At 28.2% G+C, this 144,179-nt stretch overlaps 5 protein-coding genes, 1 long non-coding RNA gene and 4 pseudogenes across 10 annotated transcripts; 4 read left to right on the top strand and 6 right to left on the bottom strand.

Annotated features, from left to right (window-relative positions):
* Positions 1–30,358: 30,358 nt before the first annotated feature.
* On the top strand, positions 30,359–35,823 carry LOC132933731 (ring canal kelch protein-like; annotated as a pseudogene).
* Positions 35,824–54,650: 18,827 nt separating this feature from the next.
* LOC132933729 (uncharacterized) lies at positions 54,651–56,605 on the top strand. The gene is made up of 4 exons (XM_061000010.1): positions 54,651–54,846; positions 54,999–55,207; positions 55,295–55,389; positions 56,407–56,605. Coding segments are annotated over exons 1-4 (318 nt in total). The 5' UTR covers positions 54,651–54,844; the 3' UTR covers positions 56,419–56,605.
* A 1,985-nt stretch (positions 56,606–58,590) lies between these two features.
* Positions 58,591–65,486, bottom strand: LOC132933732 (uncharacterized). Of its 4 annotated transcripts, XR_009662932.1 has the most exons (6): positions 62,428–65,486; positions 60,868–60,955; positions 60,061–60,798; positions 59,838–59,964; positions 59,649–59,772; positions 58,591–59,566 (listed from the first exon to the last, which is right to left on the bottom strand). It is a non-coding gene; the product is annotated as an uncharacterized LOC132933732 (long non-coding RNA). The 4 variants fall into 4 exon arrangements; XR_009662931.1 differs by having other exon boundaries at positions 60,061–60,955; XR_009662930.1 differs by lacking the exon at positions 62,428–65,486 and having other exon boundaries at positions 60,868–62,024.
* Positions 65,487–72,715: 7,229 nt separating this feature from the next.
* On the bottom strand, positions 72,716–74,831 carry LOC132953575 (ring canal kelch homolog; annotated as a pseudogene).
* A 13-nt stretch (positions 74,832–74,844) lies between these two features.
* Positions 74,845–78,316, bottom strand: LOC132933728 (kelch-like protein 2; annotated as a pseudogene).
* Positions 78,317–85,834: 7,518 nt separating this feature from the next.
* On the bottom strand, positions 85,835–90,366 carry LOC132936497 (uncharacterized). The gene is made up of 3 exons (XM_061003232.1): positions 89,887–90,366; positions 89,251–89,755; positions 85,835–89,169 (listed from the first exon to the last, which is right to left on the bottom strand). Exons 1-3 carry the CDS (start codon positions 90,364–90,366, stop codon positions 85,835–85,837), a joined length of 4,320 nt encoding a protein of 1,439 aa, XP_060859215.1.
* A 4,699-nt stretch (positions 90,367–95,065) lies between these two features.
* On the top strand, positions 95,066–95,717 carry LOC132953574 (uncharacterized). The gene is made up of 3 exons (XM_061025963.1): positions 95,066–95,193; positions 95,290–95,431; positions 95,706–95,717. Exons 1-3 carry the CDS (start codon positions 95,066–95,068, stop codon positions 95,715–95,717), a joined length of 282 nt encoding a protein of 93 aa, XP_060881946.1.
* An 8-nt stretch (positions 95,718–95,725) lies between these two features.
* On the bottom strand, positions 95,726–109,282 carry LOC132936316 (uncharacterized). Of its 2 annotated transcripts, none has more exons than XM_061003016.1 (4): positions 109,131–109,282; positions 108,770–108,978; positions 108,588–108,682; positions 95,726–95,952 (listed from the first exon to the last, which is right to left on the bottom strand). In XM_061003016.1, coding segments are annotated over exons 1-4 (345 nt in total). In that variant the 5' UTR covers positions 109,133–109,282; the 3' UTR covers positions 95,726–95,913. The 2 variants fall into 2 exon arrangements, with proteins under 2 accessions (XP_060858999.1, XP_060859001.1); XM_061003018.1 differs by lacking the exon at positions 95,726–95,952 and adding an exon at positions 107,355–107,569.
* On the top strand, positions 100,895–105,510 carry LOC132936492 (uncharacterized; annotated as a pseudogene).
* Positions 109,283–117,615: 8,333 nt separating the features above from the next.
* Positions 117,616–123,210, bottom strand: LOC132935630 (dynamin-1-like protein). The gene is made up of 3 exons (XM_061002220.1): positions 123,122–123,210; positions 119,504–120,923; positions 117,616–118,405 (listed from the first exon to the last, which is right to left on the bottom strand). The coding sequence occupies exons 2-3, from the start codon at positions 120,890–120,892 to the stop codon at positions 117,806–117,808; spliced, it is 1,989 nt and encodes a 662-aa protein (XP_060858203.1). The 5' UTR covers positions 120,893–120,923; positions 123,122–123,210; the 3' UTR covers positions 117,616–117,805.
* Between the last annotated feature and the right edge of the window lie 20,969 nt (positions 123,211–144,179).

Raw genomic sequence — 144,179 nt, 5'->3', positions numbered from 1 at the left:
TCTTCGGAATTAATATTATTTAATATTTATTGTGACGGGTTTGAACGAACAATAATTAATATGCAATATTAATTATCGAATAATTCGACGGTGTTATTTGATACTTTTATTTGTAACATATTTTTCTGTACTTAAAATAGATAATATACCGTGGTCCGTGACGGCCACACGTTCTAGTTTTATGAGACAAGAGGCCGAGTACTATATTATCATACTAACATACTATAATATTATTATATAATGATATATTGTACATTATATTATTATCAATAATCAGAAGTACTTTAGTAGGCACATTACACGAGGCACATTCCAACACGCACGTCCCGCCCGTTTATTCGCTCAAAATAAAACAGAAATTTTAACAATTTTAAGATACGAATGCATTCGTATAGTGTAAAACGAGGTTTATCTATGTAATGCAACTATGCAAGATTGCCATATGAAATATAAATTGTTCATTTGATTATAAATTTTCACCAAAACAATTTGTCGGTGTCATTATTCAATTTTTAACTAGCTGGTAATTTCCAAAAGAGTCATTATGATAGTATAACATATTGAATATTTAGATTTTTAATTCATCCAACTCATCATACAAATTAGAAGTCAAAACAAGACTGCTATAATATTTTGAGTTGTGGCCATCTTACGTTGAATAAAACCTAATTTTGTGCAATGTGTTGAATGCAACAGTAATACGCTGGTAAATGGCATTTCATATTTAGTAGATATTGCAGCCATAATAATAAATATTAAATTCAATACTGCCATATTTTAGTACATGCCGTTCTCTAAATTCAAAGACAGTATATACGTAGGCGCAATAAAGGCTGTTGTCGGCCTGGCCCATATTTTTCAAGAAATAAATGAAATTATTTACCAAAATGTACCTACTATATTATAAAGCCCAGTGGTATGCGTTTGGATCCATTAAATAATTTTATAATAATAATATAATATACATTTTATTATTTTAATGATACTAAAATCATAATATCTATTAGTCCGTGGTAATAATAATATAATTATATTATAATCATAGATGTTTGATCAATATTATATGACTATATCTTATATATATATAAAAATCTCGTGCCCCGTGTTTGTCCGGGATAAACTCCGAAACTACTGGACCGATCTTGATGAAATTTTTACACTGTGTGTAATTTGGTCTAACTTAAAAGATAAGTTAATTTAAAAAGGGAGAGGACTAACCCCGGCAGGTGCTCAAATGACAATTTGTTATTGTATACATATTAAATCAGTATTATTATTATGCGTCTATAAGCAATGATGGGTTTTTAAGCTATATAATAATAATAAAAAAACAACTATTTGCTTTACTTTTTAAATAAAAATTATAATATAACTAGCTAATCCCGTGCACTACGTTGCCCGTTAAATGTATCAACTCTATATGACTCAAACTTTGTTCAATTCATTATTTAATATTTGGTGTATGGTGTTCAAAATGTATCTTAACTTTTCCGTTGCCCCGAATAAAAATCCTGTTTCGCAGCAGTATATTATTAGGTGGGCAATCTACTTGTGGTAGATCGCGGACCCCGTGCTGTTTGTACGTAACTTTATAATTTAACTAGTAAAAACGATAAACTTGGTATAACTTTGATACTTTAGAGTGAAATCATACGTACAAACCGCACGGGGTCCGTGATCTACCGCAGGTAAATTGCCTACTTGATTATAATGTACTACTGCGATTCAGAATTTTTATTCGGGGCAACGGAAAAGTTAAGATAAATTTTGAACACCATACACCGAATATTAAATAACGAATTGAACAAAGTTTGAGTCATACAGAATTGATACATTTAACGGGCAACGAAGTGCACGGGATCAGCTAGTATTATATATATATATATATATATATATATCGATCCATATTATGTGATAAATATCTATAAAACGTTTTTAAATTATTTTTTTGAGATTTGGTATTTTTGAGAGGCACTTTGAATAATTTGCCTCCTAGGCCCTTTAAATCCCAGGCCAACACTGAATACAGCAGCATTTTACAAATTCACTTATAAACAATTCTAAATTGTTGGGTTTTATAAAGAGTTGGTAGGTATTTCTTAATATTTTAAAATGTCATATTGACAATATTGTGCTTTACAATAATACAATGGCACAATATTGAAGTTTCTAATTTCAAATACCTAAACGTAAGTGAAAACTCCTTCGTTTAATATCTTTGTTTTAAACATCAAATCTTCATATTATATTATTTGTCACTATATATTTTGTGATGTGGTGGAATTGTTTGTCTCAGTTAAGTCTACGAATTATTGTTGCTCATATAGAAAAACACGCGTCATGTTGAAAACACGACAATTTAATTTTGGGCGTTAGATCACGACCACGACGTTCTAAAAACGTGTAATATAATTAAAACAAATTATTATTAGTATAATGTACTAAATATAATTATTATTAATACTGTAGCCACGTGTATGTCTGCTGTACTGAAATGTGATACAAAAAATTACAAAAATAAGGCCGTGTGCGGTAGCTCACACGTATATATTGACAGTTATGGTTCAAGTAACAAACAAAAAAGGGGAAAGTTGGTAACCACTGAGTACCAATCTGCTGTACAGTTATAGGTATTGAGTAAGTCGCTATAATAGAGTACCTAATGGCTTGTACTATACAGTGTATGAAGTATGTATTGAATTTGAATATAACGAAAAACGATTGAACGAGACCGTCCGTAATAATATTGTAGAGTTTAGACAGCCGTCAATATAATTTTATAATATTATATTATAATATGTAGTATATTATGGGAAAATAATATTATGTTTTAGCAATTAAGCAATTAAAATAGGTCAGACTAGCAAAGCAAATAACTATAATGACTTGGTGCACCGTCCGTTTTGTGCTGCTAGTACAGGTTGAAATAATGCATACGGTGACTGCACAATTGTATCACATATTATTTACGACTATTTGCGGTGCAGCAGAAAAAAAGAATATTTTGTCAGGATGCAAATCGAGGTAATTGTTGCGACGTATCTAAATTAGAATCGTGTGTTTGAGTGAAAAATAAACTTTTTTTCATGATTACAATATTACATACTGACATGTGCGTGCGAGAAGCCTCCATAGCTATGGTCAATTATTGACCCACATGGACGCCACACACACTAATAATCATTTACGACTAACATATAGATCTCAGGTGGCGACGAGATTAGAAATTGCCTATATGATTCTCCTTAAATCAATGCCATAGCGAGGCACCTTAACGAAGAATCCTCATTAGTCATTTACCTATTTCAACAACTGTTAACGTTTATGAAAATATTCCCCTTTTGAAAAAATCCTAGATAAGCTAGGTACTGTGTCAGAGAGCAATATAATTGACGCCTAAATTATTGTCCGGTTGGTCCCCCACGACTCATCGGCAACCCTTATAGATTTCTCGAGTAGGCAACTTAATGTGCATAACGACAATGACTAATGATGACGGGTGAAATCAAATGGAATTTAAGATGGTAGGTACACAATAGTTAGAGGGGAGGAGAGTCTACGATCGAATCAGTCTGGTACAATGATTAGGCAGGCGTGGATCTAGAACATATTTACAGGGGAGGGGGGGATCTTTAAATAAATCTTAAATATAATTTCAGCCCAAGTCTGATAAAAATATTGTACATACTATGTAACCTAATAGGCAATTATTATTACTTAAATCCCAGACGGCGACCGGTAAAAACGGACACGGCCGAAACATCGACAATTTTATCGGCTGCTGAAAATAGATAGAATAGAAAATTCACCAGTCTACGTGTGGGAGGGGGGCATGACCCCTTGGATCCGCGCCTGTGATTAGGAACCGCACATAAGTCAGACCACATTTTTTATTACTAAACTTTGTTGACGACCTTTGTAGACGGGCTCTCACAGAACTTACGAAGTCGCTGGGGGACTTCCGCGTTGGCACCCTCTTAGCGGTGACGTTAACCACGACAACAGTGACACACGACCGCCGATAGAAGCAGATTTTTTAATCTAATCGGTGTCAAACCCCAAGCCAGTATGATGATAATGTAGTAATTATAATAATAGGTAACAATGCAAGACCTACTATGAGATATTATTTAATAGCCTTATAGCCTATAGACATAAATGATTTACTATGTTTGACCTCACAATGATATGAATGAGTATAGTTGCTTCAAATATCACAAAATACCAGAAGTAAAACTGGGCTGCTGGTGTTCGAAATAATAATAAGAAAAAATTATGCACGCAGTGGAACTTGAATAAAAATTTACTTACTTTATTATATTTAAGTATATAAAAATCAAAGAAACGATGAAAAATATGTACGCTGCAATAACGGGATAACGACTATGACAAAATTTTTACCGACAGTTAAAAAGAATAAACAAATTAAAATCAAAATTTTCTTTTGCCTATAAATAGCTAAAAAAAATTCGAAATATTTTGAAATTGTAATTGTGTATAGACATTAGTGAAAATGTTAAGTATCTATAGTTATTAGGTTTATAGTAACACCAAAAAAACGAAAATCCATTTTGTCGATAACTGCATGGTTTTGCTTAAAAATTTCAGTTTTTCCTTAATTTTTTTTTCTTGATTTCTCGACGATTTTGTAAACTTCATTTTTTCATATTTAGCTCTCTAAAGTCCCAACTAGATTCACTTTCCTGCCAGAAAAGATATTGAAGTTGAAAATCATTGAATTTTTATTTAAACTATACCTACTTATCGTGTATACTATGCCAAAATATAGATACACAAAAAAACACAATTATTGTAAAATCAATAAATTCATCGCTCCGCTTGCAGAATCTAAAATAATATTGGTCTAGATTTAAGGCACACATCCTATTTCTCATATTTATAGAAAATACATTGTTGAGCTGAACGATCCATGTGCTGGGGTACACTTTACGAATATTCTCGGCTTGTTATCAACTGATGGCCGGAACGAAATAACATTTTTTAGATTAGGTACCAACAAATAAGAATAATATAATATAAAAATAATAATATCATCAACGAAATGTAATAAATAATTATATTATAATATAATTTTACATTATTAAACTTGATCATGACTAAAATTTAATTTGAATTTGGAAATTTAAAATTATACCCGCATAACATTTTACAACTTGAAATGTACAACACTTACACTGCGTATGCACGTCATGCACTCATGCCACTAAGTCTTAAGTCGCGGTTACGTTGCTAAAAAACACAACGTTAAGTGAAAAAAACGCAAGACACTTTTTATACGCACTTAAAATGTGTTTCTACCAATGAATAGCACAATAAAATCTAAGAGTAATACACCATATATACAGTAGCGTACTTATAGGATTTTGCTGCCTTGGGTACACATTTTTTTTAATGCCCTTTCTTTCCCTCCCCGGTTTTTTTTTGGTGGCAATTTTTCTCACAATGTGACATAGTAATATAGTACCATTCAGTATAAAAATCTAATTAGTGCCTCAGAATTTTGAATATCGTAGGTACTCTCAGTAGCAAAGAATAACAAAGTAATCAAAGGAAATTGTAAAATGTATTAATTTTTTTTTTAACTATTTATAAAATGGTGAACATTAAAAATTAATATTTCTTAAAAAAGACATTGATAATGGTCGCATATTGAGCTATGGCTTTATGGCTAATTAAATTAAAAATAATTTATAAATATTTATAGAAAACGACCAAGTCGTCTAATGATAATAGGTAATTTATAATTTAAAAAATATCATGTATCTACGGTTAATTTTTTGAGTTAGACCAAACAATCAAAATCAATTTTGTCAAAAACTTCAAAACTTGTGTCTTGCTTAAAAATTTCCGATTTTCCTTGGATAATTTTTTTTTTTTTTCGTCGATTATGAAAAATACTGGGATATTCTTTAAATTACCAGCTATATTCATTTTGTCACTAGAATATATACCTACTGAAGTGGAAAATCGAAGTATTATAACTATTTATCGTTTATATAGACAGTAAAGACACACAAAAAAAAAAATCATCACACATTGTTGTAAAATCATCGCTCCGCTTAGAATCTAATTATATTATGTATGAAATACAATAATAATAATATTATTACCATCAGTACCTAATTATTTATTATTAGAAAAATATGTTAATATAAATAGTTAGGTAACTTAGGTAGTTAATATAATTATCTCCTGTATAATATACCATTTTTGATATACGCTCCTCTTGTACTGGCAGTACAATGTCACTAACATCATAGGCCATAGCCCACGAGAAATGTTTAGTTTAGGCACAGAACAATAGGTTTAGGTATTTGACGACAAACCAATACGCGCGCGTATCATCAGATGTGGAGATTAATTGCACATAATGGCTTTATTAATTATTTATATATAAATATTAATTGTACGTTTTGTTTGTGTTAACATAGATTTGCCTAACTGCCTAAATCATTGTAAATCTGTTTTCAAAAAAAAAGCTCCCACAAAAATGTGCTGTCCTGGGCAATTTCCCCCTCCCCCCGCAATACGGCACTGACCATACACGACAACTGTAGCGGGTTATTCGTTTTTCTTTGGAAGACAGGATTGGAAATAACTAATATAATTAACAGACAAATACTATTTTAAAGCTTAAGCTCATATTACCTTTTCTACATTTATTTTTATATGATTATTGTATTATTATGTAATATTTCTATATATACACCTATTATATATAAATATATAATTTAAAAAAAATTATAATTGTAATAGCCCCCGCAAAATAAATGATTCAATTGTTTCCTAAAATATTAATAAACCCTTAAAAATTCAACTGTATTTCTTATTTTTTTTTTCGGAAAATTTTCTTTTAACTTTATAATAATTTTATATTGCCTAGGTATGATAAATATGGTACCTAAATATTATTAGCTGTATGCTGTATCTATCTTAAGGAAACAATTTATGTCGGTATATTGGTAAGATTATTCTACATAATAATATAGATAGTTATTAATTATACATTCCAGTTTTTATTCATATTTTACTGTTTTTGTACCTATTTAATATTACTATTTATTGTACAATTTAATACAACAATAAGTTAAATTAAATTAATTCATAGTTAAAATTTAAAATTCAAATATGTAATGTATATATTAATTGTAATTTATAACTACTGATGTAGCTATAGTTATTTTAAATATTTATCAGCATTTTATCGGTATTGGGTACACTGTAAAAATGGTGCATATAATGTAACGTTTGGAAAATATCGAGTATTTAAATACTATTGCATTACTATCTATATATTATATTATACATTATATATATATATTATAATATAGGGATGTTAGGCTGATTATATTTATATCAATAGATATTTAATAATATTTAAATTAATTAATGAAACAAAAAAGGAGTACAGTTTAGCTATAAGCTTATAAAGTATAATATAAGTATTATATAGTATTGTGTATAATGTATAGTTGTACTATGTATGTGACACTGTATTGGACTAGCGTGTTGACTGCTGTTAAGCAGTCAATGAACTCGCCAGTCACCTACTTGCCTCGACTCATAATAGTGATGTAGGTATATTTACAATGTATTAAATATAAATATAATAGTTATTGTGATATGGACTAGAAGTAATATGATAAATTATAAACCATTATATATATTATAATATATATTATATTCCATAAATATTCTGAGCAAGAGAGACCAATAAATTAGGGTCAGTCTCTATTTCAAATAGAAGTTCTAAAACTAGCTATGTATTTTGTTCGTATTATAAAATACATATATATATATACAGGGTGATTCTATTTTATGATAAAAGAATCACCCTGTGTATTAGCTATTATAAAACATTAAAACAATACCTATAACAAATTTGCGACAACCAATTTTTGCGGACTATATATTATTATTGTCTATACTCTATATTATATGTCTCTATATATAAAATAATCAGCACCTGTAATATATATAATAACTATAAATTAGCAATATTTTTGTATTTAATATAATTAATACATATATTATATAGGTACTTAATATTTACAGCTCTGAGTATACCCAATATTTCATATTATATAACCTATATATATATATATATATATATATATATATAATCTATATATATATATATAAGTACATATATAATATGTACAGGACTATCACCGCCCACCAGTTATTTGATGTTATTATATATTATACACGCAGGACCGGCTCAAGGGAAAATAGTGAACTAGGCAAAATCAAATTTTGCCGCCCTTAACAATAGAATATTATCAGTATTTTAAAAATGCCGCCCTCTTACTAATGGGCCTATGTCGCCTACCCCTTGAGCCGGGTCTGTATACACGCGGTAATTATTTTATTTGACATATAATAATATATAATATATATTAATACTTAGGTCTATATTATATAATTAATATATATTATGGATTCCATTACGTTTGTTTATGTGCAATCTTATTAGTTTTTGTTTAATATATTATATTGTATATTATGTAGCGCGTTGGATATAATTATACACTTATTTAATATATATTTGAATATCATTTTTTAACATTAATTAACTATATATTTTTTTAATTTAAAATAAAATATTTGTTTTTCAATCAATGTTCAATACAAATTAATTATTAAAAATAATTATATTATAGATGTTGACTTCCCATTAATAAATAATTATTTATCCTGGTATGTTTAATTTATTATACATTTTAACTTTTAAGAAGTCTTAAATTTTCATTGAAAATTTAATATGTTTATATAAATGTTAATTAAAAATTATGCAATGTTTTGATACTAAACATAACAAATAAAATATATTATATTCAATATTGTATTAACTTTTAAATTAAATATTTGTTTTCAAATTAAAATCAAACATATATTCAATATTTATGATTGACAAATGCTGTGTGGGATAATCGTACAGTATATGCATTGACCTATAATATAGACTAGACACTGTGAAATGTGAAATGTGAATTGTGGAATACAATTATCTGGAAAAAAAAACCCAGACTACAATATTGCTGTCAACCACGTGAAATTGATTGATCAGATATTTTTTAAAAGCTAATTAGTGTACCGAATTATCACATTATTATTATTTAATTACATATATAATATATCATAATATTATATTATATCATCTATCTAAATATATAAGAATCTAACCTGATTTTGGAGTCGAAAGAAACCGGTTTTGAACGTCTCTGACCTAAGTGCTTCCTCTCATAATAATAATTATATATATATATATATTATATGTATATTTAGATTACTTAGTTACCAATTATTTTCATATATTCACCGATAACGATATCTGTTTCTTTTTTTTTCTTTTTTTCTTTACCGTATACTTTTCATTAAAAAAATTATTATTGAATGAATAATTTTCAAAATGTTCACAATAATATTATTTTGTTTTCAATCTCGATTTGAAACAACAATTTTTTGTAATGCAGCCGGACACAATTTACCGATAAGGCGGCACCGCTGTAGTATACGAGAAGAATTCTAAGTATTATACTACGATGGGTTTCAAGTTTTCAATGCTGAATAGTTATTTTTTTTATTTTGGTACGCTATTGACTCTTTTGTACAAAAAATTGTACTGTACAACAGGCGTAGGTACAGCTGTAATAAAATCGTGTGATACAAAAACGATCTCACACAGTCACACACACGTGACACGTATTATATTGAGAGTTTTGTTCAAAATAAAAAACAACGTAGGGTTCTCTCTTCTCTGTTCTACAATAACGATTATAATGTATATTAAATAAAATTTAAATATAAATCATGAGATAATATTATTATAGTCGTTGTCGGCATTCGGCAGTCACACGGTCGTTTTTAGCTTATCTACACGACGAGCGACGACAAATAATAATAGCAGCTTATGAAAAAAAAAACATTATAAATTTTAAATATTTCAAATTAATGATTTTAACACATAATATTATTTTGATCAAACTGCTATTATTTATATACGTATTCAAAATAATAATAAGTATTATGTTATTTAATATTTTATTTTCCAATATTATTAAAGCTGAGCATAAGCACAGTATACAGAATAATAATAATAAGCTTCTCCCAGAATTATAAGTTAATTTAAATAACATAATAAAATATTTTAATTACAATCACCTTTGTAAAAATATTTAAAACGCGTATCGTCGACGAGTTAATTTTTTTGGATTCAGATTTCAGAGCGCTAGACATCTCATCGTCGACGCTTTAGGACGAATAGGTCAATACAGGGCAATACAGGGAAATGTTTGTGGGCCACATCCGTCAATACAACAATCTATAGTCTATACACACCTATGACTCAGGACTCGGTGTACCAAAACTTATCGTATGTACGATTGACTTCCTTTCATATTCTTTACTCTTTGGTTCATACGCATACTTTTCGCATGGGTCACAAACATGATATTTTGTACATCATCCGTACGAAACGAACGTTCGCTTATGGTTAATTTGTAACTTTATTCGTACAACGAAATTGCTTATATAATATATACGAGTGGTTATAAATATAACAAAAATACATAATTGCAACGTAAGTAGGGCATGTGAAAGCCGGGTTTCGTATACTACAACAATTAATATCTCAACTACACAATATTATTACTGCAAAGTAATCTATTTGTATAACTGTTAGTTTTTAAAAACGTGTTTAATTGTGAATTCAGAATTTTTTCAATATAATTTTATGTTTATTTTTATTGACAAAATGGATGATTTTGACTTGTTTGTAAATATTTCCGCTAAGAAGCAGTTTAGAAATATTAATGAAGAAGATCTCTTTTGAAGTTAAGTTTTTATAATATATATTTCATTTTTCAGTATTCTAATGTAAATATTTTGAAAATAGTCGTAGGTATAAAAAATATAAACTAAATTGAATGTTTTTAAAATTATATTGAATTTTCCGAAAAGAAATTTATCATGACATATTTATTTATTTATTTATTAAGTATATCGACCATCAAAACATTTAAGGCTGCTCTAAGCGATTGCATTTTTCATGCATTTAGACCTATAAGCCTGCAAAAAATAAACATACTTCTTATAGTATTCAAATTTTTTATACTAATTTGAATTTGTTAGCCTTTTTTTCTATGTTTTGTAGAAAAAACTTTTAAATTTTTTGTCTCATTGGCCTTTTGACTCATTGAGTCATTTTGAGAAATTAAGTAAGTTCATTTGGAACCGTAGTACCTACATAAACTTTTCAAAACATTGAAAATCTATCTCCTACCAAAACACAGAATAAAAGCTAACAAGTTCAAATCTTTTTTCGAAATTAAAATTGGACTACTAGAAGTATGTTAAATTTTTACCGGCTTATTGGCGTTATTAATTTTCACGTATAGGTACTCGCGTAAGTACATTTTCGAGCGTGTCTACGTTGGCATATTAAAATATTATTATGCATGCGCGTACGTAAAGACGATATTCTACACTCACACATCGAATAAAACCCAACGACCGCGAACAATAGCCTCTTAATGAAACAAGTAATTACTAATTTCGTTCAAGTTTTATTTAAAATAACTAAAAAAACTTAGTTTATACCGTTTTTAGAGTTTTCGGTTACAGTATGAACTACTTATGAGAAACATTTTATTAATTTTTTCAAGCTTTTTGACCCATTAAGAAAATTTGTATAAAAAATATTTCAAATTTCAAATTTCAAATTTCTATAAAATAATTAAAATAATTAAAATATTTTGAAAAATGTATTGTGTATTTAAAAATAATATTCGTGATATTAATCTATGGTTATTCGTTTTTGAATTACAAAAAAAAAAACTAAATCAATCTGGTCAAAAACTAGTTTTGCGTTTAAATTACCGTTTTTCCTAATTTTCTTTTTGATTTCTTTTGACGCTTTAGAAAAATACTGGGAAATTTTATTTTTGACTGTCAAAAACAAATTATCAACTATTGTGTAAATTTCGACAGAAAGTCAGAATATTTGTATGTGTTTTTACATAACATGACTATATTATTATAGATCGGTAGGTATATTTTACAATATTACATAGCTCTAGGCCCAGGTCATGGTTGAAAACTTGAAACATCGATTGCTTATTATTTATTATTCTTTGTCGTAACTCATGATCATAGGCGCAATTTGGGTGGATGCTTTGCACCCACAAAATTCATATTAGCGACCCCAAATTTTTGATAGCATCATCGAATTGATAATATTATTCCATAGTTATTTGGATACATTTATTTCTAATAATACATGTATTACCTATGCATAGATTCCAATCAGAATAATAATATAGATAAAAGTGCATTACGTTATAGGTAATTGTTTATATTAAGATTAATGCGAAGGTGTAAAAAATTAAGTTGTATGCTAGGAGGGGGAGGGGTGTCGGGGGCAGACACCCCACTGACCACTTTAGTCGACATAAATCTAGCACCCCCATAAATTTAACCCAAATTACGCCTATGCTCATAATATTTAGTTATCACTGTGATTCGTCTTTGATCTTTCGTACTCGTGTTTTCTACTGTGTGTCCATGTAGTGTACTAATGTGTATTACTATATTATACGGTCGGTGTCTTTTGTAATATTGACTATTTTGTCTATTTTGCAATTTCACAACTTCTATGTTTAATAAAACATAAACTTTTAAACGATCGGTGGATGAACAAATAAGTAAGACGAATTAGCAAAAAAAACAAAAAAATAGTAAAAAATAATATTATAAAAATATTGTTAATACTATAATATATCAATTATAAAGTCTGTATATCTAAGTTATAAATAAAGTTAGTATTTACCATAATTTTATAAATTGATATTAGACAAAACCATAAATTATATTTTTAATGATAAAATAATGCATGTTAAAAAATCAGCCATATCCCCCTCATGACAAAATCATTTGCACGCCACTGCGTTATACGTATACGTACGAATATAGAAAGAAATAAAAGATTAAATAAAAGATTCGTAGATTTAAATTTCGTAAGTTCTATAAAATACCAAATTACGTTCGTAAACGAAAATATATTTTAACAGATTAATAATTATCGAACAATATCCAAGGGCGCCCATTCTTCGCCTATGGTACATTTCATAACTACTACATTTTATTACTCCATGATTATTATATTGTTTTATGCCTATATTAATTAAAAACATTTAAGGCACCCGGTGCTGATGTCATTTTGTCCTCAAAAATACACTGCAGGAATAACGATACCGCCTTGTCGAAACAACCAAAATTCATAATTTTTTTTTTTAATTGCTAGAAGGAAATATTTTACAGCCTACGTCAATCACTGTTTTTCAATATTTTATTCTCAAATTTTATAATAATACGTCCAAAAAAATATTAGATAAAAAACATTTTTTACAAATTTTTTAATACAATATTATTTGAAATAAAATATAAAATCAGAGATCGATGCGGGCTGTAGGAAGTCTTCTAATTTCAGATAAATATAGGTATCGGGTAGTAGATTAGTGGAAAAGTATTATAATTGAGGTAGCAACTATGGGAGGGTGCTTACAAAATATGTTCCTACTTCGCATTATATAGTTCACTTTTTTGAGAAATAACAGTAGTTGATTCGTTATGTTCCTCTAATGGATTATTTTCGCCCTCAGAATTATTCATTAAGCCCCCTTTTTTTTACTAATAAGTAATAGAATAGTAGTTATAAATATAGGCAATCACTACTTACAGGCAAAGTAAGACAGAGAAAAAAAATAATATAAATATAACAATTTATAGTGATAATATGTTATATAATATATAAGAAAAAAATAATAATTTTAACTCACGAGGATCGGTGTACCTATATATATTTAGTGTCATCCTGTCCATTGTTGAATAGATCGTTTTCGATGTTGAAATGTTCGGGAATATGGTATGCTGATCGATCACGTACTCCTCTATAAACGACTACTGTCCTTTTCGACTGCAATGTTTTGATTCGAAGTTTTACGCCCCAAAACCGCCAGTGGTGGATTCAGGGGGGGGGCAAAGGGTGCATTTCCCCCCCCCCCAAATCGTCGTAGTTTACCTTTGTTCTACACTGTGTTTAGCTAATTTTATAGCATCATTTTGTATTTTTTGTACTTTTTCCCCTCTCCCCAAAAAAAAAAAAAAAAATTAAGCCCTGGAAACAGCTGACGCAGGGACCAATAATTATTAATATTATATACGAGTATATTCAGGTATAGTAGGTAGAGTTTTGAAATCTTGAATTATTTATCAAAAATTTAATATGAAAATTTGCTAGACATGATAAATTTTTCAAAATATTTTGGTTTGTTCGTGTTTTTTTTACACATATTAATTTGTGTGGACTATTTAAAAATAATTAACCCTAGGTGGTTAGGTTTAACCTATTTTTAAGTAAAATGATTCAACATTTAGTACTGCAAGGTTCCATTTCCAATATTCTTCATCTTTATTTACCAATTAAAAAATATTGAAAATGCAGGCAGAATCTTATTTTATAATTAGTTAAAGTTGACATTAATACAAAATTCGTTAAAATCAAGAAAATTATTATAAACAAATTATTTAAAATTATTATTCAAACGTATCTATAATTACATTTTTTCTTATTAAAAAAATATTAATCGTCGAAACATTCTACTATTACATGAATTATAATTTTCTTTACACAATGAAATTTAGAAAATATTTAGATTCATTTTAATTTTTAAGCAATTAATAAGGTTAATAATTTTTTTAGATTTTTATTCAATATTAATAACAATTTTAAGTCTACGTCAAAAATCTTGATAACTAAATACAAGATCCCAAGTAAGTTGTTCTTATAATGATTCAAAATTCAAAATATTTGAAATACATATACCTACTTTGTACTCACACTATTGATTTGTCGGAAGACCAAATTTTGAGAAAATTCGTCCAAATCACGGAAACTTGCAAACTATTATTTTGTAGTTAAAAATTACTCAAGTGTTAATTATAATAGCTACAGCTTGAAAATTGAATACAATGTTTCTAGTAAGTATTAATTTTATTTTTCTGATGGGAAACTTTGGGTCAACCCGTTTCTCTAATTTCTAAGGATATTTTGTATTTTGTACTGTATATTTGTATTTATTATTTCTATTTCTATATACTGAGTACCTAGGTAATGTTCGCGATTTGAGATTTCAACTAAAATAATATTCCTATTTGTTTTATAATAGGCTATACATTAACAAACTATTCAGCTTGCATTTATAGTATTCAGGGACTCAGGGTTAAGTTTTCAAAGTTAAAAATAATATAGATAAATATTCGTTTACGGTTTATGGTTTATTGAATAAATAACAATAATTTACCTAATAATATTATATTTATATACTATATACATAGAAAATGGCAATAGAAGTATTTGTTGAACATTTTAAGTCGACGATTATGCATTGTAATTTTGTTTATTTCGTCAAATTTGATTTTACTTTATAATTAATAAAGACAATAATATAACGAAAATTATAGGATCCAGAAGTATCCAGAAGATACTTTTGGTTAGGTCTAGGTGTATATACGTATAGCAGCTATTTAAATGATTAAACCATGAAACATGAGAGAAAGGGCATAGCTGTTTTCGACCAAAAACGTACCCTTCCCTTTTCGGCCGATTCACTTTTCGACCAAATTTAAAAAAGGTCTATTCCCTTTTCGACCAAAATTGTACCCTTCCCTTTTCGGCCGATTCACTTTTCGACCAAAACAAAAAGTTTTGTAATATGATATGTAAAATAAATAAAATAATTGGTATATAATTTTTGTAAAATTGTGGCAATTATAATTTTAAAAATTATTTAAGTTTAAGTTACATAAAATGTTGTAAAATAAAATATTGTAAAATAAAATATAAAAAAAAATTTAAATATAAGAATACCTATTATACCTATATTATTAACATTAGTTTTGTGTTAATATGTCACACTGTGCATAATATTTTATAAAAAGAATAACATAATAATATAAAATTTTTGTCAATAATTATTAAGTCTAATAGTAATGTCTACAATACGTATAACAATCAGTCTTGCAGGTACATACTACATAAATTATTATACTGAAATAACTATATATTATTATGGTAGTATAACCATCACAGTCGACGATCACCGATCGTATATAATAAATCGTAATAATCGTAATAAAAAAAAAAAATGTTAATATAATATGGGTATTGTATTTTACAAAAATTATATATCAATTATTTATTCTACATATCATATTACAAAACTTTTTGTTTTGGTCGAAAAGTGAATCGGCCGAAAAGGTAAGGGTACGTTTTTGGTCGAAAACGGTCTCGCCCGAGAGAAATGCCAACAATATAATTTATGATCAACTAGGTAAATTAAATGTATACGAATATTCGGCTTTATACGAGTGTTAAAGATTGTATCCGTGCAATATGTTCTTTGACGCTCGACATTAACGTCGAAGGGTAGTCACCAACGATATCTTAGCACAATGGACGACACGTGTGGCTTAGCCCCCCTCACTAAGATTTAGCCCTCCACAAATATCGCTTATTGATTTAGATATAAGCCCCCTAGATATGGGTTATTTCAAATAAATAGTTTTGTTAGCCCCCCCCCCCCCCCATAATTTTAACTCTAGTTGCGCCTATGGACTGGCCGCCGGCTAGCATTAATGGGATATTGAGAATTGGTATGCAAATTGTAAACTTCACGACGCGCAGGAGTGCAGGATTCGTCAGGGAGGACGGGCGGCCGCAGCTTGCGCTTGCCGCAGATAGGAAAATAAAATATGCCCATTAATTCATACATTTAGGTTGTAAATGACAACGTTGATTATGACGAAATTAGACAACGTTGTATCGCAAAACTATGATGGTGATGAAACGTAAATTGCGTAGAGATGTCAACTGCACAATAACATTTACATTTATAACATAATAATATTATAATACATTTATAATTATTATAATTATTGTTTTTATATTTTCATTATAACGCGGTGCGCGTTTTATAACTAATTCACTACGTACCATAATATAGGCAAAATGGTCTGTCTGTACTATCTATACTAAACGGTATTAGTGTACACGACAAAATTACGTATTTGCGTGTTGTTTGTTATACGCGGCGGCGCGTACACTATGACGGCGGAGATTTCACGGTCATGACCTACTTTCTTCGCGGCGGTCCGATCGAATGTCAATAAATCACCGTGTGGCGCACGATTGTCGTTGCTGAAGAGCGTTACCTCCACACGCAACAAGTAGTGCCCACGACGCAGTGCGGTGGCACCTTATGACGTGCTTATTGCGATGACGTCCCGCCGGTCGTAGGTACACCACGGTCATCCGTTAACATCTTCTGACGGCGATTCGGGCGGCGGCTGCACAATAACGTATATTGTACTGGCGGGCGAGTACGGGGCAATGCGTTAAATCGCTGACGTTATACCCTTTCTCACGCTGTGCCGTTCAATACGACGCGCTACGTTTTACGTAATATTAAATTATATCACTTGAAATATTCCGTAGATGTTCCGAAGTTTGAGAATGTTGTGGCGAGCATTTAATGTTTTGAAGTTGTTGACGACTAAAGCGATAGGAGAATAAAATGTTGGCGTAATTTCTTTTACTCGTGGTAACGGATACTAACTAATGTGAAATTATAATGTTTTTAATTTACTTAAAGCTGCCACAACTGCCACCAAAAATGTTATGGACGCGCACTTAGCGACTCCACAGCAAATAAAATTAACGATATGACATTACTTTGGCTCAAAATTATATTCTTTATTTAATTGTAATAATGTTTTAATAAAATAAATACTCTGAAATGATCTGTAATGATAATGCGTTACTTAAAGACTAACTGCTAAGTGTGCGAATCCCCGCATACGAGCTGGTCGTCCGTTAAAAATGGTTTATTCAGCAGATCTGCAGATTCCTTGGAGTAGGGAGTTCTTCTCGCCTGTTGTCACACGCGTATCAGTTTACAATTATAATATGTTTAATTATTTTACAACTAAATACAATAAAACTACAACATATAAAGAATAATTGTTGCTAACAGTATATTCAATGGTTCTTAACAGATTTATATTTTTCTCGGGATTTTTGTTAGGGGGAGGGGGTTTACAAAATATGTTCCTACTTCCCATTATATAATATGTAGTTCACCTTTTTAGCCTAAACACAAATACACAATATTACTACTTATAGTTATTTTGACTTTCATCGTTTCGTGACTTTGACAGTCACGACTCACAATCGATAAAAGCGACGCGACGGCTTACGACCGCCAGTATATAAATCTAAATAATTTTCAATGAAATAATCGTTCGGCGATTACCATACGACACAACACAAAGTATAATGTATAAACCTCATTTATACATCTGTATGACTGTATCGAATATGATATTCGAATTCGAAAAAAAAAAACATTGTAATATATTATATTATTATTCTATTTGTGACAAAAGTACAAAACAATATACTATAAAAAGAAAAATTATAATAGTATTATATAATCTGATATAAAAATAATTCCGGCCTTTCGGGTGCACCACTGACAAAGCCATATAATTTATATATGTTTATATAAAATGAATGCATGGTGAGTACAGCGTGATGCTGTATATATTATTATTTTGTTAAAACTTAAAATTACTACACAGTTAAACATTTCTGATGACCACTGACTATTTTACAAAAATGTACACGTAATAAAAAAATAAATTAATAAATTAATAAATTTAGTATTCATTTTATGAACATAAAAACGTTTTCATAACGTTATGGATCGAACTTCATAAAAAATGGATATCTATTTGGAACTACCTATCATGAAAAATTTAACTATGAGCATGCTAAAAATTGACTCTATACATTACATTACTAAACATTGATATATCTCAAAGACTCAAACAGTAGTCTAACCCGCGGAAAATTAATTTAAAATTTTAAGGTTATAAAAATTAAAAGTTATTTTTTCTAAAGATTCCTATTTTCTTAACAATTTCTGTAATAACAAAAATCATAACAATTGTGTAACATATTATATTTATTATAATTTATAGTAGCCATAGACGGAAGTATCAAATAATTGTCTATCAAAAAATGAGCTGCTTTTCAGATATTGTTATAATGTTATTTTTAAGTATTTCCGTACAGGTTTACATTACTACAATACTGTCTACTACTACCATTGATTATAAGGAACTACTTTATTAAATATTTAAATAAATACTAGTATTTATAATCAATGCTACTATATTATAGAAGTTTTTGGAGCCTTATAAGATAATTACCATAATTACAAATAATGAAAGCATATTGTATTTTATTTTCTAGTAAAATTGTTTTTATCTTTGCTTAGTTAAAAATCACGTTTAAGATGATGTCAGCACACTATATTTTGTTTTCTCTCTCTAGCCGACGCGCAACATAGACAAAACGCATTTACGCAGAATCATTTTCCTATGTTCTTAAGAAATCTTAGAGCAAAATCACCCATAAGAAAAATGATAGGGAATAGTATTTTTGAGGGAATGACATATCAATTATATTTTATTGTTGTTTAACTTCGTATTCGACTTTCAAAGTAAACAATGTAAATTTAAATGATACTTAAATTGTTTTGACACAATATTAAGTAAATCGATAAGTCATTCCCTCAAAAATATTATTCTCTATCTTTTTTGTAATGGGTGATTTTACTCTAAAGATTACTTAAAAACATAGAAAAAATGATTCTGCGTAAATGCGCTTTGTCCATGTTGCGCGTGGACCAGAGACAGAATACAAATAATGCGCTGACATCCTCTTAAGAAAACCAACATATATACTTGGTTTATGCAGTGATGAACTAGTTGTATGTATTAATAACTATGTACAACTATGTATTGCTATTTTCTACATCTTAACCGTACGCGCACAACACAAATTTAAAAATACATTTTACTAACTAAAAAAATGTTTATTGTTACTGTCGGTGTATTAAAAATAAAAATATTAATCAACAACTAGTCTATTTTTTCAAAATTGAATGCATTTAGCGACTAAATTGAGTTCTTTATATATGCAAATGTTTGACTATTATTTATATAACTGTTATTATTCAAGAGTTAAGAACATAAAATAATGATAATGCACTATGATTAATACCTAACTGAATTTATTAATGTAGAAAACCTACACGACTGCACAACCATAGGCACAATTTGGGGGGGTCTAGAGGGGGCTTAGCCCCCAAGTTTTTAAATATATTAATTCTTAAAACCCACCTAATAAAAAAAAATATCAAATTAAAAAATTAAAAAAAAATGAATTATGGGATTTTTTAGCCAACTCGATAATCAGTGTACGTATGTTGTATAATAAGTAATAAGTAATAATTAATATCAATTTATAGAATATATAATCAATTGTTGTTATTAATGTTGAGTACTTGAGTTGTATATTATTATGTATTTAATTTATCAAGTATATTTTTGTTTTTGCTGTTGAGTTACCGTAAAAATTACAACAAGTGGTGAGGCAGTGCGGGGGCGGAGCCCCTACAGGTCTGTATAGAATTTATAAATTTAGCCCCCCCCCCCCCCAAATCAGTTGTCCAAATTGCGCCTATGAGCACAACCACATGACATAATACCTACAACCAGTGGCACCAGTTTGTCAATCTTATATTATATTACCCTAACTTCAGCTCTGATTGTTACCGTATACCATACTTAGTGCCCGTATTACAATGGTTAAACCAAGGTTAAACCGCCGAATTCGGCCGGTAAAATCAATGGGTAAAGGCGGGGTTCACAACTGCCCGTGTCGTGTCGTGTCGTGTGAATTGTGAATTCAAAAATCAGGGACGATACCAACTTGGTAACCATAAATTCTACCGTGGTATCATGGTACCATGGTTATCAAATTTTCTTGCGGGGTTTTTTAAAATAATCAACTTCCATAGACGTATTAATTTATATGTCTATGTCAACTAATATTTTATATATTTATATTAAATATTAATTTAAAAATCACTATTAACATAATAAGTAAGTATATTAACATATTAATCAGTTGTTCCTTTGTTGTTAACTGTCAGTGGCTGAGTAATGTTGTTAATTCATAGATGTATTTTTCATATTTAATTTGTAACATCTAATTCGTGAGTTTTTTTCTTTATTTTGAATACATTTTAAAATGAAATGAAACTACAATGAAGAAGAATATAAACGCAGTGTGTATGAATATAATATTGAAGTTCACAGGCGAAAAGTCCTTATAGTTTCATATACGTATCTTATTGATTCTTATAAATATTTGTTCGTCTAGGTAATATTATATAATTTAGTTTTACATTTCATATTCAATTTTGAAATGTCTACAATACAGTATTTTACTATTTAGTTACTGTTTATCTGTACCTACGGGTTACATTAGCTCCCTACCAATATATTTTATAGTTTTGTACCAATTTAGATTTAATATAAGATACGTAGGTATTAATATTTAGTATGTATATACATAGTTGTGTCAACAGGATATGAATACTTTTTTTTTTTATAAAAATTGATACATTAATGTTATTTATCATTAACATTACTGTAATTTTTATAAGTGAACTTTTTTGTTGCTTCTTAGAAAGAAGGAACACATTTTTAATATGCATATTCTGCCAATGAAGTCTGCAGATGCCTATGGGTTCATAAATAAATAATATTTAATGAATTATTAGTAGTATATTAGTGCACTACATATAGTATGTTATGGTATGTTAAAGTTAATATATTATATTATTAGTATATTTGAACTTTAGTATGACAGTTGTTAGTTCATGATGTTGTCCTAATCTATAGATCAAAACAAACGTAGATAGATACAATATCTTGCTTTTACATAGCTCATATTGTTGAGTGTTGACTCAATGTAACTATACTATGATTTAATAAATTTAAAATTATAGTTAGTAATATTTAATATTTATTATACATTTTTTTTCTTATCAAAATATAATAGATTAACATTTAAATCGCTCTAACCACATCGTGAACATTGTGACCCAGCACGATCAAAAGTTGAATATATTCAACTTCGCGGTATTCGAGGTATCGTGTTGGTATCGACACGATCATATTTTTACAATCACATTTTGGTAAGCTTATCAGAAAAAAATATCTTACACGACACGACACGACAACGGGCAGTTGTGAACCCGCCTTTAAGCGTTAAGCGTAATCGAGGTTTAAACTATGTAAAAACGATTGTAAAACGGGCTCTCAGTCGTATTTGACCGTACAAATACCGTACACCCCTATTACACGTAGCAGGAAACTGCAAACTACCGGAGCCCACCTCCTTGCCAGAACCACAGAATATATATAATCATAATATTATAATACAGAGCACCAGACGTGGGATAGGGAAGCAGTGAAGCACTGTGCTGCGTTTCCCCCCCCCCCTCTACTTTCGTTTACGTATTCCTCGCTACACTAACCGATATTCAAAAACAAATGTAAAATTATTTTTATACAAATCCAATCAAAATTAAATATTCATTTAAGTATTCACTTCCGGTCGTGACACTAGCACACACAGGGTCTTTAACCGTTGTATAATTATAATTACCTATTATCTTGTCAATGTTTTTTAATTTATTATTTAAAATAAAAACTAAAATAATTTATTTATGTTTGTATGAAGATGGATTTATATCAATCCACCTTGGTTTGTATTGTGGTTTCACTTATCACGGTTTGTTATGATACCACACTTTAAATATATGTAACCTGCACTTTGGTAACTAATAACTATAGTATATGCTCTTCGATCACGCACTTAAATACGAGTATGTAGGTTGTACTGTTGTAGGTAGACAATCTATGTATATTATTATCCATGCGCATGGCAGTCGACAAAGGTCCGCTGCCGCCTATGAAGTATTCACTTCAAAAAAACATTTCCTACTTAACAGTTAACTGACCTACCCATTGGTTAAATTTAAATTGGTATTTGGTAGGTACTATATGCCGTCATACAATGGTTTACCGTATACATATAAGAACAAAACAAGTAACGACACTATAATTATAGTGTATAGACTATAGAGTAATAGAGTATAGACAAAAATTATAAAAACTATCATAGGTGGAGCCACGGGGCGAGCAGAGATATACATACTTAAATCGTTACATACTTAAATCTAAATTGTTATTAAATATAAAGTGTCTATTAAAAACATTTTAGGGATTAGCCCCCCAAGTCCCCCTCCACCTAATTGTGGTGGACTGATTTAGATTCTGCATACGCTGAACAACTTCTGACTCCACCTATGAAGACTATACAATACTATAAAATATAATTTAATAACTAATAATATGCCATTGAGGTAATCCATTTTTTTATGAAATGATTTCATATTATTGTAGGCAAGTGGGATTTTGTACAAAATACACAACAGACTAATATTAAATAATAAATATTCAAATGTTTTGTAATTTCGTTATATAAAATTTAAATTCAATATTACATTGCCTTGAGTAGTTAAGTCTATAGACTATGATTATTAATCTATGTTATTTGACCGGATTATAGAAAACATTCAAGCTAAACCAGCTAACTATTTTTAACCATTTACAGATAATTTGGACCCGATTATGACAAGAAAATTAATAAATTATTAAAACCATTATATAAAATTAGTTAAGTACTGATAATAGGCAGAAAATGATGTATTGAAAATTACAAAATAAACATTTGGTGAAAATTTATAGTATCTACGTTATTTGTTGTTGAGTTAGGAACCTACTCCAAAAAAACGACATAGATTTTTTCGAAAATTCATCATTGAGTAAGTCACTGTAATGTATGTGTTAAATTTTGTATTGAAGCAAAAATAGTGAGTAGCATTAATAGTAGTTAATACTGAATATTGTTGTTGAAATTTCAAATTAGCCGCGCATAAGTAAACTCGTAGGTACTTATACCATTGACCTAGCTATAGCTATCATACTTGTTTGTGCGATAGCTTTTGTTTTTATTTATTGAAAAGGTACATACTACATAGGTATAAAATGTGTTATTGTTGTTGCATATTTTTAATTACAAAATATAATATAATATATGACAATGTTAAGTACCTCATACATAATTTTGATTAATATAATATAGTACAAGGTACAGTTATTTTATTGTGTTTATTATAGGGGCACATTAAATGTTGTTATTATTGTATTAAGTTATGTTTTGTGGCGTATAATGTAAATATAATTTAAATTTAAATTTAATGATAAATTATTTCATAGGAAATAAGATTTTGAGCTCTGTATTTATTTTGGTCTGTCTATATTACAAGGTATATTTTATGATATATGTATATTACTATTAAAGTTATTTATTTCATTACCATTTATCAATATAAACTATCTATAAAAAAACTGTATTTATAAATATTTTTAGATTTTTTGTCTATTGATTGAACCATTAATACTTTTTTAACTACAATATAATTTGTAAATTAACGTGGTTTTGACGAATTTTGTCAAATCATTAACTTTTAAGTCTAAATGATTATTAGAAAAAACTGTAATAACTATAATAACAACTTAAAAGCAGGAAACGTGTATTCAATTTTCAAGCTTTTTGGCCCAGCAAAAAAATATTTATCCACATTTATGGAAAAAATTGAAAATTAAAACTGTTTATAATATACATATCGCTCAAAAAGAGTCAAGATATTTTAAAAATGTTATCATGAATACTAATATAAACATTTGGGGAAAATTTAAAGTATCTAAGGTAATTCTTCTATATTTTAAGAGATGATCGATTTCCCCGATGACAGACAAATTTGATGGCAATCTACAAAATTGTGAGAGGGGGAAACGAGTTCCAGCATACTGAATAATATAATATATCGATTCGCGGCAGCCATCTCTCCTCTCAGTCAGATGCCACCTCCATTCTCCAGTAGTCAGAAATTCAGTACAATAGTTACTTTTCAGTTTTCAATATATTATACTAATCAGTACCAAACAGTTCAACGGTTTAACTAGTCCTATGACAGACGTCTCTACAATTTACTTTCATCATTACTGTTGTCTCTATTAGAGGATCAGATATAATATTATTAAGATTGTTGCACTTGAATTTTTTCAAAGAAGACAAAGTCTGTTCATAGTTCATACGGATAGTAATACCTACTTATTACTTAGGTATATTACCTGACATCGTCATCTTCGTCGTCTTCGACTGAAAATATAAAAAAAATAATGGTAAATATTACAATATTATAATATGTATAATTTTTTGATTTCATGATTCTTATAGTTTGATTTATCAATACACTTAAAACAGTTATAACGTAATATTATGTTTAAAATATAAATTATGATTTATGAAATTACATTAAAGGTACGTATATATAGATATACTATATTATATATATTATTAAAATGTAATAATCAAATGGTATTAGTGCAACACAATTGCGACAGTCTTACCTTTATATACTCTGCAAAAGACGCAACACGATTACACTCCGTGATATATAGGTGTTGTTCTTATAGCAATTTTCCAATACACAAAGTACTTAAAAATAATACAGTCAGACTTAATTAACTCGAAGTTTATGTTAAAAGTTTCACTCGACGATTTTGAGTTAAACAAATTCAAATTAATCAAGTTTGACAGTATTAATTCATATTATTAACATTATAAACAATTGCCATATTTTATTTGGACAAATATTATTATAAAAAAAAATTTGATTTGTAGTTTTTGGGCTTCATGCGTAGTTTTAAATATTGTATTACGTGTGCTATAATAACATAATACAATGAAAATGGTTATCTATGCTCTTGCACAATATGTATAATATACTAACACAATTTGTGTCCGGGGTTAAAATATTGTACATTACATTTAACAATTTTTAATTGTTATTATCTTGAGTTCTGGTGTCTAACAACTTTAAAGGGGGTCCAACAAACTTGTTTACACATCATAGAACCAGAAAATTCCTTCCAACAACTTTCCTAAGTTTTTAATCACCATTTTCTTCTAGCACTACATTTTTCGTTTTTTCACCTAATATTCATATTAAACATTTTTAATTGTCATTATATTGAGTTCTGGTAATTTTTTTTTTAAAAATCTCTTAGGAGATATACTCACATTCCCTCACCACCAAAATGCATTTGAAACTATCAAAATCTATTTATTTTTCTAAAAAAATAAGAATTTACATACATTTAGAAATTATGAAGATTGGAGTTACCTATTATATGTATATATAAATTATAAATTAGGTGAAAAAACGAAAAATGGAGTGCTAGAAGGAAATGGTGATTTAAAAACATAGAAAAGTTGTTGGAATGAATTTTCTAGTTCTATGATGTGTAAACAAGTTTGTTGGACCCCCTTTTAAAGTTGTTGGACACCAGAACTCAAGATAATAACAATTAAAAATTTTTAATGTGAATATTAGGTGAAAAAACGAAAAATGTAGTGCTAGAAGAAAATTGTGATTTAAAAACTTAGAAAGTTGTTGGAGAAATTTTTCTTCTTGTACGATGTGTTAACAAGTTTGTTGGACCACTTTTTAAAGTTGTTTGACACTAGATTTCAATATAATGATGGTTAAAAAATTTTAATTGAGATATCATTTTTTTATGAACCAAACTTAATTACTTAACACCGTTTTAATTCAGAATATTTTTTTAGTCGATGTCAAACAAAAGTCCAACAATGTCTCAAAACTGTATTAGTATATTTTTGGATCAGTTTTCAGCGTTTTTTTTTTTGATTCGTAGTGCTGGTTGTGGAGTTGGCACTACAAACTTTGAACTTGAATAACTTTTGAAATACGTTCCAACAAATTCCAACAAGTGTCCAACAATGTCCAACAATGTTATATGAGTATTGTTGGTAGAGTTTTAATGTTTTTATTTGCATATGTAGTGCTGGTCATGTAGTTGGCACTACAAACTTTGAAATTGCATAACTTTGAATGTAGCTTTCAACAAATTCCAACAATTGTCCAACAACGTCCAAAAAGTCCGAGTAGAGTTTGTTGGAATGGTTTTAGATTATTGTGCCAACTTTGTAGTGCCAGTTTCACGCAGGTAGATAATATTCTTCATAATATACAATATCAATGATAATAATATGTTAAGTTTGGTCAACAATTTGAATATTAAGTAATTACAATAGTTTTAATTCATGAAGCAGTGATGTAAGCTGACGGAGTAGATTATATGAAATTGAAATGTTGAAAAAATGCCGAAAATAGTGTAAGTAGGTAACCTTAACCTTAATAAACACTTTACCGAAAAGTAATATTAATTTTTTGAATTTAACAGTTTTAGGATAGGATACCTCTATTCATTGGTAAATTAACGAATTCCCATCAATCGATTTTTTCAATTTATCAATTGATATTTTACAATTCAAAAACGAAAAAACTGATGAAATTGTCACCAAATGTTCATATTAGCATTTTTTTTTTTTATATTATTTAGCTTGATTATTTACGTCCATTACAATGACATGCCCGACAACTACTGTAAAGCAGAGCGCTACCCACTTTTCCACCCCTTGCAGTTTAAATTGAATATTATTCTATATATAGGTATACCTATAGGTATTTATATTAAGTAGGTATACGTTTTAGGCAGTTAAAAATGATATCAGGAGGGGTAATAGTAGTGGTAAGTTATTATCAGTTTTATCTTTTAACTGTGATATTTGTTTACAGTAATTTTTTTTTTTAAAAATCTCTTAGGAGATATACTCACATTCCCTCACCACCAAAATGCATTTGAAACTATCAAAATCTATTTATTTTTCTAAAAAAATAAGAATTTACATACATTTAGAAATTATGAGGATTGGAGTTACCTATTATATGTATATATAAATTATAATTTTTATAAAATGCCTATACTGTTGTTATTTTGGCTAGCCACCGACCGTTACTTATTGGTAAGTACACTTTATAACTTTTTGAGGGCAGAATATAAATCTTAGTTTGCGGAAAATCTATATTTCGTTGTAAAAATCCAAATTTGCATAGAGCTGAAATGGGTTACTATCTAGATTTTTTTCAAATATATTTTGTAATAATATAGGTTAGGTATGTCTACTCAAGTACCGAATTACCTACGTAGGTTAGGTTATAGTAGTTAGATAATATGATAATATGTAGGTGCCAATATTTCATATTTCATACTTAAATATTAATATTGTTTACATTTTATTGATTTAGGTGATATGCTTACTCTTCAAATTGTTTCTGTATTTCTTCTTTTATTTCACGCTTCTGCGTTCTTAACGTATTTATATTTAACGCTAAGCTTGATTTTACTTGATTCACAAAATTTTATTTTTCATTGTAAAACATATATATAGGTATATATATATAAGGTATTCTAAAAAAATTCAAACAGTAGAGTTTTTTTAAAATTATTAAATATATTGAATTATAATAGTATATTGTGCGGCAAGGGCGGGAAGTGAGCTAATTCAGTCGCGGGCGAGGGCCGCATTTCGCCCAATACTGAAATTGCCTTCCCGCACGAGCCACACATACTATTTTTTGTCACGCCTCTGCGTTCATTGATCGCGCCATCACGCAAAGGTAATTCAGGCTAGGATTTAGACCGTAGTATAGATTTTAGTGTCTGTTTGTTCAGAGAATACGCATGACATCTGAGTTCAGTATGAGTTCAGTTTCAGTACTCTTGAGGATTTCCATTTTACCGCCCGGTACTTTTGGGGAATTCCACTTTACCGCCCGGTACTTTTAGGGATTCCCACTTTTCCGCCCGCTGGAAGGAAAAACGTCGCTTTCCAACGCTTCAACCATCATCAAAAACTAAACTTTTGGTGCAGGCGTGACAAAAACATTTTAACCATACCATAAGTTAACTTTATTTTTCATTAAATCTGAACGGATCTCCTCCATAACTTTGCTTATAGTTTTACAATGGTGAGTTCTATGACTAACTAATATTGGCACAGTGCACAATGCCATTTATTGCATTTGGTACAATATGCCTCAATGTATTTCTCTAACGTAAATAATTATAAAACTGAATTTTATATGACAATATTACAAATACAATAAAGTTACGATTCATTTCATTTTATTTATTTACTATAGAAAAAATAATATACTCAACGAGAAATATTTTCAATTATTAGATTACCTATAGTTGGTATTTTTTATTATAATATTTTTAGGTATTTAATTAGTATTTAATTAACAATTAAAGCATTTTTAAAAAAAGAAAAAACACCGTTACATATATTTTTGTTTATACGTTTATTTTAATTAATAATAACTAATTATTTATTAACTTTATCGGACTAAATTTATGCCTAAAACCTTCTCTGTGATGTCCTCTTTAATTTAAAAAAACTGCACGACGGTTGAATAAGTATAGTTTCGGAGTTTATCCCGAACAAAAAAAAGCGGCTTCATTCTATATAGTAGTATAGATATCAATACCAGTAAATAAATAAAATAAACAATTGTTATGATCTAAGTCAGTGGTTTTTAACGTGTGGTCCGCGGCTCCCTAGGGATCCGCGATACTCATGTCAGGGGTCCACGGCAGCCTTAACACCTATATATAAGTCTATACGTGACGTGAGTGCATTATTACAATATTTTTGGATTATTATTATTTTTTTTAATATAAAATATATCTTATATTGTAAGAGATGAACCTACCTATCTTATCTTTATTACACCGATGACAATGGAATTTGTTACAATTCTAAGTATATCTAAACCTAATATGTATTTGTATTTTTAATATGTATAATATGTTATTTATCAGTTTTTCTTGTTCATACGAATCGTTTAAGTTAGGTAAAATGGAACGTTGGCTCAATTTAAAAAGGAACTGTGGAACTATTAATTAAAAATAGCATCTGCTATTGTAACAATATATTATCAGGAGCAGCCCTATTAATTTTTCACTCTTTTTGACAAGCAAATAAAATTTTATTAATATTTATAGAAAAAAAAAACTAAAAAAATTCGGACTTCAGACTGGGCGTCAACCTTGGAGGTAGGTCTCGCGAATCTGAATTCGTACCGAGCGAATTTTCTATGGAGGTAATATTTTTTTTTAGTTCAATTTGTTTGTCACTTTTACATAATATATGCGTGTAAATATGTACGTAGCGTACCCATATATTTTATTCTATTAAAAATTATCTCTGTGTTCTGAAAAATAAAATTTGAACAAATATTATAATTCGATACCTATCATAAATAGATCGTAATCGTGATATTTTATGATAATTGATAAGAAAAATAAATTATAACCAAACGTCGGCTTCGGTCATAAATCATAATATTATCATAATATTGTCATATAATATTCGGTCCATAGACATTAGACATTATAACTAACTTATAACCTCGCTTATAACTTATAACTGACTTAAGTCTATTGGTCTATGATTCTGTCGGTCAGTCACTCAGTCATTCCTAAGTGGCCATGTCTTCTACTCTCTTACGCAGTTACGCGACACGCGGGTGATAAGAAATAAACATCTCTTGACATGCAGCTGTCTCTGTAATAGAGTATAGACTATGGACTGCGGCTATAGAGTATAGATACGTATAATACTAACTGAAGTTAACTACAAAACATAATAGGTAAGTACATCCTTAATATTATTAATATGTGTATTATATTCAATCAAGTACTTTATCATATTTTAAGGTAGGTAGGTGGTACTCGCGTATGCTACCTTCTAAAAAACTGTACACAATATGTATTTATCTACCAAAAACGGTGTATTCTAGCTACTAATTTATTACAGTTTATTAAACTAAAACTTACTAATCTCTATTGCTGATGGTCATCATTTAAGTATTTTTAAATGTATATAATATATTGTTATATCCATAAAGGTACCATGTTGTTGTTTTTACGTAAAGAAGAAGTATGTTATCGTTGTCTTGGTGGATATTTACCAGTTATCAAATAATGTAGGTATTAATTATTTATAATTTTCTATGACATAAAATATGTTATGTTATTTATTGTAACAACTCAAGTCGCAGGTACTTTCCTGTAATAAAATATAATAAAAATATAACGTTTATAAGAATATTTCATGTTCTTTCGGTAGTTAACAATTTTATCGTAGGCCGTAAAATATAAAAATGTAAACATTTATAATATACTAAATACTATCTCTAAACAATATTATGATTGTGATATAATAATACAAATACAATTTGATAAAATTAGCAAAATTATTATTTTTTGATGATTTTATATCTCAGACTTCTACACTACACTACACTATACTACACTTCTGTGCTATATAGAAATCTGTGTATTATATAAATACTTTAATAATACCTAATTATATTAATTAATAATACCTTATCATATTAATTAATAATACTTAATCATTAATAAATATAAATGTACCTATTATACTGTCTCTATTTATTGGCCAATTGTGAATTAACTTAAAAACATTTTTAAAATATTATTTATGTTATTACTATAAAGAATATTATTATAGTTATAACAGTAATTACTAACTATTTTAATTGGTATTTTATCATTTGTGGTATTACGTCTGTGCTAATGTCATTATTATTCTAGAGCAATATTTTTATGCAATCCCATATTTTCATTATCACATTTTTGGAATTTTTGTTAGTATCTTTACGAATACTAATAGTAATAGTAAATGTCGATTTTTTTTCGATTATTACTGCATATTTAATAGTTATTCTGTATTTCTGTTTATTTTGACAAAATTCCAAAAGTATTAGGTATATATTGAAGCAAAAATTAAAAAAATAAAAATAAAATGTTATATTTTGTCAAGCATGAAATATAATAATACATTTTGTAGGCACTAAGTAATTACCTTATTCATTTTAATAATATTAAATCATACATTAAACATGTTTTTGTTTATTAGGTAGATACCAATAATTATAATTAGATTTAAATTATTTTTGAGTAATAAATTTATAAACTGTAACATAACATAACAAAATTTAGTAGCTATTCACAAAAATAATATAAATAATCTATCATTTTTATTATATTTTTAAGGTGTTATGTCCATAAAAGAGATGGATTCCATAAAACATGTTATACCATGGAGAAATGGTCAAAAGCAAGTTCTGAAATTCAATGGATGTAAACCTAAAATATATAAAAATAGCCGTGATACTCACAGTTTTTTTGAAGTACTACAATGTTTACGAAAGTATGACATTTTGAGTATGTCATTTTAGTTGCTATAAAAATAAATAATAATAATAATGTATTTTATGTTTTTAGAGAAGAAGTTTTATGTGATATTAGGTTAAAAACAGATGATAGTAATATAATATGTGGGCATAAAGTTGTCTTAGTATCAGCTTGTCCATATTTCTGTTTAATGTTCACCAGTTTTGCCGAAGGAGCAAAATATGTTGTAAATATAAGAGTTTAGATGTTAGATTCTAACATTATACAACTCTTGATTGATTTTATTTATACTGGCAAAATAATGGTGACCGAACAAAATGTAATGGTAGGTATATAATATAATTATTAAATTTTTAATAGCCATTGGCTATGTATCAAATAAAAGGATGTAGACATGTAGTGATGAAATTGCCACACAATATAGATTTTTATGTGGTGTTTTCGGTATACCTACCATAGGTAATAAAAATTAAAAAAAAAAAAGAGATGGGCAAGTGGGGATTGGTCTGCTCTACGTATGAGGAGTCGTGTGGGTCATTTTAATGGATGTGTTCAATTTGAATTCAATGATATAATATTGAAGATAGCATATTTTACTATTCTTAAGTTTAATTTATGTTATAATATTTATCCAAATAGATATTTCAGATTGTCATTTATTCCAAAATAAATAAATATATATATATATATATATAATAATCATTGTATAAAGAAAACAATTTTGAGCTAAACAGTCTGTCAGTCTATATAATTATAACAATATTTTGAAATTATTTTAAAAAATAACAAGATTTGTTAGTTTAAAAGATAAAAAAGATTTGTTTTGAAATTTTGATTTATTACCTATATTTTATTTATATATTTTACACCTTAAAAAATATTAATTATAATTTTGTTCTCTGTTTAAAATATATCTAATTACGGTTAAGTTTGAGTTTAAATTATCTTATAAACAGACTTTTTATATAATTTTTTTAATTTTTGTTCACACAATAAAATGGGTACATCTGAGAAATCGTGTTTTAAATTTTCAATCCTTAAACTACGCTTTTTAAATGCAATTGTGACTGTTTTTTTTTTTTAAGAGATTATCTATTTACAATTTGAAGAATAATGTTCATGAATTTCCAACTGAACTATTCATTTTCTTCTTTAAGTCTAAAAATGAAACGCTCTATAACATGAAAATGTCAATCAATTTCTACAAATTTATTTTACACTTTAAAAAAATATTCATTACATGATCTAAATTCATTATTATTGTTTATTTGTTTAGGATTTGTTACCAGCTTCTATGCTCTTACAGTTGGATGATGTAAAAGGCGTATATGTTGAGTTTTTAAAAAAACAAATGAATCTATCAAATTGTCTTGGACCTTGGTATCAAAGAATTTGCTGACTTTTATAACTGTATGGAGTTGTTGTAAAGTTCTGAAGAATACATAAAAACACATTTTTTGTAAGTTTTCTTTAATTTTACACTATCAGTGAATTGTATACATTATGATCACTCACGCTTTTCAGAAAATTTATTGAAACAGATGAGTTTCTATCTTTGTCTTCTGAAGAAATTATTAATCTAATCTCTTGTAATGACATTAATGTTCTGTTTGAAGAAAAAGTATGGCTACTAAAATTAATAATTTTATTTAATTATATAATATGGGAAGTTTATTTATCTGTTTGTAAGGAAAATAATAGAATCAAATGATTCAAAAATACTAATTACAGATGGGTTTTCGTTTGAGTAGATAATTTACCTAAATATTTTGTACATTTTTGCATTATGTATAAGTTTTTGGCAGTTTATTAAATTAAATATTTAATTTTCAGCTTGATTGCTGATTGCTAGACTATACTGCTACAGTATGATATATAAGGCAGTTATACTAATGCCAATATAAAATCAAAGAATTTGCTGACTTTTATAACTGTATGGAGTTGTTATCAAGTTCTGAAGAATACATATAAATACATTTTTTGTAAGTTTTCTTTAATTACTCCAAGAGTATATATCACTAAAAGTAGACGAGAATCCTCTTATTAAAAATAATTCTAAATGTATGTATTTTTTCGCCATTATGCTTTTACTGTAAATTTATAATATTATATAATAATTATAAATTTTTTAGGTAAAGATTTTGTCAATGAAGCTTCAAATTTCCATATTGTAAAGAAACATCGGCACATTACTATGCCACAAACAATTCGTAATTCACCTAGACTGACTGGACTTAAAGTATTATTGAATTCAGATTTCAAATTATCTTTTCAATATCATTCTGTTTACTTATTTTTTTGCAGTTTCTTCTTGCCATTTGTAATTCATCAGGAATAGGACATAGTTACACTAGCTGGTATGATCCAGCAATCAAACTATTGCATAAGACAATAAAAATGAATATGAAGTTTGAATTATGTGCTCTAGTCTTAATAAAGGATCATTTAGTTTTTGCCTTCGGTAATAAGTACATTAATTTAATATCCATTGCAATGCTTGATTTATCTTCACAATCACTTCAATTGAAACCAACAGTTGACATGTTAGTCGATCGAAGTTTTTACGGAGTTGGCGTATTAGATGATCGTATTTATGCTGTAAGTATACCAATAGGTTAGGTTCCCTAACTCATTACCAATTTTGTGTTATTTCAATAAATATTATTATTCAATGCTAGGTAGGCGGAGAAATTATTGGTGATTCTCAGTTGAATAGTGCAGAGGTTTTTGACGTGAGTGTTCAAGAATGGCGATAATATGTCTACTGGGAGAATGAACCTCGGTGTTGCAGTACTCAATAATCTTTTATAAGTGGTAAAATTTTTTTTTTTAAATTATTAGTTTTTAATTCTTACATTTAATTTATTTAAACTCTGTAGGTAGGTGGTTATAAATACCCATTTGCTTTGAAATCTGTTGAATGTTATGATCCCACCCTTAACATATGGATACCAGTCACACAAAAGTCTACAAATCGCCGAGGCCCTGGTATAGTAATCTTAGGCGATGTAATATACGCTATTGGTGGTGACTGTCAGGAATATGATAATTCAGTGTATCTTAAAAGTGTTGAGGCCTATACACCAATTACTTAAATATGGTCTTCAATTGCTGATATGCAACGGTGCTGTTCCGATCCAAGTAACTATAATAAATCTTTCTAATAAACTTATTGAAATTAAATTGAATTTTCAATATAGGAGTTGTCACATTTAATGGTTTATTGTATGTTATGGGCGGATTTAACGGAACTACTCGTTTGGTTGGACTCTATTGAAATATACGACCCCAAAACCAACACGTGGACCTTGGATACATTGTCAACAAGTGTTGAGGTAATTTATGGTTCAGTAGTCGTCGATGGGTCATCACATTTGAGAACTGATTAGATTACAATATGGTTTCATTGTTGGTTGTTGTATATTATATTCATATTAATTTATAAAATATAATACATGAACGAACATGTATTAAGTATTTTATATAATATTTTTTTTGATTCTGTGAATGTTTGAATAAAATGGTTTTAGTTAACTATTATATTGCGTCTCAGTAAACTTCTAACTAAATCATCTACATATTTTCTTTAAATATTCTAGTGAAAATAAGGTTAATTTATTTTCAGAGTAGATATTAGTGTAATACTATACAGTAGTACAAAAAAATGAATGAATTTGAAAGAATTGGTATAGCCCAGTAGATTCTTTAGTATATACACATTTCCATGATGTATCGGAGAATAATAAACAAGCATTGTCTGTATCCGTTATTATCAAGCGATCTATTTGCAAGTCCTAAATTATGTTAATGTATATTATGATATTTTATGGTATGTAATAGTAATTTGTATTGCAGTATAATATTTTGGTATAAAAAGTTTATGTTTCAAACATTTTTTCATGATTATCCATTTCTTTCTACGTAATGTTAATTCACTCATATTAGTAATGTATTGTGTACAAAATAGGGTGTATAGGAAGACATGACAAATGGAATATCTTTTGATCCAATCAATATTTAATAATTTGTTTTTTATTACATCTTTAATATCTTAATAGTTAATACAATACTTAGTACTATTTCATAGCAGTATATAACATATATAACAATATTGAACACTCTTATATTCATGATAAGTCATAACTGATTAAGCATACATTTTATATTGATTAAAACCTTACAAGTAGGAAGGTATATTACGTAAGCCATAATGTAGGGAGAGTAGGGTAGATTTGAATGAAATTTACATTTAATTTTTTTAATTTTTTAATTTTTGACAAATTTTATATTTGATAATTACAATCCGTAGTCTAGATGGTTGTGAATACTATTTGACTCATAACAACCATATATATTAAATAACCAATTTAATTTCTAATTATAAAATTAAGTATATTTTTATTCAAATTTACCACACCCATGGGGTACATTTGAACGTGCAGGGGGTAGATTTAAATATGTGTCTTATATAATTAAAGGGCCACATTTGAATGCTGAACATAAATAAATATTAAATTAAACTTTTTATTTATTTTAATAATAAAAATAGCTCAATATAATGTAATAACAATTTTTTACAATAATTATGTTAAAATTTTTTCTTGTCAACTTTTTTTTTCTTGTAAAAATTTAGTTTCTTGGGTTCTCTTATAGATGAATTCACATTTTGTGACATAAATCCAGTAAAATAGTCTATTACATCCATAAGATAGGTATTTCAAGAAGGAGGAACCTATATTATACCCTATTATCTACCCTATTAATGAAGATTCAAATCTACCCCATGCTAAAATAGTCAATAATAATCGTAATATAAGTTGTAATAATTATAAATAATGTATGTACATTATTTATATTACTAGACAAAAATTATTTTAAATAGGTATGTTTAATTATAAACTTATGATTTTGAATTTTAGTTTCTAAAAAGTTCTTATGGAAACAACAATTTTTTTTTAAAAAAGCCAGAAAATCACATTATCATTTTTGTTTATCACAAAATTTTTCAAAAATGCCTGATAATCACATATGGTATACAAAACATTGTCACCAACTTAGTTTATTATTTTTATTAATGTAAACAATCTGTAACAAATTATATTAGACAAATTCAAATGTACTCCGCATTCAAATCTGTCCCACTCACCCCTACATATTTTTTTCAAATACTCGACAAATCACAAAAATAACAATAATCTTTTTTTTATTAAATAATATATTATTTAAATACAGATTATCTGACTGCTGTCTGCAGCTATTGCTGTTAGTGCTGTAGACAGGGCCGCATTGAGAACTAAGCCGCTTCGAGCAAACAAAATTTTCCGCTCTTCTTTATTTTTTTAAATTTATTTGATATACGAGCTTTGATTTGTTTTTGTGAAAATATTATATGGTACATGGTTAAAACTTAATAATACATTTTTAATCAACTATTATGATATAAATACATAAAATTGTTTTAATTTTATTTAACTCTATAGGCTCTATATATCGATTGTCACTTTTTTTTTATTACTATTTATATATTGTTATTTGTTGACCATATCCTGCAGATAAATGAATATATTATGATAACCATGTTGAAAATAAATAATATTTATAAAGGTTACATAAATAAATAAAAACATAACTATTTATACCATAATACAAATAAAAACTGCAAAAACCACCGACAAATTACAAAAAACCCATAAAAATTTGATCTTAATTTCTAGAGCATTGTATATCACAATAGAAACAAACAAAAAATAATAATATAATATCAATTAAACTTACAAACTATAATAAATAATAATAACAATATAAAATATCCCGACTGACGTCTTTGCTCAAAATCGTTTATCTTATACTATGATAATATTATATCATTGAATTTAAGTTTGATACAATCCTTATACATTGACCCACTTGCAGTGTTGTAAAAAATACTTTTTAAAAGTATTTAAGTAATTACTCAAATACTCTTAAAATAAAGTATTTAAATACCACCCAAATACTATAAATAGTAAAGTGTTTGAGTGATACTCAATACTTTTCAGAAGTATTTGAGATCATCTTAGATACAAAAAAAAAATTCTTTTTACTAAATAGTAAAAAGAATTTTTTAGAGTGGCTTATCTTTCAGATCAAGATGCTTGGTCTCAATGCGTCGACGCAATTTATTAGGATGCATACTCTCGTTTGCAAGTATTTCATAACAAATAATACATTGTGGTCGTGGATCATCATTATCCTCATTCCAAGAAAAACCAATTTTTAGGTATTCTGAATCGTACTTTCTCGTCACTTTTTTTCGTTTTAAATTCAAATTCTCGATGTTAAAGGTTCATCTTCGTTGGTTTCAAATGTTCGCTTATTCGTTAACCATTTATCCATCATCACATTTTTGTTTTTAATTTGTCGCAGAAATAGCACCAAAACGAACGCACTAACGGTAAATAATATAACAACTACCCAGCGCTGGTACAACTTAATGACTAATATTGAATCAACAACGACTGATATTCGTCGTTGTCGAGCTGCGACTTATCGTATTTTATCGCGGAATTCTTCCGATAGTGACGAACTAATAAATAAATATACAACGAATTAGTATTTATTACCCACGTAATTTACACGCATACTTTATTAATAATATATAATTATATAATAATAATACATTACTATAATAATAAAGTTAATATTAATTTAACATACATTTCTTGAAATCTATATAATTCAAAAAAATGTTCGCGACCCACCAAAAATTGACTGACGACCCACACTTTGAGAAACGCTGATATATTATATTAATTTAAAGCTATATGTATTTGGATATCCATATCTCATACCGTCATCGATCGTCGTCGACGATAAACGATAATGATAATTATTGATAACAATTTTCTTGGTAAATACTTAGTAGGTACTAATAATGAGTAATAATATTTTTGTATAATTATATAATTATAAAGTATAAAGTATAAATGGCTAATAGTGAAACCGACTACAGATGTATCTTTTCGATCTTCGTCGACAATAAACTGTCTCCTGGAGAAAAAAAACATTCAATCGACAAAAACCGTCTGTAAGAATATAAGTTTGTCTACCTTTTTCAAACGAAAATATTCTACAAGAAAATCTAATTAAATTTTTAAAAGCATTTAAAAAGTTCAAATTTTGACTAAATTTAACAAATTACAAATTTAATAATAATTCCACGTGATATTGTATCATTGAATTCAAATTTAACACCTATTTGCCAGAGTGACACCCACTTACCCACATTTTTTAGTTTTTATTTCAATTATTTTAATAAATTAAGGAAAACCAGGAAATTTTACGCAAAATCGGTTTTCGACAAAATCGATTTTGGTTTTTGGTGTAATTCTAAAACAAATACTTGACATTTTCCAACTTTTTTAGTTTTTGTATTAACGCCAATAAAATTTTGTTTACTGAATAAAGAAGCTTGGAAGTTTAATACAAGGCACTTAATATATTGTTACAATGACATTTGCAAAATATTAAAAATCCATACTAACAATGTTTTTATCAGGGCTTGAAATCGATTGAAAAAATTTCGATTTCGGTTTCGATTTTGGATACTGGTTTCTAATTTTTTCGATTTCGGTTTCAATTTTTCAATACCGGTATTACGAAATTTCGGTTTCGGTTTCGATTTTGGATACCGGTTTCTAAATTTTTCGATTTCGGTTTCAATTTTTCAATACCGGTATTAGAAAATTTCGGTTTCGGTTTCAATTTTTCAATATCGATATTAGGAAATTTTAGTTTTTATTTCGGTTTTGTATGCTGGTTTCTACATTTTTAAAATCAGATTTAAAGTAGACTTTAAGTTATAATTATAAATAGTTTTATTATACTTAAATAGTTAAATACTTATTATGATTTTTTAATTTTTGATAAAAATAAGAGCAATATTTCAATAGGAGTGATTTTGTAATTTTATTCTACAAATTACAAGCTTTAAGGAACCTAGAACAAAATTATTTCAATAGTTTAAAGTATTTAAACTTTAAAGATAGTACCTACATTTATCACTAGACTATAAGTATAAAAGTAAACCGATAAGGAACTACACTATAATGAACGACAAACTCGCAGACTGCACTACTGCAAACACAGTACGAAAATTTCAAAATATTCTATATCGAAATATATACCCTATACAGTGTAGGGGCACTAGGGAAAAATTAAAAATACAGTTATTTTTAATAACTAAATAATTCTTAAACAATATTATATATTTTAAATTTATTTTTATATTAGTGTTATTATTATTGTCTCTGCTCCCACGGCCTATAGACTGCAGTAGCGGTGATGGTCGTACGATCACTCACACAAATTAAAACCCGTGCTATTTTCAGTTTTTCCTGGTATTGTACTTCTATAAATAATTGGTTCTAGCAGTAATTATTATATGATTTTCTTATTATTTATATTTTATAGTTTGATTATAATAGTATTATACTATCCAGTATTTAATAGCTTAAATACTATTAAATAACAATCTAATAAATTAATAGACCCATATACGGGCCGTCATCTGTCAAATGTGCTGCCCAATAAATAATTAATAACTATTATTAATATTATTTATTATTCATTACTATTATAATAAAAGTATAAAACAACTATAATAATTTTTCAAATAATGAAATAGTTATCAACATTTTAATCATAATCCTATGAGTGTATCAATGCAATTTACGTATTTACGTACATTTTAAAATAATTTACGTTAATTCAAAAAAAAGCATTATTTAAAATATTAAAATTAAAAAAATTGAGTTATAAGTTATAACAACAGTTTCCAATTTTTTCCGATTTCGGTTTTGAATTTAATACCAGTATCCAATTTTTTGCGGTTTCGGTTTTAAATTATAATACCGGTATCAAATTTTTTCCGATTTCGGTTTTGACTTTAATACCGGTATCCAATTTTTTTCGGTTTCGGTTTTAGATTATAATACCGGTATCCAATTTTTTTCGGTTTCGTTTTCGATTTTGATTTTGGTTTCGATTTTTTAACGGTTTATACCGATTTCTGAAACTGGTTTTGAAATCGGTTTCAAGCCCTGGTTTTTATAAGCATTTGTAGTTCAAATTTTGACAAAAGGCGTATAAATCACGAAAATGTGCAAATTATTTTGATTAGAAATTCCTAAAAAATTTTCTTTTTGAATTTAAGATTTTAAAACGTAATACAAGATTCCTTATAAGGTTATCTACATTTATCAAAAAAGAAAATGTCCATAAGAAAGTCAAATTAAATTTTTATGAGCGTGTGTATTATACCGATGTCGTGATCTACTTGCCCGGTGTTGTGTTCTCGAACACAAACGGACTTGGGAACAATATCCGAAACCTCCCACCGCTTTACTGTATATGGATTACCGTGACGATGCGATCGCACACTTGGCCTTTAGCCTTATGATATATTTTAATTAGTAGTCCACTATACGCTGGCTAAGTTTTATTTTGTTATTGCCGTGTGCTCTATCTTGCGTGTGACATTTTTTTTTTGTTCTGAATAAAATGTACACATCTTATACTATACCATGGGGTAATACACCAAGAAATCCCTCCCGCTGTGAGCTTCGCCGACGGGCAAGATTAAGGGGAAACACTGGGGAGGCGCGTAGACCTCCATTGGATAATATACAATGTATGTATTTATTTGTATGCCTAGGCCGGCTTTTCGTTAGTATTTCCACAAATTGTGAATACTGTATTATTATTATATTATATGTATTATTTTGTCGGTAATTGTCCGATCGTGTCCACAGGACCGACGGCCCCTTATTTGGTTCCATAAAGAAATACTATTATTTACTATATTTATATTTATCACACTGGTATAGTGTTGCGTGTTTATACACATTTATCACGTTTATCACGGGGTAACGTAAGCTCCCGTCGAAATTGTTCTGTTTTTTAGATTCTGAGCGAAGCGATGGATGTATGAAATTTTAAAATGATGTGTGTGTTTTTTTTATACAAAATTAATTGTAATTGTAAATTAATTGCTAACATTCCTTCTAACAGTAATCGGTAAAAAAAACCAAAATATAAAAATACAGTTTGAGGAAAATTCCAAACTAATTAAGCTTAGTAATAAGGCACGGAACTTGATGATCTAGAAATAACATTTTCAAAAAATGTCCATTACATTTTCTGGGAATCATAATTTCTACGTAAGATCTGATTTTGTAGATAATTTCCTGGTAGCACTGAAAAACATGACATTTTCTTAAAGTTGACAATTTCTAAATGTTTCACTCTGTATTTTTTTCAATGGAATATTAGTTGATAATGACGCATGACGGTTTAGCAATTACATGAATAATGTTACTTACAAGGCTGGGCAAAGTTAACTATTTTTTTTTTAACTCTTTAAGTTCAGTTAATACACAAAAATATAAGTTAAGTTTAAAGTTACCTTTATTTAAATTTTTACTTATAAAAGTTACAAGTTAATTATATAATAAAAGTAACTTAACTTAGTTAAAAAGCAATTACTTTTTTCTCATGCATAAATAATTATACATAGGTACATTTTTAAAGCCAACAAATAACGTAGTAATAATTCAATAAATGTCTTAAAATGTTTAAATAAATGTATGTATTAAAATTAATTACTGTAGGTATTTATCAATGATTGAATCTAAACAAAAAAATTAGTTTTTTTAATGTATTTTTTTACGTAATGGTCCACAATTATATTTAATATTATAATAATCAAATTCATTATTAGAATATAACTAATTGTTTACACAGCTCCACAGAAAGCAATATAAAAACAAGATTGAGAAAGATATTTCAATATATTAAATATTATTAATTATTAATTTAATAAATATACATACATAAATTTAATGATTCAGATTATTATTGTTTTTTTTTTATCTAAAAATAATTTTACTAAATTGAATATATTTTTCATCCGTGGGTTTAGGAATAAAATTAACTTAACATGACGATACAATAAATTGACTCATAAATTACTGAATAATATGGACATAAAAGTAGCTAACTTAGTTAAAACTTAAAAGTAACTTAACTTTAACTTTTTAAATTGCTAATGCCCAGCCTTGGTTACTTGTACTCCCTTCTTGGTTTTTCTCCAACAATTTATTTAATATGCAAAATTTGCTTCTGGACGGTAAATAATTTTGTTTTGATATTGAGTGTAGTATAGTAAAAAAAGTGTGACTTTTAATTAGGAAAATTGCAACTATATCTACAAAAAGTAGAAAAATACAAAAAACTTATGTTTAAACCAAAAATTACTGAAAAAATGCAATAAATGCAAAATAAAATTGGTACACCACATTGCGTTTTACATAAAATAAGCTGCATTCACCTAAAGAGTGTTGTATAAAAGTTTTAGGAAAAAATCTTTAAATGCATCAAGTACAAAATACTTATAATATACTAATAATATAATAACTAATTGTTTGTTGTTAAGTTTTTTACATTATAATAAAGTCATTATGTGTAAAAAAAAAACTACCGATTTTGGAATAAAAATTAAATTTTAATTTCAATTGACACAGATGATTTTGTATTAAATTACTTGTAAAAAATTGTCCATAGACACATGTGTTATCAACGTAAGGTCGGTTAACTATCCTGAAAGCTCGTACTGCCATATCTATATGCACTGCAGTCACCCAGGATACAAAAGTTTTAAGCTTATTGTTGAACCTCAAATAAACAGCAGTTATGTTTTGATCAATATGTGGAGTACCAGCTTACATTACTACTACAATCCTGATTATGCGTTAACGAAACATGTCGGAGGTATAGAAAGAGACTTGGTCAGAGGAACGTTGAAAAAGACGAAAGTATTTACTTACGACGATGAAGCGGTAAAATCTGCTTTGCCGAGCAAGCATGCCCGAGGTAACAATCAAAATGTTAAGTCGGTCGACGTACTAAGACGAATTCGATCGGAAGCAATAAGTGCTGATGCCTATGACAGAGACGATATGGTAGACATGTTGTTGATGTATTCTGAAAATAGTAAATATATAAAACATGTTGGTTTACCTTCATATGTACATTGTTATAGTGATGAACAGTTGAATCTACTTACAAAATTGAAATCTAAATGCAAAGGAACGATAACTGGTTATTTGGAATGCTACGGGTTCTGTAGTAAGAAAAGCTAGCGACAATAACAAAAGAGTACTGTATTATGCTGTAGTGGTGAACGCTACACTACCAGGGAAATTTAGCATTACCTGTCCAATAGTAGAAATGATCAGCTCGTCACATGACATAGTAGCGATCTGCAAAATGTTGAAGTTTTGACATGCGAATTAATGAGCTCCTTGTTGGCAAAAAGAGATGTCGGTGAAGATATGGATCGAAAGATTGTCCTTGAAGAGAACGGTATAGTTATTTTACCATGGCATATTAACAAAAAACATTGAATTGTTGCCATTGTTGATTTTAACACTAATGAAAAAAAATTGTATCTACGGTGACAAAAAACATTTTCCATTATTAAATTTAATTTCATGTTCTGAGGAAAATATACCATTTCAGACAAATGGATATAACTGTGGAGTTTTTGTAATATATTATGTGTATACTATCATAAGTAAATCAGATTTTAATCCTCATTTCATTCATGTGGAGTACAGAAATTATCTAAAAAAATTTCTTTTGGAAAAATCTGAGATAATAAAGAGCACCCTACATGTATTATTGAAATAAAAGAAATAAAACAGAATCTTAAACAGAATCCTGGTTACACCCACATAGCAAAATTCTTCCCGGGACGTCAATTTACATTAATATCAAATAACTCAAAAAATAACTGTTGTATATTACTAGTTTCTTTCCTAATTATACAAATTTCAAATTGTATGACCATGCTGTTATATCAATGGAAATTCCAAACACACCCACAACTACTTGGGATGTACACAAGATTAAAAAGATATTTAAAAAAAACAGGTCTGTCATACATTTCATATATATTAATTGTTAATAATAATATGCGCTTAAATTTAATATTTTTATTACTAGACGATTTTATTTAAGCTAAGGAAATATTAAGTAAAGCCGAGTATAGGTCGAATTTTGAAAGTGATTCTAGTACTGCAATAAAAATGCGCAAAGTTTGGGTTGCAAAATCAACAAGTGAAAGTGAAAATTATGAAAATTCTGATCCAAGTAATAATATTCCACCATTTCCAAATCCACCTGGTAGTCATAAACATAACTCATAAAAATAAAAATAATAATTTGATTTTTAAAAAGTTAAATAATTTTACTTAACAAAAGAAAAAATATAGGCATCTACCCAGATAAATAGTTGTGTGGAAAAGCGTTTGTTTAAAAAACAATTTTTATATAATATGATTCTACAGAAATGACAAAACTATTCATAGGTAAAAAAAAATATACATCAATTCAGAAACCAGCCTACCAAGTTTGTTCTCCAGTTGTTTCATCTCAAAAACGTTTAATTAATTTAGGTAACATACAATATTTAGTAGTTATTAATGATGTTACAGTTATTTAATTTCAATATTTAACTATTATAGAGTCAATGACAGTCAGTACACCATCCCAAAAAATTAAAAAATGTCTTGGTACTTTTAATGATTCAATTTCACCTTTACTCAGTACCTCAAGGGATTCAAGTAATATATTTTTAATTTATGCAAGTTATGTTTAAGTTAAGTAATTTATGTGATTTTATTAGGATATAAAAACTCGGAACTCAATGTTCCACAATTGTCTTTATTATCGCCAAATTTATTTGAAGATATTGATCTTGATATTAATCAGTTACCCTTTGAAATTGAACCAGGTACTTTTATTATTTTGAATTTCAATTGATAATTTTGTTTAGCTTGAAATTTATATTATCATCATTTTATAAGGTTCTAAAAAAACAATGATAATACATCAGATTTCATTTCAATAGCAGAAGTTAACAGTTTGCAAAATACTATTAATAATGATGGTAAATATTTCTAATTAAATTTTAATAGTCAGGTATTAAAAACAATTGTATTTTATTTCAGGACCATTTAACAGTCATGAATCCCAAATATGGTTAACTAAATCTATTACCCAACTTAAAAGTGACAATTCAATTATAAAGATAAGTCTGTAAATGCTAATAACCAACTTTTAAAACAACTTCTTTTTGATAATCATCTAGAAAATGATTTAGAACTTGATAAACTCATTTTACAATTTCCTATTGGGAACAAAACTAGTTTATTTGAAATCGAAGAAAAGCTGACTACTGACAATATTGCAAATAAATATTTGGTATTATTAAATTGCTATAATTTATATTTAATTATCAACAACTATGATTAATGAATTAATTCCGTAGGTTAAAAAAATGTCAAAACTTATATCAAGTGACTACAAACAAAGCATTTTTAGTCTTATGAGATTTCTATTAACCAATGAACTGGCAACAAAAATGACGTTTTTTAAAACGTAAAATAGAATTTTATTTTTAGAAGTTTTGTTAAAAAATAATGCAGAAGTTACAGTAAAAAAAAATACAAGAACCAATACAAAGCTGGTTACGGCATCCAAATGAAAGATTTACTAAACAAAAATCAGCAAAATATTGTAGAGAATGTAAGTTAAATAATTATAAAAGTTTGTATGATCATTAATTTTTGTTTGCAATTTCAATTAATATTAAGTTAGCCTCCTATAAATATTATTAAGGTACTTACATCGTCTCTTTAGAAATTTCGATTCTGTGACAAATTTGTACGAACTTTAATAATATAAAAGATCAACGTTTTTGAATAACTGTTTGAAATAGTATGACGTCTGATGTCTGGCATGAGAACGTCTATGTTTGGTCGTTACAAAAACAATCTAAATGGCGTCCTAGCCTCGACACACACACACACACACACACACACACACACACACACACACACACAATTCCGCACGCGTGGTACGATGAAAGACAGTGGTACCATCATAGGGTTAGGGTTTTTAACTTTCAACAATTCACGGTAAATATTTTTTGACATGAAAACACGAAATAAATTGAAATAGAGAAATATAATTAAATTAAAAAAAAATTAATTAACTATTAACTTAAAGTGAAAAATGAAATCGTTAATTTCACGTTAATTAAAAAAGAAATGTAGTTAGTTAACAGTTAAGTTAATGAAAAGCCAAAAGTAACAAGTTAATGCCTAGCCTTGACTGCTTCACATATATATTGTAATATATAAAGTGTTGATATACGTAAGTTAACTACTATGAGTACTAGGTATACTACTATGAGTAGCCCATATGAATCATTAAATGTTTAATTAAGCACACAAATTGTGCAGTAATTTAATGCACTGTAAGTATACTACTATATAGGTACAGCATTGTTCATCGACAATGTTAGTATGTATATTTATTATTCATCAACTAAGCACACAAATTGTTTAAGATAGTTGCAATGAGTATAGCCTATATTGTTGGTTAAATATTTAATTAAACACACAACCAGGTTGGTCTAATTTACTGAATTGGGGCTATAGTGGTTAGGTTATGTCTCCCTACAAATCTCCCTACCAAACTCCAAGATGACACGTCGAATTTCAGCTCCAAGTTAAAAGGACGCTACACCCGCATATTGTGTTGTCTCCGTCTTACAAATGTACAACATACCAAAAAACTGTTTTGCCCGGGAAAGAACCGAGAAGGCTACAATCATAATTAAGAAACGAGATTTTCACCACATAAAAGGAGAACTTTGGCTGTGCAACGTTGTTTTTATTTTTTTGAAATCATTTATATGAAAAAAGTTTTTCAAGTTTGAAACACAAACAATAATGGTTTTTGAAACAGGAAGAACTTTTTTTTATATAAGTGATATCAAACAATTAAAAACAATGTTACACAGCCAAAGTTTTCCTTTTCATGTGGTGAAAATCTCGTTTCTTAGATATGACTGAACCTTCTTGGTTCTTTCCCGCGCAAAACAGATTTGGTATGTTGTGCATTTGTAAGACTGAGAAAACGCATAGCGTCCTCTTAACTGTTGCAGAAATATCCCAAACCTAAAAACTTAATAAAGTGTTATGAAATTTTGTACACAGCATGTTTTACCGTATTTAAATACTGTAAAAATGTTGAGCCTCTAACTCGAAAACCCATGCAGTTATAACGCAGTTCAGAAATTTCTTCACATATTATGCAAATCAGTAATACTGTAATAGTACGGGACGGCGCTCACTGCTGAACTGCAAACTCTCAAATCCGTAATACTTTACCAACAGTTATGAAACAATGTACACGAGTACATGGCACGATGTGTACCGTATCGTGAAAATGTTCCTTGTCTACCGTGAAACCCGAAACAATTATAAGTTGTAACGCAGTTCAGTAATATTGCACACATACAAATCGTGCCTACGTGGGACATGATAAGGACCCTGTATGTTTTGTTGCATTACAACATTTCTAGGGCACTTACTAAAATAAAGCAAGGTATTACACCAGACAGTGACTTAGAATTTATAAACATCCCTGAATTTATGATTAAAATTAAAGGCTTGTCATGGCCTAAGGTTAGCCATTTTAGGTTTTTTAAATGTTGAATGTAGCAGTTTTTTGTACAACTCAATAATTATTTTATAATTTATAATATTTTTATAGCATATTTGAAATGCATTCTTATGACAACTGATCAAATATATATTGTAAATATGACTTTAAGAATATTGAATTATCTGTCTACATAATAATGTGTCTAACAACTCTAACATAACATAGCATGACAATATGTCTATAGGTACAGCACCGTGTTTTACAATATATCAATAAATGCATATCAGTTAATGCTTTTTGTAAATTGTTTGTAACTCAAAGCTAGCTTTAAAAATTAAATATAATAAAAAAGCCAATGCGATGCTCTAGATAATAATCGTACCTATAAATTCTATAAATGGTCCATTAACTCTAATTTTTAAACCAACTGAGCTAAGCGTGATCTGCTTGGCTTGAAATGTGCTAGTTACGCACTTGTAAGACGGAAGCAACACATGTCTGTGTAGCATCTTCTTAAGTACAGGGTATAATGTAGGTAGTGTTTGAAAATGTCATAAAATTTAAAATTGTAAAATATTTCAGTACTTTAATACATTTTTTTTTTTTAAATAAGTTTTATATTTACATTTAATTGTAATAAATTATCTTCATAATGTTATGGTATATTTATACAATTATACCTAACCTTTTGTTCACTTATGTTTTTCTCTCTAATTCCTGAGCATAATAACTGCTGAGCTATAATAATTTAAATATTGGAAGCAAAATAAAAAAGGTGGGTAAGTTGATGTCGCTCTGCTGTACCGTAGGTTACAAGTTGGTCACTTTAATGGATGGTGTTAAATTTGAATTCAATGATGTAATATCATTGTATAAGAAAAACGATTCTGAGCGAAAACGGTCAGACAGCCTATTTACTAATTATATTTGATGATATTATTGTGAATAAAGTAATTTATATATTTACCTTTTTTACGCAGAACCTTGTTTTGAATTTTAAATCCTTAACTATAAAAGTTTGACTACAAAATAATTATTAAATTTTAAGTTTGATAAATTTTGTCAAAATTCGAACTTTAAATGCTTATAATAAAATTGTGCCTATGTATTTTTAATAAATTTCAACTGCTATTGTAACAATATATCAGAAGTCTTGCATTAATTTTTCACGCTTTTTTAACCTACAAATAAAATTGTATTGATATTTATAAAAAAAAAAAACTAAAAAAATTAAAAACTGACAATTTCCGTTAACAGCTCAAAAAGAGTCAAATTATTTAAAAAAATGTATGGTGGATAGAAAATGTTAATATTATAAACATTCATAAAATTCGTAAAATTTTCATGTATCTACAGTTATACGTTTTTGAATAACAATAAAATAATAAAACCACTACATGAGCAATCGAGTGAATATCCAATATCGTAAAAATATGAATATCAAACGCTCATAAAAATTTAATTTGATTTGCTTGTAGACATTTATTTTTTGATAAAGGTAGACAAACTTATGAGGAATATTGTATTACATTTTCAAATCTTAGATTTAAAAACAAAAATTTTTATGAATTCTCAACTCAAAATAATTTGCTAATTTTTCAAATGTCATTGTAACAATATAGTAGTTGCCTTATGCCTTGTATTAAATTTTCAAGCTTTTTTAACCAACAAATAAAGTTTTATTGACATTCATAGAAAAAAAGGTGGATAAGTGGATGTCGCTCTGCTGTACAGTAGGTTACAAGTGGGTCACTGTAATGGATGGTGTTAAATTTGAATTCAATGATATAAAATCATTGTATAAGAAAAACGATTCTGAGCGAATACGGTCAGTCAGCCTATGATATAACCAAGTATATTTGATGATATTATTGTGAATAAAGTAATTTATATAATATAACCTATTTACGTGGAGCCTTGTTTTAAATTTTCAATCCTTAGCCATAAAAGTTAAACATTTTATACATTTTTAACTACAAAATAATTAATAAATTATAAATTTGATAAATGTTGTCAAAATTTGAACTTTAAATGCTTATAAAAAAAAAATTTAATATTTTTCAACTGCTATTAGAACGATATATCAGAAGCCTTATATTAAATTTTCACGCTTTTTTACCAGCTCAAAAAGAGTCAAAATATTTTCAAAATTTTATGGTGTATAAAAAATGCTAATATAAACATTCAGTGAAATTTTCAAGTATCTACAGTCATTCATTTTTCAATTACAATAAAATAAGAAAATTGTTACATGAGAAATCGAGTGAATATCAAATGTTGTAAAAATATAAATTTCAGACGCTCATAAAAATTTAATTTAAGTTTCCTGTAGACATTTTTTTTTGATAAAGGTAGAAATACTTATGATTAATCTTATATATTATTTTCAAATCTTAGATTTAAAAACAAAAATTTTTATGAATTCTCAACTCAAAATAATTTGCTAATTTTCGTAATTTTTCCGTATTTTGTCAAAATTTGAACTTTAAATGCTTATAAATAAAAACTGTGATTAAGGGTTTTAAATTTTTTTCATCTGCCTTTGAAACAATAACCTTGGAGCCTTCTATTAAATTTTCAAGCTTTTTTACTCAACAGATAAAATTGTATTGATATTTATAGAAAAAAAAACTAAAACAGCTCAAAAAGAGTCAAAATATTTTCAAAATTGTATAGTGTATAGAAAATACTAATGCTAATATAAACATTCAGTCAAAATTTCATGTCCCTACGGTCATTTGTTTTAGAGTTACACCAAAAACCAAAATCGATTTTCTCGAAAACAAATTTTGCGTAAAAATGGTCCTAAAAGGTGATGACAGACACAAAAAAAAAAATAAAAAATAAATAAAAAAAAAACACACATCATTGTAAAATCAATACATTCATCGCTTCGCTCAGAATCTAAAAGACTAATAAAATTGTAAACAGAAAATGTTCCTAAACAGTTCAAAATAAATCAAAATATTTTGAAAATTTGATCGTGTATAGAAAAAGCAATTAATATAAACGACCAATGAAAATGTCATGTATATACGTTAATTTGTTTCAAAATTACACCAAAATCGATTTTGTCAAAAACCGATTTTTCGTAGAAATTCCCGATTTTCCTTAATTTATATGTTGTTTTTCCCAGTGGTTTTGAAAACTATTGAAAATTTTATAATTTGACCACCCGAATGCACCAACTAGATTCAGTTTCCCATCGAACAATAGATACAGTTGAAGAAAATCGATGCAGTTTCACTGCCCCAAACCGTGATAACAGACACAAAAAAAAATTAAAAAAATACACATCATTGTAAAATCAATACATTCATCGCTCCACTCAGAATCTATAAAAAGAAATATACTTAACCCTTGGTAGGTATTATACATTTAAAATGGCATTCAACGTTTGTATATTGGCAAAAAACATACAAAAATGTTTAAATTACACAGATATACAATATTATACCTACATATAATATAGATACTATAGACTATAGTAATATGTCAACCACAGCACTCATTTTCCATTTATGATTTCCAATTAAAAATATTACAATTATTTTAGAAGCCCTACCAATTTCATTTTTAATATATTTAGTGAACAGTTAATGTGTTATAATATAATATGAATATTGAATATATGTAAATTATTTAATCACACAGAGCAAATGTCTAGTAGAAAATAAATTAAAAGAGTCGAAGTTCTGAATACTTATACAACGTACCTGTATTCCGGTATTCGTATATAATATTATATTATTATGCGTAAAATAAATAGACAATATATGTCATAAAATAATAAACGATCGAAACGCTACTCGAAATGAAAGCGGTTAAAGGAGAAAAAACGTACGATTTCACGATTTTATAATATTAAATAATTATTACGGTCGACGTTTTCTACCAGAAATATTACTTCAAATGAAAAATGACAAGAGATATTTTTTGTTGTATTTTAGATTTTGTTCCTTACGGTTTAAAGTTCGGAAAATGTAAGCCATTTTTGAGCTATTTATAGACATTTTAATTTTGGGAGTTTTTTTGTTGTAATTCGGTTACAAACATTCGTAAAAACTTGAAATTTGGGTTGTTTAGTTATATTGTCCATACCTAGACATGGTAAAATTTTCAAAATATTTAAGCGTCTTATGAGCTTTTTCTTTTATTTTATATTTTTTTTCATTTTTATGATATTTCCTAATTATAAAATTATAATTATATAATTTACCTATTTATATAAATCGTTCTTAAGCTGTTCTTAAAACGCTTTGTTTATCACCGTAGAAACGAATAAAATTAAATAAAAAAGATTCCCTCGTCCGCTCAGTATCGTTTTTTATCGAAGGCAATCATTGCATTCAAATCGAATACAGTAAAATACTAAAATTACACTATCCTGTCCGTTGCCCGAAGGGATGATAGACAAACATCCACCACCGAAATGACCTGACCTACTTTTTATTTATTAGATCCTATTAGGCTTTTTTATGTCAACGTTTTATTTTTATTACTTTTTTCGATATGTATAATCCCATTTCATCATGTGGAATATTGCAATAAAAATTATTTCTAAAAAAGTTTTTAAAAAAGTTATTTTATTAAAATAACTTTAAATTAAAGAATTGTATTACTTTATATTAAATTAAATGTAAGTATAATTTTTTGTCACGCCTGCACCGAAAGATTAGTTTTCAATAACAACTGAAGCATTGGAAAGTAATCTTTTTCCGTTCAGCAGGCTGTAAAGTGGGAATCCTCATAGTGCCAGGTGGTAAAGTGCAAATCTCCAAAAGTGCCGGGGGGTAAAACGGAAATCCCCAAAAGTGCTAGGCGCGCACATCACGCGTAATCCTTACACAACCAGACACTGAACTTTATATCACTCTCCTTACAAGACATTAACGTTTGGTTACATCTTATATTAATATTAAAACCTCCTTACATAATGCGCAAACATTTTTTTGTCACGCCTGCACCGAAATATTCAGGTATTGTTTCAATTAAATTGTTTGTAACTCAAAGCTAGCTTTAAAAATTAAATATAATAAAAAAGCCAATGCGATGCTCTAGATAATAATCGCACCTATAAATTCTATAAATGGTCCATTAACTCTAATTTTTAAACCAACTAAGCTAAACGTGATCTGCTTGGCTTGAAATGTGCTGGCCGCTTTCGCACTACGCACATGTGCTATGAATGGAAAGCTATGATGCAGGTCCATAATAAAATAACTGCTTTTAAACAATTCCTTAAATACACACGTATATTCATAAATATTCTTTATAACTGACTGAATAACAACCTAAAGGGTGGCATCCGAATAATAGATCCAATTATTAATTGAAAATATATCATTAGACCTTGTCAACTTTTTGCTTGACAATCTAGAGTTCACATGATTATTTCTGATTTTAAATGAAACTGACGGAATTTACTATGGCAAACTGATTGGTTAGTGGAAGAAAGGAAGTTAGCCTCCTATAAATATTATTAAGGTACTTACATCGTCTCTTTAGAAATTTTGATTCTGTGACAAATTTGTACGACCTTTAATAATATAAAAGATCAACGTTTTTGAATAACCGTTTTAAATAGTATGACGTCAGATGTCTGACATGAGAACGGCTATGTTTGGTCGTTACAATAACAATCTAAATGGCGTCCTAGCCTCGACACACACACACACACACGTTGAAGGACAGTGGTACAATCATAACAGTATATAAAAAGGGGGGCACTGGTATGATGGTACCACTGTCTTTCATCGTAACACGCGTGCGGAATTGTGTGTGTGTGTGTGTGTGTGTGTGTGTGTGTGTGTGTGTGTGTGTGTGTGTGTCGAGGCTAGGACGCCATTTAGATTGTTTTTGTAACGACCAAACATAGACGTTCTCATGCCAGACATCAATTCAGACGTCATACTATTTCAAACAGTTATTCAAAAACGTTGATCTATTATATTTTTAAAGGTTGTAATAATTTGGCACAGAATCGAAATTTCTAAAGAAGACGATGTAAGTACCTTAATAATATTTATAGGAGGCTAACTTCCTTTCTTCCACATATATTTTCAATAAATAATTGGATCTATTATTCGGATGCCACCCTTTAAGTTATTATTCAGTCAGTTAAAAAAAATATTTATGAATATACGTGTGTATTTCAGGAATTGTTTAAAAGCAGTTATTTTATTATGGACCTGCATCATAGCTTTCCATTCATTAGTGACGGCTTTCGAGATGGAAGGTAAGGAAATAAGTGGAGTAGTAGTAAACACTTGTGGAGGATTGCTTAAAACTATTGAAGTAGACTTTGTTTATATACGTTTTGAAAAAACCCAGCTACTCTTTGATGTGATCTACAAGACTCCATTAGGTATGTGACAATTTTAGTGTAAAACTAAAAAACCTACATTATACCTATACTTTATTGATTATTATAATGTAATTGAGTATTTTTTAGCTAAAACTGGACCACCAGTACATTTAAGAATAACTTATGATAGAACGCCGTGTAATGAACAGCATGAAATTCAAAAACTCAAACTCCCCGTAAAGGTATACCTAATTAATATTTTTAATTGTTAATATTAGTAAAATTTAATATTATTGATTTTAATTTTAGACTTGTTTATTTTCATCTAAATTTAACGTAAAAAATATAAAAAGTGAAAAATTGTCCATAAGATATCGATATATTAATATTTTTTTCACATTGTTACAACTTTTTTGGTCTGAATTAAATGTATGTTTTTACCAAGACATTAAACAACCACAAAATAAATAAATAAAAAATGTGGTTTCGGCTTTTCATTTGAACATATATATACTTACAAGACTGTTGGTTCAACCCCCTCCCCACTAGGAATTCTTTTGGATTATGTACACTTAGAAATAATTAAGTATTTATTTAAAAACTCTAACAATAAAGTTCTACGGTTTTCGATTTTTATAAGTGGGTACTCTTATGCAGGTATAGTAGGTGTCGAGTGTGTACCAGATGTGATAAATTATTAAATTCGATGATTTATCTCTCTGTACGAATAATGATTCTAAAGAATCTATGTTTTTTGATATTGCTTTTAAAGAAACTTATTTTCCCATTAATATTACGAAAGATTGGTTTAAATTTTCCCAAAACCGATGCATTCATTACATATTTGTTTAAAACAATCAAGAATCTTACATGCCTATAAAAAGTTCAAAAATAGTCAATATATTTTGAAAATTTTTTCTTGTATGGAAAATTGTCATATAAACATTTTATGAACATTTTTAGTATATACGAATATTTGTTTTTGAGTGAATATAAAATCAAAGCATTTTTACTCCACCAAACGGTGATGACAAACAGAACAAAAAGACACATCATTATGAAATCACTCCGCTCAGAATCTAAATATATATAACTAAATAACTATGTGGGTTTTTGAGGCTTTCAATTATATTATGGTACCATCAGAATTATATTATGAGTTTCAATTCAATGTACTATTTGTATTTAAAGATAACATACCTAGATAACTAAATTATTACTATACAAAAATTGATATTGTATGAATTAAATATTTACAGTTCCCAAAATAATGGAGTAATACAGTATCCAGATAGGCGTTAACAGTCAAGCAATTACAATTCAATCAATCACTGCAAGATCACAAAGAAAGGTCATGGAAATTATAAAATGTTTAAATAATTATTTACATTAACATATTTATTATGTTCAGTTTTAAACTTCTGTATTGCTAAGTAATATAATATTTGTTTTGGGTTATTTGAAAAATTGAAGTTACATTACTTTTCTTTTAGGTAAGAGTTGGCATTTTAATATTTGTTTGGTTAGGTCAATAACCGTCCTAATAAGTATAAAAATGTTGCACACTTCCCTCGATGGCTCTCCAACTATCATTTAATATTATTTTACAATTAATATCAAGCTATTAATTAATTCAGATGAATCAGATCAATATATACTTTACTTAACTTGTACTCTGCAGGGAAATTGTCTATAGATCGTATGGAACAATTTGTAAAAATTAAATGTTATATTATTGTGAACTGTAATTGAAAACTTGAAAATAATTTGCAACACTGAAAGAATAGTGATTTAAATCAATTGTTTCATTATATCATTTATAGTCATTATAAATAGGATTTTAAATTAATTTTTCTGTTTCAATCTTACATTATTCCTAATATTTTATAGTTTACTTTTATTTGCTTAAATTAATAATTTAAGTACCATTTCACCTTTGTTTTATTGTAAATCTGGTTTCAGTTTGACTTATGTCATTATTAAATACAAAATAATAGGTATGTAAATACTCGTTAGTATTGCATATTTTAACTACTTGATAAAATTTAGGTACCTACTTTACATTAAAAAAAAAATTAGGTAATACTTTTGAGATAAAATTTATTAATACAACATATTATAATATTTAACAACAAGGCACTTTGATCTTGAATTTTGTGTAGAAATCCATTTTACGTACAAAACGTTTAAAACAACAAGACACAATATTATAATTAATTATAACATTAAGAGGTTATTGACACTAATTTAATCATAACGATCTATAAATAGTTTATGATTATAATAGGTATTGATAAAAATACTAGCATTTCTTATAATAGGTACAATACTAAATTCCTGATTTTATATATTTTTTTTTTGTGGCTGCCCCAAGTAATCTTTGAAAGAGCGTATCTTGGTGCAGTTATTTAATTTAGATGAAAAACTCATTATAACATGCATTACACATACATAACATAACATACACTTACAACATTTAACATAGGAATGTGTCATTAAAATTGTACATAATTTATAACTATGTATAAGGTAAATAGATTAATAGATACAACTAAAAATGCGATTTTATAAATTGTAATTTTGAATATTCAACTTAAAACAAGTACGTAAGGTAATATCAAGTCAAATTAAAAAAATTACGCTATGTACATCTACTACCCTATGAAAATTAACATTATTATATTGAATAAAAAAACCGATGAATTAAAAAGATGGTGTTCCAAGTTACGCTTAAAATAAAAAAAGGTTGTAAATTTTTACCTTAATTAATACCTTTTTATAACAAACCTAGTTTCTTTATTTCCTTGTAAAAAATATGTAATATAATAATAAAATTTGGTATTATATTTGTTTGTTTTGATTAATACATAGTTAAATGTAATGTACAATATTTTAACCCCCGGACACAAATTGTGTTAGTATATTATACATAGGTACTGTACAAAAGCATAGAAAACCATTTTCATTGTATTATGTTATAATATAGGTACAATAAGTGTTTTAAACAGAACATCTTAATTGTTTGTATAGTTAAACTAATAAAAAGATACCATTATAAGTATTGACTAATTATAGTGACACCAAGAAATCTAACAAAGTCCATAAGCCTTGTAGGTGCAGTTGAACATAAGGTGCAGTTACAACTATAAGTAAACTTTTTTTCTCGACATTTAATATCTTGTATTTTAATTTGTCTTCCAAATGTACTTAATCTATGGTTATTGTATTATTATTTTTAATTGTAAAATATAAAATACTTAATATTCATTTTTCTAAGTTGTGTAAGCTTAAACAAGTATGTAATTATATAAAACATATTAAAGCATGCTGGACATTGTTAAACCTAGGTATTAAACAGCTCATTGGGCATTTTCAATTTTTCTACCAACTTTGAATGATTACTAATAGAGTTAAAATCCATTGTTACCCAGTCAACTGTAAAAACAAAAATAATGTAAGTAACATTCAAGTATGTGATAAAATATGTTTACTTGTATAATTTCTTATTATATTATGCTTAAGTATAAACATTGCTACAAGCAAATTAAACATTAATTTACAGTTTTTATGATTAAACTGGCATGTCCACATAGCAAATGAACATCCATAGTATGTACTTAAATGGTCCGAGTAGGATGGTCAGGACTATCCTCAGGACTGCCATAGCCCATAGAATGTCCAGATGTTCTTTTAATAAATCAAATATATTAGTACATACATACAACTCAATATAAACAAAATAATCTGTATAACTAAGAGTATATAAATTGTTTTTATTTTTCAGTGTATATAATTACTTTAATTTAATCGTGATTCAAACATTTAGTTTATTCAACACGATAAAAGTTTAATAAATTTAAGTCTGAAAAAGTTACTATTTATGATTAATACATTTAAGCCCCATTCATAAATAACCGATTGAAACTATAAGATTTGTAACTACTTAATCTTAATACTCAGTATAAATAAAAATGTATGAAAAAAAAAACGTAATAAATAATCTGTTTAGGTATAATTATTACGGTATTATAGTAACTAATGACAAAAACAATATTTAATTAAAAATGTTACTATGACAGTAATAGTTATACAATAAAATAACATTCATTTGATTAGTATAAGAGTATACAACAGCCTTACAATTATCACATAGTCAAAGTATATATTGTCACAGGGTAACAAATATTTAAATCATGTACATGAATTCATATTTTAAAAAAAATAATTATAATTTAGTATAAATGAACAGTCAGTCAAATAATATGGTAAACAAAAAATTTAAAAATAGATCACATAAATTATATATTTTTAAATTATGGTAATATGAATTCATAAATTAAAAAAAATAATAACAATTCAGTATTTTATAATTTGTATGTTCTTTACAAGGTACATCTACGACAACTTTAAATTTTTTTCCTAAAAAAAGTATTAATAATATTAATTGAAATTGCAAACAAAAATTAATGATCATACAAACTTTTATAATTATTTAACTTACATTCTCTACAATATTTTGCTGATTTTTGTTTAGTAAATCTTTCATTTGGATGCCGTAACCAGCTTTGTATTGGTTCTTGTATTTTTTTTTATTGTAACTTCTGCATTATTTTTTAACAAAACTTCTAAAAATAAAATGCTATGGTTACAAAGGTATATAATATTGAAAAATATGAGTGAACCAACTTACTAAAATTGCATATCGTTTTAATGAAGCAGATGCGAGTTTGGAAGTTTTCCCAAAAAACGTAATTTTTGTTGCCAGTTCATTGGATAATAGAAATCTCATAAGACTAAAAATGCTTTGTTTGTAGTCACTTGATATTAGTTTTGACATTTTTTTAACCCATGGAATTAATACATAAATCATAGTTGTTGATAATTAATTATAAATTATAGCAATTTAATAATACCAAATATTTATTTGCAATATTGTCAGTAGTCAGCTTTTCTTCGATTTCAAATAAACTAGTTTTGTTCCCAATAGGAAATTGTAAAATGAGTTTATCAAGTTCTAAATCATTTTCTAAATGATTATCAAAAAGAAGTTGTTTTAAAAGTTGGTTATTAGCATTTACAGACTTGTCTTTATAATTGAAATGTCACTTTTAAGTTGGGTAATAGATTTAATTAACCATATTTGGGATTCATAACTGTTAAATGGTCCTGAAATAAAATACAATTGTTTTTAATACCTGACTATTAAAATTTAATTAGGAATATACCATCATTATTTAAAATTATTTTGCAAACTGTTAACTTCTGCTATTGAAATGAAATCTGATGTATTATCATTGTTTTTTTAGAGCCTTATAAAATGATGATAATATAAATTACAAGCTAAACAAAATTATCAATTGAAATTCAAAATAATAAAAGTACCTGGTTCAATTTCAAAGGGTAACTGATTAATATCAAGACCAATATCTTCAAATAAATTTGGCGATAATAAAGACAATTGTGGAACATTGAGTTCCGAGTTTTTATATCTTAATAAAATCATATAAATTACTTAACTTAAACATAACTTGCATAAATTAAAAATATATTACTTGAATCCCTTGAGGTACTGAGTAAAGGTGAAATTGAATCATTAAAAGTACCAAGACATTTTTTAATTTTTTGGGATGGTGTACTGACTAATATTGACTCTATAATAGTTAAATATTGAAATTAAATAACTGTAACATCATTAATAACTACTAAATATTGTATGTTACCTAAATTAATTAAACGTTTTTGAGATGAAACAACTGGAGAACATACTTGGTAGGCTGGTTTCTGAATTGATGTATATTTTTTTTTTACCTATGAATAGTTTTGTCATTTCTGTAGTATTATATTATATAAAATTGTTTTTTAAACAAACGCTTTTCCACACAACTATTTATCTGGGTAGATGCATATATTTTTTCTTTTGTTAACCCTAGGTTACACGCATTAAAAATATTCACGAGATTCCACGCACACGGTGTTTTTGACCGTGTATTGAAATATTTCCATTAAAACTCGATAAATTGAAATAATAATTATTTTATTGATTTTATTTTAAATAAATAAATATTTTCAAATGATTTAATTGATACATAATATAAAAAAATTAAACTTTTATTTAAATTGTATTACATATTAGATTATTAAGTAAAATTATTTAACTTTTTACATTAATAACAATTAAAATATATGAAATGCATGACAGACCTGTTTTTTTTAAATATCTTGTGACATCCCAAGTAGTTGTGGGTGTGTTTGGAATTTCCGTTGATATAACAGCACGGTCATACAATTTGAAATTTTTATAATTAGGAAAGAAACTAGCAATATACAACAGTTATTTTTTGAGTTATTTGATATTAATGTAAATTGACGTCCCGGGAAGAATTTTGCTATGTGGGTGTAACCAGGATTCTGTTTAAGATTCCGTTTTATTTCTTTTATTTAAATAATACATGTAGGGTGCTCTTTATTAACTTTCTCACAATGACCTCATTACACAATAAAGTCCAATAAGTACTTAACAAATAAAAATAATTTTGATTCATCAATAAAATATACAAAATGCCGTCCCACTTAAGATATCATTAATTCAAGAATGTATAACCATCATTAGATGATAAATATCCTTGAATTAAAATCAAATATACCAGACAATATTGTTATAATATATCAATTGAACAAGCATGATACACTCTGCATTCAGTACTAGGATCAGTCTTAAAATGCAAGCTGTCAACTGTTGTAAATCTATGGTATATTTAATCTATGATTGTTCTGAGTTCTAGACTTCGGACTGGCAATCATACAAATCAATACAATTTATATTAATATTATATAAGCTGTGTAGATGTGCATAATTGGTGTGGTTACATTTTGTACATTAATTGTGACAAATCAACTGTTAAACTAAAATTAAATTAAATAAATAAATAAAAACATATTAAAATAATAAATTAAATTCTGAAAAACGATATACAATTCAATACCATTTGTTCTACAGTAGTCAAGTAAAGTATTTGCTTAAAACTAAATGTATTCAAATACTTTCTCAAAGTATTTATGATCAAATACTAATGTTCAAATACTTATTTTTAGTTTATATTATATTTTCTATTTTAATTTCTATCATGTTCAATAAATATAAAAATTGATAGCAATGTTATATAATATAATAATATGTTTTTTTAACTGAGTATTCAAATACGCATTTTAAGTACTTTTAAGAATCTATATCTGTATTTAAATACTTTTAAAAAGTATCTTTTACCCTGCACATATTTTACCTGTTCTACTGGCATAATAGACACAGAAAATCACTCATAGTCATCAATCCTATCTCCTTCGGGGATGCAATTTATGGCAATCCATCTACAACACCGTGTGCATGACACCCATTCCACAACACTTTGGTCTCCCTCGCATCGGTGTCTGTTTGATAAGGTGTTGCAGTAAAGGCACATATAGGTAATTTCCTCAGATTTTTCCAAAAGAAATTTTTTTAGATAATTTCTGTACTCCACATGATTGAAATGAGGATTAAAATCTGATTTACTTATGATAGTATACACATAATATATTACAAAAACTCCACAGTTATATCCATTTGTCTGAAATGGTATATTTTCCTCAGAACATGATATTAAATTTAATAATGGAAAATGTTTTTTGTCACCGTAGATACAATTTTTTTTCATTTCTGTGTACAAGTGTTTGAAACGGTTTTCATGTATTCTTTTATCTACATCAATTAGTTTTATGAGATCCCGGATCCTACATTCATTAGTGTTAAAATCAACAATGGCAACAATCCAATGTTTTTTGTTAATATGCCATGGTTAAATAACTATACCAGGGGTGGCGAACCTTTTTTGGGTCAAGTGCCAAAATTTAAAATCAAGTTTTTTGAAATATGTTTGCGTGCCACCAACAAAAAAAATGAATTTTACTAGGTAAGATGAAAAGAAAAAGCATGCAATAATTACACACATTTTATTAGGTATATACTATATAATTTAATAAATAAATAATAAATAAATAGTATATATGTAAAGTTTTATTTCATTTATTAATGTGATTTCTGATGTTGGTTTTTAGAAGACGACATTTTAATATCTGGAGTATAGTTGGTAGTTTTCAGTGAAACACAAGCAGCACTAGTTTCATCGATTAATGTATTTCTCTGCTTCGTTTTTATTAAATTCATTATGGAGAATAAACTTTCACAAGCATAAGTTGACGAAAAAATCGATAGGATAGAATGAGCAACTTTTTTTAATGTATTAAATATGTTTGGAAACGGATTCCAGACTTTAAGAATTTCAGTATCTGCATTTTTTTACTATGTTTGCTTGAAGTCGGTTGATTTCTATTTCTTCGATTAGTTGTCTTAAGTCAATGAATTTTTGTTTCCACGTATTACAGGATTGAAGATCAATTAACTCAAATTCAAATGTACTTATTTATATTCATCCATTCAAAATAATGTAAATCTAATTCATCGTAATTGCAAGTATCAGGGCATTTGAGGAACTTAATATTACATTCAAACTTTTTAAAATCTATAAACTTGTTATTGAACTGCTGAATTGTTAATTTTATGATACTTAAAAATTGTTTATATTTTCATCTAATTTAGAATTTTTCGTTGATTTCAACCGGTCGCAACCGGTCGCGGTATCTATAAATTTAAAATAAACTTCGTAATCGAATGTTGAGTACTTTGTACTTCTATCGTAGCAATATAAGAGTACAAAAATCATAAATATTATTTATTATAACATTTATAAACACATTTTATTACAAACTTATAAATTTAATTCTTAAAATTTCTCATACTAAAGTTTTAAAATATAATATTTTTTTTTAAGATGAATAATATTTGCGTGCCACTTAAATTTGGTCAACGTGCCACTTCTGGCACGCGTGCCATAGGTTCGCCACCCCTGAACTATACCGTTCTCTTCAATGACAATCTTTCGATCCATATCTTCACCGACATCTCTTTTTGCCAACAAGGAGCTCACTAATTCGCATGTCAAAACTTCAACATTTTGCAGATCGCTACTATGTCATGTGACGAGCTGATCATTTCTACTATTGGACAGGTAATGCTAAATTTCCCTGGTAGTGGAGCGTTCACCACTACAGCATAATACAGTACTCTTTTGTTATTGTCGCTAGCTTTTCTTACTACAGAACCCGTAGCATTCCAAATAACCAATTATCATTCCTTTGCATTTAGATTTCAATTTTGTAAGTAGATTCAACTGTTCATAACTATAACAATGTACATATGAAGGTAAACCAACATGTTTTATATAATTACTATTTTCAGAATACATCAACAACATGTCTACCATATCGTCTCTGTCATAGGCATCAGCACTTATTGCTTCCGATCGAATTCGTCTTAGTACGTCGACCGACTTAACATTTTGATTGTTACCTTAGGCATGCTTGCTCGGCAAAGCAGATTTTACCGCTTCATCGTCGTAAGTAAATACTTTCGTCTTTTTCAACGTTCCTCTGACCAAGTCTCTTTCTATACCTCCGACATGTTTTGTTAGCGCATAATCAGGATTATAGTAGTAATGTAAGCTGGTACTCCACACATTGATCAAAACATACCTGCTGTTTATTTGAGGTTCAACAATAAGCTTAAAACTTTTGTATCCAGGGTGACTGCAGTACATATAGATATGGCAGTACGAGCTTTCAGGATAGTTTACCGACCTTACGTTGATAACACACGTGTCTATGGACAATTTTTTACAAGTAATTTAATACAAAATCATGTGTGTCAATTGAAATTAAAATTTAATTTTTATTCCAAAATCGGTAGTTTTTTTTTACACATAATGACTTTATTATAATGTAAAAAAATTAACATCAAACAATTAGTTATTATATTATTAGTATATTATAAGTATTTTGTACTTGATGCATTTAAAGATTTTTTCCTAAAACTTTTATACAACACTCTTTAGGTGAATTCAGCTTATATTATGTAAAATGCAATGTGGTGTACCAATTTTATTTTGCATTTATTGCATTTTTTCAGTAATTTTTGGTTAAAACGTAATTTTTTTGTATTTTTCTACTTTTTGTAGATATAGTTGCAATTTTCCTAATTAAAAGTCACACTTTTTTTACTATACTACACTCAATATCAAAACAAAATTATTTACCGTCCAGAAGCAAATTTTGCATATTAAATAAATTGTTGGAGAAAAACCAAGAACGGAGTACAAGTAACCAAGGCTGGGCATTAGCAATTTAAAAAGTTAAAGATAAGTTACTTTTAACTAAGTTAGCTACTTTTATGTCCATGTTATTCAGTAATTTATGAGTCAATTTATTGTATCGTCATGTTAAGTTAATTTTATTCCTAAGCCACAGATGAAAAATATATTCAATTTAGTAAAATTATTTTTATATAAAAAAAAAATAATAATAATCTGAATCATTAAATTTATGTATGTATATTTATTAAATTAATAATTAATAATATTTAATATATTGAAATATCGTTCTCAATCTTGTTTTTATATTGCTTTCTGTGGAGCTGTGTAAACAATTAATTATATTCTAATAATGAATTTGATTATTATAATATTAAATATAATTGTGGACCATTACGTAAAAAAATACATTAAAAAAATTTATTATTTTGTTTAGATTCAATCTTTGATAAATACCTACAGTAATTAATTTTAATACATACATTTATTTAAACATTTTAAGACATTTATTGAATTATTACTATGTTATTTGTTGGCTTTAAAAATGTACCTTAGTATAGGTACATAATTTTGCCCAGCCTTGTAAGTAACATTATTCATGTAATTGCTAAACCGTCATGTGTCATTATCAACTAATATTCCATTGAAAAAAATACAGAGTGAAACATTTAGAAATTGTCAACTTTAAGAAAATGTCATGTTTTTCAGTGCTACCAGGAAATTATCTACAAAATCAGATCTTACGTAGAAATTATGATTCCCAGAAAATGTAATGGACATTTTTTGAAAATGTTATTTCTAGATCATCAAGTTCCGTGTCTTATTACTAAGCTTAATTAGTTTGGAATTTTCCTCAAACTGTATTTTTATATTTTGGTTTTTTTTACCGATTACTGTTAGAAGGAATGTTAGCAATTAATTTTGTATAAAAAAAAACACACATCATTTTAAAATTTCATACATCCATCGCTTCGCTCAGAATCTAAAAAACAGAACAATTTCGACGGGAGCTTACGTTACCCCGTGATATAGATGTGTATAAACACGCAACACTATACCATTGTGATAAATATAAATATAGTAAATAATAGTATTTCTTTATGGAACCAAATAAGGGGCCGTCGATCCTGTGGACACGATCGGACAATTACCGACAAAATAATACGTATATAATAATAATACAGTATTCACAATTTGTGCAAATACTAACAAAAAGCCGGCCAAGGCATACAAATAAACACATACATTGTATATTATCCAATGGAGGTCTACGCGCCTCCGCAGCGTTTCCCCTTAATTTTGCGCGTCGGCGAAGCTCACAGCGGGAGGGATTTCTTGGTGTATTACCCCATGGTATAGTATAAGATGTGTACATTTTATTCAGAACAAAAAAAAAATGTCACACGCAAGATAGAGCACACGGCAATAACAAAATTAAACTTAGCCGGCGTATAGTGGACTACTAGTTAAAATATATCATAAGGCTAAAGGCCAAGTGTGCGATCGCATCGTCACGGTAAACCATATAATACAGTAAAGTGGTGGGAGGTTTCGGATATTGTTCCCAAGTCCGCGCGCACGCACCGTGCAGCGAGAACACAAGACCGGGCAAGTAGATCACAACATCGGTATAATGCACACGCTCATAAAAATTTAATTTGACTTTCTTATGGACATTTTCTTTTTTGATAAATGAAGATAACCTTATAAGGAATCTTGTATTACGTTTTAAAATCTTAAATTCAAAAAGAAAATTTTTTAGGAATTTCTGATCAAAATAATTTGCACATTTTCGTGATTTATACGCCTTTTGTCAAAATTTGAACTACAAATGCTTATAAAAACATTGTTAGTATGGATTTTTAATATTTTGCAAATGTCATTGTAACAATATATTAAGTGCCTTGTATTAAACTTCCAAGCTTCTTTATTCAGTAAACAAAATTTTATTGGCGTTAATACAAAAACTAAAAAAGTTGGAAAATGTCAAGTATTTGTTTTAGAATTACACCAAAAACCAAAATCGATTTTGTCAAAAACCGATTTTGCGTAAAATTTCCTGGTTTTCCTTAATTTATTAAAACAATTGAAATAAAAACTAAAAAAAGTGGGTAAGTGGGTGTCACTCTGGCAAGTAGGAGTTAAATTTGAATTCAATGATACAATATTATGTGGAATTCTTATTAAATTTGTAATTTGTTAAATTTACTCAAAATTTGAACTTTAAATGCTTTTAAAAATTTAATTAGACTTTCTTGTAGAATATTTTTGTTTGAAAAAGGTAGACAAACTTATATTCTTACAGACGGTTTTTGTCGATTGAATGTTTTTTTTCTCCAGGAGACAGTTTATTGTCGACGAAGATCGAAAAGATACATCTGTAGTCGGTTTCACTATTAGCCATTTATACTTTATACTTTAAAATTATATAATTATATAAAAATATTATTACTAATTATTAGTACCTACTAAGTATTTACCAAGAAAATTGTTATCAATAATTATCATTATTGTTTATCGTCGACGACGATCGATGACGGTATGAGATATGGATATCCAAATACATATAGCTTTAAATTAATATAATATATCAGCGTTTCTCAAAGTGTGGGTCGTCAGTCAATTTTTGGTGGGTCGCGAACATTTTTTTGAATTATATAGATTCCAAGAAATGTATGTTAAATTAATATTAACTTTATTATTATATTATTAAATATACTTAAATTATTGTAGTAATGTATTATTATTATATAATTATATATTATTCATAAAGTATGCGTGTAAATTACGTGGGTAATAAATACTAATTCGTTGTATATTTATTTATTAATTCATCACTATCGGAAGAATTCCTCGATAAAATACGATAAGTCGCAGCTCGACAACGACGAATATCAGTCGTTGTTCATTCAATATTAGTCATTAAGTTGTACCAGCGCTGGGTAGTTGTTATATTATTTACCGTTAGTGCGTTCGTTTTGGTGCTATTTCTGCGACAAATTAAAAACAAAAATGTGATGATGGATAAATGGTTAACGAATAAGCGAACATTTGAAACCAATGAAGATGAACCTTCAACATCGAGAATTTGAATTTAAAACGAAAAAAAGTGACGAGAAAGTACGATTCAGAATACCTAAAAATTGGTTTTTCTTGGAATGAGGATAATGATGATCCACGACCACAATGTATTATTTGTTATGAAATACTTGCAAACGAGAGTATGCATCCTAATAAATTACGTCGACACATTGAGACCAAGCATCTTGATCTGAAAGATAAGCCACTCTAAAAAATTCTTTTTACTATTTAGTAAAAAGAATTTTTTTTTTGTATTTAAGATGATCTCAAATACTTCTGAAAAGTATTGAGTATCACTCAAACACTTTACTATTTATAGTATTTGGGTGGTATTTAAATACTTTATTTTAAGAGTATTTGAGTAATTACTTAAATACTTTTAAAAAATATTTTTTACAACACTGCAAGTGGGTCAATGTATAAGGATTGTATCAAACTTAAATTCAATGATATAATATTATCATAGTATAAGATAAACGATTTTGAGCGAAGACGTCAGTCGGGATATTTTATATTGTTATTATTGTTTATTATAGTTTGTAAGTTTAATTGATATTATATTATTATTTTTTGTTTGTTTCTATTGTGATATACAATGCTCTAGAAATTAAGATCAAATTTGTATGGGTTTTTCGTAATTTGTCGGTGGTTTTTGCAGTTTTTATTTGTATTATGGTATAAATAGTTATGTTTTTATTTATTTATGTAACCTTTATAAATATTATTTATTTTCAACATGGTTATCATAATATATTAATATATTCATTTATCTGCAGGATATGGTCAGCAAATAACAATATATAAATAGTAATAAAAAAAAAGTGACAATCGATATATAGAGCCTATAGAGTTAAATAAAATTAAAACAATTTTATGTATTTATATCATTATAGTTGATTAAAAATGTATTATTAAGTTTTGACCATGTACCATATAATATTTTCACAAAAACAAATCAAAGCTCGTATATCAAATAAATTTAAAAAAATAAAGAAGAGCGGAAAATTTTGTTTGCCCGAAGCGGCTTAGTTCTCAATGCGGCCCTGTCTACAGCACTAACAGCAACAGCTGCAGACAGCAGTCAGATAATCTGTATTTAAATAATATATTATTTAATAAAAAAAAGATTATTGTTATTTTTGTGATTTGTCGAGTATTTGAAAAAAATATGTAGGGGTGAGTGGGACAGATTTGAATGCGGAGTACATTTGAATTTGTCTAATATAATTTGTTACAGATTGTTTACATTAATAAAAATAATAAACTAAGTTGGTGACAATGTTTTGTATACCATATGTGATTATCAGGCATTTTTGAAAAATTTTGTGATAAACAAAAATGATAATGTGATTTTCTGGCTTTTTTAAAAAAAAATTGTTGTTTCCATAAGAACTTTTTAGAAACTAAAATTCAAAATCATAAGTTTATAATTAAACATACCTATTTAAAATAATTTTTGTCTAGTAATATAAATAATGTACATACATTATTTATAATTATTACAACTTATATTACGATTATTATTGACTATTTTAGCATGGGGTAGATTTGAATCTTCATTAATAGGGTAGATAATAGGGTATAATATAGGTTCCTCCTTCTTGAAATACCTAAGACACATATTTAAATCTACCCCCTGCACGGTCAAATGTACCCCATGGGTGGGGTAAATTTGAATAAAAATATACTTAATTTTATAATGAGAAATTAAATTGGTTATTTAATATATATGGTTGTTATGAGTCAAATAGTATTCACAACCATCTAGACTACAGATTGTAATTATCAAATATAAAATTTGTCAAAAATTAAAAAATTAAAAATATTAAATGTAAATTTCATTCAAATCTACCCTACTCCCCCTTCATTATGGCTTACGTATTATACCTACCCACTTGTAAGGTTTTAATCAATATAAAATTTATGCTTAATCAGTTATGACTTATCATGAATATAAGAGTGTTCAATATTTGAACCTAAGTAAAATGACAGTGAAAATCTTACTCGAGGTAAAACTTTTTATTATTTTAATGTTTATACTTTATGTATATTAAAAATATTAAAACGTTGAGTCATACGTAATTATCTAGCCATATCTTTGAGAGTCACAAATGCTGTTAATGTATGTTATTTTATGTTATATACTGCTATGAAATAGTACTAAGTATTGTATTAACTATTAAGATATTAAAGATGTAATAAAAAACAAATTATTAAATATTGATTGGATCAAAAGATATTCCATTTGTCATGTCTTCCTATACACCCTATTTTGTACACAATACATTACTAATATGAGTGAATTAACATTACGTAGAAAGAAATGGATAATCATGAAAAAATGTTTGAAACATAAACTTTTTATACCAAAATATTATACTGCAATACAAATTACTATTACATACCATACAATATCATAATCAGGGCTTGCAAACGTTATAATAACGTTATGATTATAACGTTATATTTGACAAATAACGATTGAAATTTGTAAACGTAATTATAACGGAAAACGATAATCAAAAATAATTAAATACCGCAAAACAAAACATAACGATTAACAATATATATAATATATCATTAAACAAAAAATATCGCAAAACGTAATTTATAGAATATCATTACGAAAAATAACGCAAAACAAAATTATTTGAAAATTTAAAATTCATTTATTTAAAGGTATTTAAGGTATATTGGTTTCGTAGAAATATATTTTATTTCATGCTATTTATTTGTGTCTTAGAAAAAAATCTAAGAATTTATTATATTATATTCCGTATCTGGGACATTACCTACCCTCATTTTTTTGGAGTTATTGATAACTTTTAAACTGAATTGTCAATAGCTAATACCTAGTATAATAATAATAATAATAATTATTATTATTATTAATAATGATTAATAATGCCCCGATAATTGCGCTGTAGAAGTATAGAGTATAGACTTATTTTGTATTCACTATTCACTGTGTACTTTGTCTACTCGGTAGTCTGTACTACTGCGATCCTCTTAGTATACTGTTATTAAAACATCCGTTTTATTTATATTACCTAGCGAAATATTAAAACAAAAACGCTATCATGGGTAGTATCATATATATACTTGAATACATTACTATTTACTTACATATTGGTGTTAGTATTTATTCCATTATTTGTGTATATAGTAATAGGAATACTATAATATTATAGTCTATACTCAATATTTCTATAATTTATTAGGCAATTGTAGCAAGGTATAAATACATTTCAGGTAATGTATTTCATGTACATTTCAGGTATATGTCAAACTAATCAGTGCAAATGTGTAAAACATAAATTACTGTCTAATTTTAAATGATATTTACATAATATGAAATGTTGTAAAAATGACTATATAATTCTAACACTTATAAAACTATAAATAAATAATAATGATTGATGATCAATAAGGTATAATTGTATAATACATTTAAAACATTAAAACAATAATAATTAATGGTTTTATTTTTGCTATTATAGGTAATATAATGTGTAGTGATTTTATATAATTCCTAGGTAATTTATTAAATTAAAATATTAAATAATAATTGGTATAGTATAGGTACCAACGTAATTATATAAAATACCTAGGTGTTTGGTACATAGAATACCATTTATACCAATATTGAATATTAATAAAATAATAAATTATAATTTTCTGGTTACGATGTTGAAAAAAATTAAGTTGTAAATTATTTACTGGATTGTTGGAAAATGTTGGGTAAAATAACGTTTTTATTCTTAATAATGATAAATTCAAAACTTGGATAACGTTTTAATTCTGAATAACAATAAACGCAAAAATTGTGTAACGTTTTAATTCTGAATAACGATAAACGCAAAAATTGTGTAACGTTTTAATTCTGAATAACGATAAACGAAAAAATTGTGTAACGTTTTAATTGTAAATAACGTAAAACGGAATTTTTTTTTCAAATGCAAGCCCTGATCATAATATACATTAACATAATTTAGGACTTGCAAATAGATCGCTTGATAATAACGGATACAGACAATGCTTGTTTATTATTCTCCGATACATCATGGAAATGTGTATATACTAAAGAATCTACTGGGCTATACCAATTCTTTCAAATTCATTCATTTTTTTGTACTTTTGTATAGTATTACACTAATATCTACTCTGAAAATAAATTAACCTTATTTTCACTAGAATATTTAAAGAAAATATGTAGATGATTTAGTAAGAAGTTTACTGAGACGCAATATAATAGTTAACTAAAACCATTTTATTCAAACATTCACAGAATCAAAAAAAATATTATATAAAATACTTAATACATGTTCGTTCATGTATTATATTTTATAAATTAATATGAATATAATATACAACAACCAACAATGAAACCATATTGTAATCTAATCAGTTCTCAAATGTGGTGACCCATCGACGACTACTGAACCATAAATTACCTCAACACTTGTTGACAATGTATCCAAGGTCCACGTGTTGGTTTTGGGGTCGTATATTTCAATAGAGTCCAACCAAACGAGTAGTTCCGTTAAATCCGCCCATAACATACAATAAACCATTAAATGTGACAACTCCTATATTGAAAATTCAATTTAATTTCAATAAGTTTATTAGAAAGATTATTATAGTTACTTGGATCGGAACGGCACCGTTGCATATCAGCAATTGAAGACCATATTTTAGTAATTGGTGTATAGGCCTCAACACTTTTAAGATACACTGAATTATCATATTCCTGACAGTCACTACCAATAGCGTATATTACATCGCCTAAGATTACTATACCAGGGCCTCGGCGATTTGTAGACTTTTGCGTGACTGGTATCCATATGTTAAGGGTGGGATCATAACATTCAACAGATTTCAAAGCAAATGGGTATTTATAACCACCTACCTATAGAGTTTAAATAAATTAAATGTAAGAATTAAAAACTAATAATTTAAAAAAAAAAATTTTACCACTTATAAAAGATTATTGAGTACTGCAACACCGAGGTTCATTCTCCCAGTAGACATATTGTCGCCATTCTTGAACACACACGTCAAAAACCTCTGCACTATTCAACTGAGAATCACCAATAATGTCTCCGCCTACCTAGCATTGAATAATAATATTTATTGAAATAACACAAAATTGGTAATGAGTTAGGGAACCTAACCTATTGGTATACTTACAGCATAAATACGATCATTTAATACGCCAACTCCGTAAAAACTTCGATCGACTAACATGTCAACTGTTGGTTTCAATTGAAGTGATTGTGAAGATAAATCAAGCATTGCAATGGATATTAAATTAATGTACTTATTACCCAAGGCAAAAACTAAATGATCCTTTATTAAGACTAGAGCACATAATTCAAACTTCATATTCATTTTTATTGTCTTATGCAATAGTTTGATTGCTGGATCATACCAGCTAGTGTAACTATGTCCTATTCCTGATGAATTACAAATGGCAAGAAGAAACTGCAAAAAAATAAGTAAACAGAATAATATTGAAAAGATAATTTGAAATCTGAATTCAATAATACTTAAGTCCAGTCAGTCTAGGTGAATTACAAATTGTTTGTGGCATAGTAATGTGCCGATGTTTCTTTACAATATGGAAATTTGAAGCTTCATTAACAAAATCTTTACCTAAAAAATTTATAATTATTATATAATATTATAAATTTACAGTAAAAGCATAATGGCGAAAAAAAAACATACATTTAGAATTATTTTTAATAAGAGGATTCTCGTCTACTTTTAGTGATATATACTCTTGGGGTAATTAAAGAAAACTTACAAAAAATGTATTTTTATGTATTCTTCAGAACTTGATAACAACTCCATACAGTTATAAAAGTCAGCAAATTCTTTGATTTTATATTGGCATTAGTATAACTGCCTTATATATCATACTGTAGCAGTATAGCCTAGCAATCAGCAATCAAGCTGTAAAATTAAATATTTAATTTAATAAACTGCCAACAACTTATACATAATGCAAAAATGTACAAAATATTTAGGTAAATTATCTACTCAAACGAAAGCCCATCTGTAATTAGTATTTTTGAATCATTTGATTCTATTATTTTCATTACAAACAGATAAATAAACTTCCCATATTATATAATTAAATAAAATTATTAATTTTAGTAGCCATACTTTTTCTTCAAACGAAACATTAATGTCATTACAAGAGATTAGATTAATCATTTCTTCGGAAGACAAAGATAGAAACTCATCTGTTTCAATAAATTTTCTGTAAAGCGTGAGTTATCATAATGTATACAATTCACTGATAGTGTAAAATTAAAGAAAACTTACAAAATGTATTCTTCAGAACTTGACAACAACTCCATACAGTTATAAAAGTCAGCAAATTCTTTGATACCAAGACAATTTGATAGATTCATTTGTTTTTTTAAAAACTCAACATAAACGCCTTTTACATCATCCAACTGTAAGAGCATAGAAGCTGGTAACAAATCCTAAACAAATAAACAATAATAATGAATTTAGATCATTTTTATTATAATCTAAAATAACTAGGGTATCAAGTTTTAAAATTTCTATGTGCTAGGAACATTTGCAACTTTTAAAAATTTTAATGATGTAATGAATATTTTTTTAAAGTGTAAAATAAATTTGTAGAAATTGATTGACATTTTCATGTTATAGAGCGTTTCATTTTTAGACTTAAAGAAGAAAATGAATAGTTCAGTTGGAAATTCATAAACATTTATTCTTCAAATTGTAAATAGATAATTTCTTAAAAAAAAGCAGTCACAATTGCATTTAAAAACGTAGTTTAAGGATTGAAAATTTAAAACACGATTTCTCAGATGTACCCATTTTATTGTGTAAACAAAAATTAAAAAAATTATATAAAAAGTCTTTTCATAAGATAATTTAAACTCAAACTTAACCGTAATTAGACATATTTTAAACAGAGAACAAAATTTTAATGAATATTTTTTTAAGGTGTAAAATATATAAATAAAATATAGGTTATAAATCAAAATTTCAAAACAAATCTTTTTCATCTTTTAAACTAACAAATCTTGTTATTTTTTAAAATAATTTCAAAATATTGTTATAATTATATAGACTGACAGACTGTTTAGCTCAAAATTGTTTTCTTTATACAATGATTATTTTATATATATATATATATTTATTTATTTTGGAATAAATGACAATCTGAAATATCTATTTGGATAAATATTATAACATAAATTAAACTTAAGAATAGTAAAATATGCTATCTTCAATATTATATCATTGAATTCAAATTGAACACATCCATTAAAATGACCCACACGACTCCTCATACGTAGAGCAGACCAATCCCCACTTGCCCATCTCTTTTTTTTTTTTAATTTGTATTACCTATGGTAGGTATACCGAAAACACCACATAAAAATCTATATTGTGTGGCAATTTCATCACTACATGTCTACATCCTTTTATTTGATACATAGCCAATGGCTATTAAAAATTTAATAATTATATTATATACCTACCATTACATTTTGTTCGGTCACCATTATTTTGCCAGTATAAATAAAATCAATCAAGAGTTGTAGAATGTTAGAATCTAACATCTAAACTCTTATATTTACAACATATTTTGCTCCTTCGGCAAAACTGGTGAACATTAAACAGAAATATGGACAAGCTGATACAAAGACAACTTTATGCCCACATATTATATTACTATCATCTGTTTTTAACCTAATATCACATAAAACTTTTTCTCTAAAAACATAAAATACATTATTATTATTATTTATTTTTATAGCAACTAAAATAACATACTCAAAATGTCATACTTTCGTAAACATTGTAGTACTTCAAAAAAACTGTGAGTATCACGGCTATTTTTATATATTTTAGCTTTACATCCATTGAATTTCAGAACTTGCTTTTGACCATTTCTCCATGGTATAACATGTTTTATGGAATCCATGTCTTTTATGGACATAACACCTTAAAAATATAATAAAAATGATAGATTATTTATATTATTTTTGTGAATAGCTACTAAATTTTGTTATGTTATGTTACAGTCTATAAATTTATGACTCAAAAATAATTTAAATCTAATTATAATTATTGGTATCTACCTAATAAACAAAAATATGTTGAATGTATGATTTAATATTATTAAAATGAATAAGGTAATTACTTAGTGCCTACAAAATGTATTATTATATTTCATGCTTGACAAAATATAACATTTTATTTTTATTTTTTTAATTTTTGCTTCAATATATACCTAATACTTTTGGAATTTTGTCAAAATAAACAGAAATACAGAATAACTATTAAATATGCAGTAATAATCGAAAAAAAATCGACATTTACTATTACTATTAGCATTCGTAAAGATACTAACAAAAATTCCAAAAATGTGATAATGAAAATATGGGATTGCATAAAAATATTGCTCTAGAATAATAATGACATTAGCACAGACGTAATACCACAAATAATAAAATACCAAGTAAAATAGTTAGTAATTACTGTTATAACTATAATAATATTCTTTATAGTAATAACATAAATAATATTTTTAAAATGTTTTTAAGTTAATTCACAATTGTCCAATAAATAGAGACAGTATAATAGGTACATTTATATTTATTAATGATTAAGTATTATTAATTAATATGATTAGGTATTATTAAAGTATTTATATAATACACAGATTTCTATATAGCACAGAAGTGTAGTAAAGTGTAGTGTAGTGTAGGTAGTGTAGAAGTCTGAGATGTAATATCATCAAAAAATAATAATTTTGCTAATTTTATCAATTTGTATTTGTATTATTACATCACAATCATAATATTGTTTAGAGATAGTATTTAGTATATTATAAATGTTTACATTTTTTATATTTTACGGCCTACGATAAAATTGTTAACTACCGAAAGAACATGATATATTCTTATAAACGTTATATTTTTATTATATTTTATTACAGGAAAGTACCTGCGACTTGAGTTGTTACAGTAAATAACATAACATATTTTATGTCATAGAAAATTATAAATAATTAATACCTACATTATTTGATAACTGGTAAATATCCACCAAGACAACGATAACATACTTCTTCTTTACGTAAAAACAACAACATGGTACCTTTATGGATATAACAATATATTATATACATTTAAAAATACTTAAATGATGACCATCAGCAATAGAGATTAGTAAGTTTTGGTTTAATAAACTGTAATTAATTAGTAGCTAGAATACACCGTTTTTGGTAGATAAATACATATTCTGTACAGTTTTTTAGAAGGTAGCATACGCGAGTACCACCTACCTACCTTAAAATATGATAAAGTACTTGATTGAATATAATACACATATTAATAATATTAAGGATGTACTTACCTATTATGTTTTGTAGTTAACTTCAGTTAGTATTATACGTATCTATACTCTATAGCCGCGGTCCATAGTCTATACTCTATTACAGAGACAGCTGCATGTCAAGAGATGTTTATTTCTTATCACCCGCGTGTCGCGTAACTGCGTAAGAGAGTAGGAGACATGGCCACTTGGGAATGACTGAGTGACTGTCCGACAGAAATACAGAATCATAGACCGATAAACTTAAGTCAGTTATAAGTTATAAGCGAGGTTATAAGTTAGTTGTAATGTCTAATGTCTATGGACCGAATATTATATGACAATATTATGATAATATGATTTATGACCGAAGCCGACGTTTGGTTATAATTTATTTTTCTTATCAATTATCATAAAATATCACGATTACGAACTATTTATGATAGGTATCGAATTATAATATTTGTTCAAACTTTATTTTTCAGAACACAGAGATAATTTTTAATAGAATAAAATATATGGGTACGCTACGTACATATTTACACGCATATATTATGTAAAAGTGACAAACAAATTGAACTAAAAAAAAAATATTACTCCATAGAAAATTCGCTCGGTACGAATTCAGATTCACGAGACCTACCTCCAAGGTTGACGCCCAGTCCGACGTCCGAATTAGCCTGTTAGTGGAAAAAAAAATGTAGTACAAGTCTCTTAATATATTGTTACAAAGATATTTGAAAAATATTATAAATCCTTGGTCACAGTTTTTTTTTTAAGCATTTAATGTTCAAATCTTAGCAAAATACGGAATAATCACAAAAATTAGCAAATTATTCTCAGTCAAGAATTCATAAACATTTTTCTTTTTCAATCTAAGATTTTAAAATGTAATACAAGAATCCTTATAAGGTTATTTGCCTTTATCCAAAAAAAAACCTATCTAAGAGAATGTCAAATTAAATTTTTATGAGCGTTTGAAGTTTTTACAACAATATGATGGATATTCACTCGATTTCTCATGTAGTGATTTTCTTATTTTGTTGTTATTCAAAAACGAATAGCCGTAGACACTTGAAATTTAAATCATATGTTTATTTTATCAATTCCTATACGGCTGTACTTGATAACATTTTCAAAATATTTTGTCTAGTTTTGAGCTGTTTACGGACAATTTCAAATTTCAATTTTTTTAGTTTTTTATACTTCAAATATCGATAAAACTATATTTGTTAAAAAAACGTCAACATTTAATACAATGCACCTGATATATTGTTTAAATAACAGTTGAAAAATATTAAAAATACATTGGTACAATTTTTTTTTATAAGCATTTAAGTTCAATTTTTGACAACATTTACAAATTAAAAATTAAAAATGATTTTGTAGTTAAAAATGTATGAAATGTTCAATTTTTATAACTAAAGATTAAAAACTTACAATAATGTTGCACGTAAATATGTTATTCTGTAACCAAAAAATATTAAAAATATAATTCATGTTTTTTTTTTTAGTTATTTTATGTTCAAATCTGGAGGAAATTAAATTAAATTAATTGCATATTAAATAACCAACAATAACGTTTTCAATTATATTGTTGTAATTTTATGATATTAATTCAACTTACCAGCTACCGTATTAATAATAAGTAATTACAATATATAAATATAATATAAAATATCCACACTGACAAACCGTCACCGCTCAGAATCGTTTTTCGTATACAATGATATTATATCATTGAATTCGAATTTAATAGTATCCATCATACAGTGACCCACTTTTAAGTTGTAACCTACTGTCTAGCAATACTGTAGAGTGACATCCACTTACCCACCTTATTTCTATGAATGTCAATAAAATTTTATTTGATTTGTTACAGTCCCTTAATTATCCAAATTTTCGTACTACACACATAGTCCCAAATCGGTCAAATCTAAATTATTTCTAGATAAACACTAGTAACTAGTATACTATATACCACCGTTCACTACTAAGCTGAAAATAATAAAAATATCTACTCTCAATAACAATGAATAATAATAATAATTCATAACTATAATAAGAGTATAAGACGCAACAAGACAAAATATTGTTTACTGTGTGTCTGTGTAATAGATAATAATTAAAACGTGGTTTGGCAAAAAATCATTAAAATATAAAAAAAAATGTGAAGATATAAAATTATACATAATACTATTAGAAAGGTTTAATTAGAATAACACACTTTTAAATATCCTACTACACACTGCACTTTTCGTACTACACAAAGTGTGACGTACTACACACAATTTTAGGGACTAGTACAACATAGAATAATATTCACTCGATTTCTCATGTAGTGATTTCCTTATTTTGTTGTAATTCAAAAACGAATAACTGCAGATAATATATGAAAATTTGACTGAATGTTTAAATTTTTATTTTCTTTAAATCATAACATTTTGAAAACATTTTGACCTGTTTTGAACTGTTTACGAACAATTTCAAATTTAAATTTTTTTAGTTTTTTTTTTTCTATAAATATTAATATAATTTTATTTGCTTGTCAAAAAGAGTGAAAAATCAATAGGGCTGCTCCTGATAATATATTGTTACAATAGCAGATGCTATTTTTAATTAATAGTTCCACAGTTCCTTTTTAAATTGAGCCAACGTTCCATTTTACCTAACATAAATTTCTTTAAGATGATTTGAAAAAATATCACGTATTAATCGTAAATGACGTAGGTTTATAGTTGTGTATAAAAAACTAGAGGGGGAGGCCCTCTAGGCAGTTCCGGCGCAAGGCTAAATGACGCCCCAAGCCAAAATGCCAACTGGCGCCTTTTTCGGTGCTGCTCTTGTAGGGGCTCTAAAGCCTCCCCCCCCATTTAAATTCCCTATTTACGCCTATAGCGCTCAAAGACAAAGCATAGAGAGATCATTGCTGGATGCGAAGACAACAATTCTGAAAACGATAACGGATGAGAGGCACCACCCCACAACTATTCAGTCCCACCTTGATCATTATTGTTGGAAGGTTGCTAGAAAGAAGAGTCTGACTTATTCATTGCATTTTTGAGGGACATTAAAGCAGTTTATCGTTAAATCTATATACTATCAATTTTTTTAATTTTTTTTTTGACGTATTTATTTTTTGACGTGATTATAACGCGGTCTACATGTAGGTACTGTACTACTGTTAGTCTACTACAGTAGACCGCATACTAGAGCAGAAATATGACGGTAGTAATACAAGATTTTTAGGTGCATTTCTTAAATTGTACAAAAAATTCACGAGAAAGTGTTTTAAGTAATAATTCTTTAGCTACGTCGTCATATTTACCCAAAAGCTTAACTAAACTTAAAACATTTTCATTACTTTGCGTATAAAATTCACCTAAACTTCCTCGAAACGTTAGATTATTCTTAGATAAAATTAAAGTTACTGATAACAAAAAGTCTAAAATTGTTATCCAATATCAGTTTCTATGTTCGTAATTCGTTGGTGCTCTACATCTACCTATATTGTTTTATTTAGTTTTAACCGTTTTTCTATTTCTATCCATGCACCATAAGTCTTAAAATGGCGCTTTTTCGTGCATGGTAAGTAAAGCAGATACGTTATACCAATCAGAAAACCCACCAATTGTCAAATTTGACTTAGAAATTTCAACAAATAATTTAAAACAAAAACAAAACATTTTTCAATGTGATCCTGATTAAACGATAACAAATATTCGAGAATTTTTATATTTATAGAGCAACATAAACGATAAACATTCTACGGTAAACCATAGTAAATATACTTAAAATATACTTATATTATTTTAATATATGGCTAAGCGAAATAACCATAATAATTATCAATATTACAGTATGAAGTTATAGGTATTTTATAATTAAAAAAAATATTACTTAACTTACAAAAATACTAATATTACTAATATTACTTACAAAAATGTGCAAAATTGTAAAAAGCAATTTCGGCGCCCCCCTGAAAATGGCGCCCTAGGCGACCGCTTGAGTTACCTTACCCTCACGCCGGTCCTGCCCCTAGGCCACAGCCTATAGTGAAATTGCAGGTTCAATTATAGCATTTAATTTATATGTATATCTATTCTGTTTACAGTTTTTCACCATGATTAATTTAGCCTGTTGTAAAATCGTTTTTGAGGAATCAACAAGGAAATGTTAGATTGTCAGGACTTGCTTTGAAAACTTTGATGTTAAATTCACGGTAAGATAACATTAAAATATATATATATATATGAAATTGTCAATATTTTATTAAAAAAGAATTAAAAAATTAGTTTTACATAATTATTATAAAATTTAATTTTGCAATTTTTATTTGTATTGTATATGTCATAATTATACTACCACCCAGCTTCCTAAAATATTTATAGTTATAACTATGTTAGTCGTGCTATGCTTGACTAGTGATAAATTGGCCCATAGTGAAAATAATTTGCATATACGCCACTGTAGGTATAAAACTATAATAAGTACAATCGCTCAAGGCTCAACTGCATATATTGGTAGAAAATATACGATTGCCGACTAAAGTGCTGTACGAATATACGATTCGTATGAACAAGAAAAACTGATAAATAACATATTATACATATTAAAAATACAAATACATATTAGGTTTAGATATACTTAGAATTGTAACAAATTCCATTGTCATCGGTGTAATAAAGATAAGATAGGTAGGTTCATCTCTTACAATATAAGATATATTTTATATTAAAAAAAATAATAATAATCCAAAAATATTGTAATAATGCACTCACGTCACGTATAGACTTATATATAGGTGTTAAGGCTGCCGTGGACCCCTGACATGAGTATCGCGGATCCTTAGGGAGCCGCGGACCACACGTTAAGAACCGCTGACTTAGGTCATAACAATTGTTTATTTTATTTATTTACTGGTACTGATATCTATACTACTATATAGAATGAAGTCGCTTTTTTTTGTTCGGGATAAACTCCGAAACTATACTTATTCAATCGTCGTGCAGTTTTTTTTAAATTAAAGAGGACATCACAGAGAAGGTTTAGGCATAAATTTAGTCCGATAAAGTTAATAAATAATTAGTTATTATTAATTAAAATAAACGTATAAATTGTATACCTATATATATTATTATACATATTGTGCGGCACGGCGGCCCGTGGGTTTCCAGCTTGTAACCTGACCTTTTTTCTGTGTGTTTTATCGGCAAGTAGATATGAATAATTGTTCCGAGAAGTAAAATTCAACAATCCATCTATATTATACTATATTTATGTATTTATCTATATATATAAATTAAATATATATTCCTTTTGACGCGGCATCACGCGTGAACGGCTGGACCGATTTCGCTAATTCTTTTTTTTGATGTACCTATTCGTAATTGTCAGGAAAAGGTTCTTAACTCTAAAGTAAGATCATTTTACAAAAAATCCACCCGATAAGTAGATAATCTGCATGTAGGTGCCATATCTATCCAGTAAGAAAAGAAACTAAATAATAAATAATAATATATTTTTGTTTATTGTAAGGTTGCTATTATCTATTGGTCATGATTAAATAATGAAAATAATTTTAGACCTGTAGCTTTTTAGCAGATAGCTTAGTAAAAAAGGTATTCCCAAGACTAATTTGTCTACACATACACATCGTAATATCCACATGTCAACTGTTAATAAAACATTCGTAATTACGTACGCACTTCGAGAGTCTGCAAATTGCAATCCACCGCAGGAATTGAATACCAGTTTTAAATTTTTTCGATTTTGATTTCAATTTTTAAAACCGATTTTTGTTTTATTTGTTTTTGATTTTGAATATCGATTTTAAATTCGTAAGTTATTCAATTTTTCACGGGGTACCGCCATTGGGTGACTTCCCCCTCCCGTCAATCAAACCACATCAAATTGGCTTATTGTATAACGCAGTGTTTCTCAACCGGTGTGTCGCGACACACTAAGCTGGTGTGTCGCTGTGCAAGTCCAAATGTGTCGCGTGAAGTACTAAAATTAAATGACAAAATGTCCAAACATTATTAACACTATTAATTATTTTCAAAAATTCATAGGTATTTGATATAATTTCCATGATGAATAAAAATAGATTATCAGCTATCGATATAAAATAAATTTTATTATTATCGTTGGGTTATTATTATTATTGTAATTTTGAATGATTAATCGCGTTCGAATCGCCTATAGTGTGTAATCCCCTTAATTGATAAATTTAATGTTGGTTTTTCAATATTTTCGTTTATTTTTAAACAATGAATACGTATAGTATATTTATACTGAAAACATGCACCGTATCTATAACTCACTTTATTTGTATTCTCAGTTGTCATTTATTTCTATAGTCGAGACCTATTTTCTTAATTTACCAACAACAATAATTTTTTGCTACTAATTAAAATAAAATGGATAAATTGTTGAGTAAGTAGTAAGAGAGAATACAGATAAAGACAATTTGGAAACAGAAAAAAACTCGTCACCTTCTGTAAATGCATCGTCAAGTTTTAAAGAAAAATCAGAAAATCCTTCTAAAAAATTCAAAGGTAAATATCGTCAATACAATGAAAATTATTTAATATTAGGATTTTTTTGGGTCGGTGACGAACATTGTCCTATTCCTTATTGTTTTATTTGTGACGAAAAATTGTCGAACGAATCAATGGTTCTCAATAAGTCAGACCGCCATTTTACCACAAAACATCAATCGTTACAAAATAAACAAATTGATTATTTTCGAAGACTATTAGATTCAAAAAAACTACAATCAAAACAATTTGTAAGATCAGTAAAAATTTCGGATAAGGCACAGGAAGCTAGTTTTCGTATCGCCCAATTTTAGCTCAAAAAATCTCATATAATTGCCGAGAGTCTTACTATGCCAGCTTGTCGAATTATGGTAAAGACTATGTTAGGAGTCGAAGCAGAAAAAGAAATAATTAAAATACCTTTATCTGATAGTTCAATTAGTCGTAGCTGGATTATAAATATATCAGAGGATATTGAGGAACAGGTTATTGAAGTTATAAAAAGTGGAGAATTATTTGCCTTGCAAGTTGATGAATCAACAGATATTAGCGGGAAAGCTCAATTAATGGCATTTACGAGTATTAGATTTATTGTAAATTCAAAAATAGTTAGTCAATTTTGTTGTTGTAATGAATTATCTGTTATCTGGGACAAAAACTGGTCGAGATGTTTTTGATGTCATAAATAAATATTTTAAAAGTTATGATATATCGTGGACTTCTTGTGTAAGTATTTGTACAGTTGGGGCGCCATCAATGACAAGCTCTATTAAAGGATTTATTACAATTGCCAAAAATCAAAATCCAAATATAATCACGACACGCTGTTTTTTACACAGGGAGGCATTAGTAGCAAAAAGTATTGTTAATGAATTAAAGATCATTGTATACGAAAAACCATTCTGAACGGAGACGATTTGTTAGTCTAGGATATTTTAAATCTAAAACCGTTTGATATTTTTAAGGGTAAATTTTTATATTTTTAATATAAAATTTAAAATTTAGATACTCTTAAACATTTTTTAATTGACTTACGCTGGATTTTTTTTATAAATATTGTAAGCAAAACTTATGAACAAGCTTGTATTAAATCTTCAATTCTTAGCTATGAATACAAAAACAAATATACATTTTGAACAACAAAATAATTTGCAAATATTCGTGATTTTGAAGAATTTTTTGGTTAGAGTCCGGTAGTTTTTTTTTACAGATAATCGAAGAAAAACTAATGGAGAATCTTGAACCAAATTTTCTAACCTTATATATAAACTAGCAGACCCGGCGAACTCCGTTCCGCCACCAGATTCGTTTTATGTAACATTTCGTTTGGTGATTTAAAGATAAATAAAAAAAAATTTTTTTTGTTATATATTTGAAAAGGAAAATATTTATTTCATTTCACAACAGTAATAAATTCATTTCAATTACCTACTAAAATGAAGTGTTATTTAATTGTTTCATTGTAATGCTCTTTGGTAAACCACATTTTTTGTTTTTTGGTCTGACGTTAACACAAACAAAGCGGATGGTTTCCCAACTCGTGAACACGCAACGTATAACTGTCCATGTGAAAAACAATGATTTTCCAAATTTATCCCGCAAACACTAAGCGATTGGCCTTGCGACTTATTAATTGTCATTGCGAACGCAAGGCGAACTGGGAATTGCAATCGTTTGAAGTCAAACGGAAGATCAGTCGGAATCATTGGTATTCGAGGAATACATACATTTTCACCTGCGTACTTTCCGTTAATAATGGTTGCCTCAATTAAATTCGGCATAAGTCTCTTTACCGAAAGTCGAGTACCGTTGCAAAGTCGCGGTGGATTCAAATTACGCAGTATCAAAATAACTGTACCAACTTTCAGTTGCAAGTTATGTGGTGGAAATCCTGGTATCTCCAGAGAGTTCAAAAACTCCGTTGGATAATTTACTACATCATCGGGATTTGTTATTGAATCAACGGATTTGTATGTCACCAAATCGCCAGCAATTTTTGATTGAATGGTGAAATTCAGTGCGTGGACATCATTATTCTTTGCTGCAAGAATTGCTCGTTGACTTAACCAAGCATAATTCTTATAATTCTCACTAATGTTTGGGAAAACATTTTCAATAAGAACTAATTGAGTGTCTACAAATCGGCAAAAGTCGTTGGTAAGAGTAATCAATCCAGATGTCGCATCAACTGGGACTTTTCCATTTCCAAGATCTAACAATTGTTTGGAAAATTGTGCAGCACTTTGATCATTTTGAAGTTGAACTCTCATATTAGTGGTTAGCGATAATGTTTTTACGTTATTCCATAAAGGTGATGCCTTTAGGCAAGCATTCAATTCATCTGCAGGCGTTCCACGGGGAACTACTGGCAACGTCTGCCTGAAATCGCCTGCCAACAATATCATCAAGCCGCCAAAGATGTTGTTATTTCTCCGAAGATCCTTCAGTGTGAAGTTAAGTGCTTCAAGTGATTTCTTATGTGCCATTGTGCACTCATCCCAAACAATGAGCTTGCATTGCATTAACAATTTTCCCATTGCACTGGATCGGGAAATATTGCACGTTGGAGTATCAATTGTGTTTAAATTGAGTGGCAACTTAAGCGCAGAATGTGCAGTACGACCGCCATCTAGAAGAGTCGCCGCAATTCCAGATGATGCTAACGCCAAAGCTATGTCACATCTTGATCGAATAGTGGCCAAAATCAATGAAATGACAAATGTTTTCCCTGTTCCTCCAGGTGCATCCAGGAAGAATAGACCACCAGTATTATTGTCCACCGCTTGCATTAATGTTTTGTATACTTGTTTTTGCTGTTCATTCAGCAACGGAACATTATTTCTAACGAATTCCTGCAATGTATCAACATTGTATTGCAGCTCTCGATTTAATTCTTGGTTGAATGCATCGTGCATCGATCGATTTGGCGCAATCATTCCTACTTCAATCAGTAGCTTGTTTGCAATAGTCAAGCATTGATCCTCAATCAGAATCAATCCTTCATTGTAGATTTCATCGGTTATTTGGATGTCAGGATTATTCGTTTGAATACGCAAGCGATGCAAGATATCTTCACATATGGCGTCTTTGTATTTGTTCCATAACTGAATTGGTTGTGAAGGAAAACATGTGGTGATGATAATTGCGAACAGCGTTCGTATTTGGTACGCATTTGATGAAACAACTGAATCTGCAAGTGTTAAATCCCAATGAGAATCGTTCTCCAGCAAACCCAATAGTTGACATGCTTCTCGATATGTTTGGCATTGGTGGCCATTCACAGTTTTCAAATGCGCAAATGATTTCGGTCCACGTACATTTACTAACAGCAGTCGCAAATAAAAACATTCATCGTTTCTAGGATGAACAGTGTACATACGACCTAGTGCATCAGTTGAAAACACCTGTGGCCAGTCTGGAACTGGGGTTCCTTGTTTGCGACGTTGGAATTTCTTTGTTAATTGATTCCAAGTGTAATACTTGGGCATTTCAACGTACATCAGCGTCGCTGCGAATGGATCTGCTTCACACATTGCAAAGAAGCTAGTCAATGTTGTCGATGGTGGTCTCTCAGCTCGTTGTGCCGCATTAGCCTCAGTGAAGTAAACTCTTTGGCCATTTTCCAAATGCACTGCTAAATGTACAACTGTGGGATATCTTTCATGAATTTGAAATGACAATAATCGCCACAGTGCTTCATTAGTACTGACGTATCTGCCCATTTGGAAGTTGCTGATTTCGTCATTCACATTTTCCGACGCAATACCAAACACAGCCATGTCGCTGCCTTTTGTGACGTACTTGCACAAATATTTGATTGATTTGGCCGAATGACAACTCTCAACGTTTGCATGTGTTTCGAAAATTCGTGATAGCAGCGGGCAATATGGTACAATGAATTCATTTCCGATCTCAATCTCTTGATTTTGAACTTTAACTTTGATAGTTCGACCGTTATCTTCTTTTGAACGCCGACGATAAACTGGATATCCATCGTTCCCTATGACTGTTTCAGCAACTAACGGTCGCGGATATCGTTTTGTGCACTTTCCATCAGCCATGCAAGGCGATAATGGATTTAATGCACCGCACGGTCCATGCACCATCTGTGTCGTCACAATGTCGTGTAGACGGGGATCAGTGACTGGATCAGGAATTTCAGCTGATATGATGTCATCCACTTCATTTGAATGTAATTTGTTCAGCAACCAAATTAGGATATGAGCATGCGGTAGTCCACGCTTCTGCCATTCCACCGAGTACATATAACAACGTGTGTCACCAAAAACTCGATACTTAGTAAGCACATCCATCATAACCTTGAGTTTTTGCTGAAATACTCTGGCGATTATGTCATGGCGATCTTGCGGTTTTTGACCCGGTTCCAACTCGCGTTCAATTTCCGTCCACTTCGGATTGCATGTGACCGTAATAAATAAATCCGGAGTTCCATAATTTCGCACGTACGTCATAGCGTCTTGAGCGTATTCGTGCATGTGGCGTGGGCTTCCGATATAAGTTGATGGGAGAACCGTCAGTCGTCCAATATTCTGAACATCACCATCTGAATGAATAGCATCACGCAAGTGTATATAGTCCTCAGATCGTAGCTTTGGCTGATTGAATCTGATGAACGCTAAACGTTCGGTCTCGACTTTGACATACATGTCGACAGCGAATTGCTGGAATAGCCGACCGCACTTCAGAATGACATTCTCCTCATGTGTACGAATCATCATACGATACGCATAGTAATTCATTGCGCTTAGATTTTTATTATTCGTTGATACTCCTGAAAATGCAAAATTAAATGAATTGTTAATGGAAACCAATAAAAGTAATAATGGAAATAATTAGTGTGTGAATATTGTACCTGTAATTGGATCGACCATCTTCAACGTGATGTCGTATCCGTCTTGCCCTTGCCAATAAATGATTGGATATTGTAACGCATCGTACAAACGATGTGTCTCGTTTACACGATGCATGATATTGCTTCTTCGCTGAACGACAATGTCTCGTGATTTAGTTGGATCGCCAACAATAATTGCAGCAACATCATTAACGGTGGGTGCATTGAATCTTCGCACATGTTCACCTGTTGGAGTACAATCCGCTCTTATGACAAATTTGTGCGTATCCGATGGCATTCGTTCCAATGCTGTTTTGAACATATTAACCACAGCATTATTAGCGTGAAAAAATGCTTGCAACTGTTCAATAATTCGTCTCTTTAACTGTTGTGCTCCCTGTATATTGCACCGCACGTTCAGCTGATCCACCATCGACGAAATGAAATATATTTGCAGAAATTGATGCGGTTCATCTGGTGTGGTTGGCACCATTGAACCATGCAAATGATATATTTGACCTTGTATCTGTAATTGCAAATAATCATTAAAATTTGTTCATGAATACATCGTAAATCGTGTGATGGTGTAGTGTGTGGTGTATATGAAGTTGTTATGTGTTGCAATTATGTGTTGGTTATGTGTGTTGTATCTTTTACCTTGCAAGTCGGCATGAAGCCGCCTTCTCGAATGATATTAGCTCCAAAGGAAGTCATGCGAAAGCAGTTATTGTATTCAAGGATGTGTTGAAGAAAATGGCTGGAATCGGGATCACTTCCATCAAACAATGTTTTCAGTGGCTGTGGTGGTGTAAGTAATGGATCCAGTTTGACTTTTCCACTTGCGCAACACAATCCAACCGTTTCTCTTTTGAACTTTAACGCATTGCAATATCGGCATATAGTCGTCATTCGTCCAATATCCAAATTTTCATCATCACTGTAGTTCGCAGTGGGATCATATTGGAATGCCAAGCGATTGTATGATGCCAATGATCTTCGTGTGCTCACGCGATGTCTCAATCGGTCATTTTCTCTTATTATATTTTGTCTTTCTTCTCTTAAGTTCCTTGAATAGACTTGTTGCTGGCTTGCATGTCTTGTGCGGCGGCCGATGTTCGCACGTCGTTCTCTAGGCATTTTGGACTATGGACAGAGTGTTGAATTTAACTTCAAATGCACGATCCACATAATTTACACTGAGCTTAAATGAAATTAACTGAGCAGAGAATAATGACTATCTGTCAAACACTTTATCACGCACCGTTGCTATTGGTTTGAAGTACATGCTATGTATAATAGATGGCGCTGTATGTGAAAAACGATTTCCCCACTTTTCTGTTGAATTTTTCCTGAATTTTCCAGAATTTTCTTTGCTATAAACCTCACGGAGCCCAAGACCTTTCCAACGAATGTAAAACCGTGGAAATCGGTTCGTGCGTTCTGGAGTTATAGCGTCAGGGAGGAAAACCGGACTTATTTTTATATAATAGATACTTAACAATTTATGAATTTTAAACTACAAAATAACTTCAAATTTTTGCAATTTTATTATAATTTGTAAAAATTTGATGTTTCTACGCTTATAAAAAATTGTAACCTACGGATTAAAAATACGAAAAAAAATTTAAAAAATTTAAAATTTCAACTGCCTATAAATAGCTCAAAAAAGTAAAAATTTTACCATGTATATATGGTGCCAATATAAACATTTGGTAAAAATTTAAAGTATCTACAGTTCATAGTTTTTGATTAACAGTCAAATTAAAAATTCGATTTTGTCGAAAACTGGTTTTGCGTAAAAATTACCATTTTTTTCTAATTTTATTTTTTTTTATAAGTCGCATTTAAAAACTAATGAACATTTTTACTTTTGACCCCCCAAAGTACAATATACATTCACATTGCTATCCAAAACCACCCTTGACTTTTAAAATTGAAGCACTATTACTTATCCAAATTTTGTCCTCTGACACAAAAATTTGTAAAATTTGTAAAATTTATATATTGAATGTATACATTCATCATTCAGTTTAGAATATAAATTTACAAAAATATATAACTAGAATTTAAAACCTCTAAATATTAACATTTTTAATATTTGTATAAATAACTAATCAAATAATTAAAAAATAAAAATGTTCAACTGTTATTTTACTATTACAAAAAAAAATATAGTCCTAGTTGTGCCTGTTTAAGTCGTTTAAGATATGTTGTTTTTAAAATAAATGTTTATATTTTAACTCCACAAATTTTGATTACAGGTGGATGGTAAACATATACGACTTGAGTGCCTGAAAAATAGTGGATCATTGTATTACAATTATAAGCATTTTTTTTCATTAATTCTGATGGCTATTTGCGACTCTAACTACTGCTTCAGAGTAACTGATGTGGGTTCTTACGGGAATGAGAGTGACTGTAATGTCTTAAAAACATCTGCATTTGACAAACAACTTTACACGAACAGAACAAACTTTCCAGCTAATCAATGCTTACCAAATGACAATCTTGACGTACCACAACCATTTGTGTTAGTGGCTGATGAAGCATTTGCTCTACATTAAAATGTATTAAGGCCGTTTCCAGGAAGAAGTTTAAATGACCAGAGAAGAATATTTAATTACAGATTATCTAGAGCCCGTCAGTATATTGAATGTTCTTTTGGTATTATGTCAAAAAAGTGGAGGGTTTTCCAGACCAGCATGCTTGTAGAACCAGAAACTGCGGTTAAAATCACAAAAGCCTGCTGAAATGGATGTTTTTCATAAAAAAAATAAGTTTGTATCTGCATAGGATACTCATAAAATTATTGATCCCTTTTATCATAATACCTATAATACTTATAATTTACCATTTGGTATTTTATTTACATGTTGTTATATCAGCTATCACTTTTTCTAATTACGTTCGTAAGGTATTTTATGATAGTGAGCAAAAATATGATTGTCATAATAAAATACAATCTATTGTTACATATTAAAATACAAATTGTATGTTTCTATGCAATATTATGAAAATAGCGCGCAAATGTATAAAGTATTGATATATTAAAATTTATAAATATTAATTATTGATCTCAGTACCTCACTTTAGGTACATGTTAATTACGTTATATAAATTCAATAGTTTTCATGAAAAAAATATTTTTACTCTTTTTGAGCTATTTATAGACATTTGACATTTTAGGTTCTGAGCGTATCAATAAATATATTGGTTTTATAATGATGTATGTGTTTTTTTCTGTCTGCCATAAACTTTTAGGGTAGTAAAAATGCTCCGATTTACTATAGTAAGTATACTTACGCATCTTTTCTGATAGGAAAGTGAATCCATAGTTATTGCATTCGAGAAGTAAAAATTGAAAATTCTCAGTATTTTTCGAAATTGTCTAGGGCAGCGTTTCTTAAACTTTTTTATCCGTGGAACCCTTTTTGACGTCCACTTTTATTGTGGAACCCCTACTTTGTTTTCTAGCTTTTAAGCTTTTTTGCAGATTATTTGCAAAAAAAAATATAATTATTTCATATAGGTACTTATATTGTGTTACTTAATTAAAAGGTACTTAATTAAAAAATATGTTAAAAAAAATAATAAAAATAATAAAAATTGTATATAATTTTACTTTAACAATAATTACTTAATGAGATGCGTGAAATTGCTTTTTATTATTACAAATATTTTTAATATTGGGCTTTATTGATGAAAGTTGTAATAACATATTAGGTTCGGCATCAAGTCTGTTGCGGTATTTTGTTTTTGTCGATACCTAGGTAGAGAACCCCGTTTCACACATATACGTGGTTGCAAATGGTAAAAGTGCCAACACGGCTTTTTGTGACAATTGAGGATATTCATCTTTTGAACTGCACCAAAATTCTGCTAATGGCATTGATTTAAATTTTTCTTGCAGCGATGAATCAGATGTAAATTCAATAAAGGTATCATATTCTTGCAAGCCCAGCTACACCAGCAACCTAGACTCTAGGGGATGAGGGGAAAGTTCTGCAACCCCCAAATGACGCCACTGATAAATACTATAATATTACAATTTTACATTATATACTAGGTACCTATATTATGGCTAGCTTACACTATGAGAGGACTTCTATCTGATAGCTAACTAATCGTTGATGTAGTGTTGAATAGGATGGTACCGACTTAAACCGACTAGTATTATTATAATTTATGAACTATTATAATAGTTAGAAGTGAGTAGAGGTACTGGAGAAAAGGGCGTGGCGTCCCGCGTGCTGAACGGCCAATACTGCGGACTGTAGTCTAAATAATGAATAAATGCTGAAAGAATAGTGATGACCGAGATGACTGTGCCGAGAACATTATGATTGCAACATAATAATTAGTATATTTTTAGATCTGTTTTCAGCGTTTTTTTTTTTGATTCGTAGTGCTGGTTGTGGAGTTGGCACTACAAACTTTGAACTTGAATAACTTTTGAAATACGTTCCAACAAATTCCAACAAGTGTCCAACAATGTCCAACAATGTTATATGAGTATTGTTGGTAGAGTTTTAATGTTTTTTTTTGCATATGTAGTGCTGGTCATGTAGTTGGCACTACAAACTTTGAAATTGCATAACTTTGAATGTAGCTTCCAACAAATTCCAACAATTGTCCAACAACGTCCAAAAAGTCCGAGTAGAGTTTAATGGAATGGTTTTAGATTATTGTGCCAACTTTGTAGTGCCAGTTTCACGCAGGTAGATAATATTCTTCATAATATACAATATCAATGATAATAATATGTTAAGTTTGGTCAAAAATTTGAATATTAAGTAATTACAATAGTTTTAATCCATGTAGCAGTGATGTAAGCTGACGGAGTAAATTATATGAAATTGAAATGTTGAAAAAATGCCGAAAATAGTGTAGGTAGGTAACCTTAACCTTAATAAACACTTTACCGGAAAGTAATATTAATTTTTTGAATTTAACAGTTTTACGATAGGATACCTCTATCCATTGGTAAATTAACGAATTCTCATCAATCGATTTTTTCAATTTATCAATTGATATTTTAAAATTCAAAAACGAAAAAACTCATGAAATTGTCACCAAATGTTCATATTAGCATTTTTTTTTTTATATTATTTAGCTTGATTATTTACGTCCATTACAATGACATGCCCGACAACTACTGTAAAGCAGAGCGCTACCCACTTTTCCACCCCTTGCAGTTTATTTTGAATATTATTCTATATATAGGTATACCTACTTAATATTATCATGTATTCCAAATTATTAGGTCTATGTCATACACAAGTATTAAAGTAGCACAGCGTGGCTTAAGACGCGTACACCGACAAAACTGAAGGGGCGCAGAGGCTGCAGAGCAAATATAGTGGTGAGCGTGTGCGCGCGGAGGAGATCGCCGAGCTGAGGCCGATTGAGCGGAAAACGCAAGCCGACCGCCGTTTTTTTGCCACGCCTGAATATAGCCCGTCGTGTATAGCTGCTACGAATAAATCAATGCGTTTTTAATTCGACAGAAAACGCTGCGGAATACGCGGTGGATACGCTGTGTATATAGCCCCGGCCTGAGGCGTCGTCACGCCACAGTTAGCCTCATAACTCCCGTACCGCGCCATTAGATGTTTCACATCAAAAGACTCATCAATTGTACATTATTTTGTGAACAGTTTGATGAAGTAATCACAAGTATTATAAAATATATTTTATATACCCAGGCACCCAGCTTTCACCTATTGTATACTCAGGGTAAGGGTGCAATTTAATGGAAAATAATGGCAAGTATAGTTGAGGGGGTACGTATGTGGTAATGCGGTATGTATGGTGTTAGTCAATAACAAATTTTTAAATGCCCGAATGCCCCAGCCTTGAAGAAGGTCATGTATTTACAGACTATTTAGTATCGACATATTATATTCCACCTGATGCATTATTTCCACCATATCTTTGGGCACAAGAACCTTCAGTAAATCCAAGGTATGATTTAAAAATAATAACTTGAATTCTTGTTCCTTCCCACTTAAATTTTACCAGTAAATACAAGATCTCTAAGTTTTTGTAATTATTTTGTAGAACTAACAATGGCCCAGAGAGCTTTCATAGGACGTACAATGGTCAGTTTTATAGCCCCCATCCTCCAACACACGTCATGATATCAGTTTTAAAAGAAACACAAGCTCAAAATTTGACAATAATAAATTCAATTAAAAACAACGTATATAATCCTATGGCTAAAAAAGATAAATCTAAAATTGAATTAACATTACAAAATTATAATGATTATAAAATACACAAGGATCTAATTTTATATTTAAGAAAAACTGGAAATTCCTACCAGGGAAAAAATTTAAAAAAAGCAAAAATGTAGAAAACAATTTTTAAAAGCCGTTATTTTATTTATTTTTCAGCTTTTAACGTAACATTAACACATAGATTTTGTAATAGTATTATTAATAATTATAATTAAATATTATTTTATTTTATTTTAGTTTGTAACGTAGTTGTTGTTTTCATTGTGTAATTAATATCAATAGTTTTTATTAAAAAAAAATATTTTGTAAGCTTGGCAAAGTGGTCTATAAAAACGTTCGCAATCGTTCCGTTTTTCAGGTAAAACACCAAATTCTCTGATAAGCGTCATTCGTTTGCAATCGTGTTATAAAAAAGGTAAAACGTTCGCAATCGTGTTGTACCCAATCACACCACTCCACGTCTCCACCACACACAAATGTGCACCTGTATAAAACATTATCTGAATAAATATATTAATACAAATATAGTTTTAACTTTTCATTCATATTACGTTGTTGTCATTGGAGTTTTTTTAAGAAATAATTATATGGATGAGGAATACCAAAAAGAAGAGAATATGGTCAATACATAATATCGAAAGTCCCATGTCCAAATTGCGATGATGTAAGTACAAGTACCTATATATGAATAAGGAATTATAATATATCTTTGTTTTTAATAAAATACAAATCAAGCACAATTACGTTTGACGCAAACGTATAAACAAAAATATATGTACCGGTGTTTTTTTCTTTATATAAAAATGCTTTAATTGCTTTAAGAACTAATTCAATACCTAAAAATATTATAATAAAAAATACCAACTATAGGTAATCTAATAATTGAAAATATGTTGAAAATATTTCTCGTTGAGTATATTATTTTTTCTATAGTAAATAAATAAAATGAAATGAATCGTAACTTTATTGTATTTGTAATATTGTCATATAATTCAGTTATATAATTATTTACGTTAGAGAAATACATTGAGGCATATTGTACCAAATTCAATAAATGGCATTGTGCACTGTGCCAATTAGTTAGTCATAGAACTCACCATTGTAAAACTATAAGCAAAGTTATGGAGGAGATCCGTTCAGATTTAATGAAAAATAAAGTTAACTTATGGTATGGTTAAAATGTTTTTGTCACGCCTGCACCAAAAGTTTAGTTTTCGATGAAGGTTGAAGCGTTGGAAAGCGACGTTTTTCCGTCCAGCGGGCGGAAAATTGGAATCCCCAAAAGTACCGGGCGGTAAAGTGGAATTCCCCAAAAGTACCGGGCGGTAAAACGGAAATCCTCAAGAGTACTGAAACTGAACTCATACTGAACTCAGATGTCATCCGTATTCTCTGAACAAACAGACACTAAAATCTATACTACGGTATAAATCCTAGCCTGAATTACCTTTGCCGTGATGGCGCGATCAATGAACGCAGAGGCGTGACAAAAAATAGTATGTGTGGCTCGTGCGGGAAGGAAATTTCAGTCTTGGGCGAAATGCGGCCCTCGCCCGCGACTGAATTAGCTCACTTCCCGCCCTTGCCGCACAATATACTATTATAATTCAATATATTAAATAATTTTTAAAAAACTCTACTGTTTGAATTTTTTTAGAATACCTTATATATATATATATATATATGTTTTACAATGAAAAATAAAATTTTGTGAATCAAGTAAAAACATGCTTAGCGTTAAATATAAATACGTTAAGAACGCAGAAGCGTGAAATAAAAGAAGAAATACAGAAACAATTTGAAGAGTAAGCATATCACCTAAATCAATAAAATGTAAACAATATTAATATTTAAGTATGAAATATGAAATATTGGCACCTACATATTATCATATTATCTAACTACTATAACCTAACCTACGTAGGTAATTCAGTACTTGAGTAGACATACCTAACCTATATTATTACAAAATATATTTGAAAAAAATCTAGATAGTAACCCATTTCAGCTCTATGCAATTTTGAATTTTTACAACGAAATATAGATTTTCCGCAAACTAAGATTTATATTCTGCCCTCAAAAAGTTATAAAGTGTTCTTACCAATACGTAACGGTCGGTGGCTAGCCAAAATAACAACAGTATAGGCATTTTATAAAAATTATAATTTATATATACATATAATAGGTAACTCCAATCCTCATAATTTCTAAATGTATGTAAATTCTTATTTTTTTAGAAAAATAAATAGATTTTGATAGTTTCAAATGCATTTTGGTGGTGAGGGAATGTGAGTATATCTCCTAAGAGATTTAAAAAAAAAAAAATTACTGTAAACAAATATCACAGTTAAAAGATACAACTGATACTAACTTACCACTACTATTACCCCTCCTGATATCATTTTTAACTGCCTAAAACGTATACCTTCTTAATATAAATACAGAATAAATTAAAACTATAAATATTGTTAGTAAATTATTAATAATAATTATTGTTTTTGTAAGATACACAATTTTTATTATTATTATTAGTACCATGTTAGGTTAGGAAATATTTTGTGGTAGCTGGTAGGTACCTATACTATAATATTAATATGTTCTTTGTTAGGTTTTTTAGAGCATTGAAATCCCAGATCTTATTATAAATTGTGTATTTTACAAAAACAATAATTATAATAATTATAATAAGACCTGGGATTTCAATGCCCTAAAAAACCTAACAAAGAACATATTAATATTATAGTATAGGTACCTACCGGCTACCACAAAATGTTTTCTAATAATAATAAAGACACACATATAATAAATGATAATAATGTATTGTGATCAAGTCTAATTATTGTTGTTACTCGTTCATATCGGTTATCGAAAATGATTACCTACCTGCATACCTGTCATTACCGTACATATAGACGCGTCTAAATAATCACCCACTCTGGTAAAAATCACGTTTTTAATCCAGGTGCGCTATTTAGTTATACCTACCTACAATATCTTACTCATATAATTGTATGCTTTAATAACTTGTATTAACATTAAACATAGAAAATTAAGTGGACGTCACACTCGCATGTGTTGTCTTTGTCTAAAAAATGTACAACATAGCAAAAACTGTATTGCGCGGGAAAACTGTTATCTTTCTGTGTTTGTAGTAATGGCTCCAAAATTTCTGAATATATAGGATAGAAAATTATTTATGCAACATCGTGCCTATATTTTATATAGGTAACATAAATACAATAAAAGTTATTTGCTTCTATAAACACTTCGTTTTTTTGTTTTATTTCATTTGCTTATAAAAAATGATTGGATAGTGCTATTAAAAAAAAGTACGCTGTTGCACAGATAAAGTTCTTTTTTACGTGTTGTGAAAATTTGGTAGTTCTACAGCAAATATAGTGCGAGAAAAGTTGTCCCACGCAAAACCGTTTTTGCTATGTTGTACATTTGTAAGACGGACACACATGCGGGTGTGACGTCCTCTTAAGACAAGTAAAATCAGATAAGTACTATTACAAGCACAAATGTATGTGTCGTGTAAAATATACACGAGTGTATGTGTTGTACAATAACATAAATTATTATCATAATTAAAATTATCATGATAAAATGATAGAATGTAATTTACCAAGTTATTAAATGCAGGGGCAAATGCCACCCTTGCCTCACCACTAAATGACGCCCCTGATTATAGCCAATAGACAGGTTGTACCACAAGAACGCCGTGCAGGGGGAAAAATAAAGAAAACGGAAATACTTATTTACGCAAAACTGGTTTTCTAAATAATCGATTTTGTTAGGTATTTAGCGTAACACCAAAAAAACCGTACTTTAGATAAATTAAAATTTCACTTTATGTTTATATACTACCATTTTCAAAATATTTAGACTTTTTTTAGCTATTTATAGGCAGAAGAAAATTTCGATTTTTATTAGTTTTTTTAAAAATTATTATCCATAAAAATTATTTTGTTTGGCCAAAAACTTAAAAATTGTATACAAGATTTCTTATAAGTTGTTTTTAGTGGAAATTAAAACAAAAGTTGAACGTAAATCAATAATATTTTTTTATGAGAGACATTGGATACCTATACATACCTAATCCGTAAATTAACAAATTCTTATGGGACTTTTCTTATTTTATTGTATTTATTATTCAAAAACTAATAACCGTAGGTACCTACTTGAAATGTTCACCAAACTTTTTTATTTTATTATTTTCTATATACCTACATGAAAATTGAAAATTAAAATTAACTATTTATAGAAATATTAATTTTTTAAAGTATTATTTCAATAGATGTAAATACATTTCTAAATTTACTTATTTAGAAAGTAGACACCTCCCTACTGTTGAGCAAATTAGTACCCACTTGGAAATTTGCTAACTTTTTTATATATAATATTAGCGCGGGAAGCACTACCTTGTGATTTATCTTAAAAATTATAAATATATAGCCCCCCCCCCCCCCCACAATAGAAATTCCTTTCTACGCCACTGGCCATACGATTATTGAACGAAGTTATTATTTACGAACAATGAAATTTATGTATAGGTAGTAGGTACTTACCTACCTACAGATAAACTTTAAAATTGTATGAAGTTATTGAAAATGTAGCAAGGGCTAGATAAAATTGATTGAATGGTCAAAGGTGAATGTATGGTAAATAAACAAGTTTGCAGTGTAACTATAATGTCATATTCGGTGGGTACCTACCTACATTTTGTAAAAATCTAACCTGTCAACATATATTTTTTAATACACATTGTCAACAATCATGCCTCGGACAAACTTAGGTTTTTATTTTTTGGAGTTGGTATGATAACAAAATATTTAATACAGATTTATTTATAAGACAAACGTATAGACGTAGACTGCAATTATTATCATACGAAATACCTCCTCTCTCACGACACCCAAAATTATTGATTTATAATATTATTTATATTTATAATATATTATATTATAATATATATGTATGTGATATGCATTTCTTTTGGAATTTTCTTTACACATGAGCGTCACGGTTCTTTGCTTAATTGTTAATATTTTTTAATATTTTTGTAGTGTGCAGTGTAACGATTTATTATCTTGTCAGTATATTATAATAATATGTGTTACTTTTTACGCCAAATAATTTATATAGATATTATTTATTACCTAATTATTATTATTATTACGAGTTATGAGATATGACAAATTACATTTACATAGTACATTATACGAATAGACGCTTGTAAATTTGTGGCAACTACATTTCAAAGCATATACCTTAATTAATCTTCCAATTTTTTTTTGTTATTTTTACCAATATAAATGTGTAACATTGGACGATTCCAATAATATTACGTTTATCTTTATTGTCACTCGTATATCGTTTAATGTTTGTTTATATTAAATACAACTGATTTTTAAAAAGCAACGATGAACTCTATTTCAATTGAATTTGGACCCGGTACCACTTTACCAAATTTTCGGCAATTCATTATAAAGTTTAAAAATTATGTTTTATGTTTTAGTTGCCACCTCAATTGTAATACTTTTCACAAATATAGTGTCAAATACCAATTTAGTAGGGGGGGGGGGGGTACGGTATGTATTATAATATTATTATATTCTACAGCCCGCATTGAACTCCGGATTTTTTATTTATTTCAAATAATGATTTAAAACTGTTATTAAAAAAAATCTTGAAATTGTCTTTTTTTAGACCTATTTTAAAGTTTGAGTTTAAAATATTGAACAACTACGGAGTTCAATGTGGGCTTTAGTCGTTAAGTTGATACCGATAAGATTTCTTATCTTTTTTTTTCAGACGAATATGAAAACAAATGATCAATTAGATTAGACTATATGGATTTGTTTGTAACATTATCTTATTGTTTTGGATACTATATGTATAATTACGAGTTTTCAATAACTACAAAAATATAACCCATTATTTATTTTTCTACGTGTATGTTCTAGCCATGGGTTTGAAGCGATTATTTTGATATATCCATAATATACTTTTTCGCATATATTATGGTCAATAGTGACTTATTATTAAGTTTTGACACCTATATAATATAATAATAATATCTTACGCCACTAAGAGCCGTTCTTACAATGTCCTGCTAAGGTGTACGCTAACGTAGCGGACACATTTAGCGGCTGCTTTTTAATATTCCATTATTACAATATACCGTTACGTAAAATGTTACCGCTAATTACGAGATAGCGGTCTCTTTATTAGCGGAAAGCTTTACTGCCCGTTAAAGTAGCTAGCGGGAAGAATCCATAGAGTATATGGACTAGATATTTATATTTTTGCAGGTACTTTGCAAATTTGTTGTGATGTTTTTTTTTATTAGTTATTTTATCAGTTTATTCTAAAACTCATTTGCTGCTGTGACACTGTGTTCTTTTTATTTTTTTGACAATAAAATATAGTCAGCTGAATATAGGTACTTCAGCCACATTCTTGTGTTGCATTATATACTCTGTTAATAAAATAATAATAGGTATAATAATAAATAACAAATATGTGAGAAATCCAACAACAACAAATTGACACTGAATTTGTGTCATATTGCATAATAATATGATTTATTTCAAACACTGGTCAATGACACTTAAGTTATGTACGTAACATATTATAATATAGTCACACGATAGCGACGGACATGATTATATTATATTGAAATATAAACAATAAAACAACTATGAGTGTGAATAAGTGCAATAAAATAATTTGTGCAGTTCAAGCATTATATAACTAAGGCTCGGAAGTTAATGACCTTAAAAACATTAAAATATTACCTAAAAAAATTTTTAGTCGGAAATTTAAGGATTTTATTCCCAAGTCGGCAAACATAATAATTTCTACGTTTTTTTTAAAAATAATTTAAACAATATTATTGTTTTATTTCATTATTATTAATTGTCGTATGGTCAGGGCCGGCTCTAGATAAAATGTGTACATAGGCAAAATCAAAATTTGCTACCCTTTCGTTTTGATCTCTCTATTTACCCCTTGTCTCCTATTAACCATATTATCCTCAAACATATTATTCACGTCTACTCCGAGTTCAAGTTAGAGTATACCTTATACGTTATAGTAATAATTTATATAATTCACAAAAAAAATATTTTCCTTCTATTATAGACAAATAATTAATAATTTTAATAATGATATAAAGGTACAAATTACTTAAACTTATGATATACTAATTATTAAAATGTACATTTGTAGATTTTTGGTTGTTGAATTTGATGACGGGTTACAAATTATTCAAAGTAATTGGTTAATCAATGAAAAAACTAGTTTATTTCTTAATTATAAAAATTTCAAATCGTATGACCGCGCTGTTATATCTATGGAAATTCCAAACACACCCACAACTACTTGGGATGTACACAAGATTAAAAAGCTATTTAAAAAAACAGGTGTGTCATGCATTTCATATATATCAATTGTTAATAATATGCCCTTAAATTTAATATTTTTATTTCTAGACGATTTTATTAAGGATTTTGAATGTGACTATAGTACTGCAGTGAAAATGCGTAAAGTTTGGGCTGCAAAATCAACAAGTGACAGTGAAAATTTGAAAACTCTGATCCAAGTAATAATATTCTACCATTACCAAATCCACCTGGTAATTATATACATAACTCATACAAATAAAAATAATAATTTGATTTTTAAAAAGTTAAATAATTTTACTTAATAAAAGAAAAAATATACACATCCACCCAGATAAATAGTTGTGTGGAAAAGCGTTAGTTTAATTCAGGTAGTTAAAAAAACTATTTTATATAATATGATACTACAGAAATGACAAAACTATTCAGAGGTAAAAAAAATATACATCAATTCAGAAACCAGCCTATCAAGTATGTTCTCCAGTTGTTTCATCTCAAAAATGTTTATTTAATTTAGGTAACATACAATTTTGAGTAGTTATTAATGATGTTACAGTTATTTAATTTCAATATTTAACTATTATAGAGTCAATGACAGTCAGTACACCATCCCAAAAATTAAAAAATGTCTTGGTACTTTTAATGATTCAATTTCACCTTTACTCAGTACCTCAAAGGATTCAAGTAATATATTTTTAATTTATGCAAGTTATGTTTAAGTTAATTAATTTATGTGATTTTATTAGGATATAAAAACTCGGAACTCAATGTTCCACAATTGTCTTTATTATCGCCAAATTTATTTGAAGATATTGTTCTTGATATTAATCAGTTACCCTTTGAAATTGAACCAGGTACTTTTATTATTTTGAATTTCAATTGATAATTTTGTTTAGCTTGTAATTTATATTATCATCATTTTATAAGGTTCTAAAAAAACAATGATAATACATCAGATTTTATTTCAGTAGCAGAAGTTAACAGTTTGCAAAATAATATTAATGATGATGGTAAATATTCTTAATTAAATTTTAATAGTCAGGTATTAAAAACAATTGTATTTTATTTCAGGACCATTTAACAGTCATGAATCCCAAATATGGTTAATTAAATCTATTACCCAACTTAAAAGTGACATTCCAATTATAAAGATAAGTCTGTAAATGCTAATAACCAACTTTTAAAACAACTTCTTTTTGATAATCATTTAGAAAATGATTTAGAACTTGATAAACTCATTTTACAATTTCCTATTGGGAACAAAACTAGTTTATTTGAAATCGAAGAAAAGCTGACTACTGACAATATTGCAAATAAATATTTGGTATTATTAAATTGCTATAATTTATAATTAATTTTCAACAACTATGATTAATGTATTAATTCCATGGGTTAAAAAAATGTCAAAACTAATATCAAGTGACTACAAACAAAGCATTTTTATTCTTATGAGATTTCTATTAACCAATGAACTGGCAACAAAAATGACGTTTTTTGGGAAATCTTCCAAACCAGCATTTGCTTTATTAAAACGATATGCAATTTTAGAAAGTTGGTTCACTCATATTTTTCAATATTATATACCTTTGTAACCATAGCATTTTATTTTTAGAAGTTTTGTTAAAAAATAATGCAGAAGTTACAATAAAAAAAAATACAAGAACCAATATAAAGCTGGTTACGGCATCCAAATGAAAGATTTACTAAACAAAATCAGCAAAATATTGTAGAGAATGTAAGTTAAATAATTATAAAAGTTTGTATGATCATTAATTTTTGCTTGCAATTTCAATTAATATTATTAATACTTTTTTTAGGAAAAAAATTTAAAGTTGTCGTAGTTGTAACTTGTAAAGAACATACAAACTATAAAATACTGAATTATTATTATTTTTTTAATTTATGAATTCATATTACCATAATTTAAATATATATAGTTTATGTGATCTATTTTTAAATTTTTTGTTTACCATATTATTTGTCTGACTGTTCATTTATACTGAATTATAATTATTTTTTTAAAATATGAATTCATTTACATGATTTAAATATTTGTTACCCTGTGGCAATATATACTTTGACTATGTGATAATTATAAGACTGTTGTATACTTTTATACTAATCAAATGAATGTTAGTTTATTGTATGACTATTACTGTCATAGTAACATTTTTAATTAAATACTGTTTTTGTCTTCAGTTACCATAATACCGTAATTATTATACCTAAAATTCCTAAACAGATTAATTGTTATGTTTTTTTTTTTTCATACATTTTTGTTTTAACTGAATTTTAAGTAGTTACTAATTTTATAGTTTCAATCGGTTATTTGTGAATGGGGCTTAAATGTATTAATCATAAATAGTAACTTTTTCAGACTTAAATTTATTAAACTTTTATTGTGTTAAATAAACTAAATGTTTGAATCACAATTAAATTAAACTAATTATATACACTGAAAAATAAAAGCAATTTATATACTCTTAGTTATACAGATTATTTTATTTATATTGAGTTGTATGTATGTACTAATATATTTGATTTATTAAAAGGACATCTGGGCATTCTATGGGTATCCTATGGTCCATGGCAGTCCTGAGGATAGTCCTGACCATCCTACTAGGACCATTTAAATACATACTATGGATGTTCATTGTTCATTTGCTATGTGGGTATGCCAGTTTAATCATAGAAACTATAAATTAATGTTTAATACATAATGTATTAACATAATACAATAAAAATGGTTATCTATGCTCTTGCACAATATGTATAATATACTAACACAATTTGTGTCCGGGGTTAAAATATTGTACATTACATTTAACAATGTATCAATCAAAATAAACAAATATAATACCCAAATTTATTATTATATTACTTTTTTTTTACAAAGAAATAAAAAAACTAGGTTTGTTATAAAAAGGTATTAATTAAGGTAAAAAAAAAGCATTTTATTATAATATAATGGCGCTATCTAGATGATTTATATGAGTGGTTATAACTTAGATGAGGAGCATACCTACCATAGGCAACTCAGGCGGCCCCCTTTTCGGCCACTGTCCCTTTTTGGACGGCAGTTTTCTTTAATTAAATAACAGCACCAAGATACGCTTTTTCAAAGGTTACTTGGGGCAGCCACAAAAAAAAAATATATAAAATCAGGAATTAAGTATACAAGTTTAAATTAAAATCCATATTAAAGTATAGACTAAGAGACAACTTTTGATATGCTTACTGGCCCCATACAATAATTATTAACTGAGATATACATTGTCAAAGTTCAAAACTGCCCCAAGTAAGCCATTTCTACAGTACTTAACATTGACTCATTTTGATTCTGAAAAAATATTTGATATCAGCGGTAAAAATGTCTGTAATATGTATTAAACACTTTCCGTTTTTAATTATGATTTGAATAAGCTGTGACTTTATTCTGGCCTGACTAATATTGTTACACAATATTTTTCTAGCTGGAACAAAGTCATACCTATCTCAAAAGTAACAGTTTCACATGGGAATAATTATTTAAAAAAAAATAATATAATATTATTATACCTATTATAAGAAATGCTAGTATTTTTATAAATACCTATTATAATCATAAACTATTTATAGAATGTTATGATTAAATTAGTGTCAGTAACCTCTTAATGTTATAATTAATTATAATATTGTGTTATGTTGTTTTAAGCGGTTTGTACGTAAAATGGATTTCTACCAAAATTCAAGATCAAAGTGCCTTGTTGTTAAATATTATAATATGTTGTATTAATAAATTTTATCTCAAAAGTATAAACAAATTTTTTTTTTTATGTAAAGTAGGTACCTAAAATGTATCAAGTAGTTAAAATATGCAATACTAACGAGTATTTACATACCTATTATTTTGTATTTAATAATGACATAAGTCAGACTGAAACCAGATTTACAATAAAACAAAGGTGAAATGGTACTTAAATTATTATTTTAAGCAAATAAAAGTAAACTATAAAATATTAGGAATAATGTAAGATTGAAACAGAAAAATTAATTAAAAATCCTATTTATAATGACTATAAATGATATAATGAAACATTAAAAGTCAATTTCACAATATTTTGATATTTTGATTTAAATCACTATTCTTTCAGCGTTGCAAATTATTTTCAAGTTTTCAATTACAGTTCACAATAATATAACATATAATTTTTACAAATTGTTCCATACGATCTATAGACAATTTCCCTGCAGAGTACAAGTTAAGTAAAGTATATATGATCTGACTCATCTGAGTTATGATTTAAATTGAAGAAGTTATATGTTCATAAAAACAGATATTAATTAATAGCTTGATATTAATTGTAAAATAATATTAAATGATAGTTGGAGAACCATCGAGGGAAGTGTGCAACATTTTTATACTTATTAAGACGGTTATTGACCTAACCAAACAAATATTAAAATGCCAACTCTTACCTAAAAGAAAAGTAATGTAACTTCAATTTTTCAAATAACCCAAAACAAATATTATATTACTTAGCAATACAGAAGTTTAAAACTGAACATAATAAATATGTTAATGTAAATAATTATTTAAACATTTTATAATTTCTATGACATTTCTTTGTGATCTTGCAGTGATTGATTGAATTGTAATTGCTTGACTGTTAACGCCTATCTGGATACTGTATTACTCCATTATTTTGGGAACTGTAAATATTTAATTCATACAATATCAATTTTTGTATAGTAATAATTTAGTTATCTAGGTATGTTATCTTTAAATACAAATAGTACATTGAATTGAAACTCATAATATAATTCTGATGGTACCATAATATAATTGAAAGCCTCAAAAACCCACATAGTTATTTAGTTTATAATATTTAGATTCTGAGCGGAGTGATTTCATAATGATGTGTCTTTTTGTTCTGTTTGTCATCACCATTTGGTGGAGTAAAAATGCTTTGATTTTATATTCACTCAAAAACAAATATTCGTATATACTAAAAATTTTCATAAAATGTTTATATGTCAATTTTCCATACAAGAAAAAATTTTCAAAATATATTGACTATTTTTGAACTTTTTATAGGCATGTAAGATTCTTGATTGTTTTAAACAAATATGTAACGAATGCATCGGTTTTGGGAAAATTTAAACCAATCTTTCGTAATATTAATGGGAAAATAAGTTTCTTTAAAAGCAATATCAAAAAACATAGATTCTTCAGAATCATTATTCGTACAGAGAGATAAATCATCGAATTTAATAATTTATCACATCTAGTACACACTCGACACCTACTATACCTGCATAAGAATACCCACTTATAAAAATCGAAAACCGTAGAACTTTATTGTTAGAGTTTTTAAATAAATACTTAATTATTTCTAAGTGTACATAATCCAAAAGAATTCCTAGTTGGGAGGGGGGTTGAACCAACAGTCTTGTAAGTATATATATGTTCAAATGAAAAGCCGAAACCACATTTTTTGTTTATTTATTTTGTGGTTGTTTAATGTCTTGGTAAAAACATACATTTAATTCAGACCAAAAAAGTTGTAACAATGTGAAAAAAATATTAATATATCGATATCTTATGGACAATTTTTCACTTTTTATATTTTTTACGTTAAATTTAGATGAAAATAAACAAGTCTAAAATTAAAATCAATAATATTAAATTTTACTAATATTAACAATTAAAAATATTAATTAGGTATACCTTTACGGGGAGTTTGAGTTTTTGAATTTCATGCTGTTCATTACACGGCGTTTTATCATAAGTTATTCTTAGATGTACTGGTGGTCCAGTTTTAGCTAAAAAATACTCAATTACATTATAATAATCAATAAAGTATAGGTATAATGTAGGTTTTTTAGTTTTACACTAAAATTGTCACATACCTAATGGAGTCTTGTAGATCACATCAAAGAGTAGCTGGGTTTTTTCAATACGTATATAAACAAAGTCTACTTCAATAGTTTTAAGCAATCCTCCACAAGTGTTTACTACTACTCCACTTATGTCCTTACCTTCTATCTCGAAAGCGGTCACTAATGAATGGAAAGCTATGATGCAAGTCCATAATAAAATAACTGCTTTTAAACAATTCCTGAAATACACACGTATATTCATAAATATTTTTTTTAACTGACTGAATAATAACTTAAAGGGTGGCATACGAATAATAGATCCAATTATTTATTGAAAATATATGTGGAAGAAAGGAAGTTAGCCTCCTATAAATATTATTAAGGTACTTACATCGTCTTCTTTAGAAATTTCGATTCTGTGCCAAATTATTACGACCTTTAAAAATATAATAGATCAACGTTTTTGAATAACTGTTTGAAATAGTATGACGTCTGATGTCTGGCATGAGAACGGCTGTTTGGTCGTTACAAAAACAATTTAAATGGCGTCCTAGCCTCGACACACACACACACACACACACACACACACACACCCGCACGCGCCGTACGATGAAGGACAGTGGTACCATCATAACAGTGCCCCCCTTTTTGTATGCTTTATTTGTTTTTGTGTACTCTATTTGTTTCTTTATATTGGTATTTTGTACTATTTTGAATTTTAAAATTTTAATCGTATAATTTAATTTTGAATTTTTATTTATATATATTTCAGACATTAAATGTTTTAGAATTTAACTTTAATGAACAACAATATTGAATATTATTTTTTTGTACAGAAAATGTACAGTTGTACCTGCGAACGCGAGAATGGCTGCGCGTCGCTGTACGTAACTTATGAGCTATTATAGCCGTTTCCATTTAATATTGCGCCAGGCGCCGCCACCGCTAAAGCGCTGAGATCGACAGAGGCGGTAGCTGTTATGTGTGTGTGTGTGTGTGTGTGTGTGTGTGTGTGTGTGTGTGTGTATGTGTGTGTGTGTGTGTGTGTGGGTGTGTGGGTGTGTCGAGGCTAGGACGCCATTTAGATTGTAATGTGCAATATTTTAACCCCAGACACAAATTGTGTTAGTATATTATACATATTGTGCAAGAGCATAGAAAACCATTTTCATTGTATTATGTTATAATATAGGTACAATAAGTGTTTTAAACAGAACATCTCAATTGTTTTTATAGTTAAACTAATAAAAAGATACCATTATAAGTATTGACTAATTATAGCGACACCAAGAAATCTAACTAAGTCCATAAGCCTTGTAGCCTAATATATTAAAGAATAAGAATTTTTTTCTTTTCGACTGACTAGAACCACCTAAATGTATCACTTTTTCAGACTAATAGACCTATTTTAATTTTTGGTATAGATTAAGGTACAATAATATATACTGTTGCGTGCATCCGTCTTACAGGAGATGGTGACAACTGACAAGATAGGATGATGGTAGAAGCGTCAAATGATCAAAAAATTGTAGTTCGATGAACTTATTTATTAAAAATTGTAAAAAGACAAGTTAAATTTATACTGGTTAGCTATTTGAATTAACGACGAATACTGGTGTCTTAGAAAATAGCGATTGCTCAAATATTCTCTAAGTCCGAAATAGGCCGTTAACGAAAATAATCTAAGTCCAACGAAAAAATAGTGATTACCATAATCGAAGAGGTATAGGAGTGCGTACGTATGGCAAGATCACGGTGGCAAGATCACGTCTGAATAATGGGCCGCTCCCAGGACTCCATATAGTCCTATCTCCTCCTTTTACTAGATCCCTGGCGGACTGCGTCGGTGGTTCCCATCGTCCCTGGGGCCTTCCATAATTAGATGGTTGATTATTTCGTAGTGCGAACACTGACCTATGACTCAGGGTTGGAGATGTGCCTTTGGTCGATGCGGGGTTCCGTTATAATAAGTACGTATAGGTACCCACGGCCGTGTTGTCACAGTGCCAAGATCTGATTCATAGAATCTATTGCACGTCGCGGAGTTCCCGCAGATATTCTTACTGGCTCGGGTTCCATCATCTGGCCGTTGGCGGATGCTGAATCGGTTGCTAACAATTATAATGTTGCTCTCCCAGGGTCTTGTGCACTACGCTGACATCATCCCAACCATCTATGAGTTATCTTAGTACATTAGATATTGGTATATTCTAACTATGTGTAGGAGCGGAGTAGAGGGGCCCCGTACGTAGCAATACAATAATACAAACACCTTATTAGTATTAAAAATAATAATCTTTGTACTTAAAAAATTAAGATTAAATAGATTATTTAATTATTATAATTTAATTAAAGTATATTATTATGAATATAGTTTACGTATAATTTTTATACGACATACAGTGAACATTTTACAATAAAATTCGTAAGATCGAATAACTTTACAATATTAACGCTAAATGCTAATATATGCCTTTTATAAAAATTATTATCAAAATTATTAATTACATAATTTATTAATATACTAATAATATAGGTACAATTTGTTATACAAAAATATTCATACAAATCATATTATGCGTGCTATAACATGGGTACGATACCTCTAAGTTTTCAGCCACCGTTGTCTGTAATTAATTAAAAATATTGCAGGAGGTTACGACTAGTGCTGAGCACCAAATCCAGATCAATCCATATCCGGATTACCGATCCGGATTGATCCGGATTGAAACAAAAGCAACAATCCGTTTAATCCAGATTGAAACAAAAGCAACAATCCGTTTAATCCAGATTAAAATACTCAATCCGGATTATGATATAAATCCGGTTTATTATATAAAAATTAAATTTAAAATTTAACTGAATATAAATAACACGTGAAAATGAACAAGTTTTTAACTTCATACTTTTATAAATTTTTGATGTTTATAGTTTAAAAGTTTTAAACCTAAATTTGGTATCACAATTTAGTCTTGGTGTACATACAACATACTACATAATATTATTTTTGCTTTTTTTTATTTCATTACTATTTTTTTTTTAAATTTTGTTACAAGTTGTAAGATACAACTTGGAAGTTGGGTTTGGGACCCCCTAATAATATTGATTAAAAACCCATGTTATATATTATCTACATTACAAGATGAGACGTACATATACTTTTTAAAAATAACTATTGAAAAATGAAAAAAAATAATAATTTATTAGAAAAATCAATAAAATAAACTTAAACCCCTTTGACTTTTTATTTCAAAACTACATGGCGTTAGACTTGGCTATGAATCACATACTTATACGCACATAAAAATTCCTTTTTTATTAATAAAAATACCAACTTGCTACTTTCTGAGATCGTAATTCGTGTTAGCCTAAGTATCAACATATTATCCTAAATACAGCCCTGCCTCCCACCAAGGAAATGCCGCCCCAGGCATAGGCCTGTGTTGCCTGTGCCTTCCGCTAGGCATGCGTATGGTACTATCACTATGGTATAGGTATATGTAATTATCGTAATATTACTAAATGTACCTATTATCATTGATTATAATTAATATTATAACTATAAATTATAATCAACAGTGTTATTCACTATAAAGTATAAATTATAATTGTGTAAACGAAGAAAAACATAACAATAGGAATGAAGGAACAGAGAATACGGCAAATTTTATTACACAATGTTTGGCCATTTTCGGTTTTTCGTAATTTGTTGGTGGTTTTTCCCGTAGCATTAAATAACTATTGAGAAAATCAAAAAATAACTTCCCTAAAGCACCATCTTCATTCAATTTGCTAAAAGATAAGGTAGGTACTATATATTGAAATCGAAGCACTTCTTCTGGTAGAAATTTTGTATACAGGATAATAAATAAATAAATAAACACCATTATAAAACCCATGGCTAAATAATTATTATATAGATATGATCGCATTGAGACGCATTTTCTTTATGGGCTGCGCACGTACAATTATTGCATGTTTTAGCATGGAAAGGAATCTCAGCTGGCAGTGATTTTTGGATTTATTTAGCCAAGAAATTAATAATTTGTATGGTTTTGTTAGCCAATAAATCGAAATGATAAAATTCACTGCCAGTGGCGGCCATGACACCTGCGTATCACAAAGTTGCGATCATACCTATATATTTAACCATGGTAAAACCCATTAGCTTCATCGCTCCGCTCAGAATCTAATAGTTAATACAGTTACGTTATAACATAACTTTTATAAAAATATTTCCTAAAATACATTACTTCATTCATAGTTGATCTTAGATAACTTTTCAACCTTTTTAAGATTAGGAATTTAAAATAATATTTATTAATAAATGTAAGATTATAGACATGACATTTTTAAATTTATTTGCTAAATAACAAATATTACGTCATTTTTAAAACTAGAATATATTATTATAGGTATCATCATATTTTTAACCGACTGCAGTCTGCATAATATTATATGATTATAAAATCCCTTATAATATTAAATATAGTATAATTTACTGCGGCGTTAGCAGTATATTGTGTTCGATAGCATTTTACCGCTGTCTCGGTGCAATTACTGACATATTTTACCGTCAAGACAATATAATTTTACCACCACTGCTACTATGTGAGATAGGTACCTACTGCTGGAGCTGGAGTATAATTTTAAATACATAAAATATATGTTTATCGATTTAATACCAAGTATGTAACCATATGGCATATACCTAGTATGTCGAATAATATATTGATTATCGCACTCGAAAATACTTTATCAAATATTATACTAAAACAACAATTATTCAAATTATCGTATGGAAGCGTGTTTTTAGAGTCCATGTCGCAAATAAGCTGATACAGTAATTTGTAAAAAATCATTGTTTAAGTAGATCAACCTAAACTTTTATGGCTAAGGATTGAAAATTTAAAACAAGGCTCCACGTAAATAGGTTATATATAAATTACTTTATTCACAATAATATCATCAAATATACTTGGTAATATCATAGGCTGACTGACCGTTTTCGCTCAGAATCGTTTTTCTTATACAATGATATTATATCATTGAATTCAAATTTAACTCCATCCATTACAGTGACCCACTTTTAAACTACTGTACAGCAGATCGACATCCACTAACCCACCTTTTTTTCTATTTAAATCTATAATTTTAAAATGTAATACAAGATTACTTATAAAGTTATGTACCTTTATCAAAAAAAAAAATATCTGTAAGAAAGTCAAATTAAATTTTTATGAGCGTTTGAAGTTCAAATTTATACAGCATTGGATATCCACTCGATTTTTCTTGTAGCGATTTTCTTATTTTGTTGTAATTCAAAAACGAACAACCATAGACACTTGAGATTTATATCATATATTTATTTTATGTTTATTTTGATATGTTTATTGACAATATCAAATTTCAATTTTTTTAGTTTTTTTTTCTATGAAAGTCAATAAAATGTTATTCGTTGGGTCAAAAAGCATTAAATTCAATACAAGGCTCCTGATATATTGTCACATTAGTTGGTGGTTGAATAATATTATAAATACATAGGTACAATTTTTTTTTATAAGCATTTAAAGTTTGATTTTTTACAATATTTATCAAATTTAAAATTAAAAATTGGTTTTGTAGTCAAACATTTATACAATTTTCAACTATTATAACTAATAGGAATAAGGATTGAAGATTTAAAACAAGGTTCCACTACGTAAGTAGAGGTTATTCTGTAAATAAAAAGCTCAAAAATATAAAAACACTTTTTTTGTGTGGGCGAAATTACACATTATAACCAAGAATAACGATTTTAGTTATTTTGTTGTAATTTTATAATATTAATTCAACATACCGGCTATTAATAATAAGTTATAACAATATAAATATAATATAAAATATCTACACTGACAAACCGTCTCCACTCTCCATTCAGAATCGTTTTTCGTATACAATGATATTATACCATTGAATTCAAATTTAATACCATCCATTATTCAGTGACCTACTTGTAACCTACAATGTAACAGAGTGACATCCTCTTACCCACCTTTTTTTTCTTCATAATTAATTAATAAAATATCTAAATATAATAAGTAGTATAATACATTTGGTGCAGTTATAGGTAAAAGCTAAAATGTATAGTTATGCAATTTTTTACTTAGGTAAATAGGTATCTACTAAATTTTTATTTTTTAATAAAAGTACTATATTGTCTATTTTCCTATTTTATATTTTTGTTTCTATTTCAAAGGAATTTCAAAAGTTTTAATCATTAATATATACAATTATATACAGGGCCGTCCCAAGGTTTTTCGGGGCCAGGGGCAAATTAATTTGGGGGCCCTTCGACCATAATAATAAGATATGATAAACAAAATACTCACTGAGAATAACAAAATGTTTATGAACGTATTTTTCCAAACCTTAACCAATCAAGCTCATTTAAATTCATGTACCTACTGCATTACATACTTACATTATAGAATTGAATATTATTTATATTATTTATATCAATATTATTCAATACATTATTAGCAATGTATTACCATGTATACAAAAAACTACAATTTATTCCTAGATGGTTATAAATATTCAAAGAAAATATTAACTTGGATGTTTATAGGATTAAATAAATAGATAAGGTAGATTAAGAAAATTAAAAAAAATTTACGTATATTATTTTATTATTTTAAATAAAATATTAAAATGTATATCAAAACACCTTTTTCCTAGCTTTTTTTTCAGCAAAGCTGTCTATAACATCATCATAATCTAGAGTCTTTGCCAACTTGTGTTCGATGGAGAGAAGTATTAAATGATTTAAGCGGTTTTCTTCTGTAGTTGAACGTAAATAACTTTTTATTAATTTCAGTTTACTGAAAGATCTTTCTCCCGTTGACACAGACGTGGGAATGGTAGAAAGTATTCGAAGACAAATACATATTTGAGGTAGTATATTTTGAAGTCCTTTCTTATATATTTGATTAAATTATTAGAAATTAAATTAAGTAATCGAGTACAGTAAACGGAAAAAAGTCTCTCGTTTAAATAATATTATAGGATATATTTTATTCAATTTTAAATTAGTTTACGAGAGGTAAACCACAAATATAAATGAATACATTTTTATATTTTTTAAATAATATTATTATAATATATATTATATTCAATTTTTAATTAATTTACGAGGGGTAAACCACTATGATAATCATAGAATACAATTTTATAGACATGTAAACTGTTTTTTCTCCCAGTCTGCCACTGGAAAATGCTATAAAATATTTAGATAACAAGTAAAAAAAAAATGTTTTCTTCAATAAATTTAACATGTAATTATGAATGTAAATAGGTATAACCGTATTAGGTATAATTTAGTTTTATTCTGTAAGTACAGGTACATATAATGATACAGACTATAGCTTAATGCCCCAATACGAAGATATACTTCTTTAAAGACTAATAGAAATATTAAAAATTAATCATTTTAATAAAAATAAAGAATAATATGTATATATTTTAATCAATTATTACTTACTAATATTCGTGTTTCTGCTAATCGCTATTTACTGTGCTAGTAATAAATTTATAAAAATACAGTGACACTGTGGTAGTGTGGTATACGTCTACTGTCGAGTAATAAGCAACCGACTGGTGCGGCCGTGCAGGTTGTGGTTTACTATTCAGAATAATCAATTCTACAATGTATCGGTTATAGGTTTTTGTCTAAAAATATCGCGTGCTGCGTGCACCGTCACCTATCGTAGCAAATCGAGTATCGTTATCGCGATCTATCCACATTATACTACACACATATACACATTATACTAATATATTAAAATATTATTAAGTAGAAACGGTGGCATAGACGAGAGGTGGAGGAAATTGTTTTGACTACGTGACTGGACGTCATGCTTTTATACTCGCGCATTGTATGACTGTATAAGTGTTAAATTATATTTTAATTTTATTTTAAGTATTAATATTATGTGGATGACGCAAAGAAGATATTTTTTGTCTCAATAACGGTGGTCGGTGATAGTTCTTTGTTTTTAATTATTATACATCAAGACTTTTTGGGGGCCCCCTAAAATATTCCAACAATGGGGCCTGGGGCAAAATGGTCCCGTTGCCCCCCCCTCTGAACGGCCCTGATTATATAAATTTATTAATTGATTGATGAAAAACAATTGTTGGTGTAGGTACATACCAATTGTTATCAAATAATATGATAAAAAAGTACCAAAAATGAATAATTATGTTTAATTTATTAAAAGCACAATAATACATTATGTTGAAAACAATAATAATATACATATCAATAATTCTGATAATAAAATGTGTATAAAAGTTGAAAATTTGGAATATTTAGAGCATAATCATTGAATGTTTCGTGTTCGTTGGTAAGGGGTCTTTTTCCTATAGCCAGTGCTTTTTTACCGTATTTTTGTTTCGGGGCTTTATTTTGTAACAAAATAAAATGTATTAAAGAAATATATATAATTTTTTTATAGCAAACTACACAAGTATGGATTAATTAAAATTAAAGTAAGTAATTAAAAAACTAATACACCAATGAAAATTTTTTTTTTAATCTCTTATATCGTAAAAGCAAATGTTTTGTTAAAGCTCATAAGTCATAATTTTAATACACATATACTTTTTATTTTTAACTTATTATTAGAAACACTGCATATCTACCATATTTTTTTATAGATTTATTGACTTGATTATTAACAATAAATAATAACACTTATTTTTCTAACATAATAAAATGCATTAAAGAAAAAATAATATATTTTAAAGCAAATTAAAAAAGTACCTATGGGCTATAAATGGTACCTATAAATGATTAATAATTTTATTTTTAACTATTTTGGTTAGTCGGATAACATTAATATTTAATACATAATTACTTTATGTTTTGAACTTTTTATATAATCAAATATTACAAAGAAAAAAATAATATTAGTTTATAGCAAACTACTAAATTATGAGTTAATTAAAATGTAGCATAACATTTCTTCTAAATATTTTAGTAAAGCACTTAGCATTAATACCTATATAGTATATAGTTACTTTTTATGTAAAACACTGTATTTCTAACATATTATTCAAAGCTTTATTGACAGCAAATAACATTTGCCCTACTCGTTCTCGATCTTCTACAATTCCTTCTTCTTCAATCAAAACTTCATCAAACGATTGATTGATTACATATGAAGAAAAAATCTTTTCGTCCAATTCATGTTCAAAATCGTTCAAAACTAATTTCACAATTTTGTGATGTATTCGCTTGGGTACAAAGTCCCTAATGATTTCCCTAATAAAATCAAAATAACATTGTGTCAAGCATTTATGGATCTTTACTTGTTTTGACGTTTCAATTGTGCCGTCTAAATCGTTTAAGCCAGATAACATTTGTTTAAAATGTTGTATTTTTAATTGTTTTTCGTCTTCTTTTTCATCACTATCATTCCCTCCCACCTTGGTTTTATTTGTGTTGCTCATAAATGCAGTTATATTGGAATCTTGCATTTCTGTTGAAGATCGGACCAATTGAAAGAGGAAATTAGGGTTGGTAGTGTTCAAACATGTTTGGTGTGTCTCAATGTACGATTTTATAAATTCTTTCAAATGAGTTAATTTGTCATCCAACATCATGTGAAGGACATTTCTTACCTAAAATCAAATAAATTAACCTATAGATAATATTATTCTGTACAAAGTTTTATGGTTATGTGCAGGTTATTATTAAATATATGTAAATTAATATTTATTTATTCATTTTGTATATTTTAAACGGGCGAACCCAGTTACAATTATTATAGACATACGTCTAGGATTATAATATAATAATAATAATATTTGTTATCACATCACACTAATCTTAAAAATTATAATATGACAATGTAGATAGTATGAAATTGGTAAACGACAGGTTTGAGTAATATATGTGATGAGACAAATATGATTGAAAATAATTCACTAAAAACAAAATGGTTAAGAATATAAGTTATTACCTAACATAATATATTCAATAGAAATTATTGGACAAATAAATCATTGTTTATTTGCACTTTCTGTGTGTCAATAATTATTTGATTATTTGACAGTTAATGATTTATAAAATGGTTTCCAATAATTATCTGTATAGAATTTATAACAGTGAGAATATACTTAATAGAAAAGAAGGTAAGTAAATTCATAAAACAGAATAAATTGAATAATATTAAAATAAAGTAGCAAAATTGTTTTTATAAGTATTTATTTATCTTTATTAGTACTCGGTACGTCTATGTCTTACATTTAATTCTAGACATCGATGACATTGAATAGGTGATAAAATATTAAATACCTAATGAATATTATTCTTTTTTTTTATCTTTTTTAATATATTTTAAATTTGAATAAAAATATTAAAACCATCACTTGGTAAATATGTAATGTTTATACTTTTTATACATTTTATTTTCATTAACTTAATTTTTAACTTTATTGGTTTTTGTTGATATACATGTTTTCTATCGATTTAACTTAACTGAATTAAAAATTAACATTAACTTGTCTAGGCTGGCTTTTTAGTCAAACTACAAAAATACACACCACAGCTGTGTTTCAAAAACAGAATGTAAATTGAAAATTGTTATACATTTATAATAAAATATTACCCATAGCTGTATAAGAGCGAAACTCTCTACAGATTACAAGATATTTTTCTGTAATTTTAAACCAGTATTTAATATTATACAATAACTTCTTGTTAAAAATCATACTTACATCAGAATTTATCCGGGGAAATCTTTTTAACGTTTCTAAAAGATTTTCATCAATAGAATCAAAAATCTTCAACATCTCTACACGAACAAATTCCACACTAGACATTGATGGTTCGATGAGATTATTTAATTGTCTGCAAACCATGTTTTCCAATGCTTTTTCATTCACAAATGAACTATTTGTTATTCCAGCAGTGTTTAATAAAATAATGCCAATCTGTTCATCAGTTAAGTCAAATAAAGGATCAATTTTATTCACTTTCTCCAAGTACTCTTCATTTATTATTTGTGATATTCTCGCACCACCCATAATTATTTTATCGGAAACATCTGTTCTGTTTCCCAATATTGTATCACAATAGGATTTGTTTATATTTTTCAATAAACCTAATATGAACGATACCTTACTGTCGGGTGTTTGGATGGTTTTCAATTCGTTTTCTAGTCTAATCTTTGTGTCTTGCAAATTTTTGTGTAAGATTGGATACGTTTTTTTTATATGTTTTACCAAAATATCTTGTAGTTTTTTAGCTAACACTTTGTTACCGTGCTTTTTGTATATGTCGGGATAGTTCATTCTTAAAAAATCTTTTTCACTTTTAAGAGTTTCTTTCATCGACTTATTGTCGTTAATGTCCTTTTGACTTCTGTTAACAACTCCAATAATGCCAAGTTTTACTGGAATTTTATGACCACAAAGAAGTTCTGTTGTATCTTGTATCGTTCCTTTATCGATCAGATCTAACTTGGTCACCACAGCTATTGTCCTTGCACCTTCCGGATCCATTTTTCTAGCAATTTTTAAACTTTCCGACGTACTCGGATCTGTATTTGCAGTCACGACAGCTAAAATGATTGAATTTGGCTGTTGCACATATTTGAATATGAGCTCTTGTATTTGTTCGTCTATATCTTCAGGTTGATCACCAACAGGTACTTTTGTAATACCAGGCAAATCTACAAATGTAAGATCATACGAAAGAGTAAAAACTTTAAGTACAATTGGATCATGGGTAATGCCTTTATTAGCACCAGCCAGCACGTCGGTCCGATTTTCTATTTCATATCTCACTTCATCAAAATTATCATAAATTGTACCAGGTTTATGAAGAAAAGATGCCCAACATTTAATATTATGATTTTTTTTTAATTTTATCATGTCCTCTAGGTCTGTATTGGAATACCTAATCATTTGCAGTATAAGTGGAGCACGAGTTACAATGCCTGTACCTCGAGGCAAAAATGATCTGCCGACCAAACTCTCCAGGACCGAGCTCTTTCCCGAACTCTGAGATCCGACGACAACAATCTGAGGTAAGTCGATTTTATGCTCACCAACTACAGCAAATACATCTTGTAACTTGTTTATAATTTGAATTAATGATTCCATAGTAGTATTGTAAAATGTTGATCAACAAAACCTAAAATATTAATCATTTTTGTTATTTTAGTATTCTTTGACCTGTTATCAATAACTTAGCTAGGAAGTTGTTTTGTTTTGAAACATTAGGCCCCATAGGCCGTACAATGCAAAAAAATGAGTACTTTACGATTCAGATTTCTACATAATACCTATGTTGTCATATTTTTTATTAATATATATTTCTAATATGGTAATTAAGATTACAATGGGAAGTGTTTAAATCCCCTCACGTAGTATATTAAAATATAAACATTCCCTATAGAAAACATAGCTATATGTTTAGCTGTTATTAAAAACTGTAAACTATATTAATGTAATATAGTCAATAGACATAATTATCCATCACATATGAACATATTACATAAAGCTATTATTATTTCTAGTCTTATATTAACATAATACCATATGGGTGTAACATTATTGTGTCCGTCTTAGCTTTTTACATGCAAAAAATGCAATACGATGAAATATAGGTGTTATCCTTTAACAATTATTTTCCTTACCAATTTTACAGACTTAGGACTGACAACAAAATTAAATTGTGGGCTTGGTTAAAAATCGTTTCATATTAAGACATTAGCACACGTAATACAATATTTAAAACTACGCATGACACCAAAAACTACAAATTAAATTTTTTTTTATAATAATATTTGTCCAAATAAAATATGGCAATTGCTTATAATGTTAATAATATGAATTAATACTGTCAAACTTGATTAATTTGAATTTCTTTAACTCAAAATCGTCAGTACTTCGAACTTTTAACATAAACTTCGAGTTAATTAAGTCTGACTGTATTATTTTTAAGTACTTAGTGTATTGGAAAATTGCTATAAGAACAACACCTATATATCACGGAGTGCAATCGTGTTGCGTCTTTTGCAAAGTATAAAGGTAAGACTGTCGCAATTGTGTTGCACTGATACCATTTGATTATTACATTTATATAATATAGTATATCTATATATACCTACCTTTAATGTAATTTCATAAATCATAATTTATATTTTAAACATAATATTACGTTATAACTGTTCTAAGTGTATTGCTAAATCAAACTATAAGAATCATGAAATCAAAAAATTATACATATTATAATATTGTAATATTTACCATTATTTTTTTTGTATAAACATAATAATTTGTACAAAATAAAATATATTTAAATGGGTTATTTATAAGTTTCAATGGTTTCATATTAGGAAAATACTGCACGGACATTAAATGTCAAATTAAATATCAACAAATTTGGTTGTCTCCTTCTTAAAAGTGCGTAACATAGCAAATTGCGTTAATAAGCTTCGTTAGTTTAAAAATTAGAGTGAATTAGCCTATTATGAAAATTGATGGTAAAAACATTAGCTGTGTTTTTTTTTATTATAGTTCAATTTTTTCAGCAAGTTATGCGTGTATAATATAGCGTAAATTAAAATTACTCATAAGTCATAACTCGCTTGAAAACTTATTTATCATACAGCACGTAATGTATTTAGTTTTTACCATCAAGTTTCATAATTGGGCACTCTAATTTTTAAACTAACGAAGCTAAGGGTGATCTGCTGAACATAGAATTTACTATGTTACGCAAATGTAAGACGGAGACAATAAAATATGTCCGTGTAGCGTCTCTATAAGTCTCTTTCTTAACTTAACGTGAGCCGCGTGACACTGTGACGTGACTATAAAATTAATTAACTGATTAGTAACTAGTACCTAACTACCTATGTAGGTAATTATGTAAAACAATAGAATGCATTTAATTCGTTAAGTTAGAAGTTAATTTAAAAACAATCAAGAAATCGCGGTCAAGTAACTTAATTTAAATTTTTTAACTCGTTATACCCGCTTTGAATTTCGATATTATTTAATATTGTCTGACAAGTTACAACGTTTGTTCTTTTACACATTCGTAATTCAAAAATCACATAGGGGTCAGCACTGCCAATATTTGGGCTCTATAATTTCGCTTATGTGTATATTTTACTATTTGCAAAAGATAATAATATTATGTGATTTCCTGCAGTATTATTTGAAAATATTATATTCTACATTTTTATACATACAAGAGAACACGTGTTAATTTATTACCTATACCTGTGTCCTATGTATAATAATTAATTATTATTATGTAGAAATTTATTCATTTATAAATATATGGTAATTATTTATCTGCATTATATATTTTATACTCACATATAATAATATAAGTTATAATTGTCCCAAAGCAGTCGAAGACGACGAAGATGACGATGTCAGGTAATATACCTAAGTAATAAGTAGGTAATACTTGAACAAAAAGCGCTTTTCAAATATATATGAACACAATTCTAAACTAAGAAAACCATTAGGGCTAAGGCTACAAAAAGAGATGATGGATATCAACATTGAAATTAATGAAATATGTCAACACGAAAGCAGTTTGATACCCACCTGGAAACAACCAAATTACCTAGTTGATACAAGCTTAACAGAACACCTTAAGAAAGAAACACCAAATACTATTTATAATAACCTATTTAATGAACTAATACACACTTCAAATACCAGCACTCAGATCTATACTGATGCATCTAAAACCGAAATGGGCATAGGACTTGCAGTTGTACACCTCAATGTAACTAAACAGTATAAACTCAATAAATTAAGCAGTATTTATTCAGCTGAATACCTAGCATTATTGAAAGGAGTTCAATTTGCCCTAGATATCAATAATGCTAAAATCGATATTTGCTCGGACTCACTTAGTGCCTTTGCAAATCTACAATCCAAAACCTTATCAGAACCATTGGCTCTTTCAATCAGCAACCTTCTTTCCAAATCGAATAAAGAAATCAGATTTATATGGACCCCAGGTCACTGTAACATAAAGGGAAATGAGAAGGCAGACGAAGCGGCTAGAAATGCAGTCAACAGTCCAGACAGTGAAAATATTCCTTTTTCCTCACTCGTGGATATAAAAAGAAATATAAGCAAATACTGTATTGATTTGTGGAACTCACAGTGGCACATGACCACGGAAAATAAATTAAGGGAAATTAAGCACTCTGTTGAACTCTGGCCAAGATACACTGAACTAAACAGAAAAAATGAAGTTATTCTCAATCGACTCAGAATCGGTCACACGAAACTCACACACGGACATCTTATGGCAAAGACAGATCCACCCCTATGCCTAACATGCAACACAAACTACTCCATCAAGCATATCATCATCCACTGCCCAAACTTCAACGAAGCCAGAAAAGATCTCAACATCCCAGACAACCTGTACGAAGCAATTGGTCCATTTTCAAACTTTCATAGCATAATTTTATTTAAAAAAAAAATTGAATTGTACAATAACATATAATATTTAATGTAGAAATTAACACCTGTAAGCTAATAACCTATGTAGTTGATGCTTAACCAATAATAAAAAAAAAAATACTTGAACTATGAACAGACTTTGTCTTCTGCGAAAAAATTCAAGTGCAACAATCTTAATATTATATCTGATCATCTAATAGAGACAACAGTAATGATGAAAGTAAATTGTAGAGACGTCTGTAATAGGACTAGTTAAACCGTTGAACTGTTTGGTACTGATTAGTATAATATATTGAAAACTGAAAAGTAACTATTGTACTGAATTTCTGACTACTGGTGAATGGAGGTGGCGTCTGACTGAGAGGAGAGATGGCTGCCGCGAATCGATATATTATATTATTCAGTATGCTGGAACTCGTTTCCCCCTCTCTCCAAATGTGAAGATTGCCATCAAACATTTTGTCTGTCATCGGGGAAATCGATCATCTCTTAAAATATAGAAGAATTACCTTAGATACTTTAAATTTTCCCCAAATGTTTATATTAGTATTCATGATAACATTTTTAAAATATCTTGACTCTTTTTGAGCTATATGTATATTATAAACAGTTTTAATTTTCAATTTTTTCCATAAATGTGGATAATTTTTTTTTTTGCTGGGCCAAAAAGCTTGAAATTTGAATACACGTTTCACGTTTCTTGCTATTAAGTTGTTATTATAGTTATTACAGTTTTTTCTAATAATCATTTAGACTTCAAAGTTCATGATTTGACAAAATTCGTCAAAACCACGTTAATTTACAAATTATATTGTAGTTAAAAAAGTATTAATGGTTCAATCAATGGACAAAAAATCTAAAAATATTTATAAACACAGTTTTTTTATAGATAGTTTATATTGATAAATGGTAATGAAATAAATAACTTTAATAGTAATATACATATGTCATAAAATATACCTTGTAATATAGACAGACCAAAATAAATACAGAGCTCAAAATCTTATTTCCTATGAAATAATTTATCATTAAATTTAAATTTAAATTATATTTACATTATATGCCACAAAACATAACTTAATACAATAATAACAACATTTAATGTGCCACTATAATAAACACAATAAAATAACTGTACCTTGTACTATATTATATTAATCAAAATTATGTATGAGGTACTTAACATTGTCATATATTATATATATTTTGTAATTAAAAATATGCAACAACAATAACACATTTTGTACCTATGTAGTATGTACCTTTTGAATAAATAAAAACAACAGCTATCGCACAAACAAGTATGATAGCTATAGCTAGGTCAATGGTATAAGTACCTACGAGTGTACTTATGCGCGGCTAATTTGAAATTTCAACAACAATATTCAGTATTAACTACTATTAATGCTACTCACTATTTTTGCTTCAATACAAAATTTAACACATACATTACAGTGACTTACTCAATGATGAATTTTCGAAAAAATCCATGTCGTTTTTTTGGAGTAGGTTCCTAACTCAACAACAAATAACGTAGATACTTTAATTTTTCACCAAATGTTTATTTTGTAATTTTCAATACATCATTTTCTGCCTATTATCAGTACTTAACTAATTTTATATAATGGTTTTAATAATTTAATAATTTTCTTGACATAATCGGGTCCAAATTATCTGTAAATGGTTAAAAATAGTTAGCTGGTTTAGCTTGAATGTTTTCTAGAATCCGGTCAAATAACATGGATTAATAATCATAGTCTATAGACTTAACTACTCAAGGCAATATAATATTGAATTTAAATTTTATATAACGAAATTACAAAACATTTGAATATTTATTATTTAATATTAGTCTGTTGTGTATTTTGTACAAAATCCCACTTGCCTACAATAATATGAAATCATTTCATAAAAAAATGGATTACCGCAATGGCATATTATTAGTTATTAAATTATATTTTATAGTATTGTATAGTCTTCATAGGTGGAGTCAGAAGTTGTTCAGCGTATGCAGAATCTAAATCAGCCCACCACAATTAGGTGGAGGGGGACTTGGGGGGCTAATCCCTAAAATGTTTTTAGTGGTCACTTTATATTTAATAATAATTTAGATTTAAGTATGTATATCTCTGCTCGCCCCGTGGCTCCACCTATGATAGTTTTTATAATTTTTGTCTATACTCAGTATACTCTATTACTCTATACACTATAATATTATAGTGTCGTTACTTGTTTTGTTCTTATATGTATACGGTAAACCATTGTATGACGGCATATAGTACCTACCAAATACCAATTTAAATTTAACCAATGGGTAGGTCAGTTAACTGTGAAGTAGGAAATGTTTTTTTGAAGTGAATACTTCATAGGTGGCAGCGGACCTTTGTCGACTGCCATGCGCATGGATAATAATATATATAAATGGATTGTCTACCTAAAACAGTACAACCTACATACTCGTATTTAAGTGCGTGATCGAAGAGCATACTATAGTTTTAGTTACCAAAGTGCAGGTTACATATATTTAAAGTGTAGTATCATAACAAACCGCGATAAGTGAAACCACAATACAAACCAAGGTGGATTGATATCAATCCATCTTCATACAAACATAAATAAATTATTTTAGTTTTTATTTTTAATAATAAATTAAAAACATTGACAAGATAATAGGTAATTATAATTATACAACGGTTAAAAACCTGTGTGTGCTAGTGTCACGACCGAAGTGAATACTTAAATGAATATTTAATTTTGATTGGATTTGTATAAAAATAATTTTACATTTGTTTTTGAATATCGGTTAGTGTAGCGAGGAATACGTAAACGAAAGTAGGGGGGGGGGAAACGCAGCACAGTGCTTCACTGCTTCCCTACCCTATGTCTGGTGCTCTGTATTATAATATTATGATTATATATATTCTGTGGTTCTGGCAAGGAGGTGGGCTCGGGTAGTTCGCAGTTCCTGCTACGTGTAATAGGGTGTACGGTATTTGTACGGTCAAATACGACTGAGGGCCCGTTTTACAATCATAGTTTAAACCTCGATTACGCTTAAGGCTTAAAGGTGGGTTCACAACTGCCCGTGTCGTGTCGTGTAAGATACTTTTTTCTGATAAGCTTACCAAAATGTGATTGTAAAAATATGATCGTGTCGACCAACACGATACCGCGAATACCGCGAAGTAGAATATATTCAACTTTTGATCGTGCTGGTCACAATGTTCACGATGTGGTAGATCGATTTAATGTTATCTATTATATTTTGATAAGAAAAAAATGTATAATAAATATTAAATATTACTAACTATAATTTTAAATTTATTAAATTATATTATAGGTACATTGAGTCAACACTCAACAATATGAGCTATGTAAAAGTAAGATATTGTATCTATCTACGTTTGTTTTGATTTATAGATTAGGACAGCATCATGAACTAACAACTGTCATACTAAAGTTCAAATATACTAATAATATAATATATTAACTTTAACATACCATAACATACTATATGTAGTGCACTAATATACTACTATTAATTCATTGAATATTATTTATTTATGAACCCATAGGCATGTGCAGACTTCATTGGCAGAATATGCATATTAAAAATGTGTTCCTTCTTTCTAAGAAGCAACAAAAAAGTTCACTTATAAAATTACAGTAATGTTAATGATAAATAACATTAATGTATCAATTTTTAAAAAAAAAAAAAGTATTCATATCCTGTGCACACAACTATGTATATACATACTAAATATTAATACCTACGTATCTTATATTAAATCTAAATTGGTACAAAACTATAAAATATATTGGTAGGGAGCTAATGTAACCCGTAGGTACAGATAAACAGTAACTAAATAGTAAAATACTGTATTGTAGACATTTCAAAATTGAATATGAAATGTAAAACTAAATTATATAATATTACCTAGACGAACAAAATTTATAAGAATCAATAAGATACGTATATGAAACTATAAGGACTTTTCGCCTGTGAACTTCAATATTATATTCATACACACTGCGTTTATATTCTTCTTCATTGTAGTTTCGTTTCATTTTAAAATGTATTGAAAATAAAGAAAAAAACTCACAAATCAGATATTACAAATTAAATATGAAAAATACATCTATGAATTAACAACATTACTCAGCCACTGACAGTTAACAACAAAGAACAACTGATTAATATGTTAATATACTTACTTATTATGTTAATAGTGATTTTTAAATTAATATTTAATATAAATATATAAAATATTAATTGACATAGACATATAAATTAATACGTCTATGGAAGTTGATTATTTTAAAAAACTCCGCAAGAAAATTTGATAACCATGGTTATCAAATTTTTAGCAGCCGCCGCCCGAATCGCCGTCAGAAGATGTTAACGGATGACCGTGGTGTACCTACGACCGGCGGGACATCATCGCAATAAGCACGTCATAAGGCGCCACCGCACTGCGTCGTGGGCCCTACTTGTTGCGTGTGGAGGTAACGCTCTTCAGCAACGAGAGTTGCCGCGATTCGGGCGCCACACGGTGATTTATTGACATTCGATCGGACCGCCGCGAAGAAAGTAGGTCATGACCGTGAAATCGCCGCCGTCATAGTGTACGCGCCGCCGCGTATAACAAACAACACGCAAATACGTAATTTTGTCGTGTACACTAATACCGTTTAGTATAGATAGTACAGACAGACCATTTTGCCTATATTATGGTACGTAGTGAATTAGTTATAAAACGCGCACCGCGTTATAATGAAAATATAAAAACAATAATTATAATAATTATAAATGTATTATAATATTATTATGTTATAAATGTAAATGTTATTGTGCAGTTGACATCTCTACGCAATTTACGTTTCATCACCATCATAGTTTTGCGATACAACGTTGTCTAATTTCGTCATAATCAACGTTGTCATTTACAACCTAAATGTATGAATTAATGGGCATATTTTATTTTCCGATCTGCGGCAAGCGCAAGCCGCGGCCGCCCGTCCTCCCTGACGAATCCTGCACTCCTGCGCGTCGTGAAGTTTACAATTTGCATACCAATTCTCAATATCCCATTAATGCTAGCCGGCGTAGGGTTGCCATAATTTCATCAAGTAAAACCGGGACAGACAGAAAAATAGTAAATAAATTTAGAAATATTATTGAACTATATTCGCCATTGGATATGTATTAAATAACGACACAATACTACAATAGGTTATAGTGTTATAACTTATACACTTTATTACTATAACAAATTGACAATGTAAAATTTTTTTTAAAATTTATTGTTTTATAATATTTAACAATATGAAATTAATATACTATAATTATAAAATAACAACATTTTTTATTTATTTACTTGTACTTGGGCCGGGGTGGCTGGGCTCTTCTGTCTCATTTTCTTTGTACCATTCATATTTCTTAGATGATTTAACCGATGTAAGTAAAGATGGCTGTGTTTTAACATACTCGTAAAATTCGGAACAAGTCTTTTTATAATTGTACTTGCACATTATAATACTTTCCACGGTATCAAGCTGAAGACGATTTCGTTCGTCAGTCCATTGTATTTCCATTAAAGAAAATACACGTTCGACGTTAGCATTGTGGGCTGGTATTGCAAAAACATACTGAGCAATTTTTAAAAGTTCTGAGTGTTGTTCATCGTGTATTGACACACTAAAAAAACATTGCCATTTTTCACTAGCAATTTTATTATCCCAATCTAATATACTGTTTTTGAATTCTTCGATTTTTTTTTTTAAGTATGTTAGCTGATCAAACAATAAAGAATCATCTAACTGTATGTTTTTATCAGATAAATAAATTATTGTTTCTTCTACGTCACGCCATGCTATCGGCTCCAATAAAGACATCCAGTCAAAAACATGAAAGTGATTTGTTGAGACCGACCATTTGGTTAAATACGTAATTGCTGTATTGTAAAACTCATCAACTTCTTCATAAAATGTATGTTTTACTTGATCAGATATTTCTTCTTTTCTCAACATTTCTAGAACTTTTAAACCAACAAATTTATTAATTTGTCTATTTTTTAAGTTATCTGAAATGGTGCTTAATATTTTTCTTAGTTCAATTATACTCGTTTTAGATTTTTCAATCAATAAAATGTTCCTGTTAAAAATAACGAGTTGTGCATGTAAAAACCACATATATGTTTCACTCATCGGACTATTAAATGTGTCTAATAGTATTTTTGGAGGTTTCTCTTCGGACTGAAAAAATGATTTTAGTGCAGGCCACATAGATAGCGTTCTTTCTACTGCTGGTAGCAATGATACCCACCGAGTTTTGGAATGATTTAAAATAGTTCTGTAGTTGATATCCACAAATTCACAGAAATCTTTTAATTTTTCTGTTCTTACAGTGTAAATAGAAAAGTACCCAAATATTTTAAATATGATCATTTCAGCATCAAAACTAAACGTATTTGCAGCTGTAGAAATAGTATTGTGCAATATGTGAGCAGAGCAGCCAACACCTTCCAGTTCATTTTGAATGGCTTCTTTTAGTTTAAAAAAAATATTATTTTGTCCTTTTCTATGAATTCCTCCGAAGTTTGTGTTTGCATTATCTGCACAAAATGCAATGCATTTTTTTAAAGGTATTTTCAAATTATTTAATGTATCAATACAATATTGCGAAATTGTTTCTGAAGTTTCGTTTTTAAGAGAACTCATTTTTATTAATTGACTTTTTGTACCATCTGACTTTGTAAAATATTGAATTATAATTGGAAATATTTTTTCTGATTTATGATTACTAGCGTCCGTCGCCAAACTAAAGAAAATTGTATTTTCTAAATCTGATTTAAATATATCAACTGTATGTGGAGCTAAAATGTATTTTACTATTGCAGTGCCTTTAGTTCGTGCGGTTGACATTTTACAAGCAATTTTTGAGTCGGGAAATAATTTTGAATAAAGTGGTGTAGTACAGTCCAGTGAATTAAATGAATTATGGTGAAAAATTACCTTATAAACATTAACCAACTCTGCAGCAGCTACCAATTTTTCTTCTTTTGTATCAGGAGTTACAAAAAACTTGGTCACTTTTTCACTAATATTTACACTTTGAGAATTTTTTTTATGTTTGTTACATTTAATATGATCGACTATGTCAGATTTTCCACCGTGGTCAACTTGAAGATAGCTTTTGCAAAAAGTGCAATATGCTTCAAATTCATTTCTACCTTTTTTTATAAAACTCCAAGTAACGGAAAACTCATCACGAAAGTGACATTTTCTTTTTGGTGCCATAATAACGAATAAAATAATAAATACGAACAATCTAGGCTACGGTCTACGAGTGACTAGTGACTACGACCTACGTTCTACTGATGTAAAAGTCATTAGTCTGTCTCTGTATCACCCGTATGGCTATATCGATTATCGATAAGACGATAAAATATAAAAATAAAACATGTAAACTGCAGCATAGTGCACAGCGCACATGACTTGTTTGTTGTTCTCGAATATTACGGTATTATTATTTTATATTTAGCCTATGGATTTATCAATTATTCGTTATCTTTAACATTAACATGTTGACTCTCGATTTCAATTATTATTTTTAAAAATAAAATTGTAGAAATTAAACAATTTTAATTTTTTCCTAAAACCGGGACATATAGACGTCCCGAAAAATGTTTTCGGGACACCGGGACACAAAGTCAAAAACCGGTGACAGTCCCGGTTTTCCGGGACGTATGGCAACCCTAAGCCGGCGGCCAGTCCATAGGCGCAACTAGAGTTAAAATTATGGGGGGGGGGGGGATAACAAAACTATTTATTTAAAATAACCCATATCTAAGGGGCTTATATCTAAATCAATAAGCGATATTTGTGGAGGGCTAAATCTTAGTGAGGGGGGCTAAGCCACACGTGTCGTCCATTGTGCTAAGATATCGTTGGTGACCACCCTTCGACGTTAATGTCGAGCGTCAAAGAACATATTGCACGGATACAATCTTTAACACTCGTATAAAGCCGAATATTCGTATACATTTAATTTACCTAGTTGATCATAAATTATATTGTTGGCATTTCTCTCGGGCGAGACCGTTTTCGACCAATAACGTACCCTTACCTTTTCGGCCGATTCACTTTTCGACCAAAACAAAAAGTTTTGTAATATGATATGTAGAATAAATAATTGATATATAATTTTTGTAAAATAGAATACCCATATTATATTAACATTTTTTTTTATTATTACGATTATTACGATTTATTATATACGATCGGTGATCGTCGACTGTGATGGTTATACTACCATAATAATATATAGTTATTTCAGTATAATAATTTATGTAGTATGTACCTGCAAGACTGATCGTTATACGTATTGTAGAGAGTCACTATCTTTCTTAATATTATATTATACACATTACTATTAGACTTAATAATTATTGACAAAAATTTTATATTATTATGTTATTCTTTTTATAAAATATTATGCACAGTGTGACATATTAACACAAAACTAATGTTAATAATATATAGGTATTCTTATATTTAAATTTTTTTTTATATTTTATTTTACAATATTTTATTTTATAACATTTTATGTAACTTAAACTAAAATAATTTTTAAAATTATAATTGCCACAATTTTACAAAAATTATATACCAATTATTTTATTCATTTTACATATCATATTACAAAACTTTTTGTTTTGGTCGAAAAGTGAATCGGCCGAAAAGGGAAGGGTACGTTTTTGGTCGAAAACAGCTATGCCCTTTCTCTCATGTTTCATGGTTTAATCATTTAAATAGCTGCTATACGTATATACACCTAGACCTAACCAAAAGTATCTTCTGGATACTTCTGGATCCTATAATTTTCGTTATATTATTGTCTTTATTAATTATAAAGTAAAATCAAATTTGACGAAATAAACAAAATTAAAATGCATAATCGTCGACTTAAAATGTTCAACAAATACTTCTATTGCCATTTTCTATGTATATAGTATATAAATATAATATTATTAGGTAAATTATTGTTATTTATTCAATAAACCATAAACCGTAAACGAATATTTATCTATATTATTTTTAACTTTGAAAACTTAACCCTGAGTCCCTGAATACTATAAATGCAAGCTGAATAGTTTGTTAATGTATAGCCTATTATAAAACAAATAGGAATATTATTTTAGTTGAAATCTCAAATCACTAACATTACCTAGGTACTCAGTATATAGAAATAGAAATAATAAATACAAATATACAGTACAAAATACAAAATATCCTTAGAAATTAAAGAAACGGGTTGACCCAAAGTTTCCGATCAGAAAAATACAATTAATACTTACGAGAAACATTGTATTCAATTTTCAAGCTGTGGCTATTATAATTAACACTTGAGTAATTTTAAACTACAAAATAATAATTTGCAAGTTTCCGTGATTTGGACGAATTTTCTCAAAATTTGGTCTTCCGACAAATCAATAGTGTAAGTACAAAGTAGGTATATGTATTTCAAATATTTTGAATTTTGAATCATTATAAGAACAACATACTTGGGATCTTGTATTTAGTTATCAAGATTTTTGACGTAGACTTAAAATTGTTATTAATATTGAATAAAAAACTAAAAAAATTATTAACCTTATTAATTGCTTAAAAATTAAAATGAATCTAAATATTTTCTAAATTTCATTGTGTAAAGAAAATTATAATTCATGTAATAGTAGAATGTTTCGACGATTAATATTTTTTTAATAAGAAAAAATGTAACTATAGATACGTTTGAATAATAATTTTAAATAATTTGTTTATAATAACTTTCTCGATTTTAACGAATTTTGTATTAATGTCAACTTTAACTAATTATAAAATAAGATTCTGCCTGCATTTTCGATATTTTTTAATTGTTAAATAAAGATGAACAATCTTGGAAATGGAACCTTGCAGTACTAAATGTTGAATCATTTTACTTAAAAATAGGTTAAACCTAACCACCTAGGGTTAATTATTTTTAAATAGTCCACACAAATTAATATGTGTAAAAAAAACACGAATTAACCAAAATATTTTGAAAAATTTATCATGTCTAGCAAATTTTCATATTAAATCTTTGATAAATAATTCAAGATTTCAAAACTCTACCTACTATACCTGAATATACTCGTATATAATATTAATAATTATTGGTCCCTACGTCAGCTGTTTCCAGGGCTTAATTTTTTTTTTTTGGGAGGGGGGGCAAAAGTACAAAAAATACAAAATGATGCTATAAAATTAGCTAAACACAGTGTAGAACAAAGGTAAACTACGACGATTTGGGGGGGGGGGGAATGCACCCTTTGCCCCCCCCCCCCTGAATCCACCACTGGCGGTTTTGGGGCATAAAACTTCGAATCAAAACATTGCAGTCGAAAAGGACAGTAGTCGTTTATAGAGGAGTACGTGATCGATCAGCATACCATATTCCCGAACATTTCAACATCGAAAACGATCTATTCAACAATGGACAGGATGACACTAAATATATATAGGTACACCGATCCTCGTGAGTTAAAATTATTATTTTTTTCTTATATATTAAATAACATGTTATCACTATAAATTGTTATATTTATATTTTTTTTTCTCTGTCTTACTTTGCCTGTAAGTAGTGATTGCCTATATTTATAACTACTATTCTATTACTTATTAGTAAAAAAAAGGGGGCTTAATGAATAATTCTGAGGGCGAAAATAATCCATTAGAGGAACATAACGAATCAACTACTGTTATTTCTCAAAAAAGTGAACTATATAATGCGAAGTAGGAACATATTTTGTAAGCACCCTCCCATAGTTGCTACCTCAATTATAATACTTTTCCACTAATCTACTACCCGATACCTATATTTATCTGAAATTAGAGGACTTCCTACAGCCCGCATCGATCTCTGATTTTATATTTTATTTCAAATAATTGTATTAAAAAATTTGTAAAAAATGTTTTTTATCTAATATTTTTTTGGACGTATAATTATTATAAAATTTGAGAATAAAATATTGAAAAACAGTGATTGATGTGGGCTGTAAAATATTTCCTTCTAGCAATTAAAAAAAAAATTATGAATTTTGGTTGTTTCGACAAGGCAGTAGCGTTATTCCTGCAGTGTATTTTTGAGGACAAAATGACATCAGCACCGGGTGCCTTAAATGTTTTTAATTAATATAGGCATAAAACAATATAATAATCATGGAGTAATAAAATGTAGTAGTTATGAAATGTACCATAGGCGAAGAATGGGCGCCCTTGGATATTGTTCGATAATTATTAATCTGTTAAAATATATTTTCGTTTACGAACGTAATTTGGTATTTTATAGAACTTACGACATTTAAATCTACGAATCTTTTATTTCTTTCTATATTCGTACGTATACGTATAACGCAGTGGCGTGCAAATGATTTTGTCATGAGGGGGATATGGCTGATTTTTTAACATGCATTATTTTATCATTAAAAATATAATTTATGGTTTTGTTTAATATCAATTTATAAAATTATGGTAAATACTAACTTTATTTATAACTTTATACAGACTTTATAATTGATATATTATAGTATTAACAATATTTTTATAATATTATTTTTTACTATTTTTTTGTTTTTTTTGCTAATTCGTCTTACTTATTTGTTCATCCACCGATCGTTTAAAAGTTTATGTTTTATTAAACATAGAAATTGTGAAAATGCAAAATAGACAAAATAGTCAATATTACAAAAGACACCGACCGTATAATAGTAATACACATTAGTACACTACATGGACACACAGTAGAAAACACGAGTACGAAAGATCAAAGACGAATCACAGTGATAACTAAATATTATGAGCATAGGCGTAATTTGGGTTAAATTTATGGGGGTGCTAGATTTATGTCGACTAAAGTGGTCAGTGGGGTGTCTGCCCCCGACACCCCTCCCCCTCCTAGCATACAACTTAATTTTTTACACCTTCGCATTAATCTTAATATAAACAATTACCTATAACGTAATGAACTTTTATCTATATTATTATTCTGATTGGAATCTATGCATAGGTAATACATGTATTATTAGAAATAAATGTATCCAAATAACTATGGAATAATATTATCAATTCGATGATGCTATCAAAATTTGGGGTCGCTAATATGAATTTTGTGGGTGCAAAGCACCCACCCAAATTGCGCCTATGATCATGAGTTACGACAAAGAATAATAAATAATAAGCAATCGATGTTTCAAGTTTTCAACCAAGACCTAGGCCTAGAGCTATGTAATGTTGTAAAAATGTAAAATATACCTACCGATCTAAAATAATATAGTCATGTTATGTAAAAACGCATACAAATATTCTGACTTTCTGTCGAAATTTACACAATAGTTGATAATTTGTTTTTAGAAAAAAAAATAGAACAAAATTTAATGCATTATAGAATATACTTAATTATAAATTGTTATAAATATTGAAAAAAAATTCATGGGTGGATCTATCCCCCCTCATCCCCCCCGTTTGACCACCACTAGACTATAACGTCATTAATCATTATATATTATGATTTATGACGTATATCCGTATTTTAATTTCGCACCTACGCGGCTATACGAATATCGTTTGGCTGTAGATATCTTTAAAAATATGCCTACACCATATAGCACAATTTATTCATGCACAGGTATATAATAATATAAGCCCTTTATTTTAATTTTTTGTGTTTGTCATCGCATTTCGGGGCAATAAAAATGTTTACTTTTCTGATAGGAAAATTAATTTAGTAGGTACTTTGTAGTTTCAACATTCAAAAATAAAATTTCCCAGTATTTTTCTAAAGCGTCAAAAGAAATCAAAAAGAAAATTAGGAAAAACGGTAATTTAAACGCAAAACTAGTTTTTGACCAGATTGATTTAGTTTTTTTTTTTGTAATTCAAAAACGAATAACCATAGATTAATATCACGAATATTATTTTTAAATACACAATACATTTTTCAAAATATCTTAATTATTATAATTATTTTATAGAAATTTAAATTTGAAATATTTTTTATACAAATTTTCTTAATGGGTCAAAAAGCTTGAAAAAATTAATAAAATGTTTCTCATAAGTAGTTCATACTGTAACCGAAAACTCTAAAAACGGTATAAACTAAGTTTTTTTAGATATTTTAAATAAAACTTGAACGAAATTAGTAATTACTTGTTTCATTAAGAGGCTATTGTTCGCGGTCGTTGGGTTTTATTCGATGTGTGAGTGTAGAATATCGTCTTTACGTACGCGCATGCATAATAATATTTTAATATGCCAACGTAGACACGCTCGAAAATGTACTTACGCGAGTACCTACGTGAAAATTAATAACGCCAATAAGCCGGCAAAAATTAAACATACTTCTAGTAGTCCAATTTTAATTTCGAAAAAAGATTTGAACTTGTTAGCTTTTATTCTGTGTTTTGGTAGGAGATAGATTTTCAATGTTTTGAAAAGTTTATGTAGGTACTACGGTTCCAAATGAACTTACTTAATTTCTCAAAATGACTCAATGAGTCAAAAGGCCAATGAGACAAAAAATTTAAAAGTTTTTTCTACAAAACATAGAAAAAAGGCTAACAAATTCAAATTAGTATAAAAAATTTGAATACTATAAGAAGTATGTTTATTTTTTGCAGGCTTATAGGTCTAAATGCATGAAAAATGCAATCGCTTAGAGCAGCTTTAAATGTTTTGATAGTCGATATACTTAATAAATAAATAAATAAATATGTCATGATAAATTTCTTTTCGGAAAATTCAATATAATTTTAAAAACATTCAATTTAGTTTATATTTTTTATACCTACGACTATTTTAAAAATATTTACATTATAATACTGAAAAATGAAATATATATTATAAAAACTTAACTTCAAAAGAGTTTTTATTACCTAGTATAAATTATATACTTATCTAGGGTATTCAGTGGCCAGGTGGCATCTTCTTCATTAATATTTCTAAAATGCTTCTTAGCGGAAATATTTACAAACAAGTCAAAATCATCCATTTTGTCAATAAAAATAAACATAAAATTATATTGAAAAAATTCTGAATTCACAATTAAACACGTTTTTAAAAACTAATAGTTATACAAATAGATTACTTTGCAGTAATAATATTGTGTAGTTGAGATATTAATTGTTGTAGTATACGAAACCCGGCTTTCACATGCCCTACTTACATTGCAATTATGTATTTTTGTTATATTTATAACCACTCGTATATATTATATAAGCAATTTCGTTGTACGAATAAAGTTACAAATTAACCATAAGCGAACGTTCGTTTCGTACGGATGATGTACAAAATATCATGTTTGTGACCCATGCGAAAAGTATGCGTATGAACCAAAGAGTAAAAAATATGAAAGGAAGTCAATCGTACATACGATAAGTTTTGGTACACCGAGTCCTGAGTCATAGGTGTGTATAGACTATAGATTGTTGTATTGACGGATGTTGCCCACAAACATTTCCCTGTATTGCCCTGTATTGACCTATTCGTCCTAAAGCGTCGACGATGAGATGTCTAGCGCTCTGAAATCTGAATCCAAAAAAATTAACTCGTCGACGATACGCGTTTTAAATATTTTTACAAAGGTGATTGTAATTAAAATATTTTATTATGTTATTTAAATTAACTTATAATTCTGGGAGAAGCTTATTATTATTATTCTGTATACTGTGCTTATGCTCAGCTTTAATAATATTGGAAAATAAAATATTAAATAACATAATACTTATTATTATTTTGAATACGTATATAAATAATAGCAGTTTGATCAAAATAATATTATGTGTTAAAATCATTAATTTGAAATATTTAAAATTTATAATGTTTTTTTTTTCATAAGCTGCTATTATTATTTGTCGTCGCTCGTCGTGTAGATAAGCTAAAAACGACCGTGTGACTGCCGAATGCCGACAACGACTATAATAATATTATCTCATGATTTATATTTAAATTTTATTTAATATACATTATAATCGTTATTGTAGAACAGAGAAGAGAGAACCCTACGTTGTTTTTTATTTTGAACAAAACTCTCAATATAATACGTGTCACGTGTGTGTGACTGTGTGAGATCGTTTTTGTATCACACGATTTTATTACAGCTGTACCTACGCCTGTTGTACAGTACAATTTTTTGTACAAAAGAGTCAATAGCGTACCAAAATAAAAAAATTAACTATTCAGCATTGAAAACTTGAAGCCCATCGTAGTATAATACTTAGAATTCTTCTCGTATACTACAGTGGTGCCGCCTTATCGGTAAATTGTGTCCGGCTGCATTACAATAAATTGTTGTTTCAAATCGAGATTGGAAACAAAATAATATTATTGTGAACATTTTGAAAATTATTCATTCAATAATAATTTTTTTAATGAAAAGTATACGGTAAAGAAAAAAAGAAAAAAAAGAAACAGATATCGTTATCGGTGAATATATGAAAATAATTGGTAACTAAGTAATCTAAATATACATATAATATATATATATATATATATAATTATTATTATTATGAGAGAAAGCACTTAGGTCAGAGACGTTCAAAACCGGTTTCTTTCGTCTCCAAAATCAGGTTAGATTCTTATATATTTAGATAGATGATATAATATAATATTATGATATATTATATATGTAATTAAATAATAATAATGTGATAATTCGGTACACTAATTAGCTTTTAAAAAATATTTAATCAATCAATTTCACGTGGTTGACAGCAATATTGTAGTCTGGGTTTTTTTTTCCAGATAATTGTATTCCACAATTCACATTTCACAGTGTCTAGTCTATATTATAGGTCAGTGCATATACTGTACGATTATCCCACACAGCATTTGTCAATCATAAATATTGAATATATGTTTGATTTTAATTTGAAAACAAATATTTAATTTAAAAGTTAATACAATATTGAATATAATATATTTTATTTGTTATGTTTAGTATCAAAACATTGCATAATTTTTAATTAACATTTATATAAACATATTAAATTTTCAATGAAAATTTAAGACTTCTTAAAAGTTAAAATGTATAATAAATTAAACATACCAGGATAAATAATTATTTATTAATGGGAAGTCAACATCTATAATATAATTATTTTTAATAATTAATTTGTATTAAACATTAATTGAAAAACAAATATTTTATTTTAAATTAAAAAAATATATAGTTAATTAATGTTAAAAAATGATATTCAAATATATATTAAATAAGTGTATAATTATATCCAACGCGCTACATAATATACAATATAATATATTAAACAAAAACTAATAAGATTGCACATAAACAAACGCAATGGAATCCATAATATATATTATTATATGTCAAATAAAATAATTACTGCGTGTATAATATATAATAACATCAAATAACTGGTGGGCGGTGATAGTCCTGTACATATATATGTACTAATATATATATATATATATATATATATATATATATATAGGTTATATAATATGAAATATTGGGTATACTCAGAGCTGTAAATATTAAGTACCTATATAATATATGTATTAATTATATTAAATGCAAAAATATTGCTTATTTATAGTTATTATATATATTACAGGTGCTGATTATTTTATATATAGAGACATATAATATAGAGTATAGACAATAATAATATATAGTCCGCAAAAATTGGTTGTCGCAAATTTGTTATAGGTATTGTTTTAATGTTTTATAATAGCTAATACACAGGGTGATTCTTTTATCATAAAATAGAATCATCCTGTACCTATATTATATATGTATTTTATAATACGAACAAAATACATAGCTAGTTATAGAACTTCTATTTGAAATAGAGACTGACCCTAATTTATTGGTCTCTCTTGCTCAGAATATTTATAGAATATAATATATATAATGGTTTATAATTTATCATATTACTTCTATTCCATATCACAATAACTATTATATTTATATTTAATAAATTGTAAATATACCTACATCACTATCATGAGTCGAGGCAAGTAGGTGACTGGCGAGTTCATTGACTGCTTAACAGCAGTCAACACGCTAGTCCAATACAGTGTCACATACATAGTACAACTATACATTATATACAATACTATATTATAATACTTATATTATACTTTATAAGCTTATAGCTAAACTGTACTCCTTTTTTGTTTCATTAATTAATTTAAATATTATTAAATATCTATTGATATAAATATAATCAGCCTAACATCCCTATATTATAATATATAGATAGTAATGCAATAGTATTTAAATACTCGATATTTTCCAAGCGTTACATTATATGCACAATTTTTACAGTGTACCCTATACCGATAAAAATAAAATAAAATTATTATAAAGTTAAAAGAAAATTTTCCGAAAAAAAAAATAAGAAATACAGTTGAATTGTTAAGAGTTTATTAATATTTTAGGAAACAATTGAATCATTTATTTTGCGGGGGCTATTACAATTATTATTTTTTTTAAATTATATATATATATATATAATAGGTGTATATATAGAAATATTACATAATAATACAATAATCATATAAAAATAAATGTAGAAAAGGTAATATGAGCTTAAGCTTTAAAATAGTATTTGTCTGTTAATTATATTAGTTATTTCCAATCCTGTCTTCCAAAGAAAAACGAATAACCCGCTACAGTTGTCGTGTATGGTCAGTGCCGTATTGCGGGGGGAGGGGGAAATTGCCCAGGACAGCAAATTGAGCAGACTTGGTCGTTTTCTATAAATATTTATAAATTATTTTTAATTTAATTAGCCATAGATCAATATGCGACCATTATCAATGTCATTTTTAAGAAATATTAATTTTTAATGTTCACAATTTTATAAATAGTTAAAAAAAAATTAATACATTTTACAATTTCCTTTGATTATTTTGTTATTCTTTGCTATTGAGAGTACCTACGACATTCAAAATTCTGAGGCACTAATTAGATTTTTATACTGAATGGTACTATATTACTATGTCACATTGTGAGAAAAATTGCCACCAAAAAAAAAAACCGGGGAGGGAAAGAAAGGGCATTAAAAAAAATGTGTACCCAAGGCAGCAAAATCCTATAAGTACGCCACTGTATATATGGTGTATTACTCTTATATTTAATTGTGCTATTCATTGGTAGAAACACATTTTAAGTGCGTATAAAAAGTGTCTTGCGTTTTTTTCACTTAACGTTGTGTTTTTTAGAAACGTAACCGCGACTTAATACTTAGTGGCATGAGTGCATGACGTGCATACGCAGTGTAAGTGTTGTACATTTCAAGTTGTAAAATGTTATGCGGGTATAATTTTAAATTTCCAAATTCAAATTAAATTTTAGTCATGATCAAGTATTATAATGTAAAAATATATTATAATATAATTATTTATTACATTTCGTTGATGATATTATTATTTTTATATTATATTATTCTTATTTGTTGGTACCTAATCTAAAAATAACATCGTTGGTTTCGGCCGTTCCGGCCGTCAGTTGATAACAAGCCGAGAATATTCGTAAAGTGTCCCCCAGCACACGGATCGTTCAGCTCAACAATGTATTTTCTATAAATATGAGAAATAGGATGTGTGCCTTAAATCTAGACCAATATTATTTTAGATTCTGCAAGCGGAGCGATGAATTTATTGATTTTACAATAATTGTGTTTTTTTGTGTATCTATTTTGGCATAGTATACACGATATGTAGGTATAGTTTAAATAAAAATTCAATGATTTTCAACTTCAATATCTTTTCTGGCAGGAAAGTGAATCTAGTTGGGACTTTAGAGAGCTAAATATGAAAAAATGAAGTTTACAAAATCGTCGAGAAAACAAAAAAAAAAAGGTGGATAAGTGGATGTCGCTCTGCTGTACGGTAGGTTACAAGTGGGTCACTGTAATGGATGGTGTTAAATTTGAATTCAATGATATAATATCATTGTATAAGAAAAACGATTCTGAGCGAAAACGGTCAGTCACCCTATGATATTACCAAGTATATTTGATGATATTATTGTGAATAAAGTAATTTATATATAACCTATTAACGTGGAGCCTTGTTTTAAATTTTCAATCCTTAGCCATAAAAGTTAAACATTTTATAAATTTTTAACCACAAAATAATTAATAAATTATAAATTTGATAAATGTTGTCAAAATTTGAACTTTAAATGCTTATAAAAAAAAATTGTGCAAATGTATTTTTAATATTTTTCAACTGCTATTAAAACGATATATCAGGAGTCTAATATTAAATTTTCACGCTTCTTTAACCAACAAATAAAAATTTATTGATATTTATAGAAAAAAAAACTAAAAAAATTGAAAACTGACAATGTCCGTAAACAGCTCAAATAGAGTCAAAATAATTTCAAAATTGTATGGTGTATAGAAAATGCTAATATAAACATTCAGTGAAATTTTCAAGTATCTACAGTCATTCGTTTTTTAATTACAATAAAATAAAAAAATCGTTACATGAGAAATCGAGTAAATATCAAATGTTGTAAAAATATAAATTTCAGACGCTCATAAAAATTTAATTTAAGTTTCTTCTAGACATTTTTTTTTTGATAAAGGTAGACAAACTTATGAGTAATCTTATATTACATTTTCAAATCTTAGATTTAAAAAGAAAAATTTTTATGAATTCTCATCAAAATAATTTGCTATTTTTCGTGATTTTTCCGTATTTTGTCAAAATTTGAACTTTAAATGCTTATAATTAAAAACTGTGACTAAGGATTTTTAATTTTTTTCATCTGCCTTTGAAACAATAAACTAGGAGCCTTCTATTAAATTTTCAAGCTTTTTTACTCAATAGATAAAATTTTATTGATATTTATAGAAAAAAAAACTAAAAAAATTGAAAACTGACAATGGCT

The sequence above is a fragment of the Metopolophium dirhodum genome, chromosome 1 (genome assembly GCF_019925205.1).
Source record: "Metopolophium dirhodum isolate CAU chromosome 1, ASM1992520v1, whole genome shotgun sequence".
NCBI lineage: Eukaryota > Metazoa > Arthropoda > Insecta > Hemiptera > Aphididae > Metopolophium > Metopolophium dirhodum.
This window is presented reverse-complemented; position numbering and strand designations above follow the sequence as displayed.

Bases quoted from the DNA above. Each gene is read 5' to 3' on its own strand.
- LOC132935630 (XM_061002220.1), bottom strand. From the start codon at position 120,892: ATGGAATCATTAATTCAAATTATAAACAAGTTACAAGATGTATTTGCT. The intron at 118,406-119,503 runs GTAAGTATGATT...ATTTGATTTTAG, and splicing joins TTCCCCGGATAAATTCTGAT to GTAAGAAATGTCCTTCACAT.
- LOC132953574 (XM_061025963.1), top strand. From the start codon at position 95,066: ATGCCCGAATGCCCCAGCCTTGAAGAAGGTCATGTATTTACAGACTAT. The intron at 95,194-95,289 runs GTATGATTTAAA...ATTATTTTGTAG, and splicing joins GAACCTTCAGTAAATCCAAG to AACTAACAATGGCCCAGAGA.
- LOC132936497 (XM_061003232.1), bottom strand. From the start codon at position 90,366: ATGCCTAGAGAACGACGTGCGAACATCGGCCGCCGCACAAGACATGCA. The intron at 89,756-89,886 runs GTAAAAGATACA...TTGCAATTACAG, and splicing joins GCTTCATGCCGACTTGCAAG to ATACAAGGTCAAATATATCA. The intron at 89,170-89,250 runs GTACAATATTCA...TTGCATTTTCAG, and splicing joins GATGGTCGATCCAATTACAG to GAGTATCAACGAATAATAAA.
- LOC132933729 (XM_061000010.1), top strand. The intron at 55,208-55,294 runs GTATGTGACAAT...AGTATTTTTTAG, and splicing joins GATCTACAAGACTCCATTAG to CTAAAACTGGACCACCAGTA.
- LOC132936316 (XM_061003016.1), bottom strand. The intron at 108,683-108,769 runs GTATGTGACAAT...AGTATTTTTTAG, and splicing joins GATCTACAAGACTCCATTAG to CTAAAACTGGACCACCAGTA. The intron at 95,953-108,587 runs GTATACCTAATT...TGTTTTATACAG, and splicing joins AACTCAAACTCCCCGTAAAG to GTGCACATTTGTGTGTGGTG.